At 39.4% G+C, this 121,896-nt stretch overlaps 1 protein-coding gene and 1 pseudogene across 1 annotated transcript; both read left to right on the top strand.

The window, feature by feature from the left end:
* Nucleotides 1-51,894: 51,894 nt before the first annotated feature.
* On the top strand, nt 51,895-121,666 carry PTPN12 (protein tyrosine phosphatase non-receptor type 12). The gene is made up of 18 exons (XM_056118200.1): nt 51,895-52,115; nt 86,963-87,071; nt 90,537-90,613; nt 92,295-92,390; nt 93,926-93,964; nt 95,045-95,116; nt 97,727-97,786; nt 102,897-103,039; nt 104,135-104,201; nt 106,669-106,746; nt 106,835-106,933; nt 107,536-107,621; nt 110,999-111,960; nt 117,106-117,183; nt 118,167-118,234; nt 119,046-119,076; nt 119,757-119,864; nt 120,807-121,666. Exons 1-18 carry the CDS (start codon nt 52,017-52,019, stop codon nt 120,866-120,868), a joined length of 2,334 nt encoding a protein of 777 aa, XP_055974175.1. The 5' UTR covers nt 51,895-52,016; the 3' UTR covers nt 120,869-121,666.
* Nucleotides 105,421-105,536, top strand: LOC130027919 (uncharacterized; annotated as a pseudogene).
* Nucleotides 121,667-121,896: the final 230 nt, after the last annotated feature.

Raw genomic sequence — 121,896 nt, forward strand, 5'->3', positions numbered from 1 at the left:
GTTCATTGTTCTTGGTCCTGCCATTCAAAGACAAATAAAAACTTCATCCACAGTTTAACTGTCAGTCATTAGTGTTCCCTGGAGCCCTGCCCTGAGGCTTTACCTCAAGAGACTCAGATTCAGATCCAGCTCTCTCAGTGTGTGGAGGGTTGAGGGGTGAAGGGGCAGAGAGTGGAGGTGAGTAACACTCCTGGGAGATTCAGGCATAACTTCTGGGAAGCAACTTCTGGGAAGTATCACATAAAGGGAAAGGATACTGAAAAATGTTTAGATTGAAGTCTGGACTGTGATTTATATAAAAAAAAAAAGTTGTGTGTGCTAATTAAGCTGGGTTTGGAACCCGGAGAAGCTCTCAGAGTACATGCATTGTGAGTTCAGCCAGAATAGTTGTGAGTGATAATTATTCATCTCCAAGGACTCTTCGTGATCTGAAGGTGAGCTCGGACTGGTGAGTTATCATAGAGCTCTGGGGCCCAAGGGTAGGGGAGGACCTCCAAGGCACTGTACCATTCCAGCATTTTATGGACTGGAGATAGGCTGAGATATCCCACTCCATAAGCTGCACTATTTGGTAAGCAATTTGAATTAAAGAGGGATATTATGGGGCTGGAGTGATAGTACAGCCAAGCCAGTAGGGTGCTTGCCTTGCATACACACATGTAGTTAACCTGGGTTCAAATCCCCAGAGTCCCATATGCTTCCCCATCACCACCAGAAATAATTCCTGAATGCAGAGCCAGGAGTAACCCCTGAGCATGACTGGATGTGGCCCAGAACTTGAAAATAAATAAATAAAAAAGAAAGATGGATGTTGTGGGGGGTGGGGGAAATGACACTTCTGGTGATGTCCCACCTAGCAGTGCTCAGAGGCCACTAGAACCACATCCAGCAGTGTTTTGCTTGAGGAGTGGAAGGAAGAGGGAATTGTCATGCAGTGCTGGGATTCAAACTCAGGGCCCCAGACATTCAGGCACATTCAGGCATGTGCTCTAACATTTGAGTTACATACCTGAGCCCTATATTTAGTGTTTTGTTTTGTTGTTGTTGTTGTTGTTTTGATTTGTGAAAATAATTATTCCTTTTTCACAAGCACTTTCTCACAAGGTAGCACTGTCCTCCCATTGTTCATCGATTTGCTTGAGCAGGCACCAGTAAAGTCTCCGTTGTGGGACTTGTTACTGTTTTTGGCATATCAAATACGCCATAGGGAGCTCGCCAGGTTCTGCCATGTGAGCAGGATACCGAGAGTGAATATAAGGTGATTTTTAAAATTTTATTATTGTAAGTTTCAAGGATAAGGCTCTCATATATCTCTAGTATTCTATTCTCCAGTATTCTTTAGCATTCTGGTATCTATTGCCCCACAATGACTTCTCTCCCAATTATTTCAAGCAAATTCCATAACATCTCATCCTTATTGTTTCTGACTGCACTTTTTATGTCAATACAATATTATTAATCTCAGCTTAAAAATTAACAGTGTGGCTATTTTGAAATATATTAGAATCGGCACATCCAAAGGAGTGTGCTCTTCAAAAAAAAATCACATTTAAAAATTGCAAGTGATACTAGCACTTATCAAAATAATTCTGGAATACTCATCAGCATTATTCTCAAGTATCCAAATGATGACAAGTATCTTCAGGACAGACCTAACCTGAAACCAGACACAAGAAATAGACAGACTGGGTAGGGCTGGTTGTGTTACTTTCATTTAGAGTAACACAGAGAGGAGCAAGGTGTGTCCCTTTCATGAAAGGAGTCCGAGGCTCATAAAGCAGCTGAGAAATGAAATGTTCAATGACCAAAGATGCTTTGTGAGGGAAGGAGTTCTACTCAATAGGAGCTAAAGCAGGAGAAAAACTAAGAGGATAGGAGGACAGCTGGGAAAGCCAATCAACTGGTGAAATAAAGTCATGCTTAATCTTTATACCCTGAATTCCAGTGATTCCAGGACACTTTCGGGATTTATCTTGCATTTCAGTTCTGCACGCTTTTGTAAACAATGTTCCCTGTGATTGGAATGCCTACTCCCACTGGGCGGACCCACTGGGTGAATCTCTAGTCATCCTTTAAGACCTTGGTCAAATATTACCACATTCCTTGACTCTTTCTAGCACAATTAGTTTTCCATTGTGTAGTTCTGGTTGTGCCTTGTAGATCTCTCTTCAACATCTCCAAACTACTTTATAATCATGTAGGTATGTGTAGACTTCTCCAATGGGACTATCTTTGTTGTTCTCTTTGGCCCACAGAGAGTGAGAGGCATAAAGCAGGTTCTGTGTAACTATCTAGTATAAAGTCACAATCAATGCTGTGTAAACTTAGATGATTTAGACCCTGATATGGTCTCAGAGTGCAGCAAATTGAAACATTACGGAATAAAGAAGACAAACCTTATGCAAGAGTAGTTTCTGTTACAAAACCCCTGGATGGCGCAGATGTTGGCAATGGAAAGTTACAGCACAGAATTGTCCACCCCCCACCCTCACCCCCAATGTTAGCAATCTCTCCTCCTCTTTTTAAAAATAAGATTTCAAAATACCGCTATTGGGGATCAGAATTGTTTTCATTCTCTTTGAAGAACTTATGTTTCAAGAGTTCATTACTTGAACATTAAAAACGAATTCAATCTCGGTTGACCCACATTTTTCTCAAGACAACTTTGGAAGGCAGACCACAAAGCATAAAAATGATTCACCTACTTCAAAGGGAATACATGTTTGGGGGGAGAAAGTGAAGAAATCTGCAATGACTGAAGCTAGAACTTAATAAGCCCACCTGCTAGCACCCTTCACAGGCACCTTCACTTTTTCAACTACATTCCCCGCCCCCAGCAGAGCAATAAAGGTGTAAGGAGCAGGCTGTGAGGGGAAGCTGAGGGTGATACCAGGGTCACACCCATCCCTGTAAGACAAAGGAGTCTGTGGGTAGCCTGGCTGGACAGAAAGGGAAAAAGAGGAGGCACCTGTAAAGAAAAAGTGTTCCTGTTGTCACTGTACTTGGCTGAACTTGAATTTTATCCTAACAAAGCCTATTCTTCAGAACTGCTTGAACCTCAGCTGGCTCAACCAAATGTTCAACCATTTTTTTTAAAAAATGCATCAAATCCAGCAAAACCAGGAGTAATCCCTGAGTACCACTGGCTGTACACCATACCCAGATGAAAACAATTAATTCATTAATTAACACATATAGTTAGTGGATCAGAGAGATAGTACAGTGAACAAGGCACTTGCCTTGCACAAGGATGACCCAGGTTCAATTCCCTGAGTCCACAGGAGTAATCCAGAGCTAGGAGTTAAGTCCCGAACACAACCAGGTGTGACCCCCCCCAAACCAAAATTAATCCACATAAATGAATATATAAATAAATAAATACATTTAACAAGTACACAGAAAATTCACAGTCCTTCTTGTCAGGTGATAAATATTCTTCTATTCTACTATATTTGCAGCGAAATAACCTGACTGGGGAACAGAAGAAAGAGAACTGAAGCAGTTGAGTAACAGGTTTGTTTGGTTTTAATGGTTACATTGCACAACCTGGGCAAGGCATCCCGTGATATGAAAGACACTTCTAATTCAATCCGGCCAGACCACCCAGAGACTTACGAAAGCACTGTCAGCCTCCACCACATAGGAAGGATTTCACTAACCTCAGGAGTCCAGCTACACACCTCTTTCAGCACTTCCTATAAGCACGTTTGTAAGAATAAGACCTTGATTCTGATAAATTCGATTTAGCAGTCTGCCAAGGACAAACTTTTACCTAACTCAACCATAGTAGTTGTTTCTAAATAAATTTTACGTCAAAACTAAAATAGTTGCATCAAGAACTCAATTACTGGGGCTGGAGTGATAGCATGGCGGGTTGCCTTGCATGCGGCTGACCCAGGTTTGATTCCCAGCATCACATATGGTCCCAAAAAGAAAAGAAAAAAGAAACCAATTACTTTCTAAATAAGAAGTAAAATTCTTTTTGAACCTTTTATTTTTAAGCACTTTCAAATATACAGAAGGCTTGCATGAATGGAAAAGAGAATTATGGGATACCTTTACTCAAGTTTCTCAGTGTTTAACAGTCACGTTCACTTTATTTTTTTTGTTTCCATTTCTTTTTATTTAATTCTTTCAACTTCAATTTAACGTCTTTGTTATATTCATTAGCAATGAATGAAAGATTAAATGTTTATAGACTCTTGATATGCATCTTCAAGTGTATATTACTTTTTCATCAGCAATATTAAACATTTTCATTAAAGACATTGAGTAATATTGACAAAAGTCATGAAGGATCATAGGGTAGTCTAGTTTAAGAATTTTTTTTAAATTTTTATTAGCGAAACACCATGAGGTACAGTTGTAGACTTACAAATTTTTGTGCTTGGGTTTCAGTTATACAATGATCGAGTACCCATCCCTCCACCGGTGCCCATTCTCCACCACCACTGATCCCAGTATCCCTCCCACCCTGCCTCTGTGGCAGGGCAGGGCATTCCCTTTTGTTCTCTCTCTCCTTTTGGGTGCTGTGGTTTGCAAAAAAGGCATTGAGTAGCAATCATGTTCGGTCTATAGTCTACTTTCAACATGCATCTCCCATCCTGGCAGGATCCTCCCAACACCCTTTATTTAGTGCTCCCTTCTCTCTCTGAGCTGCCTTTCCCCCCAGCATGTGTGGCTGGCCTCCAAGCCATGGAGTAAACCTCCTGGTACTTATCTTGGCTATTCTTGGGTGTTAGTTTCCTATTTTGTTACTTTATGTTCCCCAGATTAATGCAATCTTTCTGTCTGTCCATCTCTTTCTGACTCATTTTGCTTAGCATGATACTTTCCATGTAGTACCATTTGTATGTAAATTTCATGACTTCATCTTTTCTAACAGCTACATAGTACTCCATTGTGTAGATGTACCAAAGTTTCTTTAACCAGTCATCTGTTTTCGGGCACTCAGGTTTTTTCCAGATTCTGGCTATTGTAAAGAGTGCTGCAATGAACAAACAAGTGCAGATGCCACTTCGACTATACTTTTTTGCCTCTCTGGGATATAATCCCGGGAGTGGTATTACTGGGTCAAAAGGGAGCTCAATTTCTAATTTTTTGAGAATCGTCCATAAGGACTGAACCATTTGGCATTTCCACCAGCAATGAAGGAGGGTCCCTTTCTCGCCACATCCACACTAACACCATCACATTCACTTTAGTACTTGATTTGCTTGTGCTAAATCAGACAGATATCTACCTGCCTATGCATACATGTATAGCATATAAATTTACTTATTTGTATTTTTATTATTGCATTTTATAAGTATCCTTTTATATAACCTGCAATTAACATTAATACAGCATGATATATTAATCCTAATATGCTGTCCATATTCGAATTTCACTGACATTCCTGTAATCTTTAATCTGGAAAATTTTCGAATAGGCCTCTATCTTTCACAACGTAGACTTTTTTTTAAAAAAAAATATTGTTTGTTCTTTTTATAGAAAATTCCCTGACTTGTATTTCTTTGAACTTTCCTCATTATTAGATCAAAGCACATTCAGGGAGCAAGAACCTGAGCATAAAGTTAGTAATAGCCACAGAGAAGTGCTAGGTGTGAACCAATCCTTCCACCCCCCCCAAAAAATTTTAGCTTCAATGATATGGGAAAATTAATTGATACAAATAAGATGCTTTGTATTACACTACAGGGATCCCAATAGTGTATTTACTCTCAGGAAGAAAAGTAATCTGTTTCTACAGAAGAAAAACACAAAATAGTACAGGGTGAATTTTCTGTTCTTAAAGAATAGAGAATTAGAAATATTCCCATTCTAAATATAAGTCAAGAAAAGAACACTTTTAAAAATACCTAATATTGTTATGTATGAATTATATTATTACTAATTTTGAGGTTATTCTCCATTTCTCAGCATTGGATAAGTTTTGCAGCAATGTTTCTATTTTGATTTCTTACCTTTAAAACTAGATGTACTTTATAGAAATATAAAAGAAGTTAAATATTTACAGATTATTAAATTATTCCGATGAAAACAACCAAAAATTTTAAAAGATATACCATTAAACCTAATCATAAAGAACAAACTTAAGTAAATTAGCTTACTATTCTACTCAGAACCACTATTTCAGAACCACTAAATGAACTTTAATAAAATTGAAAACTTTCCATGAACTATTATTTATAGAGGGCTGGAGCTATAGCACAGCGGTAGGGCATTTGCCTTGCACGCAGCCAACATGGCCGACCCGAGTTTGATTCCTCCGCCCCTCTCAGAGAGCCCGGCAAGCTACCGAGAGTATCTCGCCCACACAGCAGAGCCTGGCAAGCTCCCCGTGACGTATTCGATATGCCAAACACAGTTACAAGTCTCACAATGTTACTGGGCCCGCTCCAGCAAATCGATGAACAGTGGGAGGACAGTGACAGTGACAGTGATTATTTATAGAATCAAAGACTATTTGGATTACGTTATATAATAATGTCATGGGTTGCATGATAACTATTTTCTCTAGTGACACAATCTGCTAAGCACTTTATTACCACTGAAGAACTCCTTTCTAGGGCTCACACCCATCCGTTCTTGTGGTGAGACTCCTGGATGCTGGGATCAAACCCAGGGTCTCACATGAACTTAAGTCACATCTCTGTCCTGCACTTTATTATTATTTCTACAATTTATGGAAAGGACTATGGGGTAAAGGTATTTCTTCTAGTATCTTCATTAATGTGTATTTTATTTCTTAACCAATGGGCTCATGCTTTAAAAATATAAATTGATGCTGAAGAAGATTTTTCAATTATTCACACCCAAACTATTTCATCAAATAACCACACTGATCACCTCTGACTATCAAGCATGCAGCTGTTTTGATGGGGAGAGGAGAAAAGAGTTTGGGAGTACTAAGATTCACCAGGTAGCTGGTGTGCATTGAAGCACCAGTTTGGGATTACTGTCACTTAAAGAGCGTGATAGGCATACTACAATCTGTTCTGTATCTTACATGGAAGCAATCACTCCACAGATTATCTGTCAGAGGGTTTGGGAAGGCTTTCTGAGGACTGAGTTTCTGTCCAGCTTGCCCCTGTTGGTATAGCAGGCAGAGCCAGAGAAAACACTGTGGGCATCATATATGAAGAGATACTAAAATGAACTTCCTGATTATAAAGATGGGTAAACACTGAAACCAGCTACTCAGAGAGGGGATTTTAGAAACCCCATTGTGAAAGCAGCAGTTCTCTCAGGGTAAGCAATTCTATAATATAAAGCTTCTCTGGGGATCACGTATCCTGACTGGACATGAGCTAATAAGGACAAGCTTTGATTTGAATGAGAGGCTGAGTTGTTTTGAACAATTAATGACATGAGGGAAGTATTCATTTCTACCCAAAGCAAAATCAAACACAACACATTATTTTTTTAAATGTTTGTTCTGCAGAAGATTTACTAAACTGGCCATCTGAAAAAAACTTTTTCAAGTTTTCAGAACTACTAATTTTTCAAAACTAGGTCACCTCTCATATGTCTGTATGTGTAGGCAAAATAATTCCAGTTGGATATAGTAAAGGGTAGGAATTTTGAGGAATTGCAGAATTTTAAAGAGTTTCGCACTTCTGAAATATATTTTTATGATCTCTCTAAAACTCTGTGTTGTTGTCAACAAGTTTATAAGCATATGACAGGAGAGATGGGGGCGGAGGAGAGATAAGGATGAGGAGTACAGGAAAGCTCTAAGACCTACATTTTCTTAATTTTATTAACTGATGATTATCCCTCTCAGCAACACTCTCTTCAAGAAAAGTTATCAGGCCAGAAGAGACAGCACAGGGGTTAAGGTTTGTCTTACACAGTTGATCCTGGTTCAATCACCAGCATGACATATTATCCTCTGAGCACCACCAAGAGTGATTCCTGAGTATAGAGCCAGGCAAAATCTCTGGGCACCACTGGGTGTGGCCCAACAACAAAAACAGCAACAAAAGATATTATCAAAGTGCTCTTTGGTTTAACTTTTAAATGTGAATACCTATGATATAATAGGCAAAGAATTTATTAATCCAATAATTTCGTATCTTATCCTCATTCAGAAAGGTCTTAAAAATATTAGTGCACTGTTTCCTCCTGCATAAAGTTTGGTATGCTAAGAGGACCTTGAATAAACTAGATTATTTTGAAGCCTTCAATTCTACAATGCTGCATATCTGTAATCTCTTGGAATAACAGTACTGTTTGTAGCCTGTGGAGTCAGATCCCAGCTCTGCTACCTCCTTGTTGTGGAAAATGGCTACCCAACCCACTTGAGACTGGCTTTCTTCTTTACTGCCATCATTGCAATCCTTATTTGGTGCAACATAGAGATCATTGCTTTTATCCAAATCTGTTTTCTCATGAATGATAAGCATGGAAAAATCTGAAACTGCACAGGGTACCAAACAACAACAAATAAAATGCCAAGCACAATTTCTCTCATAGGAAAGCTTCAATAAACCTAATCTTATCCTTTCTACTACATCTGGTTAAAAGGTGGTAGGAAGAATTACCCATTTTAAACAAGTCACACAATTTGCTTATAAACAAAGGACAAAAGTTGAGAAAACTGTCAAGTTTGTGCTTTAGAGTTTGATACACACTTTGCATTAAAACTCTTATGTTATCTTAGTTTTTTTATTTTATTTTGTTTTGGGGCCATATCCAGTGGTACTCGGAGGTTACTCCTGGCTCTGCTCTCAGGAATTACTCCTGGCAGTGCTTGGGGGACTATATGGGATACCAGGGATGGAACACGGGTTGGCTGCATGCAAGACAAGGACCCTTCCTGCTGTACTATTTCTCCAGCCCTTATCCATCATCTTGTATTACAAAAACGGGCATGTATATTAGAGATCCTCCAAAGTCACAAAATAAATACATGTAGATATGACCTGAAATATCAGCTTTTATCAGAAAAAAATGATTATATGAAACAGCTTATAGAAGCTTATGAGGATTTGGAACTACTTCTAGATTTAAAAAAATTATTAGTATTTTGTTTTTATTTTTTATTAAGGCATAGGATGTGCAAAATTATTAATAGTGGAGTTTCAGGCATATAATGCTCCAACAATAATCTCAGTGACAACTTCTCTCCACCACGTATCTTTAACAATTTTAAATGTTCTGTACCAACTTTTTGCATCATCAAGTACGCTCTCCAAGAATACAATAATAATTAAGTTTAACCTTGTTTATGCTGCATGACTCCAAATTTATGAAATGAAACTATTTCTTCAGCTTTCATCAAATCTACTTAGCCTTAGCCTTATCTTTTGGAACACTGACGATCATAAGGACTACTTCAAAATCTTTTATAGTTCTGCAAGTTAGTGATACTTGATGACACTTTTATTTGATCAGTATTCTTTATAACAAGATCAGTGTGGTAAATTTTTCTTTTTGTTCAATGCTTAACAACATTTTTTTGATAAATTAGTAAATTTCACTTTACTTGTTAGTAGTTACTATTAAACTTATATTTTCCTTTTTTATCAAGAAATCCAGTTATGTTTTTTATTTAATTTTAATTAGTCATACTCAAAAAATAACCCTTCCTCTCATAACCCTACTTATAAATTAGCTTTGTTACTTCTTGCTTTTTTTTTGTTTTGCTTTTTGGGTCACAGCCAGCAATGCACAGGGGTTACTTTTGGCTCTGCACTCAGGAATTACTCCTGGCGGTGCTCAGGGTACCATATGGGATGCTGGGAATCAAACCTGGGTCTGTCACATGCAAGGCAAACGCCCTACCTTCTACGCTATTACTCCAACCCCGCAATGTTTTCTTAAATGCCTGTCTACTTCATTACAAACTACCTCAATGATATAGGAACATTAGTGAAGGGTCTTGGATACTTTGGTGATAGTGAGATGCATAACTTTGTACACCACAGGGACTGGAGCGATAGCACAGCAGGTACGGCATTTGCCTTGCATGCGGCCAACCCGGGTTCAATTCCCAGCATCCCATATGGTCCCCTGAGCACCGCCAGGAGTGATTCCTGAGTGGATGAACCAGGAGTAACTCCTGTGCAACGCCGGTGTGACCCAAAAACCGAAAAAAAAATCAACTTTGTACACCAATACCATAAATGATAACAAGATTGTATTCATATACCTAAACTATAATTTTAAATAAATTATTTTAAAATTTATAAATGAAATACATCAAAATTTTTAAGAAGGAATCCAGGTATATAATTATACTGTCAGATCTTTTTGTCTTAATTTAGCAATTATTATAATCAAAGCTAATAGTGTGTCAGGAAATATTTATATCTGCAAAGAACTCTTCATCAACAGACCTCTATCATGAGAGACAAGAGTTGGGGATGTTACTTATTTAGATGTAATCTATAACTATTGCTACTGGAATAGTAATAATATGAATACTAACATGTTACTTTCAAACATGTCAAGCAGCTCCAAATAGAAATGCATTCATATTAATATCACATCATGTACTCCAAATACTCTGCAAACTTTCCTTAGTACTAGGGGGTATGGAGCCACCAGCAGGTCAGTCTGTATCTGTGAGGCAAATGCATCAGCAGCCTGATGGCACCTTCAGACTTCCAGATACCCCAAAATTGATGCTGTGCCTTTGGTCAGACTCCAAAAACTTGGGGCAAAGTTTACAAAGAAAGTAAACGGCCAAAAGTTAGGTATGTGGGAGACATACCCACAAACCACCTTCAGCTCAGTTATATAATTGGAGGCATGGCCTCTGGTTCCTGATTAGACTACTTAATGGCCATGATCCCAGAGACTCAGAAACAAATCTTAAAACCCAATGACTTTTGGCAGAAATGTGTCTGGTCCCTGCAGTAGGTTACCGGCACCGGACCACCCCAGGTGTAAATAGGTTTTGTGCCTTGGCCTATTCCTCCTGGCAGCCTGGTGACTGTCATCCTCCAGAGGCCACTAGACAGTCAGATTTGGGCCCATAGTGACGAGACATGTGGGGCCTCACGGGATGGGGGTGGAGCCGGCCCTTTCCTCCCCGTCCCAATGAGATCCCAAGTCGCCACCCACGAACAGCCTGTCTGGCTCCTGATCAAGCTGCTTGACGGCCATGATCCCAGAGACTCAGAAACAAATCTCGGAACCCAGCGGTTTTTGGCAGAAATGGGTTCGGACCGTGCTGTAGGTTACTATCACTGGGTCACCCCAGAGGGGAAAGGGTGCTGTCCCTCCACCTGCTCCCCCTTGGCAGCTCAATGGTTGCCATCCTCCAGAGGCCACTGGACAGTCAGGTTTGGGCCTGCAATGACAAGACAAGTGGGGCCTCACACAATGGGGGTGGAGCCGGCACTTTCCTCCTTGTCCCAACAAGACCCTGAGTCACCACCCACGAACAGCCTCTCTGGCTCCTGATCAAGCTGCTTAACGGCCATGGTACCAGAAACTCAGGAACAAACCTCGGAACCCAGTAGGTTTTAGCAGAAATCCCTCCAGACTTAATTGTCAAAATTTCGGAATTTCAAAATCGCATGGCCACTACCGCAGCTACACAACATCATATGTTATAACAAATTGTCTACTGTTGCTTTTTCAGCATATCTGAGTGTTGGGGTAAAATCCCAAATAATAATGGTGGATCTGGTGTCAAAATATTGAATGTGATCAAAGTAGAGAGAGAGTAATGTGGAGGTCATCTGCCCCACAGGTAGGGGGAGGGTATGGGATGGGGATATACTGTTTTTTTTTTTCATTTTTTAAATTTATTTACTTTTGTTGAATCACCATGAGATACACAGGTACAAAGTGGTTCATGATCAGGTTTCATTCATGCAAGTTCCAATACCTCTCCCTTCACCAGTGTGCATTTCCCACGACCAACGCCCCCACCCCAGTAAACAGTAAACAGTAAACAGTAAACAGCCATAGAGTAAACCTTCTCTAGGGCAGACAATTTTCTTCTCTGTCTCTGTCTCTGTTTCTCTCTTTATTTCCTTTTAGGCATTATAATTTGCAATACAGTCCCTGAAAGGTTATCATTTACATCACTTTATCTCCTTTCATCACTCAATTCTTGTTCAGCGTGATCATTTTCAACTAAGAATACCACATTTTTTTGCTTATTCTTTTTTTTTAAATTTTCATTAGTGAAACACCATGAGGTACAGTTGTAGACTTACAAATTTTTGTCCTTAGGTTTCAGTTATACAATGATCGAGTACCCATCCCTCCACCAGTGCCCATTCTCCACCACCACTGATCCCAGTATTCCTCCCACCCCCCATCCCCCCATCCCACCCTGCCTCTGTGGCAGGGCATTCCCTTTTGTTCTCTCTCTCCTTTTGGGTGCTTGGTTTGCAAAAGAGGAATTGAGTGGCAATCATGTTCGGTCTATAGTCTACTTTCAGCATGCATCTCCCATCCTGGCAGGATCTTCCCAACACTCTTTATTTGGTGCTCCCTTCTCTATCTGAGCTGCCTTTTCCCCCAGCATGTGTGGCTGGCCTCCAAGCCATAGAGTAAACCTCCTGGTACTTATCTCGACTATTCTTGGGTATACTGGGGTTTTTGGTGATGGAGAATGGGCACTGGTGAAGGTACAGGTGTTTCATTGTATGACCAAGACTTAGACCCAAAAGCTTTGTAACTGCTCTCATGGTGATTCAATAAATAAAACTATAAAAAATTTTAAAAAGTAAGGTGGAGTTCATGCCCAATTCAATCAGCCTAATCACATGGCTGAATAAATAGCAGTACTCCTACATTAAAAAAAAAAACTCTCCTTAATACTACAAACCATATGGTTTTATGCCTAAATTAAAATCTCCTTGACTGTATACTTCAAAAGGAAACAAGTCAGACTGAGAGTTTCTTGGAAGTTCTTATTGATCTTTAACTTTGTTGAATATCTGAGATCATCCTGAAATGTGGAGCTTGTCAATTCAGGAGCTAAGTAAGCTTTATATTTGCTTTCCTTCTGAGAAAGCCCTAAAGAGGACCATTGTATCACAGCCATCCCCTCCATTTGGCCACTGTGCAAGCACAGATCCAAAGGACTAAATATGGAAGTGACTGTGAAGGTGAGAACCAGGACACCCATGCCTCCACATGAAGCCATTTAAACAGCATTCTTATGAAAAGACTAAATATAAAAAAGGTATAAGCAGGAAAGATTGTATAGCGGGTAGGATGCTTGTCTTGCACATGGCAGACCCAGGTTTGGTCCCTGGTACCCCATATGATCCTCTGAGTACCACTAAGAGTGATCCCCAAGCACCACTGAGCATGGCCCAAAAACCAAAATTTAAATAAACCGCTTATATAATAAGAACAGCAGAAAGAAGCAGAAATAAGATTTTAAAACCCTTACCTAGACTCACAAGATTAAAAATAATGAGAACAAACTGATCAGATTAGATAGGAAAGGAAAGAAAATTAATTAATTAATTAATTAAACAGCATTCTTAACTTCTAGCAAAATTAGGAGTCATGCCTTCTCCCACCATTTTCTTTGAGCTCTGAATTGGTTACATCTGCATAAGAGAATGTCAAGTGATAGTATCAGAGGGGAGAAATAAAAATGCAGGAAAAGCATTCACATATAAAAAAGGAAGTGGCCTGTGAGTGCTGACACTCATTCATTTGGGGCCTCTGGGAGATACTAAACCTCTTCTGAGTTAGTTCCACATGCACCATGCAAGAAGGCCAGTTCGGCAATTAATATTCAGTTGATCATTTGATTCTTTCATGAATATTCAGAAGGAAGGAAGGAAGGAAGGAAGGAAGGAAGGAAGGAAGGAAGGAAGGATCTTCTCTTCCTTTTTGACCTTCAAGAGCCCATGTCTTTTAAGTAATCTACTTTTTCAAAAGGAAGTTTATCATAAATCTGACACAGAAAAGTAAAAGAGAACAAAGTATATGTGCTTAGAGAAGCATCTTCATGGAGATTATCCAACAGATGAAAGCCAATCCAGACCTCTATATAAACTATCACAATCTAAGATCAAGTGAGCTCACAAAAGCAATTTTCTTGTCCCATATTTTTGTTTTGTTTCATATTTGGGCGAGTATTAAAATTTTGGGGGGATTTCAAATATAGGAGGTTTGACAAAGCTGTGCTTGTGTTCCCATAGGACAACCTCTAGAGCTGAGAAATGGAATGGTGGCTGCTCTGTCCAATTAGGGCAGGAGCTCTATGGGGGGCGGGGGGCAAAGTGGTGTCACAGTCTACACATAACTGCGTTTACAACACCTTTGAGTGTTTAAAATAAACTATGGGGTCTGAGGAATGGCTCAGTGGTTGTAAACACCTGCTGCACCAGGGTGAGGTTGTGAGTTAGATCCCTGGTGCCAGCACATGTGCTGAGTGCACTCCATGTGGCTCTGCTATCTGATCCTTGGTGCCACAACAGAACATGCAGTCTTCAGTGCAACTAAAGTGTGCTTCCTCTGGTGAATATCACAACTAAAGCTTCTGTGAGCACTGTGGTCAAGAGTGCAACTGCTGGCAAACCTCTGTTGGCACCAAAGTAAGCAGGGGCAGGACAACCAGAATGTACAAGGGTACCACAACTAAATAAGAACAACTCCCAGCAAGCACACGGTGCGTCATCTCTGGCCAGGGGTGTGTGACTCCCAGCAAGTACCACAGCTAAGTGTGCTAGCACTGCAACAAGATGCACAACCCCTGGTGTGTACCACCAACCAGTGCAAAAGTCCTGGTCATTGTAACTACAGCAACCAAGAGAAGGAACAGAGGGAAAATTAAAGTCAGTGCAACCAGCAAAGAACAGAGTGACAGGACAACTTCCTGGTGCTGCGCTCTAGCAACAGTGTCACTTCTACTGGGTTTCCTTTGGTTTCTTTATTTAGGAGGCCATAGAGCAGCTTGAGACACTGTACTTAGTTGTGCTAAGAGTATGGGTTGACAGGCTCTTTAAGAGAAGAACCTTCTATGATTAGAGAAAATTTTTATTCTTCTCAAAGAATTAGGAAATATTTTCTTTTGGATTCATCTTGTCTTTTTTGAGGGGTCTGAGGCCACACCCTTTGTTGTTCAGGGGGCTTCTCCCAGCTCAGGAGATATTTATTCCTAGCAGTGCTGAGGGACTCTGTGGTGCTGGAGATTGACCCGGCCCTCTAGCATGCAAAGCATGCACTCCAGCTCTTGGAGCAGACTCCATAGCCCTGAAAATCTGTCCTGATTAAGAGGATTAGTTATAAAGGAAGCAGAGGAAGCAGACACTCTGGTGGAGGGGTTGGTGTTGGAACATTGCATTCATAAAACCCTTTCACTAACATTATTGTAAATTACAGTCCCTAATTTTTTTTAAGTAAGAGGGCTAGTTATATCTGTTCTAAAAAAACTGCTTCACTTTCCTCTCATAAATATGCTTTCCTTTATGTCTCACTGGTTTATTCTCTTCCTGTCAGTTGCTAGAATGTTTAAAGACAAAATTTCATCTCACTCTTAGTAATTCTATGAAACTCAATGGCAAATGCACTCTTGATTTCATCTTATATTTACTCTTGTTCTTTGTCTCAGCCTTCTTTCTAATCTTATTTTTTAAATCACATTTAGGGACCTGGAGGAAGCGCTCAATGACTTATAATGCTACCTTACAAGCACATGGTCTCTAGTTTAATCTCAGTGCCACCACATGGGCCAAGTGCAATTCTGGCAGCCCTGCTCATAGAGCCTGCAGCTCTTCTGTGAGCTTAGGCACTGAAGTCAAGTGTGTGCAAGTACTACAACAAAGGGGTGCAGTCCCATTACACATCACAACTGAATGATGTGTGTTACAAGACTTTTACTTTTGTATTGTGAGTTCCATAATTCTTTTATAATAATTCACAATATCAGATTTTCTTTTTAATATAAAAGTCTTCACAGAGATACTTAAAGGATAATCTGAAAAATATGAGTACTGACTGGAAATCTGATTAAAGTTACAAGGGTTTATTTTATCTCTATAATGATGATTTTATAACTGTGTTTGAGCACCTTATTTTTTAGATGTAAGTACCACACATTTACAGACAAAATATAATGCTTAGGACTAAAAATTATCTGAAGTATGAACGGGTCAACCAGTAATTATTGAAATTGGTATATGAGCAGATGAGCTCTACTATATTGTTCTACCTATTGTGTTGTATATGTTTGAAATTTCCCATTGTAGATAGCTTAAAATCTTTGAAGTACTATTATACTTATTTTTAACTGAGTTTTACAACATTAAAAAAAACTTTGAGGTTTGTTTTTAACAATTTTCATGGGAAAGCAGTGTTTCTCAAAGTAGAGGTCTGTCTGTTTACAAACAGAACATGCAATTGTATTGTCTAAGCTCTATTGACAGAGACCAGAGAGATAGAACATTGAGCATGAAATACAATTCACATACTACAGAATGCACCCTTTGGACACAAACCTTTCTATAGCTTTTGTTTTTCTCCCCCCCCCAACCCCCACAGAGCTGTGCAACTACCACCATGCTCTAATTTTAGAATACTTTTTGTCCTTCCAAAAGGAAACCTCATGCTCATTAGCAATCCCTCATGTAATCATACTGCATACTCTCACTGCTATTATTTGGTTATTTCCTATGTTATATCAAGAGAAACCTCTATTCTTCTGCACAGACACCCAATTATTTTCAACTATGTTTCCTACATTAGCCAGAGAATAAGATCCCAATTGTGACACTTCCTTTCTATTCACCTTCTTATCACATGCCTGATATAAAATATACAGTCACCTGCTAGACTAGACAGCCAGGCTTATCCCCAAGTACAGCATCCTGAGAGGGGATTAGGCATCTCTACTCACTAATGTTGGGTTTGGCAAAAGGAATGTGATCAGATAAGGTGGCACACATAATCCAAGCACTAACTTTAAAGGCTGTCTGAATTTCCACGAACATTCTAGTTTTCTGTCCTCCCCCATGAAAAAGGAAATTTTTTTGAAAAGGAAAGTTCTTTCAGCTGGGGTCCTGAAATTAAGAACACACAAAGCTTACCTGTTGATGGATAGACTACTATAACCAACCCACAACCTATACATGATGTGACCAATCTACTGAGATCAAATCCTTGTGAAACTGTCTTCACATGTCATTCCAATTCTGAATGAGTTCCAGCTCAGTTTTGCTTTGCTCAATAATTTTTAACATTCACAGAGAAAAAAGCAGCTGCTAATAAGGAATTCTGGAACAAAACAGAAGATTCTTTGTCTTTTTAGAACTTAACAATCTTATGATATCTAATCAATGACATTTTGGAGACATTTTGACTTTTACTTTTAGAACCACCACAAGTCAGTTCTACTCAAAGACACATAAAGTTAACTGCCAGGGTTAAGAACAGTGATACAGGAATTAAGAAAGTAAAAATCCCATCTTTATCAGAAAGTGAATTTTACTGAGGTCCATAACTGTGCCAGGTATAGGGTGGCATGGTGGGAGGTAGGCACAATGAACCAAGAGAGAGAATTTTCTCTAACAACCACAGTCAGTGAGCAAGAAGAGAAAAACAGAGGTAGTGACATAGTACAGGGGGTAAGGTGCTTGCCTGGAATGCAACCAATCTAGGTTCAATCCTCAGCATCCCATATCATCTCCCAAGCACCCCCAGTAGAGATTCCTGAGTGCAGATCCAGGAACAACCCCTGAGCACTGCCAGTCGTGGCCCAGAAACCACAAGGAAAAAAGAGAGAGCAGAAAAGAGAGAGAACAAGAGAAAAACAAGTTTCATAAAATGTTACGTAAAGCAAATTAGATGATTTTCAAATAAAAGGCTCTATTTATTCTAATTGGGCTGGAGTGATAGCACAGCTGTAGGGCATTTGCCTTGCACGTGGCTGACCTGGCCAACCCAGGTTTGATTACTCCGCCCATCTCGGAGAGACCGGCAAGCTACCGAGAGTATCTCGCCTGCATGGCAAAGCCTGGCAAGCTCCCCATGACGTATTCGATATGCCAAACACATTAACAAGTCTTACAATGTTACTGGGCCCACTCGAGCAAATCAATGAACAACGGGAGGACAGTGATACAGTGATACAGTGATGAGATTCTCAATCTGAATACAGAATTTATATGTGAAAACAGATCTTTCTAGAATAAAAAAAAAACATGAAGTTAGATTCACTATACAGTTCATTTCAGAAAGAATCATCTTTCTAAATTCAAGGTACCATTCCATTTATGAAACTATTTTCACACATAACTACTAAAGCAGACAATTGGTGTGTTAACTGAAGTGACCTTGTGTGTTTAGGTACTTGGATACATACAGTGATCCTATTTTCTTTTAGAACTGCCTTCACTTTGGTTCAAATGCCAACTTTCATTTTATTCTTGAATAAGGCAATCTATAGATGGCAACCTATTTACTCAGTTGTTAGGTTTTTTTAAAGGGCAAAGGAAGGGTGGTTGCTATGCCTTTGTCATCACAAATGGGGGAAGCTGTGGTTTTGATCCTGGCTCGACTTCCTATTTCTAGGCCAAAGATGAAATTGCCACTCTGCTGCGGAAAGAGCTTACCTCATCTCCTACACTTTGCTCCATGAAATACAACAGAGAGGTGTGTGACGGGTCCTAGAATGGTGAACAGTTATGATTTGAAGTGAGTTTTAGGACAGTTTTGTGGAAGATGATTTGGTAGCATCTGGTAAATTCAAATAAAAACCAAAAATTACATACATTCTAAAGATCCAGAGATGGCTCAGTGACAAAGCCTCTTCCTTGCATGCATAGAGATGGGAGTCAAGTGCAAGCCACTCCCCAACCACACTGAGGAGAAACCCACATTCTGCAACAAAGTGCTCGACACTCAATGAAAGATAGGACACAACAGAGTGCAAACATCACTCTGTGTGATCAGTGTGTGTGACCCTATCATCACAAAAGCTGTTTCAAGGCTAGAGAGACAGCAGGTAGAACACCTCCTTTGCAAGCAACTGACCAGGATTAAATCCCTAGTACCCCATAAACACCCACACCCACCTCGCTCCCCATGACCTGGCCAGGAGTGATCCTAGAGAGCAGAGACAGGAGGAAGTCCTGAGCACCACCAGGTGTGACCCAAAAACTGAAAACAAAACAAGAGGAGTTTCAGACACAGAAAATACACACAAGTTAACTTTCAAGAGAACAAATTACAAAAGTTTAGTCAACATAGACTCTTTTACTTTTATTCAAAGGTTTATAAATAAGATATTCACCCGATATTCAAATGTCTTTCAATAGGAATATGGTTAAGTAGGTTACAGTACACCAAACTGTGAAATACTAGTAGTCCTTAAGAGACATAAGTTAGCCTTCTGGTTGAAGGTGATGAATTATTAACACTAAACTCTCAGTTAGTGGTAATAAAGGAATACAAATAGCAAACATCTTGTATGGTGTTGAAATATATGCACTAAAATACAGACACCCTTTATGTTGATTGAAAGCAAGAACTTTTCTTTAGGATAGATCTAAAGTTACCTGTTAGAAGTTATTGAAGCTCTTTGAGCCTCAGTGTCCTCAGCTGTAAGGTACAAATAAAACATAGTACCTCTTACATAGAAGGTGACTTAAGAAATAAATGAAATGTTACAGTTAAACATACAGTATACTGCTTGGTATATAATAGCTATTGAAAACAGTTTATTTCTTTCTTTTATTGCCCTTTTATACCATTATTTTCCAGTTGACAGGGATCAACCTCAGGACCTCATGCATGTAAGTTCTCTATCACTGGGTCCCTCAAACACCATATTTCTTCAACTATTCATTCATTTTGAGAGAATTATAGGCATAGTCCTTAATATGTTTTATTCCTGAAGTGTCATATATGGGTAACTATGAGTTTAGATTCTCAAACTTAAGTGCCAATATACAATGACAATTCACCATTTATATGCTATGTACTCTTGGATGTCTCCACAACTAAAGTGAATGATAACTATTCAGTTGTCCGAAGGCTCAAAATAAATAATGTAATCATGGGAATAGAGTCATAGCAAGTAGGTAAAGCATTTGCTATGCATGTAGCTGACCCGGGTTCGATCCCCAGCATCCCAGAAGTGTTCCGAGCACCTCCAGGAGTAATTCCTGAGTGCAGAGCCAGGAGTAACCCCTGATCTCCACTGACTGTGGTCCCCAAACCAAAAAATTTGTTAATTGATTAATGTAATCATAAGGATTTTAAAAGTCAGCAGCTATTATTTTTCTTAAGGCTACAGAAATAATCATTTACCATTGTGTTTAGTGATAGATTATCATAGTCTAGTGAAGCATCACTTAATGATGCTTCAGTCAACGGAACATATTTGCAACAGTGGTCTCACTGGACTATCCCATATGAACCAGGGTGTTAATTAATCTGTACCATGGAGGTTTGGTAATTCCACTCTGAAATTGGCATAGCAACAAAATTGCATAACAACAAATTTCTCAATAAATTACTGCCAGAAAGCAATGTAGCAATGTTCTCTTCCTTCTTCATCATTATTCCTTTTTGAGGTCCACAAGAACTCAGAAACTGAGGGATTATTTCATTACATCATAATACCCTTTTTTTGAAAGAATTAAACAAGCATCTTTCAGGAAATATCTGTGAATCTAAGTTTATCCCAATGACCGGGGTTTGTTTTGCTATTTGTTTGCTTATTTGTGTGTGTGTGTTTTTTTAAATCTCATATGTAGACTTATCCATAGCAAATAGAAACACAAAATCTGGTAAGAGGACATCTGGTATGAAGACTGTAATTTCTCAACAGGAAAAAAATTTTAGTCTTGTGGCATCATGATTTGCGGCATTAACATGAATGTTCATGTTTTAGGCACACAGTGCTACAGGGAATCTTGACTACATTACTACAAAGTTTTCTTTACTCTGATTTTACATTTTTTTAAACAATCTGTGAGATACACAGTTATGAAGTGTTCATAATTGGGTTTCAGTAATTCAATGACCTAACACCCATCCCTTTACCAGTGCACATTTCCCACCACCACTGTCCCCAGTTACCCTCCCACCCCCTCCCCCCACTGCCTGCCTCTTTCCTTTTGGGCATTATGGTTTGCAATACAGATACTGCAAGATTATCATGTATATCTCTTTACTTACTTTCAGCACAGTGTTCTTGTCCAGAGTAATAACTTCCAACTATTATTGAGTCCGGCAAGCTACCAAGAGTATCTTGGCTGCACAGCAAAGCCTGGCAAGCTACCCGTGACATATTCAATATGCCAAACACACTAACAACAAGTCTCACGATGGAGACGTTACTGAGCCTGCTCGAGCAAATTGATGAACAACAGGAGGACAGTGCTACAGTGCAGATTATTGTCATAATGATCCCTTTGCTATCCTAAATGCCCTCTGCCCCACACACACTGTGGCAAGCTTCCATCCATGGACCAGTCCTCCTATTCCTTGTTTCTTCTGTCCTTAAATATTAATCTCATACTATGTTATTTTATATCCCACAAATGAGTGCAATCATTCTATGTCCATAACTCTCCTTCTGACTCATTTCACTCAGCATAATATTTTCCATGTCCATCCATTTATTTTACTCTGATTTAAAAACCTTGTCATAGTAGTAGTATTTTTTTCAGAAATGATAATCTTTATCATATCAAACGCGAAAATAATATCATATCATATCATATATTATATATTATATCATAATCATATTATATCATAATATTATATCATAATATAATATCATATCAAATGCGAAAATATTGTCACTTCCCCAAACACGTATGCGTGCAGGCTCCATTCATCAGACAGCTATTTCCTCAGTGAGATTAGTGCTGACACTTCTCTTTCTCCAGACACACCTGCTTTCTCCCCACTTTTGCTCACACTGTTCCTTGGTGTTAGCAATGAATAGGAGTTTTCATCAAATGTCATAATTTGCTTGTAATTAAGCTTCCAAATGTGGGTTCTTCTGCAGTGTGTTCTCTTGAGTGTGCTCTTAGTCTAAGTTAGTTCAACTTCATATCTGCATGGCCCTCTTTTGTTCAGTATGCTTTTCTCACCTAGCACATCATTCCCTTTTTCTGGAAACATTAAGCTTGTAACTTGGTTTCTTTGATTCTGCAGTTAATTACATGACTTACTTCTTTATTTTCTAAAGTCATCTTATTTACTGTATATATTTATTTTTGTATAGTGATATCTAAAAAGACTTGAGGCTTTCTTAAGTTCAGAGACTCTGGTAGAAATGGTTATTGACCCCTATGTCTAATTTCTTCTCTTCTATAATATTAGAAATTCCAATGTTCATTCAGTAAATGACGTCCCAAGGTAAAGACTATATTTCTTAGTGATCTCTACAATTGGTGGTTGTTATAACAAAGTTTTTGCCAATGATAAGTGTCCATACCCTCCATAAAAATGCCACTGGAATAAGCCAGTAGCTGAAGAAACTGGGCTTATTGCTCATTGCAAGGACTTTTAGTATAAATCATGAAGAGCTGTGGTAAGAGGGTATTAAGGAGGCTTTACTATAGGATTTTGCTTTTGCTGGCGAATTTTGGGGAGGTTTGGGAGAAGCATTAATTTTGATAAGATGTCATCCGGTAAAAAAGGTGGTTCAATGATTAGGTATCTTAAATGTTATCAGAAGGAATGATAAACCACACAATTTGTAACTGGCAACAAAACAGCACTTATGCCCGTTTGGACAGAACAGGAAAATGTTTGATCATTTTGCAGTTTGGAAAATATTATTTTTTGTGTTGAGACATAATTTACAAAGAACATGGTTTTTGTGTGTGGAGCACAGTGGGAAGGGCATTTGCCTTGCATGCGGCCAACCCAGGTTTGATTCCTCTGTCCCTCTCAGAGAGCCTGGCAAGCTACCAAGAGTATCCCGCCCACACATCAGATCCTGGCAAGCTCCCCGTGGCATATTCAATATGCCAAAAACAGCAATGACAAGTCTCACAATGGAGACGTTACTGGTGCCTGCTCGAGCAAATCGATGAACAACAGGAGGACAGTACGACAGTGCTAGACATTGTGTGGAGAATATTAGGTCTGGCCGGAGTCCCAGGACAGCTCTCAAAGGTCAGGAGCAGCTTTTCTCTTTCCTTTTTTAAGCAACACAAGACACTTAAACCTTTTTAAAAAATAGCTGTCATGTGCCCTTTACCTGGATTCTTCTTCAGAAAGATTGGAATGTGCTTGTGATGGCTTTAGCATTCAGATGGAACATGAAGGGACTCTGGAAATGAAAGCTACAACAGCACTGGACCACAGTAGCTCATTTAGAGAGAGAAACAAGACTATGTGAAGTCATTGCCTCTTGGATCCTTTATACTCACAGTTGAGTTATTACTAATTGAAAAATCTAATGGCTATTTGTCTTCTTTATGGTGAAAGGGGTTGTTTTCATTTCTTTAGGTTGCACAGACTGATATGACAGGGAACTGATTTAAGTTCCTAAATTAAATACCTTCAAACAAATGAGAGAACATTCAAAATTTATGTTTCTGTTATAAATAGAAATAGGACTCAAGTTTCAAGGTGATGGTTTATCTCTGGTTTACCTTTATTGCAAAGGCATATATATATGTATATATATATGGAAAAGTTTATGATGTAAGTATTTTAGTGCAAAATCACTGTTTAATAACAGTCATTTAAAATCTGTTAATATGTTAACATAAAGGATAATAGGAAGATATTGCTATACAAAGGTTTTCCTTATTGTCCTTGCTTTGCATTTGGGTGTGCAAGATATTTTAAAGTTGCTAAACAAGTTTTAGTGAATTTTAGATTATTTAGTACCTGAGCATCTATTCGAAGACTGGCATGGTACTCCGGCGTCCTGTTTTTAGACACTGTGTCTCTTATTTGCACTTCCAAGTGAACTTGACCAGGGAAAAGAGAGGAAACTCATTTAGCTGATAAGGTTTCTTAATAGTAACTGGGGAAAAGTATAATGGTTGGGGGATTAAAATTTTTTGTGTGTTTTTTTTGGGGGGGGTGCTCAGGGATTACTCCCATTGGTGTAGGGATCAAACTGGGACCTCCTTCATACAAAGGATGCGTTTAGCCTACTTAGCTAGTCCTCCTGTCCAAAAAGTTTTTTTTAATTAATTTTGTCTTAGTTATTAGGGGAGTGCCACCACTGACAATGCTGGAAGCTACTCTCAGCTTCGTGATCGAGTCACTCTTGGAAGTGCTTCTGGGACCATGAAGTGCCAGAGATAAAAACAGGCTTGGCTGCTTGTAAGGCAAGTGCCCTAGCCCTTGTACTTTCTCTCCATCCTGGACAGAATTTTTAAATTATTACGTAAGGTAAGATTACAGAAATAACTGGAAATTGATGATTGGCTAATACCTGATCTTTTGAACATATACATTTTAACACTATAGCAGTATTTTAATTCACAGACATCTGATGGGGGGGGGAAATAAAACAGTTGAGACGCAAAGTAATTAGGAGAGGACATTTCCTTACTGCTTGGGAATCATCAGGATCACAGCAGGCAGTGCTGGAGGTGGTAGTATGCAATGACAAGATCAAACCAGGCCTCTGCATACATATGCATGTGCCCTACCACCTGTGCCCCTGAGAAAACTTTATTTTCTGTGACCATACCACGCAGACTTTTCAAAACAGTTCATACTTTAAATGCTGTGTCTTACAATATCATCAGTACATTATAGTATGTTAGATATATATATATACATATATATTCTGAAAGAGAATATTTGATAGGGCTCAAATATGGTAACATTTGATAGGGCTTAAATATGGTAACATTTGATAGGGCTCAAATATGGTAACACCTACAAGGGTGATTAGAGGTCGCCCCAAAAGTCTCTATCCCTCTCGGAAAGACTGGCAAGCTACCTAGAGTATTCTGCCCGCACGGAAGAGCCTGGCAAGCTATCCATTGTGTATTCGATATGCCAAAACCAGTAACTACAACTGGTCTCATTCACCTGACCCTGAAGGCTTCACCGACATGGCAGCACTGAGAAGGATGAGAAAGGAGAGGCCGACAAAATCTCAAGGCCGACCTAGGCTGCTACAACGAAGGAAGACAAAAATGATTGTCTGTACTTTCAATGCACGTACGCTAGCATCAGATGCATCCATCGAGGACCTGATGGTACAAGCGCGAATGATCAAGTACGACATCATTGGTCTGACCGAGACAAGAAGGCACGAATCTTACCATGCCGTTTTCGACACTGGAGAAGAATTGTTCCTCGGAACATGCGATAAAAGAGGTGTTGGAGGCGTTGGTGTTCTTGTCAACACAAACTTGGCCAAGAGCATTGATTCATTCGAATGCCTAACAACCTGAATCGGACGTTTACATTTGAATAGATGTGGCTCACTGCCGGCAGTTTCTATCTTCGTTTTTCTACACACCAACATCTCATTATGATGAAAGAGAAATTGAGAAGTTCTACGTGGAGCTGGAGAAGTTCTATAAAGAAGACCACACCTTCTACAAGATTATTGTGGGTGATTTTAATGCCAAGATAGGACCGAGAAGATCAGCTGAAGAACTTCACATCGGGACCCATGGCCTAGAATGGAACGAACAGGGTGAGAGACTGTCTGAGTTCATCATGTCGACCAAGACCATCCATGGTAACTCACAGTTCCAGAAGGCAGAATCTAAACGATGGACATGGGAGTCTCCCAGTGGACGATTCCACAACAAAATAGACCACATCATATTCAATCAACGGTTTTGCCTGACCGATGTCGCTGTTGTCCCAAAATTTCGAATGGGATCGGACCACCGTCTCCTTCGTGCAAAATTCTACATCACAGAGCGGGGAGAAAGAGCTGCAAAGTTCAAAAAGAGAACTCCCAGAATGACCACCAACTGGGAACTCTTTGGTACTATTGTGGCAACATGGGAAGATGCCATTGTTGACAACATTGACGAGGAATACAATCAACTGGTTCAGCACCTCCATGAATGTGCGAGGAACGCCAAGAGAGAGATAGCCACAAAAAATCGCCCATCTTCGAAAACTCTTGAGCTAATTCGCCAGAGTGGTTTGGCGCATGCCTCAGGCAACTGCAAGCTAACGTCCGAGCTCGCAAAGCAGTGCAGAGATGCGATCAAGGAAGACCTCAAAGAGAGAAGAGCAGAAGTACTGGTAGATGCGGCAGAAGCCGGGAAAAGTATTCGTAACGCCCGCCTGTCCTTCGCCAACTACAAGACCAAGATGACTGCCCTCCGACGTCCTGATGGATCCATCACATCCTCCAGAACAGCAATGGAGAAGATTATCCATGACTTCTACTCAAATCTCTTTGATAGCCATGTCCACTTGCCGACATACCAAATTCCACAGGATGGATATGTCGTTCCCAACGTTCTCCCTTCCGAAATCCGACACGCCATTTCGTCGGTAAAGAAACAAACAGCACCCGGCCCAGACAAGGTCAGACCTGAACACCTGAAGAACCTGCCGTCAGTACTCATCAATACACTGGCTCGGCTCTTCACTCGCTACCTGTCTGAATGCAAGGTTCCGTCCCAATGGAAAACCAGCAGGACCGTACTACTGTTCAAGAAGGGAGACATCCATGACATTGGCAACTATCGCCCGATTTGCCTATTGTCTGTCATCTACAAGTTGTTCACTCGAGTCATCCTAAATAGGATTAGCAGAACACTAGATGAAGGACAACCATGCGAGCAAGCCGGGTTCCGCAAAGGATTCAGCACCATCGACCATATCCACACGATAACCAAGCTCATTGAGGTTTCTCGGGAGTTCAAGATGCCGCTCTGTTTAACGTTCATTGATTTAAAGAAGGCCTTTGATTCTGTTGAGATGGAAGCGGTCATTGAAGCCCTAGCCAATCAGGGCATTCAAGCCCAATACATCAGGATCCTCCGTGAGCTATATTGTGGATTCACTACCAGGATCTCACCATTCTACAAAGAAGTGATCGTTGATGTCAAGAGAGGGGTTCGGCAGGGTGATACCATTTCACCGAAACTCTTCAGTGCCACCCTTGAGAACATCATGCGACGACTGGAATGGGAAGGAATGGGAGTGAAGATAGATGGTCGGCAACTACACCACCTCCGCTTTGCTGATGACATTGTTTTAATAACACCAAACATCAGCCAAGCGGCACAAATGCTGGCCGACTTTGACCGTGAGTATGGAAACGTAGGACTACAGCTGAATCTTACGAAGACAATGTTTATGAGGAACAGCCTCGTTCCTGATGCCCCATTCGCTCTCAATGGAACGACCATCTCCGAATGCAACAGCTATGTGTACCTAGGTCGAGAGGTCAACATGACAAATGACCTGGCACCCGAGTTGCGCAGGAGGAAGAGAGCGGCTTGGAACGCCTTCAAGAATGTTGAAGAAATAGCTAAGAGGACGAAGAACCTCCGGCTCCGGGCACATCTCTTTGATTCCACTGTTCTTCCTGCATTAACATATGCCTCAGAGACCTGGGCCCTACGCAAACAAGATGAGAAAGCTATTCAGGTCTCCCAAAGAAGAATAGAAAGAGCTATGCTTGGAATATCACATTTCACTCAAACGAGAGAAAGAATCCGGAGTTCTGACATCCGTCGACGATCAAGAATCAGGGACGCTGTCTCATTTGCCAAGGTGTCGAAAATCAGATGGGCTGGTCACGTAATGAGATTTAAAGACGACCGCTGGACTAGAGCTGTTACCGACTGGATTCCACGGGATGTCAAAAGACCGCGTGGCCGCCCACCTACCAGATGGTCAGACTTCTTCGTCAAGATCATGAACGATTGGTTTGAGGCCCTTCATGTTCCCGGAGCAAACAGATGCCATTGGGCTACACTAGCACGCGACAGGGACAAATGGAGACGTTACTGGTGCCTGCTCGAGCAAATTGACGACTAACGGGAAGTTAAGTGATTAAGTGATTAAGTGATATATTCTGATTGGTGATACATTTATGTCACAGATATATCACAACCTTTATAGGTACATATAAGACATTTCTGAAATTATTCTTGGGAAATACCATCTATGATGCTTTTTAAGTAGACTATTGACAAATACTTTAGATTTCCCAAGAAATTTTTGATAACTTTGTGGAAATACAGAGTCAAAGCCTGTTTTGAGAATCATTTTTTTTCCCTAACCCTCTTCATCCAATTAAGTCTCATTATTGCACAGCTTGTCACCTCTCCCCATTCATTCTCCATCATAAACCAGGAGGTCTTCTCTAAGAACAATACATTCATGTTAGCTCTGCTTTAAAATATTCTTGTGATTCCCCACTGATGTGCTAGAAGTAAACCCAAAACTAAATGTGGTTGGTTGGGTAAAATAAAACATGGAGAGATGGGCTCAAGAGCCTGGAGTATGTATGTGCGCTTACAGTGAATCAAGTTTAAACAATTAAATTATGATGTTTTTATCTAAATGTTATTTACTGCTAAACAAATTATAAACACTCAGGCAAATTTCCAACTCTAGATGAAGGGGATATTCCTTGGCACTGGGAGATAGCTCAAAGGGCTAGAGCATGGAGAAGGCTCCTGGTTTGATTCCTGGCACTGCATGTCCCCCAAACACAACTGGGCCTGGATAACAGCAAGTCCAGTATTAGTAGGAGTGGCCCAGGGACATCTAAGTACTCCCTGGGAGACCTCCTTCCTCTCCCCCCAACCTCCCCCCAAATCCCCCAAACACACCCAGCCCTGGCCTGACCCAAGAGCTTAGGGCTAGAGAGATAGTCCAGGTGCAGGAGCAAAGTATCTTGCCTTATGTGTAGCTACAGCAGCCACCAGCCCTAGTAGGGGGGAATTCCTAGCACCATGTGTGGTTCCCTGAGCAGTGTCAACAACAATCACTCATGAGCACAGGGGCAGCAATAGTGTCTGAGTGCTGTTGAGTGTGGGCCAAGCCTTCCCCCACCATAAAAGAGTTTTAATTCTTTTAACTTTGTGTGTGTGTGTGTGTGTGTGTGTGTGTGTGTGTGTGTGTTTGGGTCACACCCGGTGATACACAGAGATTACTCCTGGCTTTTCACTCAAGGATGACTCCTGGCGGTGCTCAGGGGACCATATGGGATGCTGGAAATTGAACTCAGGTCGGCCGTATGCAAGGCATATGCCCTACCTGCTATACTATTGCTCCAGTCTCAATTCCTTTAACTTTAAATCTAACTTTTTCCTATAACAAATCTCTTCCTTATTTGATCCTTATAAGTACCTGACTCTTCAATTATTCTCAACTATGTGGAGCTAAAATTGCCAGATGCTTCCTGTCTCCCATGACATTTCCTGTGTCTAGAATGTCCTACTTGTGAATTTATACTCATCTTTGTTACCTCTAGAAATTTCCCCCTGATAAACGTAAGCTGAGATTAGTATTTCTGTTCTGCATTCCAGAACACGTAGTTCACATGCTATTTAAATACACAGCTTATCTCACTGCTCTAGTTATTAATTTTTATGTCTGTACATCCCCCCACACATATCATGATGAGCATTTTTCTGAATATCTCCAGCATTTACAGTACCCACAGAAGAGGCACTTAGAAAACATTATCTGGGGGACTAGAGAGTACAGTGGGTATAGTGCTTGGCTTCCACATAGTTGATTGGGTTCAATTTCTGGCATCCCCATATGGTCCCCTAAGCCTGTCAGGAGGGATTCCTGAGTGCAGAGGCAAGAGTAACCCCTGAGCATTGCCAGGGTGACCAAAGGAAAAAAATAATTAAAAAAAAAATAACGGAGGTCTGTTAATGGGACTGTGCTTCTTTGTGCTTCTGGGGAACTTGGGCCTTGTTCATGAGCAGAGACAGTAGGAAGGGATCATCCTGGAAGAACTAACCAAATGGTGAATAGGATAACCCTGGATAACCCCACAGTAACATCCATACTCCATGGCCTCCTGAGACAGCAAGAGAATGTCTGTGTTCCTGGGACTTTCGGCAAGCAAAGACAATGTTTAGATTTGAATGTTCCAGCTGAATTAGCTATGTATTGTCTAACAAAAAGAATTTTTTAAAAAACCTCAACTGCAATAGGATAGAACAATCACAGGTATTAATTTTCTCACACCATTGTTACTAGGAAGTATCCAGGAGCAGGTGGTTCTGGTGCAGCGTCTCTTAAGAACTTGTAGTCACAGTGTCAGCTGGTGCTGTGGTCAGCTGAACCCTTCGCTGCTGCACCAGAGCATCCACTTCTAGTCGGCTCATTCACAACTGCTGGCAAATTGGTGCTGCTCTTGGCAGGAAGTCTCAGTTCCTCCCATTGGGATCTCTCTCAGAGCTCCTGTGTATCCACACAGCACAGTGGCTGGCTTCATCCAGACAGACGTGTCCAAGAGAGCAAGTCAGAGGTGAAGAGGTGACAGAATGTCTTTTTTTTTCTTTACCTAGTCTCAAAAGTCACGTACTACCACTTCCCTTGAATTCCATTTGTCACACAGACTGGCCCTGGCATGATGCAGTGGGAGGCTACACAAGGGCATGAAAATCATGAGGTTGAGGACACGAGGGACTTTCACAGAAGCCAGCTGCCACACATGACAAAGTCTGTGGAAACTGTCTCCACAGTAAGCAGTTTGGCCTTATTGCTTGGACACGATGCCAGCACCTGATAAGATACTGGAACCTGGCGTAACTGAGGGAGGAGGGGAAGCTTAAAGGATTGCTCTGAGGTTTTTGTTGGCTTGGTGAAATTGGAGGTAGGAAGTATAATTTAAACTATTACAGAAAGAAATGTATTTATTACACGTCCAACTCTGTTTTCATAAATACAGAAATTAGGGCTGGAGCACAGTGGGTAGGGCATTTTTCTTGCATGCGGCCCAAGTCTCACAATGTACTGGGCCCACTCAAGCAAATCAATGAACAACGGGAGGACAGTGACAGTGACCACTGTTATTATAAATGGGAATCAGTTAGCTTTTGTATAATTTGTGTGACTCCATTTCCACATGGTCAATAATTCTCAAACTGAGAAATCAACTGCAAATGGGACTTTTTAAGAAAATACCCACTGAAGCTGAAGTGATAATATAGCAGGTAGGGCGTTTGCCTTGCACGCGACCAACCTGGGTTCGGGAACCTGGGTTCAATTCCCAACATCCCATATGGTCCCCTGAGCACCGCTAGGAGTAATTCCTGAACGCAAAGCCAGGAGTAACCCCTGGGTATCGGCGGGTGTGACTCAAAAAGCAAAAAAAAAAAAAAAAAAGAAGAAGAAAGAAAATACTCACCTGTGGAGTGTCTGATTTGATTAAAATGGGTCAGAGTCTGGACATCAGTATTTTATTAAGTCCCTCATATGATTTTCCTACATAGTGAGGATTGTCCCAATGCCTATGTCCCAAGCTTCTTGCAATTTCAAACATTTATGAGTCTAACCTGGAGCTCATCATCTAGGAAGTTGTTAATACCCCTGGCTAGCTGCCTGGAGTAGTTTTCTTCAGAAAAACGTATAATATTCAAGTGGAGAACAGAGGCTGAACAAACAAAATAAAATAAAACCAAGTTGAGGGATGGATTCACCTAAGGACTGTTCATCTCAGGATCAAGTACAACGTATCTTCAACTATAACCAATGCAACTCTTTCTGTTAAACCTGTAGTCAACTTCATCAACTGATCAGAATTTAAACTTCATCTACTAACTATACACACAGAGAGAGAGAGAGAGAGATCAAGAGGGAGGGAGGGAGAAAGAGAGAGACAAGAGATAGACATGCACTCTCACACACACAAACATGCACAAACACAGTTTTATTTCTGCTATTTTACTTAACTCCTTTAAGAAATCAGATGCTTCAAAATGTATTCATCCCTTTGAAAAAGAAAAAAAGTATTCATCCCTTTGACTTGCCTATATCTCTGAGACTTTGTGTTTTGCTAGCAGCTTTTTTGAGATTTCCATCTTAAATGACAGCATTCCCTAAGATTGTACTGGGATCACTTTTCATCTTACAACACGTTTTTTTCTATAAACAAAACTCTCTTATTTAAATAGTTCCATATATTATCTATTTAGTGACAATTCCCGGATTTTATTTTCCTGTCTAGATTTCTCTCTTGTGAATCCAGTCCTGCATTTGTAGCTTCCAGTTAATGGAGGCTCAAACTCAACAGGCTCTAAATTGAATCATCAGCCTTTCCACATCATCTCCTGACTAGTTTCTCCATATTTCCCTATCTTAGTGAATTTCCGATCTTAGAATCACAGTTCTAATCATTCAAGGCAGAAAACAGGAGTTCTGTGAAAATAGAAGCTAAAATCTATTGACTGCAATTGTTTTATTTAGTTTGGACAAAACTTAAAGAAACAAAACCATTAAGCCCATATCTACTATGGAAGCATCTTACCTAAGAGTTCAAAGTTAGACTTCTCTTTAAAAATCAGAAGAGGATTTTTAAAAATGGAGAAGAGGAAGGCCAGGAGATAGTGCAAATGATATAACATATGCCACCATGTAGAGGCCCTGACTGTGATCCCTGGCACCTCGTGTTGTCCCCTCCGTTACTGTTAGGTATGGCTAATACTACTTAGGGTAGACCCTGTTAAGAAAAAAAAATTGAAGAGCAGGCAATACTATAGAACAACTGACTAGAGCTGAGTTGATATCCCACCTAAACTTATATAAACTCTTGGCTCCTGTACTAATCAAAATGACTACAACAGACACTGAGCTCCTTTCATTAACACATGTCATTTCTCTGGTCCTTGGGGTATTCATCTGAGCTTTTACTCCAGTCCTAACTCCTTTTCTTCATACCTCCACTACACAATGGGCAACTCCTATGGAGTTAGCATTTCTCTTACCCATTTCTCTTCTCTGCATCTCAATTGCTATACTCTTCAGAATCTCAGTCACTGCTCATTTGAACTTCTGTAATAGTTTAACCTCTAAATTCTACCTGTTTAATCCACTGCTCACTTTATAAGGCTAAGACTCAGCTTTATTTGTCCTTATATTTCAGGATCATGCTTGATGTATACATTGAAGTAAACAGAAATGACTATCCTATCGAAAGGATCTCAGTGGATCCTCACTGCCTATAAAGTTCAAATTCCTTTCGTTCATGGCACGAGGCCATCCATGCCCTGACCCCTGACCACCACACTGGTCTTATCTCACCCACATAGAGTAAGTCTATGCTGCAACCCTGCCAAATAGTTTTGTTAATCAAGTGGATTATTTCAAACCTCCAGATCAGGCAGCTCTTTCTTTTGGGGGGGGGGGGGGTCACACCTTGCATTGCACAGGGTTACTCCTGGCTCATGCACTCAAGAATTAATCCTGGCGGTGCTCGGGGGACCATATGGGATGCTAGGAATTGAACCCAGGTCGACCACGTGCAAGGCAAATGCCCTACCTCTGTGCTGTCGCTCCAGCCCCCAGGCAGCTCTTTATGCCTAGAATATTCTCATCTCACTCATTTGGTTCATGCACCCAAACCTTCTTAACCACTGAGGTTCAGTTCAAGTGCTTTCTTTTTTGAAAATTTTTCTTTCTCATTCCCAGTTTTTCAGGTAGATATAATCACTGCACTGTCACATATTCCCTTTTTATTCCCTGTAAGGCTGCTATTCTGATGACCATGACATATTAATGTACCTGATATGCCAAACAACAAAGTCTCCAATGGAGACATTAATGGGCCCGCTCGAGCAAATCGATGAACAACGGGAGGACAGTGACAGTGACAGTGACAGTTTACTTCTGATATGTCTAGTTATTATATGGAAATTATAAGGCTAAGACTCTGCCTTCTTTGTCCTTATATTCCAGGCTCATGATTGATGTATAAAAATAAACTAAATATTAAATGGATATGTACACGATTGTTTCAAATAATTGCTTACAAGTAAGCTATTCTGCTAAATAGGTTTATTACCTTCCTGTAACAGCACAGTTTTTATTTAAGGGTTGTTCAAGGGTTAAACATTATTCTTAGTTCAAGCAAATCATTGCAATTTCTAAAAATTTCTAAAAGCTTAAATCAATGAGGTTTATCTGCATTAACAATGTTCCCCCTGTTTTATATAGTGCCTCCATACAGTGCCTCTGATAGCTAGGGCAAATGATTGATAAGTAATTTATGACTCAGGTTAATTGTATCACATGTAGGACACACATCAGTGTGCCTTATGGGTATGGCTTATAAATAACACTAGGTTATAGCTGTCAATCCTCTTAATGAGGAAACGAATACAAAAGGAACTTTAAAGAGCCAATTATGAATCAACCAACTTTCAAGGCACAAGAGAATATAAATGGCACCTCTCCAAGAAATGTACTTTGTATTATTCCCTAAAAACCTATATTAATATAATAGTAAAAGAATTAAACCTTATACTATCAAATAAAATAACATTAAAACATCTCCTTTGGAATTCTATAGATACTCATTCATTCAATATAATTTATTTTGGTATCAGTTGTGTGCAAGGCTGTATTCTAAATTGTAAGGTGGTTGTTACCTTTATAAACAGGATTAAGGAATAGGAGGAGTAAGTAGAATATGATGAAATATAATAAAAGAACCAAGATGGAGATATGGCCCAATTCGATAGCACTTACCTAAAGTAAGTGTGAGGACCTGGATTCAATCCCTGGCACTAAGAAGAAAAAATAGAAAAGTTATTAGGTAGTTCACAACTAAGTAGCATATAAAGACAAAAGGCACTTTACTATGGAACTGACAAATTTTCCACCAGCACCAATACATATTTTGCAGGTGTCTCAAAAAGCTTGCATTTTACTGCAGCAGATAGTAAAGAATAGATTAAGAACAGAAGGTGAATCAACAGACAACAAAAAGTAAAGTAAAATATAAAGTCTTCCCAGAGAGAATTAAATTATATAAGAGAAAAAGTGGGGATAGACAGGAGGCATGGTGGGAGAAGAGTTACAATTGGAAATAGGGTGGTGAACCTCCTTCACTGTTGGTTGGGAATGTGATCTGAATCACCCTCTACAGAAAAGAGTGAGGAGATTCCTCAAAACAGAGATAGTACAAAAGTTAAGGCGCTTTCCTTACATCCCTCTGACCCCAGTTCTAATTCCTGGCATTGTCAGAGCCACTCCTAAGCACAGAGCCAGTAATAACCATTGGGTGCTTAAAGGTTATTACTCCCCCCACTCTGCCAAAAAAAAAAAAAAGCAAGGCTAGCATTTTCACTTGGTGACTTCACTTGTTGGCATCTACCCAAAACACAAAAAAAACTAATTAAAAATATCCGTGCACACCTATGTTCATTGTAGTACTTAGTTATAAGAGTAGGAGATATGCACAACCCTAATATCCAATGACAGATGGCAGGATAAAGAATCTGTGGTATATATACACATTGAAACATCACACAACTATAAGAAAAGATGAAATTCACTGCAACATGGATGAAACTTGTCATGTCAAGTGAAATACATCAGAAGGAAAAAGACCAGTGTGTTACATAGAGAAACAAACCAAGAGAACTGAACAATGACAAACTCTTGGTCTTGAGTTATAAAACTCAGATTACCAGGCAGTGGGGTCAGCTGGGTGGAGTCAGGTAGTGGGAAGGCAAGAGAAATGAAAAAGTGGATTAGAGGTTATCCAGGGACAGTCGTAGAGGGTCTTGGGCACTTTGGAAGTGGTGGGTTCAGTAACTGTACATCGGTACCATAAATGTTAATGTTTTCAAAAGGGAATGCCCTGCCACAGAGGCAGGGTGGGATGGGGGGATGGGGGTGGGAGGGATACTGGGATCAGTGGTGGTGGAAAATGGGCACTGGTGGAGGGATGGGTATTTGATCATTGTATAATCGAAACCCAAGCACAAAAATTTGTAAATCTACAACTGTACCTCATGGTGTTTCACTAATAAAAAAAGTTAATGTATTACAACCACGTTAACTATAACCAAAAAAGTATAAACTAAAAACAAACAAACAAAAAAACTACCAGGTGATCAGGAAAATCTTCAGTGATAAGCAGCATTTAAGTAAAGCTGAAAGAAAAGAAAGAATGAGCCATGTGCCTCTCAGAAGAGCATTCCAACAGAGAAAATGAATAACAGATACATGAGACCAGAGTAACAGTACAGTGGGTAGGACGCTTGCCTTACATGGGACTGACCGGGGTTCAACAGCCAGCATCCCACATGATCCCCAAGCCCTACCAGGAGTGATCATTGAATACTGAGCCAGGAGTAAATCCTGAGCACTGCCAGGATGAAGCTCATCCCCGCCCCCCAAAATATTTTAATAGCAAGTACAGAGGTAGGTATGTGTCTAAAACCTTCAGGCAGTTGCAGTGAAGCCTATGGCCAGAGGCCAGTGTGGCTAGAACCAGGGATTGTGGAGAACAGTAAACAGTGGATCCAATCAGACAGGTAAAGTAAGAGAACAAAACTGCAGAATCAGAACAGGTAGGGAAGTAGAGACAGTCATTTTTAAAACTAATAGGCCAAATATTCTCTTTTTATTAAATTTTCTTAAATTTGATGGTTTGGAGGGGTCTAAACCCAGTGGTGCTCAGGAGTTACTCCTGGCTCCGAGTTCAGGAGAGACCCTGGAAATGCTCAAGGGACCACATATAGTGCTGGGGGCTCAACCCAGAGTTGGTGGGATACAAAACACAAGTCGTAATTCCTATGCTTTCTCTCCAGCCCCTGTTCTCTTTTTATAATAAATATTTTACATTTCCCCTTACTATCCTGAAATTAAAATTACAGTTAATACAACCTATCCATACACCTAACTTCAAAGGAACCAATGTAATGCAAATATAATACATAAATTTAAAGCAAAACATCTATTTTAAAATAGAGATATTCTTATGTGAACACTGTAAAAGACATAGTGAAATGTGCCACCTTTTGGGAAACACTATGACTGTGACAGCTACAAATGTGAACTGATAAAAGAATGTTCTAGAAATGCAAATGTCACAGATGGCAATGCTGATGCTATATCTGACATGATATTCCAAAATGGCAGACTGTATCTTCCCATGATTTGCATGAGAGTAGAATTTCTGAAACATCAAGTATAGTTTAAAACCATGCAAAATTATTTTTGTAAAATTAAGTTCTAGGCTCAAGGTGTTTTTTTCAGAAACTTCAAGAATCTCCCAAGGGACATTCAAAAGTCATAAAGAATGTATACAAAGGGACTTTTGCTGATAATGGATTTGCCATGCCTTGATTATTGTGGGGGTTACATGGCTGTGGACATTTTTAATATATTAAGACCTCAAGCCATATATTTAGAATGAATGTGTTCATTTTAAAGAAATTAAACCCCAAAAAATGATTTAAAAATGGAATTCATACCCCTGTTGGAGGTGTGGCCTCAGTGGTGGAGAACATGCCTGTACCAGACCCTGGTTACTATATGGAATTGCCTCTCATATCTGGTGTGAGTTTCTTTTTTGTTTGTTTTTATTATGGGGAGTGGGGAGAATAGTCCCCAACACTGCTTGCCCTATGCTCCCCCAGTACCATCAGGTATGGTCCTACCATATGACCTCTGAACACCATTGGACTGAGCACTGTGGGGAATAACCCCCCACCACAATCAAAATACAAAAAGAAGAAAAGAAATTCATAAAGGATGAAAGATGAATGTATATACTATAAAAATACAAAAAAAGAAAAAGAAATTCATAAGGGAATTTGGAGGATGGGCTGGCAACACAGGCTTCTTAAATGCCAATCTTGGGACAATCCAAAACTCTTGCCTCAGATTTCTGAAACATGCCCCAGTGAATCCACTACTCCCGCTGAGAATATCACGTGCCAGTCTCATCTCAATGGAATGGGAGGCCACTGGAGAGTTTGGAATAGAGGAGTAATGTGATCTGACACGTTTTCAAAGGATTGCTCTGACCTTAGGGGTAGAAGTAAGCAAGGGCTGATGGAGAGATGGGTTAAAAGGCTATCATGAAAGGCAGGTGAAGAAGATAGTGGCTTAGCCAAGGGCAATTGCAAAGTGGTAATCATGCAGTATCAGAGAAGACCTTTAGAAGTGTCAAACATGTCCTAAAGGACATGAAAGAAATAGAAAGAATACAATATGTTATCAGACTAGAAGAAGTCAAGAGTAATTTTCAGTACTCTCAACAATTCTCATATAGTCTCCTTCATTATTCGATGCAATTAAAAAAATACTTCAGGACCACAGTTGTGTCAATTTATACTGAAAGATAATGAAACATTATCTCTAGTAAAATGAGATTCAACATATTTCTAAAATAGAAAAGCATGCTTCTCACTTCAGTGAAATATTTTATCTTAGCCATTTCTTTGATAATTTAAGATCTTACAATGCCTTAAGCTCAGTGTAAAGAACATCAGTTTGTCATTTGAGAGTTTTCCTAACTGTAGAAATCCGGGAGATTATGATGGATTTAAGTTAAGACTGGAACCTAGTAAAGTGATTTTTTTAAAGCTCTGAGATCACAGATAATTTAAAATTTGACTCATTCTCTTAAAATTGAGGAACAGATAATTGAGGGTTCTGGTTCATTGACCCCAAATACAATGGGAACCCAGTCCAGTTCCTGGCACTGCATGCCCTCTGCCACACTCAATACCACTGCAAATGGCCAGCACTGTTGGGGAGTGGGGTCCCTCAAAACATACTGAAAAATGTATTTATGAATTAAGTATTTCAAGGTATTCTTCAAAATAATGGCAAGGGGAAAGGGATAAAGGAATTTATATAAAATATGATGTTATGTTGGTAGCTGCAAAAGCTGATTGTTAAGTAATGGGAAGGATTCATTTTGGCTTTATTTTGGGCCACACCTGACAATTCTCAGGGCTTACTCCTAGCTCTGCACTCAGGAATTACTCCTGGGCCACATGCGATGGCAAGGATCAAACTTGGGTCAGGCACATGCAAGGCAAGCAGCATACCTGCTTTACTATCACTCTGGATCCTCTTTCCAATTCGATACATAATTTTAAATTTTTTTGTACAAAAGTGCTTTAAACTTCATAATTTTAAAATCCATGGCTCAATAATTCATTCAATAGCTGTTAAGTAACTATCACATGCCAGACATTTACCTACGTTGGGAGAAATTTATTATGAAGATAAGATCTCTACTTGAATGAGTGCTCATCCTAGATATATAAACAAGCAATGATAAAATATTGGAAGGGGGCCAGGGAAAGAGCTCAAAGGACTTACTTAGCATGTTGGAGTCCCTCCCCCACCTCCCTAGACCCCTGAAACTTCATGGTTCCCCAACATTGCCAAATATGACCCTCAAGCACTGTGCAGGGTGTAGCAAACAAAACAAACCACACAAATCAAAAAATAAGCATCCAAATTTAGATAACACATATAAAGTGCTATAGAAAAAGGCATGATTGATTCTGCTCAGCAAAGCCACAAAATCTTCCCAGAAGACTGATGTTCAGATTGGCCCTAAAGATTAAATCATTTTTCACTAGTTCTAGAGGTTTGCAAACTTATTTGGCCTACTGTATCCCACAAAAAATGTTATTCAGTGCTCCCCTTGGAAATATACCTTCTTTAAATGAACAATCCGAAAGTGTTCTCCCAACTGCACCTGAGGTTGTTGCCACCAACCCGGAGGGTTCAGTGTGACTCCCCATTCAGAGTAGCACTGTAGCACTGTCGCACTGTCCTCCCTTGTTCATCTATTTGCTCAAGCGGGCACCAGTAACGTCTTCACTGTGAGTCTTGTTGTTACTGTTTTTGGCATATCGAGTACACCATGAGGAGCTTGCCAAGGTCTGCTGTGCGGGCGGGATACTCTCAGTAGCTTGCCAGGCTCTCCGAGAGGGACGGAGGAATCAAACCCGGGTCAGCTGCGTACAAGGCAAATGCCCTACCCCCTGTGCTATCGTTCCAGTCCCCAGTCAGAGTAAGTGAGTCAAAAAGATGGCAGGAAGCCTTCAAAGAAGGAAAGTCATCATGATTTTTATGATGATCACACTATGACATTAAGAGAAATACAGAAGGCTGAAGAAATTAAAAGATGTTAGAGAATAATAGTTATATCTCTATTGCCAGCACCTAAAACAGTGACTACCATGTACAATAGTGCTCATGATTTTTCTGCATGAAACAGAGGGAAGAAAATAGTAGGGTAGTGCTTAAAATACAAGAAGACAACTTAAGGAATGGGGAAATATTTGCAATTCACATTATCTGACAGGGGCCTAGTATTCAGAGCATCTGAGAACACTTATAGCTCAGGACCAGGGAGGTATTTCAAAGGGCTGGAACACATGCTGTGCATAAAGGAGCCTCTTGCACCACATGGTCCTCTATACCACAACCAGGAGTGACCCTAGCACTGAGTCAGGTGTGACCCCAAAATGACACTTTGATCCTGGAACCATATGATCCCCTAAACCATTACCAGGTGCAGGCCTGGAGGTTCCCAGAACTGAAAGGGATGGCCCTAGAGGTCCCTGAGCACCGCCAGGATGGCCTGGGGAATTCCCAGCACAGCAAGGTGTAAGCAACATCATGTTCTCGGGTCTATGCACTGAACTGAGGTTCTATTAGCTAGGAATCACCAGGAGGGCCCCAAGCCCCCTGAGCACTGCTTGCCACATCCCCACTCCAAACACTAGGAAATATGGCAAAATGTTAATATTTGAACATTTTAACAAGCTATGCTAATTTAAAAAACTAGACAAAGAGATCAAATGTTGTATGATTCCATTTAGATGAAATATCCTAAATAGGAAAATCTGCAGATACAGATTGGTGGTTGCCATGGGGCTAGAGGAATGAAGGAGTGGGGAGTAACTGTTTTATGCCAAAATATGAAAATGTTTTAGAACTAGATATATGTGGTAGTCACAAAACATTGTGAGTATACTAAATGTCACCAAATTGCTCAATTTAAAATGGTTAATTTGAGGAACTTAAGAGATAATACTGTGGGTAGGATGCTTGCCTTGTACATAGCCAAACCAGGTTCGATTCCTGGCACCTTATATGGTCCAATGAGCACAGCCAGAAGTGATTCCTGAGCACAGAGTCAGGAGTGACCCCTGAGCACTGCTGGAGCGTGACCCCAAAAGAAAGGGGAAAAAGCAATAATGAAAAAAAACTAACTGGTTAATTTGGAAGCTGGGGCAATAGCTCAAATGGTAAAATACATACTTTCCATCTTTGAAGCCCTGGGTTCAATTTCTGGCACCTCCTACTCTGAGCAGCCTGGATCTAGGGTATGACTTCAGAGATCCCTGGCACTGACAGGGGGTGGCCCTGAGGAGTGCTGGAAATGGCCCCTTATAAAAATGTTTTATATTAAAATGGTTGATTTCAGAATGTGTTAAATTTACCTCAGTTTAAAAATAAAATCAAGGGAAAGGAGAATTGCATGAAGTAAATTTATTGGAAATTTTTCAATGTTAACCAAAAAGTCATGTTGAATACAAACTAAGAGATCATGAAATCTGGCCCATCAGGAGTCCTTTGGAAGAAATGTGTCAACAGTCAGTTTCCATGGGCTATGAGCTCTATCTACAAGAGATAGAGCTGGGCCATAGCTCGTGAGAGTCCTGAGGATTTCATAGTAAGAGAATCACTGGAGAGAGAAAACTGAATTAAGATAAAAGAAAGGAAGTATTTGTATAGTAAGACTAGGAAGAGATAAAAGAACCAAGATGGTCAATAGGAGAGGTATTGGCCTCAGAATGGATTACCTTAATCCTAATATTGGAGAGAAACAGATACTACAGAAGTATGTGATTTGCAAATTTCACTTAGAAAGGGAACAGTGTGAGTTGAACTTTGATACTTTATTGGTGTCCTACTTTCTCTAGAAATAGGCAGGATATAGGGTCTAAGGAGACACTGGAAGTTATCAAGAATAAATTGAAAGAGCTGTCTGAGCAGCTTTGAAAATTTTGTGGAAATAATAACTATTTCCCACTCATAGACACAAATCTACAAAGAAAATTCTGTCAAAACACTGCATAATTAAAATTATGTCTCACAAATTGCTCATCAAAAATAAACCAATGCATATTATCAACTATATGATGCATGATATTGAATATTATGAGTATACTTACTGGGCCCGCTTGACCAGCGGAGGACAGAGACAGTGACTTTTAAGAAATCATTATGTGAGATGCAAGAAAAAAATTAGAGATAATAAGAGAAAGTAAATTATAATCTAATAAAGAAGTATTAAGTATTCTATCCTCAAATCAAAAGGAAGTGAGAAAATTCAAATATAATAGGAAGTTACTACTTCAGAAGAAAGAGATGAGCAAATATTTCACTAGAACTATTTATTATTATTATTATTATTATTTTGGTTTGGAGGCCATCCCCAGCAGTGCTTAGTACTGGGTCTATGCTTTCACTGAAATTTTGAAATAGGGGAAGTACTGAAAAAAACTGATAAGGAGAATGTAGACAGTAACTGCCTTAATATATTGCATACCTCATTTCCTTAAAAAAGAGGAAAAGCAAAAGTTTTACCCCCAAAAGTGTTACAAGCTATTTTTTAATTGTAATTGGTAGAGCATAGTAAAAAGAAGTTTTTTAAGGAGGTAGAGAAATAATTTGGAGGGTAAGGTTGCTTGTACTCAGCCAACCGTGTTTGATCCCTCAAACCCCTGGTGGTCCTCTGAGTCTGCCGAGTGTGAGTCCTGAATGCAGAGACAGAGTAAGTCCTGAGCACAGTCAGGTGTGTGTCCCAAAATAGCACTGTAGCACTATCCTCCCATTGTTCATCGATTTGCTCGAGCAGGCCCAGTAACATCTCCATTGTGAGACTTGTTGTTACTGTGTTTGGCATATTGAGTACATCATCGGTAGCTTGCCAGGCTTTGCCGTGCAGGCAAGAAACTCTCAGTAGCTTGTTGGGGCTCCCAAAGGGGCAGAGGAATCGAACCCAAGTCGGCTGTTTGCAAGGCAAACGCCCTACCCGCTGTGCTATGGCTCCACCCCTTGTGGTCCAAAATAACAAATATAAAAAAAGTTTTACAAATAATTTTAAAGCCATTGTTAGTTAAAAGTTAAGAATTAATAATGAGCAATTTAGCTATTGACAGTAAATACCTGTAAACACATTTTTTACTGTTTGAACCTGAATATGATTACAAAATGAGCATCTTGAAATATGATGGTCTCTTTGAGACAAGGTAATAATAAAATAATCGTCTAATAATCTCATTAAATGAAACATAATACCATAAGCCTACACAATTTCTTGTGGGATTCCATAGACACTTAAAAAACTTGCATAATATTATGAGTCTTGGAAATAAAATATTCTCTACACATTATAGTTTAAATTTGTAAAACCAAATATTTATGTTTGGTGAAAGAACAAATATTGTGGTGCTCAAGAAATTTCATCTCCTGGGGCTGGAGTGATAACACAGCTGGTAGAGTATTTGCCTTGCACAGGTTTGATCCAGGTTTGATTCCCATCCCATATGGTCCCCTGAGCACCACCAGGAATAATTCCTGAATGCAGAGTGAGGAGTAACCCCTATGCATCACCAAGTGTGGCCCAAAAAGAAAAAAAAGGAAGAAATTTCATCTTTATAAAGGTGAATGCATGTTATAAAATGCAAAGTTTTTCACCAATTAGCAAATGTAATAATAAAAAGATAAAAGTATAGGGCTGGTGCAATAGTAGAGTGGATAGGGCATTTGCCTTGCAAGTGGTGGACACAGGTTCAATCTTTGGCATGTCATATGGTCCCTTGAGCACCACCAGGAGTAATTCTTGAGTGCAGAGCCAGGACTAACCACTGAGCATTAGTGGTGTGACCCAAAAAAAGAAAAGGAAAAAAAAAGATGAAAGTCAAAAGACTCTTTAAATATAATTTTTTTAGTATCATCGGTATCCCTAACAGACATTTTACCAATTAACCATTTTTAAAATTGATTCAGTGATATGAAATCCGGACTGGAGCGATAGCACAGTGAGTAGGGCATTTGACTTGCACGTGACAGTGACAGTGATATGAAATCCATTCACACTCTTATACCATCATCATCATCTATCTCCAGTATTCTGCTATCACACTGAACAACTTTGCCCTTTTATATCATCTTTAAATGTCCAGTCTTTTAACATTTAAATACATTCACACTGTGAAACAGAGCTTTTGAACTTTTCCATCTTACTAATAAAAACTCATTAAATAACAAACTTGTTCCTTGTATCTGTCTTGCAGGCTCTGTGAGTCATCTACAATCCTATAAATCTATTTGAGATACCCAAATAAAAAGAATCACAACTTACCTTTAATCTTAAATGTTAACCATTACTGAATCAAAGGGATTTTGTTTAATTTTAGAGCTTTTAGCAAGTAGTTTAGCCTGAGCCCAATAAATACAGTGGATGCATTTTACATGGTACAATCATACTCACATCCCTTGTTAATGGTCCATTTCTGAACAAAGAAGTTAAATGTTGCTATATTGAAGTATCACTAATTAGATGTTCAGGTACTTGACTTTCAAATCATTCATAAAATTAATTTTTTCTGAAAGTTAAAGGAAACAGTGTAAGAAATGTGAGCTAGCAAAATTAGAGAAGAGGACTGACTTAATTACTGTATTCTCCTATAGTTGGTACTTATTATTCCACTATTTAACCTTTGTGTGTAACACAGTGAAGTTTTATTGAGCAGAGAAACATCTGGGTTTTGGATGCAGTTCCACCATCTGAATAACCTTGAGCAAATCATTAAATTTTTTGAAGGTTAGGGACCCGAGAGATAATACGGCAGGTAATGTGCTTGCCTCACATGTGATTGTCCTGAGTTCTGTCCTGGACACCACATATGGTTCCCTGAGCACTGTAAGGAAAGAGCCCTGAGCAGTGTCAGAAGTGAGTCTTGAATATAGCCTGGTATGGACTATTTTTTTAAAGATTCTTATAGATTAGGCTTTATTATCACATCTAGTATCACAGAAACAAAACTGGAGATAATAATATTTGTCTGTGGCTGGAGAGAGAGTAAAGCAGGTATGGCATTCGCCTTACACATTCCTGGCGCAGGTTCGACTCCTGACACCACATATTGTCTTGCTCACTGACCGTTGTGGTCCCTCAACACAGAGCCAGGAGTAAGTTCTGAGCACTGCAGGGTGTGGCCTCAAAGAAAATAAAAATTACAATATTTGTTTGTTTTTAGGATATAGTTATGAGAATAAATAAGAAATAAAATAAAAGGCTCTGAAACCTTTATACGTACAAGCATTTATGTGGAATCAGGAAGATAGCTCAAAGGGCTAGAGCACATGCTTTGCATACTGGCGCCCTGAGCTTGATCTTGTGACCTCCTGCTGTTCAAGCACCAGCAGAAATGATTCCCTTCAGCAGCAGCAATAGTGACTCACCAGAGCTGAGCCAGAGGTAGCCCCTGAATGCCACCAGATGTGGTTCAGAAACAACAAAAAAATATGTTATATTAAAAGTATGAGAAAGTATTCCCATTGTTTTCAAACTTCTCTCCAGTTTTATCTGACTATCTTCTAAGAATTTAGGCCACTCTGAACTAAAAAGTCATGCTTCTTTCTTCCTCTTTTTCTCCTATATACTGGATTATCTATTTCAACAACAAAAAAAACAGACTGGAAAATGACCAACTGTGTGTGTGTGTGTGTGTGTGTGTGTGTGTGTGTGGTGTGGTGTGTTATGACTAGATCTAGGAATGAGGGAGTAAGAGATATCAAGAATAAACTAAAAAGAATTTTCCTCCCTTCTTACCTACTTACTCTCCCACAACTTCCCAGCTATGACTCCATTAGTTTGAGAGTATAGAGAGGACTGAGATATGTAGGATGAAATAACAGGTTATTATTAGAAGTGCTACTTTGGGAGAATCTCAGGAATGGTTTGAATCTTCATCTGTAGTTTCACTTAAATTACAACAGGTATAAAAGTGTAGTGACTCAGTAGTTTATGCAACAGCTGGAAACTCAGGACCTGTGGGTTCCAGCCATGTGTGCGACTTTTTCTTTACCCTTTTTTTTTTTTACAAGTGAGTTAGTCATGTTCACTCCCCTGTTTGAGTTTTTCATCTATTAATGAGGACAGTGTTGCCAAATTACTCCCAGGGCTGTAAAACAAAAACTAAAAAAACAGAACTCACAAAGAGCTATGATGCCATGAAAACCAGAACAGAGGTAGCATTTAAGACCAAATATATGTAGATATATTTCAAAAGCTTGAATTTCATAAAACATGAATTTGAACTGACTTGTGGGAGGGAATACTATGAATACGAAATAGGTAGATAATCCTGAAGCTTTTCTTTGGAATTATTAGTTTAAAAATTTTTCCCACTCAAACTTTCACACAAGTAGTAAGAGAGGTATTTTTTTAGATAATATCTGGCTCTTTTTCATCACCCAGAGTGAAGATAGCAAGTGAATAAGAACAGAGCCTGAAGAGAGGAAGCAAAATAAAGACTTAGAAACTATTCATTCTGTTTGATTCATTCTAAATTTATTGTTTTTTTTTTTTATAAACAAGCATGAATTGGAGTACACTAATTCATAAACATACCATACAGCTTCCTTAAAAGGAAAACAAGACTTAGGTTAAGTGACTTGCTTTTGTGTAAGAAATAGATTTGTTTTGGGGGGAGGGGGTGGCGTATCACACCTAACTTGTGGTTGAAGCAGGCATTACTCCCACTGGTGCTCAAGGAATCACATGATGCAGACCATCAAACTCAGGCCTCCTCCATGCAAAGCATGCACCCAGCTACTGAGCTATTTTTCTGGCCCCTAGAGCAGGTTTTGAACCTTCATTTCTCTAATTTCAGAGCCCATACATAATATTTTCCTTTCCTATTTCAGAAAAAGCAGAATTAATTTATGGAGTAAATATTAATAGAACCTGCCCTAAAATGTTACAAAGGAATAAGGTATATCTGGAGAGAATGATTCTCTAGTTTCTCCCATGGTCATGTGGGTTATGTTGTGACATCCCTAAATATCTTCATGTGAATGCTTAAAGCTCTTCTTGACTAACCAGATTTTCATAGTTTCTACTCTTTCTTACAAGGATTCACTCTGCCAAACCCCAAATTATCCCATGGTATTCAAATTTCCTTGCTTCTCAATGACATTCTTCTTGGGTTTCCAAACTCAGATTTTTGAACAGTGAGAAATGACTGACACAGATCATGTTTCTATACCAGGCCAAAGGGCACTAGCCAGTCTAGGTGAATTGGTTAACTTGGGTCAAGTACTCCTTGGGGTAGCTGAGGATAGAAAGGAAAGTCATGTTTCTCTAGAAGTGTGGGCATTATTTCTCTATAGGTGGGCATTCTGAAACATCAGGTGGCATGTTTTGAAATGCCAAACAAGATTTGCTTGGTTTTTTGTTGTTGTTGTTATCATCCCATTTCTGGTGCTCACTCGAGCCAACCGATGAACAATGGGAGGAAAGTGCTAAAAAAAAAAAGTCCCATTTCTATGAAAGATACCGCAATTTTTCCTAGTGTCTATATTGAAAGTAATAAAAAATTTTTAATTAAATTTAATTTTCTTGAAAAAGTAATGTATGCACATGATAAAATAACCAGAATATAAATTCTTATACACAGTTGTTTATAACTGTGTTATAAACATAACTTGTTTCTAACAAATGTTTTCCTAGAGGCAATTTCAAAAACAATAGCTGTTTTTGAAGTATGATTTGGAAATATTACATTGTCCAAGCATTTTTCTCCCATTTAAGTTTCACATAAATGGAAGAAGTCCGTAAACAATATACCCATAACTTTTCTTATTCAATAAGTAGATCTTGGCTCTTCTTCCATATAAATATGGATTTTTTCATTTTTATAGCTTTATAGAACTAATGGTTCTCTATGATTTGGTTATTTAACCAGAGACTTTTTGGATAGGCAAGTACATTGTTTCCATTCTTTCCAATACCAGGAAGACTGCAATAAGAATGTATATTTTCACACATCTATAAATATACTGACAAAAATCTTTCATCAAAGTAAGCATGATGTTACCATTTTGATACATTAATGGCCAAATTGTCTCCCAAGATACTAAGCCAATTTGTTTTACCATCTGCGTATGCAAATGTCCAGTTGCCCATACTACACAAGCCTTAGTCTGTCACTTCTGACTTCTTCCAATCTGTCGGTTTCAGTAATTTTGAACTCTACCTCCTTCCCTGCTACCTAACTAGTTCAATTCTGTGAGTCCTTCCCCCCCCACCTCTCTTCCCTCCCCCGCACATTTCCATCTTTGTCTTATTACACAAATACCACCTTACTTTCAGAATTGTGGTTTCATGTATCTGCTCTTTAACTCTCTCATTCCATTTTCTCCCTTTACTAATGCATAATTTATACCAAAGCACCAATTTCACATTATCATACTTTACTCCTATACTCATAAACCTTTGGTGGCTCCCATACCAACAAAGATCCAGTTCGATCCCTAGTAAGGTACTCAATGCTTCCCAGTGACAGTCTCAGGCTATTTTAAGGCCTTCACATACACCAAAGTTCTGCTTAAAGTTCTGATTTTCTGTCTTCACATTAGATATTTCATCACTCCTCTTTAGGAGTTGCTATTTCTGTTCAAACCTAATTTCACTTATCCTTCAAGATCCACCTCTGTGACCATTTCATGCTCTGAAAATCTGCTTTCACACTGTCTGCTCTCAGAATTGTTTGTTTCTGTTTTTTGGGGCCACCTGGTGATGCTCAGGTGTTACTCATGGTTCTGCATTCAGGAATTTCTCCTGGCCTTGGTGCTCAGGGGACAATATGGGATGCTGGGGATTGAACCCTGGTTAGCCCCATGCAAGGTAAGTGCCCTACCAACTGTACTATCTCTTCAGCTCCCTGCTTTCACCTGCTTTCAGAATTCTTAAACTACTCATTGTATTACTTATTTGTGGGGTGTATACACAAACATAAAGTGTGCATGAACACATACACACCATTCAAGTACTATATAATAGCTTGTATTTTGTGACACACTCAAAAAACTCTAGAGAATGAGGCCTAAACATTAAATATATTTAAAAGCGCAAAGTCTTCCCAACAGAATCTGAAATCTATAGAGATCCTTTGCATTTGTCTTTCCTAACCAATATCAGATGCCAAAGGTATTTGATGAGAACTCTCAAGACACTGATGTTGCAAGAAAGCGAAATTAAGGGAAAGTTTTTTAAAAAAGAAAAACTGTACCAAATCAGTTGGAATAGTACTAAATTCAAACAAGTAAAATTCTCCCCAGATTGTGAGTAGATAAGTTTGTCTAGCTTATTAATCACATTGGTATTAATTCATGTATGCAGAATCTGTATTAATTGTACTACTTTTAGTACATAATTACAAAACCAGAGGGTTTGTACAAGCTCTGAATCTTAAAGCAGAGACACTCGGGATCATCTGCCTATTTCTTTGCCTGGAGTATATTCGCTGCCAATTGGAGGGGAAAAAGGTTGTGTCTATAGCATGCCATATTGATAGGCAGCAAAGTCAGAATCTAATCTTTAACATTCAGTAAAAAATGGTATTAGTATTGCAGGGTTTCAAATAATGTTTATGTGGAAATTAGCTTGTTACTCTAAACTTAAAACAAAATGGCATTTTTAAAAACAAGGAAGTATATGTAAAAAATGCACAGGAAGAGATATGGGCAGGGTACAGCTGAACTGCTTGTCTCTGAGAAAAGGTTACTGGTATGTAGTATAGTGTTCTGAAGAAAAAAATATTTTTCTCTTTAAAAAGATGACTGGACCAGAGAGATAGCATAGCGGGTATGGCACTTGCCCTGCATGCTGCCAACGTGGGTTTGATTCCCATCATCCCACATGGTCCCCAGAGTACTGCCAGGAGTTATTCCCTTGTGCAAAACCAGTAGTAAACCTTAAGTTTTGCCAGGTGACATACCAAATAGCACTATCCTCCCATTGTTCATGGATTTGTTCCAACAGGCCCAGTAACATCGCCACTGTGAGACTTTGTTGTTACTATGTTTGGCATATTGAATACGTCACAGGTAGCTTCCCAGGCTTTGCCATGCAGGCAAGATACTTTCGGTAGCTTGCCAAGCTTTCCGAGAGGGGCAGAGGAATCGAACTTGGGTTGGCCACGTCAGCCGCGTAAAACACCCTACCTGCTGTGCTATTGCTACAGCCCAAATAAAACAACAAAAATTAAACTGAAGCCATTTAGATAAATCTATCAAGATTTGCAAAAGGCAACTATTTGTATCTCTTAAAAATGATGAAACGAATTGTATATTGTATTGCATATTGTTTCTCATACTTAATTCAAAGGGGTTAATCATTTAATCCCATATTGTTTCTGAACATTAGTCTGGTAATGGAGTTTACCTCAAATATGTTTCATTTTAACCCAATCCCCTGATCAGTTTGACTTGCAAAAAAAAAAAATGCTGGTGGATGTAAGCAGTCAAAGTAAGTTCATGGACAAATCTTCCATTTCTATTAGTTTATAAGAAGTCTATTTTCCCTAGTGAGAGGCAATGTGTATTTGCTTCAGTGAAATCAAAGTAATGAGAATTCTAGTCTGGTTCTGCTGAGACGACGATGGTTATGCTGATGACTCTGGGAAAATCATTTTTATAAAAGTGAGTTAGCCGTTCCACTCTGTAATAGCTTTCATTTCACTTTGGGGTGTTTAATTCCTTTTATTCCATGAGATTGTCTCTTCTCTCTCTCTTCTCTCATATACTTCCTAAATATAATTGTCTTACTATCAAAGCAAATTAGAGGGGGAACAGATAATTATCTGGTTCCTAGCAGCACTGCAAAAGATGGAGAATTGTAAAACCCATTCTACAGAGCCAGTTCTGAAGCAATGCCAATCTAAAGACAAAAAAAAAAAAAGACACTCCATTCAACTCAGCACAGAAAAGATCCAGATTTTACCACATGTGTACTAGAACTATTGGGAATTATTAAACAAATCACGAGGTTTATAGGGATTTGCAAAATGCAAATCTCTCGTTTCTCTTGGCCATAGCCATGCCCAAGTCTTAGGGTCTCCATGTGGTGGAGACAGGGCCCTTCGTTATGATGATGACATACCGGCCGCCTACATTCCACCGCCGGGGAGAAGTGGAGATGCCTCTACTACACTTCCCAGCATGCCTCTCGGCTCCCCGCCTCCCTCTCCCCGCCCCCGCCCCTGGACGTCCGCCCGCCGGAGGGAGCCGTACTAAACCGGGAGGGCAGGCGGCCGCACGGAAATACTCTAGAGTGATACTTATGTCCCAGTAGGCGCCGAGACCACACGCTCTAACAAAAAGTACTGCAGACGCTTTAGGTTTTGCCCGGCTTAACCTCGAGCTCCTCCTCGCTGAGCGTCTCGACCCACCGCGAGGCCCGCCCAGGACCACGCCCCGGAAGTAGAGTCAGGTGGCTCGAGAGCCCGGACGCCTTCAAACAACCACTCCTAGGCGGGCTGGTGGGCGGTGGGGCGGGCTCAAGGGGGGCGTGGTCCCGAGGCGGGGCGGTGTGGTGGAGCTGGGAGGGGAGGGGTAGGCGGAGCCTCGGCGCGGGGTCGCGCGTCTGGGCGGCGGCGGGGGCGCGCCCGCGGGGAGAGGCGGCGGCGGCGGCGGCGGCGGCGGCTGCCTGTGGGAGGGGGGCGGCGGGAGGAGGAACCGGGAAAGGGGGGTGGGGGGGCAGGGCGAGCGGAGCGCCTTGTTCCTGAGGCTGTGGCGGCGTCTCGGACGGAGGAGGGCGGGGACGGAGGATGGAGCAAGCTGGGGGTTGGGGTTGGGGTTGGCGCTAGCCGCTGCGGCTCTGCGCTTACAGTGGGAGAGCGGTGGCTGCTCCTGGAAGTTGTGGTGTGGGGAGCCGGGCGGGTGCCGCTGCCGGAGGCGGCGAGGAGGACGAGGAGGAGGAAGAGGGAGCCGCGGGGTTGGCGGGGGTCGGGCGGGAGGGGACGGGCCGGCCGAGCGAGCTGGGGAAGACCGAGCGGGCTCTGCGCCGGGCGGGCGGGCGGCGGCGGGGGGCTGGCCAGGGACCGCAGCCGGGGGGCCGCGGGAGGATGGAGCAAGTGGAGATCCTGAGGAGATTCATCCAGAGGGTCCAGGCCATGAAGAGTCCGGACCACAATGGAGAGGACAACTTCGCCAGGGACTTCATGGTGAGTGCCCTGGCTGCGCCGTCGCTTCCTCCCCCGCGCCACCGCCCCCCCACCCCGCCGTGTCCCCGGAGCCCCCCGCCGCCTCGTCGGGCCGGGCCGGGCCGCGCCGCGGGTGCTTTGTGTGCGGGCGTGGGAGCCCCGAGGGCCGGAGGGGGCGCGCCCGCAGCCACCCGCGGGGCGGACGGGTGGCCCTCGGCGGGTCGCCTCCACCCCTCGGCCCTCCCGGGCCCCTCTCGGCGGGGCGCCCGGGACGCGCAGGGAGCGGCCGCCGGGGCCGTGGCCGCCCCGGGCCCCGCCGCCTGGGACCACCCATTGTCTGTGGGCCCGGGAGCTGGAGGCTCGAGGGGTGCCGGCTGCTGAGGGGGCTGGTATCTCGTCACCTCCGCACCCTCCCGAGGGGGTCGCGGCGGGCCGGCTGGACAGGCTCGGAGAGAGAGGATCGCGACCGGCGGAGGCGCGAGCGTGCTGAGAGGTTGGCGTCGCCTCTTTTTTGGGGGTGGGGTGGGGTGGAGGGCGCAAAGAGCAGGAGATCCCTTGAAGCATCGGCAGGTCTCCACGGTGGGCCAGAGGGAGGACCTGGCTGCAGTTTCTGGGGTCGCTGATTTCCCCCCCCTCACCCCCCCGGGCTGGGGGGCACGAATCGTCCCTCAGGGATCTCGGGGTTTTTTTGCCTCATTTCCGTGCACACGCGGCGTCCCGTTCCTTTTTCTCCCAGGTTTGATGGGTCAGCGCGACTAGAGGTTGAGTGTATGTGTGTGTGCGTGTGTGCGCGCGCGCGCGTGTGCGTGCATGTCTGTGTGTGTGTGCGCGTGTGTCTGTGTGCGTGTCCCTGTGTCTGTGCGTTGTGTGTGTGTGTGTGTGCGTGTGCGTGTGTGTGTGCGCGCTCGGGCGCGCGCGCACCGGGGCGGCGATCCCGGAGGAAGCCCGCCTCGGACTCCCGAGGGGAATTGCTGAAGGCGGAGGGGATGTGACTATCACTTCCTATCCGGGGTGGGGGTGGGGAGCCGGGGAACAATGGTCCGTCCTGGCCGGGCGGAGGCGACGTTGCGGGCCGGAGTCCTGAAGTGGGAGATAACCTTCGCAGTCTCACCCCCTCCTACCCCACCCCACCCCCCCTTTCCGCCCTCGGCTCGGCCCAGCTCGCCCGGGAGGAGGTTAAAAGTCTTGTGCGTGGAATGGCTTAGTACTAGGTCCATTCCCAGGAAAGAGGGGCCGAGCCGCCCAAGGCGTGGGACCCTAGGCGACTTCCTACATGCTCCCCCCACCTCCCCCCAGTACCACTACCACTACCACCACCGCCGCCACCACCACCACCACGCACACCCTTTTATTTTTCTGCTGGACAATGTTCCCTTTAGGGTTGTTTCCCGGCTTAGGAGGCGGTGGTTGCGGCGGCGGCTCCTACGGATGTTGCGCAAGACTGGGGCGTTGGAAACCCTGGAGGTCTGGGGAATGAGAAAGGAAGTGTGGGACTTTGGGAAGTGGTTGCTCCTTAGCTTTCGCGGGCTTTGGGAATGGGAAATGGGGTGGGGGTGGGGGGGTAGGGTTGGTACAGATTTTGCTATCGTGCCGATACCCTTCGGGAACCATCCCTTTAAACGCCGAAGCTCTGGATTGTAGAAAAAAGACATAGTGAACCTCTATAGAAATGAATGGGGCAGCAAACGTGGGATCGTTTTTGTTTCAAAGTACGGTAAATTTTTACAAGGTGCAGGTGAAATGATTTCGTATTAAAATGCTTTTTCGCGTTTTAAAGAGACTTCGATCTAGTAAAGTTTCAGCATTAAAATTAGCAGCTTATAAAATAGATTCTTGACTTTACACAATATTGTAATAGTACTGTTGAACTTTGATGATTTCTTCCTATAATAAAGTATAAGGGTAAGGTTTTGTTTCTTGAAGCCGGAAAAATACAGGCCAGATCATTTCATTTTGTGGTATTATGTTTTTGGTTTGTGGGCCACACCCAGCGGTGCTCTGAGCTTACTCCTGGCTCTTCGCAGAAGGAATCGCTCCTGATGGGCTGGGGGACCTTAGGGGGTATTAGGGATCTAACCCGATTCAGCCAAGCAAAAAAAAAAAAAGCAAGCATCTTAACCACTGTACTGTCTCTTTGGTCCCTGGTCATATTATTTTGAGTCTTTCCATTTGATAGTTAACCTACTTGTTTTTGAAATTTTAATTCTTAATCCAAAAAGGGTAAATTTAAAAAAATGTAAAATATTTCAAAATGTTTGGAACTAGACTTTCACAGGCTTAGTTTGGTTATAGAGGAAGAGATGGTGTGGCCCCTGGTCACTGCTGGTGCATGGTAATCATCTTGTTACCCGCTGGGCATAGCCTGTCAAAAAAGTGCTTTGTTTGGAGAGGTCAGGATAGGTGCCCAGTCCCTGAACTCCTGTAGAGGGGAAGTAGCCTTAGGGTTCATGCTTTAGGAATGAGTCAGGGATTCCTACTGGAGATTTCATTTCTTAAGGACTAAAGGAGTTTCCTCTTTCTTCCACATTACCCAGGGATAGCTAGGTGGTTATACATACACATAGAAATGCGACTTAAGACATTTCTTCCCGTGTACTTGCTATTTTAATTTTGTGATGAGATGGTCAATAGCTTTAAAATTAAGACTGCTAGTTGGTCCCACTTTTTTCTTTGATTAAAAGGTCAGAAGGAAACTGTCCCTTCTGCCACAGAAAGGGTAGAAAATAGAGTGTAGTTGTTGTTAATCTTAAATCCTGAGGTCGCTCAGAATTGCATTTTTAAATTTTAGTATTTTAGAGTTGAGCCTTAGAGAATCTATAATAACTCTATTCAATTGTAAAATAAGAGTGTTGACTATAATAGTTTCATGTTTGGTATCGAGTATTCAGTAGTGCCTAGCCCTTTGGAAGGTAGAGTGGCCATCCAAACTGTCTGCCTTTTTTGTTTTTCTCTTCAGCCTTCCCTGTGATGCCATCATCACCCAAAGACTAACTCTTTATTTTAAAAAATTTAGTGTCTTCTGTGATTATACAAATGGTGTATGTATATTAATAGATCATTTATATTGTATTCTTGTTTTTTAAAGAGATACTCAGGTAAGCCTGAGCACCGTCAATGTGGCCCCTAAACAAAACCAAAAAATTATTTTTACAAATACCAAAATGTTTATATATATATAAGAATGGGCCGGGATGGTAATTCTGGCTACCATGTATGCTTTGCATGTGGGAGACTCACACACTCCTCACTGTACTTGGGGGACCATGTGGGGTACTGGGGATCGAAATTGATCAGCCATAAGTAAGACAAGAGCCCCACCTGCTGTATTATCTTTCTGACCCCTAGTTGTAAAAAAAGATTCAAGAGACTTTTAAATTGAACTAAAAGACTATGTAACCATTTCTTTTGGGGGCAGGGTGGTAGTAGTGGTGAGTTTTGGAACACAGTGATAGGTGCTGAGACCTTTCTCAGCTCTGAGCTCAGAGGTCATTCTCAGCAGTGTTTTAAGGGGACCATTAGGTTCAGGGGATCCAACCCACAGCAGCTGTGAGTGAAGACGTTCTCTTAACCCTATACTGTCTCTTTGGACCTTGCTTAACAGTTTCTTATTGGTGAAAGTTTAGGCCATTGTTATTTTCTGTTATGTGTACTAAAAGCACAAAAAGCATGTGTTTATATATAAACTTTGTTTTTAATTATTACATAAGATATCTCAATAATAGAAGTATTAGGTAAAGGGATACAAACATTTGATTCATTTATAAATGACTGTCAAAAAAGTATAGTTTTTGCTACTGTTAGTAATGCACTGTACCACTGTCCTCCCGTTGTTGATCGATTTGCTCGAGTGGTTACCAGTAATGTCTCACAACAAATTGTGAGACTTGTTGTTACTGTGTTTGGCATATCGAAACGACATGAGTAGGTTGCCAGGCTTTGCCGTGTGGGCGGGATACTCTTGGTAGTTTGCCAGCTCTTCAAGAGGGGCGGAAGAATCGAATCGAACCCCTGTCGGTCCAAGGCAAAGGCTCTACCTGCTGTGCTATCGCTCCAGTACTATTTTTATTATAGCACATAAAATTCTGAAATTAGGCCAAACCAAAATAACAACAATCAACAACGAGCAATATGAGGCAGAAGCAGGAGAGAGCGGTCAGGAGCTTCTCCTGCGAGCAGCTGACTCGTGCCCAATCCTGGTGTCCCCAGGGTCCCCTGCACACTGCCAGGCGTGATCCCTGAGCATGGAGCCAGGAGTCAGGCCTGAGCAGCGCCGGATGTGGCCCTGTGCTGAACAAGAATAAAAGGAAAGACAACTTGCAGGGGCCCAGGGGATGGCTGTGTGGCCAGTGCAGGGTTGAGTCGGATCCTGACGGTCTGCACCATACCCTGGTGGTGGTGCCTGGCCGTTCTTAGTTGGTAGAGCAATTTGTCTCTCACTGTTAGTAATATATGAATTTATTAAATAATTTTCTTTATCTTTGATAATTCAAACACTGAAGAATGGTATTTTGTTTTAATTCTTTGCTTACTGGTGTGGGGAGAAATTTTCTGTTTATCTTTAACTATTTTATGTTCCCTATTTTTTTGTAGTGATGGGGACCAAACCCAGAATCTCCTGCATGCAAAGCATGCGATCTACCAGTGAGCCACATTCTCAGCCTGTTATCCCTTCTTGACATTGGTCATTTGTGTACCCATTTTCTTAAGGCTAAAACTTAAGGTTTTGAGATGATAGAAAGTACAACACAAAGATATTTACTTACATTTTGTAGGTTAAACCATTTTTGAGGGATTCTAAACTTAATTTCAACTGTGTCAACTTAGTCTTCATGAAAGGAATGTATATGGTAGAGTGATAACATTTACTTTAGATAGACCTCATTTTATTCTCATCTCCATAGTTGGCTAACTTCCTGACCTTGGACAGGCCACTTATAAGAAAGAGATGCCTGAGTTTTCTTTGTGAAATATAACATGGGACCAGAGTGATAGTACAGTAGGCAGCGCGCTTGCCTTGCATGCAGTTGACCTGGGTTTGACCCTTGGCACCCTATATGGTCCCCCAAGCCCCTCCAGGCATGATCCCTGGGCACAGAATCTGGAGTCAGCCCTGGAAGAAAAAAAAAGAAAGAAAACATATATTTTACAGGGCTGAAACATGGGACTAGTATGTAAGGTCATCAGCTAACAAATTATGCTAAAAGCTGTATATAACTAACTTACATAATCAATTTGCAGATAACCAGAGCTAGAAGGAAAAGGTATCTATTGGATGTCCATTTTCTTTTACTTTGTTAAAGCTTTATAATATCTAAAGATTTGAAACAAGAAGTAAATTAATCTAATCTAGCTAAAAGTTATTTAATGTGCATTTGACACATTGGGTATTAAGGACTCTGTACTACATTTCACAATAACATATTTCATTTGCTTCTAAAGATGCATGTTTCTAATACTGAAATAGATGGAGATGGACGTTTGTAGTGAGTAGGACCTTTGCCTACCTGGGTTCTATTCCTGGCACCACATCTCGTCCCCAGAATACTACCAGGAGAGATCCCTCAGTATAGAACCAGGAGTAAGGAGTAACCTCTGAGCAGAGATGGACATGGTTCCCCCCAAAAATCCAAAACTGAATAAAGTGACAGAAGTCTTACTGAGGACTGTATATTCTCATACACACAGATGCAGGAACATAATTTAGTATTTATTATGAAATGAATTTTTATCTCTTAGACTCTGGAATAATCTGGGAATGGATGTGCCCAGGACATTTATATGTTGGTGGTGCTAGGGATCAAACCCAGGTCTCATGCATGTGAAGCATATGCTTTCCCATTTGGCCTTCAGCAGTGCTTAGGGGTTACTCATGGTGATGGCTCAAGGGATTCTATGCTGCTGCTGGGAATCAAACCAGGGCTGGGCACATGCAAGGCAAGTGCCTTACCTGCTGTACTATCATTCCAGCCAGGTTTTTGTTTATTTTATAGGAGTCATACCTGGCAGTGTCTGCGGGAGCCAGGACCATACCACCTGCTTGGGTTGGGCCCTCTGGTGCTTTGGATCTAACCTTCAGATTTGTAATTCATGTATGTTTGTTATTTACAGCTTTGTACTTGGACTGTTTAAGCCTTTCAGGAACTTTTAAAAATTTATTTTTTGAGTACTAGTAAGGTAATGGATTAGAGCTATAGCACAGCAGGTAGGGCATTTGCCTTACACGTGGCCGACCTGGGTTCGATTCCTCTGCCCCTCTTGGAGAGCCCTGCAAGCTACTAAGAGTATCTCGCCCGCATGGCAGAGCCTGGCAAGTTCCCTGTGACATATTCGATATGCCAAAAACAGTAACAACAAGTGGCATAATGGAGATGTTACTGGTGCCCGCTTGATCGAATCAATGAATAATGGGAGGACAGTGCTACAGTGCTACAGTAAGGTAATGCATAGTAAGAGATTAGGTAAGATTAGATAGAGAAAATTCGTAGTCCAGTCTTGGGCTGGAGCAGTAGTACAGCAGGTTGGGTGTTTGCCTTACATGTGGCCGACCTGGCCGACCCTGGTTCGATTCCTCTGCCCCTCTTGGAGAGCCCGGCAAGCTTCCAATTGTATCACGCCCGCATGGCAAAGCCTGGCAAGCTACTTGTGACGTATTGGATATGCCAAACACAGTAATGAGTCTCACAATGGAGACATTACTGGGCCTGCTCAAGCAAATCGATGGACAACGGGAGGACAGTGCTACAGTGCTACAGTCCAGTCTTGAAGTCTCTTGAATCTGCTATATTTTATTCTGTAGACCAATACTTATTTATTTTTATACAGTTCTGCACTACAGTTCTTAGAGTAATAGGGAAAGTGTGAAATAATTTTAGTGGTTTCCTCCCCCTCCACCATCCTACACCCTTCCTCCAAGCTGCTGTATAAAAAGATAGCATCTAGATAGGTGCTGGTACAAATTTCTGAGACTCACTACTGTGAGCCTGTGAAGAGCATGTTTTATGAGAGGTAAATGGTCATTTGATGGACTTAGATAATATGAAATTGATTCTGAGGTAGTATAAAGATCGGAATAGGGTGTGGAGGAGAGCATTTTGGAAACTGCTGAAATATAAAATGAGCTATCAGAGCCTGAATTCATCTTAGACATCACTATATAAAGAATCTGATAATGACTAAGGATCTGATCATAATAATAATGAAGAAAGAGGTTTCAGTGATTTACTCGTTGAAGATACCAAATGAGAAAAAGAGAATATTATAGTACAGATCCAGAGTTTATAGTTTGAGATTGGGAGCTGGGTTGCAGTGACAGTACAGTTAAAGCAACTTACCTTGCAAGTGGATGACCAGGGTTCATCCCTGCCACCTCATATCGTCCTCCAAACCCACCAGGAGTGATTCCTGAGTGCAGAGTCAGGAATAAGCCCTAAGTGCTCCTGGGTGTAGCTTAAAAACCAAAAGGGGGGAAAAAAAAGAAAGATTGGGAGTCTTCATGAAAGAGCTAGAAGTCGGGTATAAATGAGCTTATTCAGGGGCTGGAGCAATAGCACAGTGGGTAGGGCGTTTGCCTTGCATGCAGCCAACCTAGTTTCGATTCCCAGCATCCCATATTGTCCCCCGAGCACCGCCAGGAGTAATTCCTGAGTGCATGAACCAGGAGTAACTCCTGTGCATCGCCAGTTGTGACCCAAAAAGCAAAAGAAAAAAAAAAGAGCTTATTCAGACAGAATACTCAGAGGGACCAACTTTAGGTTACAGAGCAGGCAGGATTATTGTTCCTGAAATGTATAGTCCAAGAGCCAGGTCTAGAGCTCAAAGGATGCCAGAAAATCTTTGCAGAGTTTTAGGAAAGGAGTAGTTACTAAAGACACATAATTCGGGAAGTAAAAATGTGTACTAATTTTGGAGTACAAATAGTGTGCCAATAAGTCCTTTTCAAGTTAAGTGAAACTAATTGCTTTCTTATCTAGGGATGTGGCTCAATGGTAGAGTATCTGCCTAGAGTAGTACTAGGGGGCAGTCGAACTCAGGGCCTGGCACATACTTGTCATGCATTCTACCACTTGAGCCACACCTCTGATGACTGCCTACAATGTTTAACAAATAAACTATAAACATTTGAGTATAGATTTTTGTTCAAACATAAATTATGTTGGGATAGGATTACTTGATTCATATAGTAACTCTGGTTGTAAAAACAGTTTGTTAGATTCATAGCTGGCTGTGCTCAGGAGTATATTGTGGGATACTCCTAGCCCTGTGTTTAGGAGGCTGTGTGATGCTGGGGATGAAACCTGGGCTTCTGACATGCAAAACATGTGCTTTAGCCCATTGAGCTATCTCTTTGGTCTGTATGTTTAATATGTTGAGGAATTAGCAATGCACACTTTACACCTGCCTATTTCTGTACATCTTTACCAACACTTGTTATAGTCTGATTTTTTTTTAATTGTAGCAATCATAGTATGTGTAAAGTGGTATCTTGTGGCTGATTTGTAAATTTTCAGACTATCCCAGTAAGTTCATCTGACATTGCCTTTTAAATTGAGAGTGTTCTTTTCGGGTGCATGCTATTGAGCTAATCTTAGTGATTTTCCCAGTGTCAGTGGTTTAGTCAGGATATTCTTTTTTTTCTATCACCCAGGAGGTTGGGTGGGTTTTGGGGGGAGCCACTAATGGCTCAGTGCTCAGGGAACCATGTGATGCTGGGGATCAAACCTGGGTAAGGCTATGTGCAAGGAAAGTCCCTTAGTGCTCCAGCCCCATATTTAAGATCTTCTTTTCTTTTCTTCTTTTTTTTGGGAGGTTGGGGGAGGCACACCCAGCAGTTTTCAGGGCTTGCTCCTGACGCTGTGCACAGAGATCACGCCTGGTGATGCTTGAGGGACCATATGTTGAGTCACTGTAACTGAAACAACAATATACAAGGTAGTTAAGATTTTCTTATGGGTTTCCAGCTAAGTATATTTATATTGACTACATTTTAACTGGAAATGTACTTTTTATTTAATTCTTTAGACATGGCTCCAAGGCAACACACTTAAATTTTACCTCCTGTTAAGTCTATAGAATGCTTTATTATGTTCACTTTTAAAATAGCATTAGTAGGGTCAGAGAAGATAGTACAGCAGATAGGGCCCTTGCCTTGCTTGCAGCTGACCTGGAGTCAGTACCTGGCACCTCATGGTCCTCTGAGCCCTTCCAAGTCTCACTCAAAAACCAAAATAAATATATAAAAATACCTTTAGGGTTTTTTCCCCTTCAATATTTGACATTTAGTTTGGAAAGGGGTTTTAAAAGATTGAACTGAGGGGCTGGAGCGATAGCACAGTGGGTAGGGTGTTTACCTTGCAAGCGGTCAACCCGGGTTCGATTCCCAGCATCCCATATGGTTCCCTGAGCACCGCCAGGAGTAATTCCTGAGTGCATGAGCCAGGAGTAACCCCTGTGCGTCGCCAGGTGTGACCTCTAAAAAAGAAAAAAAAAGCAATAAATAAAAGATTGAACTGAAAGACATTAACATTTAGATTGATACAGCTAGCTTTATTCATATGTTAAATACTTCTATGTTTCTGTAGCATTAGATTCATAAACATTTACATTTCTGATACACTCACTCTGAAAGCATTCAAAGCTAGACATTGAGAATTATCCTCGTTGCTCAATATAGTCAAGAATGGCATTTAGTAACACTAAAGACCACAGTATAAGCAGAAGTGATAGGAAATTTTTTTTATGTGCGACTTTATTTATTGGCTTTTTTGGTCACACCCGGTGATGCTTAGAGGGTACTCCTGGCTCTGCACTCTGGAATTATTCCTGGGTGCTCAGGGGACCATATGGAATAATGGGAATTGAACCCGGGTTGATCATGTGCAAGGCAAACACCCTACCCACTGTGCTATTGCTCCAGCCCCCATGATAAGAAATCTTAATGCTATAAGAGAGATTTCTTTTCCTGGTGGATTCTTCTAATGGTCCAAGGGGCTTAGAACTTCATGAAAACTGTTTTTACCCCACCCTCTGTTTTCTAAGTGTGCTTATATAACTGTCGTTAACTTTTTAGTATCCACTGAAAAGACAAGAACAAGGTGGGTTGGAGAGATAGTACAGGGGTTAAGGTGCATCTGACCCCAGTTCAATCCCTGGCACAATGTGGTCCCCTACCACCACCTGGTATGACCCTGGAAACACCTCAGTGGCACTCTCCTGACCCAGTTAGTTCCTACTCGTCAGGGCCCAAGCAGCACCACATCCATGGACCCTTGATTTGAAATGGAGGCCAGTTGGTGAAGATTCACGGGGAACAACCCCAGACTTCTGAGTACCCCTTGGGAAGTTAAAAAGATAAAACCAAACAACAGAGAAAATCAAGATAAAGTTCTTAGCCCTTTAATAAAATCTTTAAAATCTTTTACTCATTGTAATATCTTCTATACAAATATGAAAAATAATGCAATCCATATGTCTCTTGATACTGGTTATATAGAAAAGAATTCAGGAAAACTTCTAATTCTATCTTTCCCGGACATTATCTTAAAATATTTTTTAAAAAAGTCTATTTTAAACTTTTGGTTTAGATTCTTACCAGTAAAATGCATATCTGTTGCTGACATCTCTCCAAAAGGTGTTATCTTGTTATTTGGGGTGTTTGGGGAGTGATTACAGTCTAGCATTGTTGTCTCCTAGCTTCCAGTTTCTTTCTGTATCCTATCCATTTCACCTATCCTATTCACTTTCCTAAAATACTTTCAAGTGTTGACATCTGTGGGATAATTAAAAAGAGCATATGCCTATAAAGTTAGGAGATCTGTGTTTGAGTCCCACCCAATGTTGCTGCTTAGTTGCATTTTTTAAAAAAAATATTTATATAGGACTATTGGTTATGCTTTACTTTTATTATAAAAAATGTTTTTAGGGTCCAGAGAGATAGTATAGCAGATAGGATGCTTGCTTTGTACGTGACTGACCGTAAAGTGATTCCTGAGCACCACTGGGAATTACCCTAAGAAAACAAAATTTAAGAAAAACAAACAAACCATAATACTCCCTAATGGCCATTAAAATTATTGGAATTTTGAATGCCTGTGATAGGGGAAAGCATCAGATCCATGCTCAGTTCTTTTTTTCCCCTTCAGTGTAGTAGTATGTTTATCTTCACAATTTTTTTCTCCTATGACCCCAATAGTTTTTCCCCAGTTGAGATTCCAGGTCAATAGAATAAAATCTATACTTCTTATCTATTATTTCTCAGTATTACTTTGTATAGTACTTATTCTCTTTCTAAAAAAATCTGGGTTTTTTTGGGGGGCGTGAGGGGGGTTTTTTTTTTAACCTCCTCCAGGCATGCTAAGAGGTTAATCCTGGCTCTGTGCTCAGGAATCACTCCAGGCAGGCTAGGAGGACCACATGAGATGATCGGGATTGAATCCCGGTTGGCTGCATGCACAGTATGTGCCTGACTTGCTATACTGTTGCTCTGGCCCCAGAACATTTAAAATTTTAAATCACTACAAAATTTACTCAGAATTCAGAAGCAAAAATGTAAGTAATCTTCACTTTTGGAGAGAAATATTTCAGTCATATTATCTTAAAGTACTTATGTGCTCCTTTGTAAAATTTGCATTTTAATGCCGTCAAGAAAAAGTCTTACATTATAGTTGAGTTGAAGATCTGCTAAGGCAAGTCCAGGGATAGGCAGTTGTCCTGAGCAAATTTGGGGTGTTTGGGGAGTGATTACAGTTATATAAACACCTCCCTGCATTTAATATATCCGTAGTATTCAGGGTTTTTATATATTTATTTATTTTTTTGCTTTTTGGGTTACACCCAGCGATACACAGAGGTTACTCCTGGTCTCCTGGTTCATGCACTCAGGAATTACTCCTGGCCATGCTTCGGGGACCGTATGGGATGCTGGGAATCGAACCTGGATTGGGCCGCTTGCAAGGCAAATGCCCTACCCTCTGTGCTTTCACTCCAGTCTCGTATTCAGGTTTTTTAGATTCAACAATCAAATCTTGATAGTTACTTTCCTCTGAAATCACACAAAAATTTTATTTCCTGGGGCCAGAGAGATAATATAGGGGATAAGAGTAAGTTGCTCATGCAGCTCACCGCAGTTCAATCCCTGGCATTGTCAAGTTTGACCCACGCCAACAAACTCTCCGTCCCCAACTTTTATTTTGTTTTGTTTTCATTTTTATAATGTTCTACTGTTTCTGCCTTGGCTTATAACAGACATGTAAGCAATTGTTCCCAATAAGTTTTTGCTGGAGAATATGGAATGTGGATCGTGTTAGTCTCAGACTTTGAGGTATATGCTATTTATCTATATTTCCTGTAACAACTGTTTTTAGATGTAATCTGCATTTTAAAAACTATTTAATAGAAATTTCGTAGACGCTGAAAGAATGTGAAAAAGTTTCCCTGGCATCCACCCATGCTTCTAGCATCACCATTTATACAAAATTCATATAAAAAAAATAACTTGTTGAATACCACAGTCATATTTAGAATTGATAGTTGAAATTATGAGTCATTTGTCTCAAATTTAACAGCTGAGGGCACTGTGTGGAAGAGGTTTATGAAACTCCTTTAAGTCACACATTACATGTTTATATATAAACTGATGGAGGGAGTGGGAGATGATTGATTTATAGTTCTTTGATTCTCAGGACATATGTATTAAAAAAATCTTAGAATCTGTTGACTGTATATGAACTTTATGGGGGTGGAGTGACAGTACAGCAGATAGGGTGGTTGCCTTGCACATGGCTGACCGGATTTGATTCCTGGCACACCATATGGTCCCCTGCTGAGCACTGCGAGGAGAATTCCTGAGTGCAGAGTGAGGAGTAACACCTGAGCATCACTGGGTGTGGTTTAAAGACAAATAATGAACTTTGAAGACACATAGAAATAATTTTAAATATTTCTGTAGAAGGTCTTGGTCCTCCTAGGACAATATGCAGTTTATCTAGGGAAATTGGAGTTTGACACCTACCAGGATGGAAAACCCAAGACCAAAATAATGAGTACATAAAACTTCTAATATAGTACACAGAAGGAATTCAATAATAATTTATAGTACTCTAATAGAATTCAAGACTTAGCAGGAAAGCCTAAAGCTGCCCCATAGATCAGCAAATAGGGTATTTGAGTTAAACACTGAAATAATTTGTCCAGTTGTTTATGTAGATAAAAGACTTCGGATGTAGAAAACAGAAGTTGCAGTGATGTAATGAAAAGAACTAGATTTTATATGAGAGTAACGGGGTGGCAAGTTGATAAGCTAAGTTTCAGAGGAGAGAGATGAACGGCTTCTGCATTTCTGAATGTTTTGACAAGGAGTACTTCTATATTTTATCACTGTTACATAATTTACTATTATATGACTTTTGGGGGCATCAGTGGCAGAGGGCACATATGGAGGTGATGGAGGGACTGTACCCTGTCAGATACAGCTCTGGGCTCTCCAGTATACAAAGTGTAGCCCTTTGAGCTATCTCTTAAGCCCCATGAATGAACCTTTTTATTTTTAATTCTTTAGGTAAAAGGTAAAGGCCCTCCCGTTGTTCATCGATTTGCTCAAGCGGGCCCAGTAACGTCTCCATTGGAGACTTTGTTGTTACTGTGTTTGGCATATCGAATACATCACGGGTGGCTTGCCAGGCTCTGCCGTGGGGGCGAGATAAATTTTTTTTTTTTTTTTTAACCAGCAGCGCTCAGGGCTTCTTTCTTTCTCTGTGCATAGGGATCACCAATAGCAAGGCTCAGGGCACTATATGCATTGTCAGGGATTAATCCGGATCAACACACTGGATTTGAAGTGATGGTACAGTGGGTATGGCACTTGGCTTGCACATGGCCAACCAGGATTTGTTTTTCTGAGCCCTCCAGGAGTGAACCCTGAGTGGGAAATATTAAGGGAGGGCAGAGCAATATTGTACAGTGGGCAGGGGCTTGCCTTGGACACTATTGACCCAAGTTTGATCCTTGGCACCCTATGTGGTCCCCTCAGCCGCTTCAGGATTGATTCCTGACTTAACCCTTGCATATGGCTGACCGGTTTTGATCCCCACCATCACATACACTCCTCCAGCATCGCCAGGAGTGAGTGTGCCCCCTCCTCTCCCAAAAGAATCTAGTTTAAAAATTAAGGCAGGATAGGAGTCTGGGGCGGGGGTGGGGGGGGGAGAGGAGGGGCGGAGCCAAAGAGATGTAATATAGAGTAAGCCCTAAGCACCTGTTTGATGTTGCCCCAAATCTCAATTAAAAAAAAATAAAATTGATGGTCTTGTTAAAAATTTTTCAGTTATTAGAATGTTGCTGGGCTGAGTTTTACAAACCATTATCAAGTCAGGTGCTTTTTAAATTATATGATGTTGCTTAGGCCAACAATAGCATTCTTATTAGAGGGAAATTAAGTGAGAAAAATAAAAATAGGACAAATTTTCTGAATCGCAGAAAAAGATTTTGTCTAGCTGCAACCTAGTGTATAGGTTGCAATCTACTTATAAACTAGCTTAAGTGAAAAAAGAATTTTTTACTTAAAACAGTGCCAATGAAATTGGTACCAACAAATGAAGAGCCATCTAATTTATAACCTAAATGACTCCTCTCTTCATTTTAGTCCCCTCATTTTCTGTAGTACTGCAGTTTTTCATATTTTTTTATGAATCTCTCTGTCTTTCTAGAGCTGCTCGGACACTTTGTTCTTGGTACTTGTTTTACTTAGACATGTTTTTGACTCACTGTTTTGGGCTACATATGTTGATAAAGAAATCTATTATGATGATCACTCATTCACTTGATCTTAGTTTAGTGAAAGGGTTCAGAATGACTGGAATTACTACATCTCACATTCTTTTCACCCGGCAGCATTCAGGGCTTATTGCTAGCTCTGCACTCAGATCATTCCTGGCATTGCTTGAGGACCATATGGGATGCCAGAGGAGCGAACCCAGGTCAGCCGTGTGCAAAGCAAGCACCCTACCCTCGATACTAGTGCATTGGCCCTATATCTCACATTCATATTCTTGAAAGAATTGATCAACTTGCCAGTGGTACTTTGTAGTAGAAATATGTGAAATTGAAGAGGGTAGGGAATTTATTCAGATGTGTACAGAAGGAATTTAAGGAAAGAGGAATGGTTCACAAACTAGGCAGACTGCCCAAAGAGTAGTACAAAAATCCTTGAAGAAAAATTGGGAAATTTTTTCCTTACTATTTTAAGATTTCAGCCCAAATAAATTCCACCCACGTTCTTACTGAGAGAAGGAAAAAGAAAATTTACAAAGAGTCCTTGTGATTTGATTTGGAAGAATGTTCTGACTTGGGAAGAACAGCATTTCTCATATCCAGCACACACCAAATATCAGACACAATTTTCAGGTTTTTTGTATGAAAGTTACAAAATTAAGCTGTAAGCTGCTTATTTTTTGTATTTAGGTTTCAATTTTACATTGTACAGATTAATTTTAATCAAAATATTATATTAGTCGTTCTCCCTCTCCCTCTCTTTGTTGTTGCTGCTGTGCTATTACAGGGCCACATACACATGTGTTTGCCAGGGATTGCACACATGACCTCAGTACTCTTTATAGTTATGGTCCTCATAGGTAGGTGTTAGGTGCCAGATGTAACACAGTGTGTTGGGTGGCTCTGGTGTCCCAAATAGCAGAGCTATGGGACTGTGGTCATGCAACCCCCAGGGACCCATCTCAGGCCTTCATGCTTGCAAGGCAGATTGTCACCACCTCATCTCTCAGTCCCCCCCTCTAGTTATTCTTTATTAAACCCTTGTACATTATATAGTTATTATACATATATATTAGTCTTATTTTTTTTTTTTTTTAGTGAGGGGCACACCTAACAATGTTCAGGGCATGCTCCTGGCTACTATTACTCCTACCCAGGGATCTCTTCTGGTAGGGCTTAGGGTTCTATATGGGGTGAGGGGATCGAACCCAGTTTGGCTCTGTGCAAGTCAAGTTCCCTAGCTGCTGGACTGTCCTTCAGCCCAAGACTTAATATTTTCATTATTAAAAATTAATCTGTAGTTCTTCAAAACTTTTTTGCTTTTCTGTACATCTCTTTGTTTATTCATTTTCACTCTGTCCTTTGACATACTAATGCTTAAGATTTTTTAGTATGTTTTCTGAATGAGAATTAAAGCTAGATTAGGATGTACTATGCAATTAAAAATTTCCCTGCCATTAATTTACAGACTGAAGCAGTAGTACAGCAGGTTGGACATTTGCTTTGCTTCCAGCTGACCCAGGTTCGATCCCTGACTTTCCATATGATCCCCCCAAGCATCGCCATGTATAATTCCTGAGTGCAGAGCTGGGAATAACTCCTGAGCATCAACAGTTGTGGCCCAAAAAACAAATAAATTACTTAAATAAATGAAAACGTCCTGTCTGTTTATAGTTTATAATTCTTCTCATAAGTAAAACACACACAAATGTCAAGGAGGAATGTAGAATAGTTGGATATCAATAATAGGGTTTTACAGTTAATTATGTTTAAATATTTAAATGTAATTAATTATTTTTAAATAATTATCTCTAAATCCATTCGCAGCTCTATTGGGTTTACCAAAAAGGGTTATTTTAAAATTACTTTTAAAATTTGATAACAGATTATTTATTAAATAGAAATTGGGATTTGATGTTTAATTTACCAGATAATTTGTTCTTTTCATAATTGTGGAAAAAAGAGAGCATAGGTATTGTAATAGTTCAAAGATCAACAACAGATATTTTGTAAAAGTCAACATTCAAAGAATTATTTGTTGTCAATGATAAAATGAGGGCTGAAGATAAGCTTTCTTAAATGAGTAGTCAGGTAGACATTGACTAGCTCAACTTTTTTCATTCCTCTAAACCCCCACTGAAAGCTGATCTAAAGCTCTAGAAATCTACAAGCTAATTTCTACGTTGTTTAAATTGTATTTGTTCGAGCAGTTTTCCTTATATATCCTAGACATGTCAGTAGATAGTTTATAGTAGTATAATTGTTTAAAGTAGTATCATTATCATTCCTGGCAGTGCTCAGGGTACCATATCGGGTGCCAGATCAGCCACTTGCAAGGCAAGTGCCCTACCTGCTGTACTATTGCCCCAGTTCCTCATTTATAGCTTTTTTTTTTCACCTACTTTACAATTGGTTCACATGCTATTTTTCATGCTCTTGTGTCCTAAAGGAAATACAATTCAATATTTAGAATTATGAGATAATCTTACTAACCTTGTAAAAATAAGTACAGTGTTGATTATTCTACAGGTTGTGGGGAGGGGTAGGAGTGGGGGCAGAGTTCCCAAGAGCTCTTCAGGGGACCCTATTGTCATTCTCCGCAATATTTGGTCAGCTGGACTGAGGATTCAGTGCTAGGGTCTGAGTATTAAGTGCTACTTGGGCCCTGAAGTGCCTGAGATTTAACCTGGACTGGACATATGCCTTAACCTGACTATCTCCCAGTCTTACAGTGATTAATTTGATGCTCCTGGTTAGCGTTTTTCTTTTTCCCTCACGTGCCCTACATTCTTGTGATGACTGGTATTTTTTGAAAGTGTAATTTAATCTACAAGAAGTATAGCATGGAGCTGGGAGAGATAGTTAGTACATGGGTTAAGGTATTTGCCTTGTATCTGCTGATCCCAGTAGTCTCGGTACAGAGTCTCTGGTACCACATATGGTTCCCCCAAATATCACTATGGATCATATGTGAGCACAGAACCAGGAATACCTGTAGCCCCTCCCCTTGTGGCTCAACCCCCCACACAATAAAAATAAATATGTCTATTAAAAAGTATGGGATTAATTTTAACTAACATATTTAATTTTTTTCATTGCTTTATTATATGCCAGTTTTTATATTGTTTACATGCCATATGTTATGAATCATGTTTATGCCATGGTCTAATATTTTCAAATTTATTTCAGAATGATTTAAACTTCGAAGATTTAGAAGACTTTAAAATAGAAGGTGGATTAAATAGCTATTTTACCTTTAAAATGTTATTAAAAAAAGTTACAAAAACAATTTATGTAGGGAATCATCACAGGAGATTATGGAAGGAAAGTGTAGATGGCAGGAAAGAAATGATCAGACAGAACTAGCATGTCTTATACATGAATTTACTAATATTACAGTGCTTCAAAAAAACAAGACAAGCATGTTTTATGATATATTTGAATCTAGACCCAGTTGTTGCTGATGCTTTTAGTGTATTATTAACTTTTCAGCATATTATTTAAACTACTGTCACTTTTAGTTTTCTTGTCCATAAGACAATATTTGTGGTGTGAGGGTTAGTAATAATATGAATAAAAGACATAGTATCTTGATTTCACACGTTGTGAAGAGTGGTTCAAAAGTTTGGGTCTAATTTTAGTAGCTTTCATATATTAAAAAAAATTAACCAAGATATATAGATGTTTTACTAAACCATCACTTTTACTTATTCATTGACTAATGTATTGAACTGTTCTCAACCCTAAAGACTATAACTGTTCACAGGAGCTTCACTTTTTTTTAAAATTGAATCACTGAATTACAAAGCTACAAGGTTACTCATGAATGAGGAGCTTAAATTCTATTGACAAGAGAATAATAAAGAAGTAAATGTATAGTAGATCAGATGTTAAATATTATGACTATGGAGAACAGTAAAGCAAATTAAGGAGGACAGAATGTGTATCGGTTATGTATTATAAGAACATCAAAACTTCGGTGGCTTATAACTTAAAAATATTTTTACATGTTGGTTGTCACATAGACAGCTATTGTTGATCTTGACTAGGTTCATTTATGTTTCTGGGGGTCAGCCTGCCTGTGACTAAGATGACTGGGATTACTTGTCCCTGCCCCACATGTTTCTCATTCCCAAAAGGCTTCCTGGAACATTCTCATGGCCATGGCAGAGGTGCGAGTGAGGGAAAAAATATCCAAGACCTGTCTAGACTTGGATCTGGCACTGTCCATTCTGTCACATTTTATTGACCAAAGCAAGTTAAAATATCACTTTAAGAGGTGATGAAATGGATTTCACCTTTTGAATTAGAAGAACTATGGTTTTAGTGCTGGGAGGATTGAAAAAAAAAGCTTATTAGTAAGATTAACGTATCATTCACTGTGTAGTAGGCAGAAGTTATTATATAAAGTAGTTAAGATATTGAATCAAGATTTGAATTAGTGAGGAAATGAACCATTCAGTTATTTGTAAGAATAGTATTCAGACTGAGGACACTAAGTGCTCTAGGACCTGGGTTAAGAGAGTGTTGACAGAGTATCAAGGAACCCCATGTACTTTAACAGAATGGGCAAGGACGGGAGTAGGTAATTTTATAGTAGGATTGGGACTTAATAGCAGACTTGATCCTTGTAGATCACAGTGAACACTTTGGTTTTTACTTTTTTTTAGTTTGGGAACCATTTGGTTTCATTCTTAGATATATTTTTAATTTATATTTTAACAGAATGACATTGGCTGTCATATACAGAGTAGGTGTAGAGAGGTAAGGATAGACGTATTTGCAGGAGGGTCTGAAGACAATGACAATAAATATTAAGGAGGAAAATCTGGCCTAAAAATCTGTCTCAGATGGCATTCATTGACAAAACCTGGTGAGAGGAAGAACCTAGATGGATACTGTTATAATGATGAGATGGGGAATATAGGAGGAAACATGAGTTTGAGAAACTATTAATGAAATTAGGGGCAAATGTATTGCATTTGAGTTGAATTTAGATCTTAGACCATCATGTTGGCCCTATAGAGCTGAGATTTTATATATATGTATATGTGTATATATTTATATATATATATAAATAAAATGGATGATCATTGAACTTGGAAGATGGTGAGATTAAGTGTCTAAGGATTGTAGACTCATTGTGAGAGAGAGCCTGACTGGTGTGTTGAGGAAGAAATGGGTTGAGGAGCTGTCAGAAAGAATGTGGATTTAATTCTGGGTTTGACCATTCTTACCTGGGATTCTTTCTCTCTCTCTCTCTTTTTTTCTTTTTTTTTTTTTGCCACACCCAGTGGTGTTCAGGGCACCACTTGACTCTGTGCTAAGGGATCACTGCTCGCAGGACCGTGGACCATCTGGGATGCTGGGGGGTCGAACCTGGATGTGTTACTCGCAAGGCAAATCTTGACCCACTGTACTGTTGCTCCAGTCCCAGGTTTCTTTCTCTTTTTTTGATTTTTAGGTCATACCCAGTGATGATCTTGGGTTACTCCTGGCTTTGCACTCAGGAATTATTCCTGGCGGTGCTTGGGGGACCATATGGGATGCCAGGGATTGAACCTGAGTCAGCCGCATGCAAGGCAAAGGCCCTGTCCGCTGTACTATCGCTCCGGCCCCTGTTATTTTTAACCTTGTTTGGTTTTGGTTTTGGAACCACACTCAACTGTTCTTAAGGCTCTTCCTAACCTGGTGCTCATGGTCACTCTCAGCGATATCTGAGGATATCGCATACCCAGAATTGAAACTGAGCCTTCCTCCCACATGCAAAGCATACACTCTAGCCCTTTCTAGTCACCTCTTCCTCACCCACCAGGGTTTTTTTTCTTTTTCAAAAAACTTTTAATTGTAAAATGTAAATAAGGCCATCTTAATAATTTGTAAGTGTGTAAATTATTAGTGTTAAGTACATTCATGTTGTTATGGAACCAGCTCTTTTCATTTTGGAAAACTAAAACTATTTACTCATTAAACAACTCATTCCCTTTCCCCTCTGGTCTCTGGCAACCATTATTCTGCATCATTGTTCATATCAACAAATTTGGCAGCTCTAGATACCTCATTAAATGTAATCATACATTTGCCTTATGTGGCTTATTTTGGGTAACATAATGTCCTTAAGGTTCATCCATGTTCTAACATGTCACATATGTAACATATGTCCTTTTTAAGACTAAATACATTCCCTTGTGTATTTGTTTCAAAATTTCGTCTCTTTGTTCATTGGACTCTTGGGTTACTTCTTCCTCTTGGCTTTTGTGAGTATTGTTTGAACACATAATCTGTACAAGATCCTGCTTTCGATCAGTCTTTAATTTTTTTTTTAAGGTATGGCAATACTGTTTTCCATAGTGGTCGTGCAATTTTATATTCCTCTAAACAATGTGCAGGGGTTCCAGTTTCTCTACATTCTCACCAGCACTTGTTCTTCGTTTCATAGTAGACATTGGAATGTGTGTGAAGTGATATCTAATTGTCATTTTGATTTTCATTTCCTTTTGATGAATGGCATTGAAAGATCCTTTGAAAGATGCATTTGTATAAAAAACCCTGTATGAGAGCTAAAAAACTGCTGCTTGACCACCAGCTTTCCTCCTTTGGCGTGGTTCTTTCTCAGTGGCGACAGGAGTCCACGGGTACACAGGGATCAGGGCAGAGGCTTCTCCCCTTCCCACTCTGTCTCCTATAGGGAGTAAGTCTGGCAACCAGGGGGATCATACTCCAGTGTGTTGGAGTCAACTGGCCAGGATCCCGACAAATTATAATAAAAATTTGTGATTCAATTTTAAAGTAAAATGCTCTTATTTCTTGAGGTGGTGGGGTTTGGGCCATACCCAGCAGTACTCAGAGGTTACTTCAGGCTCTGCACTCATTACTCTTTGCAGTGTTCCTGGTGGGTACCATATGGGATACCAGGACTCAAACCCAGGTTGGCCATGTGCAAAACAAACATCCTACCAGCTGTGCTATTTTTCTAGCCCTTTAAATAATAATTATTAAAATTAGCCAGAGTTAAGAATTATTATTTAAAGGCTAGAAAATTAGTCAGAGTTAGGGCTGGAGCAATAGCACAGCAGTAGGGCGTTTGCCTTGCAAGCAGCTGACCGGATTTGATTCCTCCACCCCTCTCGGAGAGTCCAGCAAGCTACCGAGAGTATCTCGCCCGCACTGCAAAGTCTGGCAAACTCCCTGTGACGTATTGGATGTACCAAACACAGTAACAAGTTTCACAATGGAGACAATACTCGGCCCGCTCGAGCAAATCGATGAACAACAGAGGACAGTGCAGTACAGTGCAGTGCAGCCAGAGTTAGAGCTATTTACCCTTTCTTCTTTAGGATTATTACTAGTTTCATATATCTTCTGATCTTCTGCTTTAAGATTTCTGCTGGTCAGGCCAGAGCGATAGTACAGTGGGTTGGGCGTATTTCTTTGCACACAACTGACCTGAGTTAAATCCCTGCCATATGGTCCCCCATGCACGGCCAGGAGTAACCTGTCAGTATTGCTGGGTATGACCCAGAATGCAAAAAAAATTCTACTGGAATAATACTGGTAAATTTGAGATTCAACTTTGACCCATGGTTTTGAAGGTTGTAAAATGTCAACTTTTCCTTGAAAATCTTGGCTTATTTTGATTGAGGAATTCTAAAGTATCTCTTTTATAAAAAACATTTTTAGATTATATTTACAAATTATTTTTAATTTTGTATTGTTTCTATATGCAGAAATATTTATGGTTGTATGTAAATACATAGTAGGTTTATTTTATAATTGAAATTTGAATTTTTTATTTGATTTTTACATGTTGCACTGCTTATTATTACTAAGAAATAATTGGATAAAATCATGCTCTTGCTTAACTTGGTGGCAAATTTTGTCATAGTGATGTTGTCTGACCTTTCAGGACCAAGTCTAAAATATTGTTCAAAGAAATGCCCTTTCAAGGAGTCTGAGTTAAATAACTTCCATTTCATTTCCCCAGAGAAATATACTGACACTTCCAAAAGTTTTTATGCGTTAATAGGAAAAAATAACCCAGCAGATACCTTAATTTAACATTTTATATGCTGTTAGAGTTGAAGAGTTGTAACAGGAAGATGGAGAAATTGCCTATATAACTATTGCCTGTATAATACAGCTTCCATTGTCTGTGTAGAGAAATATTGGAAGAATTAAGGACATTATCAATAACAATTTATTCTGCCATTCTAAATTTGCCCCCCCCTTTTTGGGGGGGGACTGGGGAAGGAGGCTTCTAATCTAAACAAACTTGCAGTATACATTTAGAATTACTTTCTAACATGGCCAGAGAGGTAGTTCTTGCATGCAGTGGAACTGACACCAAAACCCAAATAAAATAACTAAATAAATGGGGAAAAATATAACAAATTATTTTCTGAGGTTTTTGAAACAGAAATTGTGGGTAGCGATGAGCACTATGATCTCTAGTATCCTACTTAGGTAAGGTAAAGGTAAGGTAAAGGCCCTCCCGTTGATCATCCATTTGCTCGAGTGGGCCCAGTAACGTCTCCATTGGAGACTTTGTTGTTACTGTGTTTGGCATATCGAATACGTCACGGGGAGCTTGCCAGGCTCTGCTGTGCGGGCGAGATACTCTTGGTAGCTTGCCGGGCTCTCCGAGAGGGGTGGAGGAATCGAACTCGGGTCAGCCATGTTGGCTGCGTGTAAGGCAAACGCCCTACCGCTGTGCTAGTATGACACTAAATCTCAGGGTGCAGACAAAATGGAACTAAAATACTCTTTGAGGGGGTGGGAACAATAGTACTGCAGGCAGGTTGCTTGCCCAGCATAAGGCTGACCCAGGTTTGATCCCTGGCACCCCATATGGTCTCCCCAGCACGGCCAGGAGTGATCCCTCACCATAGAGCCAGGAGTAAACCCTGAGCACGGGCCGGGGTGGCCCCAAAATAAAACAGAAAAAGCTTTTTGAGAACAAAAAGATTGGCAGTAATTAAGATATTTTAGTTATTTCCAATAATTCAGTTAATCTGTAGCTGCTAATAAGAATTTTTCCTTGAAGTCCTCATCTGTTAATGACATTTTTATGTGCTCATTTCAGTTTTTACATAAAGGCATTCACTATGCTGAATGTTGTACAGGGTGCTTTATTTGCATTCTGTAATGAACACAGTACATTTCTATTTCTTGATATTTGTTTATAGTAATTTTTATATCCAGTAAATGTTTCCTTTACCTATTATTCATGGACGTTCTTAGTTATTTTTACTCAAAATTTATCATAAGGTACTGGAGATATAGTATAGAGATTAAGGTGCTTATCTCCACAGAACTGATCCTCGTTCAATCTCTGGCACCACATATGATCCCTACTACCTCCAGGATTGATCCTTGGGCAAAGAGCCAGGATTAAGTCCTGAGCATTGTGGGCCCCTTCTTCCCCCCCCCAAAAAATGGGGGAATACATTGTAAAGAAAGAAAGAAAAATACATTTGACCCTTTGTTAATGGAACTTTCCCTCCTCCTTGGCAGTGGGACCAGAAGTAAGAGTGAAGTTTAAACCTCCAGAAAAATTTTTTTAATTTCATTTTTATAAAAATTTTCAAAATACTTGATTACGTTTAATATTTGAACACCAATCTCACCACCATTACACCTTCTGATCACCGTATTTCCATCTTGAATCCCAAACCCTGCCCCCTAAGCAGAAACAAAGTAATTTATTTGTATTGCTTGTTATGAATAATCCACTGAAAATGATCCAAGAAAGGTTTCTTAGAGGAAAGTGTGTTAAGACTCTTGTGTTGTTGCACCCAGGAGTCATTAAGCCCCCCCCCCCCTTTTTTTTTTGCTTTTTGGGTCACACCTGGTGATGCACAGGAATTACTCCTGGCGGTGCTGAGGGGACCATATGGGATATTAGGAATCAAACCCAAGTAGGCTGCATGCAAGGCAAACACCCTACCTGCTGTACTATCACTCCAGCCCCAAGCCCTTCTATAAGAGATCAGTAACATGTTGTTAAAGGTTTGAGCCGTGTGTGTGTACATGCATATATATACACACATATATACATATATATATGTATGTAGAAATATATTTCCCCCTACGATTGGTTGCCTTCTACTTTTTTTTCTGTTGTTGTTTTTGGGTCACACCTGGGGATGCACAGGGGTTACTCCTGGCTCTGCACTCAGGAATTACTCCTGGCGGTGCTCAGGGGACCATATGGGATGCTGGGAATCGAACCCGGGTCGACCGCATGCAAGGCAAATGCCCTACGCGCTGTGCTATCTCTCCAGTCCCGGTTGCCTTCTACTTTAAACCCAATCAAATGTGGTGTGCTACTCTTGTTATATCAGTGGTGTAAAGTATGAGATGTCACAAGGCCGTAAATATGGCTGCACGGTCCAGGAATGGATTCACTCATGAGTGAGGTGTGTAGAAAGCAGCGGCAATTGAGTTCATCTCCAGAAAATTTTAAGCCTAAATGGTTAAGGAGAAGGTGTCATGAAAATAAAAGGGACAGAGAAGCATTTTTTAAAAATTGTGTTTCCATATTTAATAAGCAGTTTGAATATAGAATGAAGAGAACATTTAGGACTACATATACATATAGAGATTTTAAAGTATTTATGGGCTGGAGCGATAGCACAGTGGTAGGGCATTTGCCTTACAAGCGGACAACATGGCCGACCCGAGTTCGATTCCTCTGCCCCTCTCGGAGAGCCCGGCAAGCTACCGAGAGTATCTCGCCCGCAGGGCAGAGCCTGGCAAGCTACCTATGAGGTATTCGATATGCCAAACACAGTAACAACAAGTCTTATGATGGAGACTTTACTGGGCCCGCTTGAGCAAATCGATGAACAACGGGAGGACCGTGGTTACCGTGGTTAAAGTATTTATAAATGTAATAGTTAAAGGCCATGTTAGAGAAGGTATACACTTGCTAAAGGTGAAATCCAAGACTAATATAATTCCATGGAGGGACCGGAGCAGTAGTACATCAGGTAGGGCACTTGGCCTTGTACCCAGCCAATTCCAGTTTGATCCTCAGCATCCCATATATGGTTTCCTGACGACTTCCAGGAGTAATTCCTGAGCACAGATCCAAGAGTAACCCTTTAGCACCACCAGGTGTGACCCTTAAAACAAACAAATGAGGGGGCTGGAGAGATAGCACAGCAGGTAGGGCGGTTGCCTTACACGCAGTGGACCCAGGTTCGATTCCCAGCCCCCTGAGCACCACCAGGAGTGATTTTTGAGTGCAGAGCCAGGAGTAACCCCTGTGCATCGCCGGGTGTGACCCAAAAAGCAAAGCAAAACAAAACAAAACAAAAAACAAACAAATGAAAAATGAATAGCTCCATAGAGAACACAAATATTTAGCTACTAGGCAGTTTAAGAGCTAGAAAGCTCTAATTAGTGTAGTAAAGGGACAACTAAGAGACAGTTGTTTCATAAAGTCTAGGAAAGGAAGTTTTTTAAAGAGATTGGTCATCTAAATACAGTATTCTCTGGAATTATGGCTTTTCAAATCTGATGCTCTTTTGCAAATTAAGTAATAAAGGGAAGAATAAAGTTTTAGGGAGGGGTAGTCATGAATTAATGGTTCACTAGAAAGTACTGGCTTCTCTCTAGAAAGTTGACTACAGCTTTCATGGCAATCTGGCCTAGCAGAAAATAATTTGCGTTTGTTTTGATTTTAGTGGTAAAATAATGAATTAGATTCTCTTCAGTTGCAAAGATAAGTTTTTCTGTGATTTATCTTTTCAAAGATAATAGTAATTGGAGGTTATGTCTTTGTGAACAAATAAAAAGTACCCCCCAATTGCATCCATGGCTTCTACCTCCCATCCCCATCATTCCAGAGAAAAAGACATTTAACGCACTCAAGTTACTTTAAAATAGTCTCGATTTTACCACATGTTCGTATTACGTATTATGGAATAATGTTCAATGATGGATTGTTTTGGGAAAATTTGAGTGTCTGGACTTCATTTGTATTCCTCAATGAAGAAATGGGAGACCAAGGGTAAAGGATACTATATTAAGATAACTGCCAAGTGAAGGGTGGCATAATTAGGAGCCAAAACCAGATTTTGAAGTTTCTGAGCAATTTACCAGCAGACAAGGAGATAAGTTGTTTGAAGCTGGTACTGACTTGGAAAATGCGAAACTAGAGGTTGCATGAGTTAAATGAGTTATTTGTGGAATGGATAGTTCCAGAGTAAGTACTCATGCTTTGCATACTGAAGGTACATGTTTGAGCTTATCACCACATGGTCCCCAACTATTGCAAGAAGCAATCCCTCAACACCGAAAACTGTGCCAGTACTAGCACTGCTGGGTGTGGCCCCACAGCAAACAAAAAAGCAGTAAGTATGTACATTATAGTTCATTTGTCACAGGCTATGCTGATAGTAGCCTTTAGTAGAAAATAGACCATGTTTTCATGGAATTTGTGTTCTATTAGGGATGGCATATGTTCATATAACATAATTACTTATGTTGGAATATGCCTTAGGAGTATATTTAAAAAAACTGTAGGTAGAGATGAGGAAACAGTTGGAAGGAAATGGAAGATGGTGGTTTCAGAAAATGTTTCTGCAAGATGATTTTTATATTAAAACTAGAGGAAAACAAGGAATTTGCTTGACTTGCTAATATTGAAATAACTGAAGCATAGAAATCAACATTAACAAGAAAATAAAATTTTGTCAGCCTAAGACCTATTTACTTTAATATATTTGCTTTCTGTCTTAGTACTGACTTAAATTCAGTAAGGAAGCATTGTTACCGAGTTTTGAAAAAGGAGGGCAAGAGCGCCCATGGATTTGCCTTGCATGTGAAAATTCCTGGGTTTGATCCCCAGCACTTTCTAAAAAAAAAAAAAAAAAGAACCAGGGCTGGGTAAGACGTTTGTCTAGCAAAGCTTGACCTGGGTTCTATCCCTAGCACCTTATATGGTTCCCCTGTGTGCAGAACCAGGAGTTAGCTCTGAGCACAGCCAGATATGGTCCAGGGAGTTGGAGGAGAATGGAAAGAAGAATGGCATACAGCAATAGGTAAAATAGACAAACTTTGAAAGAATTGTATATTTCAGTTTAGAGCAGTTCAGTGCATAGTTGAAATCAACCTGTTATTTTAATTATAACAGTGGTATGCTTACTTTTGCATATTTTGTAAAAGATTTAAGAATAGCCAAATAATTGTATACTTTCATAGAAATTATACTGATTTTACTACTTTTACTTTGTATTGGGCTTACTTGTGGGGGGAGTCACACCTAGCAGTGCTCAGGAATTACTCCTGGCTCTGTGCTCAGGGAGGAACATTTAGAGTGCCAGGGCTCAAACCTGGGTCAGCTGTATGCAAGACAGATGCCTACCTGCTGTACAACCACTCCAGCCCCTACAGTTTTTTTTTGGGGGGGGGGCGCCTCACAGTTATGCAGTTTTTTTGGTCGAGCTAAATTAGGATGACAATTAAATGGCTTTTGTTATCAAGAAAAATGTTTCAGGCATGAAATTAAATGTTTCAGGTACAAAACTTGATTATTTAACAATTATTACTGCATGCCAAATATGTGCCAGACTTCCTCCTACCTTTTAAACTTGGGATGGATTTTCCAGTAATTGCCACAGAAATTGTTCAAAGCATCAACAAAAAGTTTGTTTTTTCAGGTTAAGTTATATTGTGCTGCACTATATCTCTTTAGTTACTTTGTTTTTGGTCCACACTCAGCAATGATCAGGGCTTATTACTCCTAGCCTGCCCAGGGAGCCATATGGGTGCCAGAATTCCTGGTTGATGAGATTGAATCCTGGTTGATCACAAGCAAGACAAGCACCCTACCCATCTGTATTGTTTTTCCAGCTTCTATACGCTTAGCTCTCAAGCTTAAGATAACACCATTTTAATAAAGAAACAAAATATGGGATTAATACCCAAGAATAGCTGAGATCAACACCAGGAGGAATACTCCATAGCGTAGAGGCCAGCCAGGCATTCTAGGGGAAAGGGCAGCTCAGATAGAGAAGGGAGCACCAAATAAAGGGTGTTTGGAGGATCCTCCCAGGAGGGGAGATGCATGTTGAAAGTAGACTACGGACTGAACATGTTTGCCACTCAAAGCCTCTTTTGCAGACCACAACACTCAAAAGGAGAGAGAGAACACAAGGGATTGCCCTGCCACAGAGGCAGGGTGAGATGGGAGGGATGGGGGTGAGAGGGATATTACCCATGGTGGTGGAAAATGGGCACTGGTGGAGGTATGGGTATTTGATCATTGTATAATCGAAACCCAAGCACAAAAAATAGTGAATCTACAACTGTACCTCATGGTGTTTCACTAAAAATAAAAAAAATTAAAAAAAAAAGATAACACCATTTTAGTTTCTTTTTAAGGTACAGTTTTAAGATTTATTATTGTTTATTTACTAAAAGCACTGTTTTATGAAATTCGAAAATGTTTTTTTATTTTTGTTTTTTTAATTTTTTGCTTTTTGGGTCATGCCCGGCAATGCACAGGGGTTACTCCTGGCTCTGCATTTAGGAATTACCCCTGGCAGTGCTCAGGGGACCGTATGGGATGCTGGGAATCGAACCTGGGTCAGCCGTGTGCAAGGCAAACGCCCTACCCGCTGAGGTATTGCTCCAGTCCCAAAATTCAAAAATTTTTTAGTGTTGATGTTGAGGAATTTGAAGTAATGTGTCTGTGAGTATGAGAAGTCTTGATCACCAATATTTAATCCCTTTTACTATAAAAATATTTGAGTTCGTTTTCTTTCCATTTTAGCTGTCTTTTTGTATCAATTTTCCAGGGATTCCAGACTGTCAGGAGTGCCTTGATACTGGGGGTTAGCTAACTGGGATCCCAACAGCAACGGCTCTCTTGTTTTCCTAGTTGCCTGTGATGGAACTGGGTTTTGAACTCACATTTGCAGTATTGCAAGTTGAATACTCACTACCTGGTATTTGACAATCCCTTTTAAGAAGTGATGGTTCTAGAAGGCTTCACAAAGGAAGTAACACTTTAGCCATATCCTTCTGTGAACTTACCAGAAAGAGTAAAAATTATGAAACTGGGATGTTAGGGGTGGAGAGTTTCTTTCGGTGAAGAATTCTGTTATGCCTGAAAGGGTGCGGGTGGAGGGGAGAGAGAGAGAGAACAGCTACATTTGGCACTTTAACGTAATGGATTTTAAGTACGGATATGACCAGGCTTCATTTTTAGAACAGTTATTTAGATAATAACTGAAATAGTTAAGGGGTTTGTATTGCTTTTTCAAGACGTTCAAAGATATACCTAATTGAAAATGTTTTTCTTAAGAAATTTGATTTTTTTTTTCAAGCCACACTTTTAAAGGGTATGGTTAGCAGGATACTTTCTTTAAAGTTATACTAAATTACATGTCACTGTCCTCCCGTTGTTCATCGATTTGCTCGAGCGGGGGCCCAGTAACATTGTGAGACTTGTTACTGTGTTTGGTATATCAAATACATCACGGGGAACTTGTCAAGCTTTGCCTTGCGAGTGAGAGTATCTCGGTAGCTTGCTGGGCTCTCCAAGAGGGGTGGAAGAATCGAACCCGGCTCGGCCAGGCTGGCTGCATGCAAGGCAAACGCCCTACGCGCTGTGCTATCGCTCCAGCCCCAAATTACATATATACTTAGTAAATGAATTTTATGTTAGTATTTACTTCAGTGCTATTCACTATCTTGCACATAATTTTACATAAGCTTATGAATAAGGTATGTGGTATTTCTTAGTATGTGGTATATTTCTCAGTTAATTTCCTAGTAATAGCTTCACTAGAGAGAGTCAAATGGTGTTAAAGAAGTTAAATGAAATAATAAGTGTAGTACTTTCCACTTCATGGGCTGGAGCAATAGCACAGCGGTAGGGCGTTTGCCTTAAAAGCGGCCAACATGGTCGACCCGAGTTCGATTCCTCCGCCCCTCTCGGAGAGCCCGGCAAAGTACCGAGAGTATCTCGCCCGCGTGGCACAGCCTGGCAAGCTACCCGTGATGTATTCGGTATGCCAAACACAGTAACAACAAGTCTCATGATGGAAATGTTACTGGGCCCGCTCGAGCAAATTGATGAACAATGGGAGGACCGTGACCGTACTTTCCACTTCATATTGTTAAACTGGGGCTTCTGAGATAGCTCAACAGGCTGAATGTAGGCTTTGTATATGGGAAGGCTGGCTTCATTCCCCAGGAATGATCCCTGAGAATATTATACTGATATTATATTATTATCAATATTATATTATATTGATACAAGGAGAAACTCCCAAGTATTGCCAGAAAAATAAACTGCTAAATCCACAGTTAACATAGTTTAATATGATTATCTTTGGTGCTACATCTGTTTCATGTGCTATTATTTGGACATTAATTTTTGTTATAGTAGTACTTTAACAAAGTCTTATTTAGATCACAGTTAAACCTTATTCTGAGACATTTAACATAGTATTTTTAATAAATTCTAAGGGTAGAAGGCATTATAAATATGAGTACTGATTGTCACTGGAAGTTCTTAAAGATGGAAATTTGAAAGAATCTTTGTTTTTTGTTTTGGGGCTGTACCCAGTGGTGCTTTTTAGGGTTTACTCCTGCCTCTGCACTTAAGGGTTACTCCTGGCCAGGTTCTGGAGACCATATGGGATTCTCAGGCTCAAACCTGCATTGACAATCAGCAAGGCAATTGCTCTATCCACTGTATAATCTCTCTAGTCCCTGAAAAAAACTTTCTATGGTGGTTATTTATTTTGTTTTGTGCAGTTTTCCAATTACAAGTTGCTGGGGGATAAGTGCTCCTTGGTCCATAGAATGCAATATTTTTAGTTATGTATTTATTTTTGCTATTTTATTATTAAATTTTTCTTTATCCCTAATCTACTTTCTAAGAAAAATCTCAAAATCATATTGCTAAAAAATAACATAAAATAACATAAAATAAAGGAGCAGAGAGGCCAGAGCAAAAAAAGGGACTGAGCGCATGCTTTGTAGGCAGGAGACTGCAGGTTCCATTCCCCACCACAGAAAGGTGTGCCCTAAGTGCTTCACCCCCCAAATACTAAGGAACCTGAGAATTGGCAAAAATCTACTCTAACTATATTACTTTGACACACTTACTTTAATAGAACATTCTTTATTGGAAGCTTAACTGTGGAAATGCCTCATACTCTACATTTTAAGAAAACTAGACAGGGGCAGGAGAGATAGTGCACTGGTAGCGTGCTTGCCTTGCACTTGGCTGTCACGGGGTTTGATCCTTGGCATTCGATATGGGTGAGGCCCAAAACCTAAAAAAAAAAAGAAAAACTAGACATATAGAAACTCAAAATGCAAATTAGATAGTTGCTTATACTTTAAGTATTTTAAAAGGTAATGAAAACTTGAAAACTCACTTCAAGTAGAAACTTTATTTCACATATTTATCAATGATATAATTTCGAATATAAAAATTGGCAGTTATTGCAGCAGGTATTTTAGAAGTCTGTTGCCCTGGCCTCTTGCCTTGCACTAAATCACATGCCCCATTGCCCAATAATACTGGGAAGGACCCTTGAGTCTCCAGAGCATCACTTGGGAGACTGATTCACCTCCCCTCCCCAATAAAATAAAGTCCTCTTCTCTGTCCATATAATGTGTATATTATATGCAAGTTTTTACACTGCATACAACACACAGTGTGCATATACTATTTCAGTGGTGGGTACTTAACTTATCCCCATGCTTCAATAATGGCTAGATTGATAGTCATATTCTGTACATTATCTATAAATGGAAATCTTAGAAAATAAAAATTTGTGGTTAAATATGCAAGATGTATATGTAAATGACGGTGAAGTTCTATGTTAATACGTGGAAATTAAATCGTAGCTCATCTTTTATACTTCCCTTCACTTTATATTTAACATTTGAATAACCTTATTCATCAAAAAGGTTCGAAAACAGTACTATTTTCTTCCCATTTGCCCATTTCCCTTCCCCCCAAACAACAAACCATTGTTAAATGTTTTTCAGAGATATTTTATGTACATATATAAATGCAAATATATCTTTTCAGAACCAGTAGTTATTATATACAGCATATTTTTCCTCCTTTTTATGTATATTTTCAAGATGTTTATCACTATAATACTTTCTTGTTTGTTTTCAACCATATCATTTCATTACATTATTGAGAGAAATGTATTTAGCTGGTCCTCTATTAATAGACTGGGGTATTTTCGGTCCTTCATTGGTATAAACAGCATTACAATAAATAACCTTCTACCTGTTGCTTTTTATGGAGTACAAATTTTTTTTTTAATGGAGTACAAATTTATACAAGTACAATTCTTGGGTTAAGGAGTTTTTATGTATTTGTAATTGCTATATTGTTAGGAGTTGTGCTAATCTTTTCTGCCAGTATTGTTTGAAGTTTCTCATTTTCTTATTATCACGTGACAATAAACCATTTGCTTCAGAATTTTGAAATTCCCCTTACCATACTTCAGTACTTTATTATCACAGGAAATAGCGTCATAAATGTGGGAGATTTTCCTTTTAACATTGTGCTATTGTGCGACAAGATTCTTGGTCTTTTCATCGTTAAGCAATAAAAATGAGTATTACTATTTTAGGTTTCTTAGAGTGTGAGAATAAAATTTAGATTTTTCGAAGAAAAAGCTCTCTAGGGGCTGGAGCGATAGATAGTACAGCGGGTAGGATGTTTCCCTTGCACGCGGCCGACCTGGGTTCGATCCTCGGCATCCCATATGGTCCCCCCCAGCACTGCCAGGATTAATTCCTGAGTGCAGAGCCAGTAGTAACCCCTGAGCATCGCTGGGTGTGACCTAAAAAGAAAAAAAAAGAAAAAGAAAAAGCTCTCTAGATTTAGGGGGCTGGAAGGCATTTGCCTTACATGCGGCTAACCTGGGTTCTATCCGTAGCAATCCCATTTGTTTCTCCAAGGCCTATCGAGTAATTCATGAGTGCAAAACTATGAGTAACCTCTAAGTGTACCCCCCCAAAAAAGAGAGTAAGTTAATAAGCTTAAATAAAATTCTAATTTTTAAGATATAGTTATAGTATACTTACTTGCTCATATCAGCACCTCAGTACAAAAGCAAAAAGGTGGAAAAGGTAAATGTTACCATAATTAGGAAACTTTGTATTTAATAAGTTGTGGAATAGTGAAGCCTTTTTATAAGAATACTTTAAATATGTCTGGGAGGGGGGGAAGTAAGCTCCTTTGAAGTTAAATTTCAGCAGTGTGGTGCAGTAGTAAATTTAAACAATTCACAATGCAGACTTTCAGTGTTTCTGAAAGCAGGAAGTGTATTACTGACATGCAGAAATATTCCATCCCAAAGAATATCCTTACTGCCATATGTGGTAAGAATTTGTCACTAACTCACAAACCACTTCTGTAATGCAGTGAAGAAGCAGAACTGGTCTTTGTAGGCATTTCCAATTCAATATGAAGAAACTTTGTTTTGCAGTAACTTATAAGTAATTACCAGCTTGTGCTTTGAAAGAAGCCTGGTACATCATGGGTGCTTGTGGTTTATTGAGAAAAGAAATAAAGAAATTTGTACATAATGTTTAGGCATGATTTTAAAACTTGATCATTGTGACCCTGAGTTAACATGCAGACATTACTTGAATAAGTTAAGGATTGAGTTACTATTTTAACTCCAGCGTCAGAGAGATAGCTGAAAAGACAGAATGTATGAGTGGGAAGCCCAGGTTCCATCCCTGACATCTCCAGAAGTAACTTTTGAGCATCAAATTAGGAGTAGCCCTTGGTCACTGCCAGGTTTGGTCTCTGAAATAAAATATGGGGACTGGAGAGTTGTCAAGGTACTTGCTTTGCTTGCAGCAACCCTGATTCGATCCCCAGTGCCATATATGTTCCCTCCAGCCCAGACAACAGTTGCTTTAAGCACAGCGAGGTACAGCCCCAAAGTCCCTCCAAAAATAAAGAAACAGGTCAGCTGAGAAAAATAGGAAAATGAGTTGTGAAGAATCGGGGTTAGTATAAGAGAAGAACAATTTTTGAATCATTAACATTTTGAAGATGTTTTCTTAAACTTGATTTTTTTTTTTTACATATAAAGCGATTAAGAAGATTGTCTACCAAATATAGAACAGAAAAGATTTATCCCACATCCACTGGAGAAAAAGAAGAAAATGTTAAAAAGAACAGATATAAGGACATACTGCCATGTAAGTTTTAAATGCCCCTAATAGAACAAATGAAAATGCTAATTAGCAGTTTGTAAACTAAACTGCTTTATTTTTCCTAAATGAATTCAATTGTTAAGAAAATAATAATCAAACCTCTTTTAAGGTATAACACAAAATAATAACTTAAAATTGTGCTTCTTGTTTTTCCTTCTGATAGTTTTTTAAGTGTTTATTTTCCTTAAGTATTATGATTAATTTTTAAATACTAAAAAAATTCATGTGAAAATGCCTTCTTTGGACTTCCTATTCAAAGAAGATATTTGATTAAAATAACAGATAAACACAACTGGATAAATTTTTAATGCTATAACTATTGACTTACCTATTCACAATTAAGAGTTTTTAAGTGATTAAGTACATGAGTACTATAAGATAACTTGTGCTTATATTGTATGTTCTTAACAAGCTAATGTGTATCTCTTATAGTGTATCTAAGAGTGATAGTATTATACTCCAGTAATGATAATTATAATTACACTTTTCTGGCAAAATACCTGAAACCTTCAAAGCATGCAAACTTTTAAGTATATCATATTTTGTAGAATAGAAACTTTACAATAGGGGTTCTGGGAGATAGTTCACAAGGCTAGAGAGCAACCTGGCATACACGAGATTTCAAGTTCAACCCTGGTATAGTTCCCTGACACCCATTGCCCCAGCCCTATAGCACCTCTGAGCCCGAGCATCACCACATTACCAGGTTGTAGCATTATATTGTCAGGCATGTATGGCTGCACCTAGGGTATCTCCAAGAATGACCTCCTTGTCCCCTGAGCACTATTCAGGATCCTCCTCCCCAAAAATTAGAACAAAAGATACTGTCATACCTACTATTTAAAACTGCTGGTTATTTTTGCTATCCTTCAGTCTCTTGAAGCATCTACATTTTATGACTCTCAAGTTATGTCTTCTCATGGTTGACTGGTAGTCTTGCCAAAAATGCATAGACAGTCAAAGGAATCAGTCAATTAAAGAAACTTTAATAGATTGGAAGAGACAAAGAAAAAGTAATATCTAAGTGTAATGTGGCGTCCTGCCAAAAGAAAAAAGAAAAAATTTAAAACTGGTTTAAAAAATTTGGGAGGTGGTGGGGAAGGACGTAGGTAAATAGCCCAAAGGAATTAAACAGTTACTTTTCATGATGAAGCTCTGGTTTCATCCCCCACACTGCATGATCCTCAAGCATCTCCAGGAGTGGCCACTAAGCACTGCTGGTTGTGACCCAAAAACAAAACAAGAAAACTGGTAAAAAAAAAATTTTTTTTGGCTTTTTGGGTCAAACCCGGTGATGCACAGGGGTTTCTCCTGGTTCTGCACTCAGGAATTACTCCTGGCAGTGCTTGGGGGACCATATGGGATGCTGGAAATCGAACCCAGTTCGGCTCCTTGCAGGGCAAACGTCCTACCTGCTGTGCTATCACTCCAGCCCAAAAACTGGTAAAATTTTTATAGTTGCTTAATACTAGTTTATTTTGGGGGTGGGAAGTTGTTTTGCTCTGGAGGGCCCATTCCTGATGATGTTCAGGACTTACTCCTGACTCTGCACTTAGGGATCTCTCCTGGCAGGACTTCAGGGACCATATAAAGTGCCAGGGATTGAACCCTGTCAGCTGCATGCAAGGGAAGACCATATCTGCTTTACCATCTCTTTGGTCCTGTGTTAATAGTTTTGTAATAATGCTGATTTTTCCTTTTGGTAATTATGTTATGATTAAGGGAAACTGAGTGAGGGCTCTGTAAGAATTATCAGTGCTGTTTTTGGTTTTTTTTTTTTCTTCTCTGAATTAAAATTAGTTGCAAACATCGGTTTTCAAGGAATGAAATGTTGGATGTGACCCAGTACCCCCCATTTTAATTTTTACATTTTATATTGTCAGCTGTTAAAAATCATGAGAGCATCCAGTCATTCTTGCTAACAAAACATTTGTATATTGCACGCACATTTTAGAATACAACTGGCAATTCCTATTAGGAATTTACCCTATATTTTTTTGTCAGCAACTGATACATAGCCATGTTCATTAAATTATTTTGGGTAGTGTTTTTTGAGTTTTTGTTTGGTTGTTTTTGGGGTCACACCTCACAGTGCTCAGGACTTAGTCCTGACTTTGCACTCAGGGTTAACTCTGAAAGTGCTCAGGGTACCATATGGGGTACTGGGGATTAAGCCCAGGTTGGCTGCATGCAAGGCAAGCATCCTATCCATTGTACTGTCTCGCCAGCCCCATGTATCAGTATTTCTGAAATACTAATAAAAGGCCAAGGAGTTGTGTGGCTGGTTAAATAAACAATGGAATATCCATATACTGAAATCTGTGTAACATTAAAAAAAATGGGATATTTCCTTATACTGAAGAGTTAGGGTACATTCTTAGAATACCTGCACTTGAGGCCAATTCCTGACACCTTTCTTCTTGTCAAGTGAAATATAGCAGCACTATCATTGGTTATCATTGATACCACAACCAAGTGTGTAAGAGTCACAACCAGATATGTGTGATGCTGATCATCGCATCAACAACAAAGGAAGAGAGAGGAAAGGATTACAATTGAAAAGGAAAATTTAATAGTATCTTTAATAGGAAATAGGACATTTAAGGATAAGGAAGATAATTTTCATTTTATAGCTTTTTCTGAGTTCTATTTTTTTAATCATGTATTTATATACATTACTTTTATTTTAACTGTGCATAATCTTATTTTTGGATTTATATTCTCAAGATTTTTACCCTTAAATTTATGTGACCTAATAATTATCATTGGATAGATGTAGCTTTGATTTTATGTGGTATCATAATTTATCGTAATTTTTACAATATGTAAAATTGTCAACTGTTTACTTCATAAACTAGATTTCCTAGTAAGATTTCCTAATAAGAACTTTGGTAAATTAACTTGTATGTTAGTGATTGGTTTAGGCCTAAATTCATGTCTAGTAATTCCAGCTAATGTTCAGAAATCTGTATTTTAATTTTGCTTTTGTGTTTTGGGGGAACATAACTCTGCTCGTGCTCAAGACTCAGCTTCTGGTGGTGTTTGGGGAACAAAGCAGTGCCAGTGCCAGTGATCAGACTGTGGATTCTGCCGTGCAGAAACCATGCACTTAAGCCCTATGAGGAATCTCCATAGCCACACTCCAGTAGGCCAGGGATGTCTCTCAGTGATAGAGCATGTGCCACACATGTGTGAATCCATGGATTTGATCTCTAGCCACCCACATTAGAACAAAATTAAATTATTTTGATTGTATTTGTAAAAAACAGTTTTATAATATTGGTTTGTTCTTAAAGAATTTCATTTCTTTGCAATATGTGATTAATATTTAGAGTCAGTTTTCATTAAATTGGTTCTCAAAGTAAATTTTTTAAGTTACTTTTTTATATGATTTATCAGAATACACGTCTGCCAAGAGGCCCTTATTTATAAAAATCTTTTTTCTTGTAGTTGATCACAGTCGAGTTAAGCTGACTCTAAAGACTCCTTCCCAAGATTCAGACTATATCAATGCAAATTTTATTAAGGTATGTTTATATTTATTTACTAAATTATGTTTATATGTTTATATTTATTTACTAAATGGTGCTTATCTGTGTACTTTAATGGTTTCCCATTAAATATCTAGTATGTTTCCCCACTAAATGTTTTTTATTGTTTGGGTGCTATACAAGGCCTGCTTTAAGGTCAGGGAACACAACTGGAGGTGCTCCAGGAACTCTATGTTGTGCCAGAGATGAGCCCTGGTTGACTGCCTGTGAGGCAAGCACCTTACCAGCCAAGCTGTCTCTCTGGCCCATGTTACTAAATAGTTTATTGCCTAAGTATATCAACAGCAAAAGAAATAAAATCCCCGTCCTGGCACATTTTTTATAGGTTTTTCTTCTACACTCCTTAATCAAGAAAAAAGCTTTGCTTAATAAAGAGAAAGTTTTCTCTTTTTTTCTTTTATATTGAAAGCTTTTTAACATTATGCCCATTGCAAACCATCTGTCAGTTGTCCTTTGACTGAGTTTTTACGTATGTACATGGTCTTTCCCTTTTTTTATGTTAGGTGGTTTCCCATTATTCTTCATGATAATATTGAAGTGAACATTGTTTATCTTTTTAATAATTTCTTCAGCTAAAACTCTTAACACCATATTTTAAGTAGCAATCAAATGCAAAATTAAATAAGGTCATATTTAATATAGATGACCATTGTTTAGATACTAAATTCTCTCGTTTATATTTTATCTTTGAGCCACACCCAGTAGTACTGGTGGACTACTTCCTGCCCAGAGTAGATTGGGTTTGTTCCTCTTGGTGCTGAGGTAACCAGTGCAGGGGGATCAAAGATTCAACCTGGGCTTTAACATGCAAAGCATGCACTTCAACCCTTTGAGCTATACCATGTGTTGTGGGTTGGGGGCTTCCCTATCCCCCACTATTTTGAATACTCTGTGATCAAAAGCACCCAAATTCTTTTCTAGCTTTGCATAGAATAAACTGCTACTTGATTAAATAAAAGACTATATTTTTGTTTTTTTAATTATTCTGTGTTTTTGGCCCTTTTGAATTATGCAGCAATGTGTTTTAGGTTCTTTCATATAACCAGCAAAGTTATTCTTAGTAGATTGGTAAAATGTACTATCACTCTAGACCCCAGAAGTTTTAGTTTTTTATTGCATATAACACTCCCAGTTGTATCATTCAGTTGTGTGCTGATTTACTATTTTAACTTTCTTGTTTAATATATTCTTGGACTGTTAAAAATGTATGCAACCGGCATACATCAAACTTTAATTGAATACAGTTGAAAGTGTTTGTGGAAAGATCTAGCTAAAGAGGAACTAAAAAACTTTGTTTTAGTATTGATCATGAATCAAGCATGCTTTTATGTTCTACTATAGTTAAGTTTTTCTTGGCTAGATATTTGGTCTTCTGCTTTTAAATTCTTAATTTTTGTAAAGTTATTATAAATTGGCTGTTTTTTTAATCCTGTGTAATAAATTCATAGAAGTAATAGCATTTTACCAAGAGCTGAAGTGAATTTACATTTATTGTGCTCTAACGTACTATGAAAGAATATTTAGTTAGAAATGCATTAATTGAAAATAGTAGTACTAATAAAACGTTAAATGGTTTATTATTTTATTTATTTTATTTTTAAACGTTAAAATTTAATTTTGGTAATCATAATACGACATTTCCTTTTGACCATTTTAGGGTGTCTATGGGCCAAAAGCATATGTGGCAACACAAGGACCTTTAGCCAATACAGTAATAGACTTTTGGAGGATGATATGGGAATACAATGTTGTAGTAAGTAATTTTCTTTTCATATTTATTTTGTGAAGTATTCTATATAATGATGAAGGATATTTTACTGAATAAGGAAAGGGAAAACTTTTTGATATAACAATGTTGATTATAGCTAATTTGCGAAAAGAAAGTCATTTTTAGGATATTTATTATGTTCTCTTTAACTGGTCTAAAATTTTAAAAGTGTCATAATAGGGCCAAAGTGATAGTACAGAGGGGAGGGCATTTGCCTTCCACACAGCCGATCTGGATTCAATCCCTGGCATTCCATATTGTCCCCTGAGTACCTCCAGGAGTAATTCCTGAGTGCAGAGCCAGGAGGAATCCCTGAGCATCATTGGATGTGAATCAAACACCGAGAGAGAGAAAGAGAGAGAGAGAGATTTCAAATGTTCCAAGCTGGTAGCTGTTAAAATAGCTGCTAAGTAAAATGGATAGATGGAAAGAGAAGTAGCTATCGTGATGAATAAAACAGGTCTAGTGAAATGCTGGTAGTAGAAGAATAGATAATACTATACAATGTTTACCACAAAATGCTTTCAGATTTTTTGTATGTTTGAAACTTGAAATATTGGGATAAGGAAGCAAATATAAAAATTTAATGTATAAAGAAAAAAATCTGGCAGAATCTCCTGGAGCGCAGTATTTCTCCCCCTCAGAGAGCCCCGCAGGCTACCGAGGGTATAGCGCCCACACAGCACAGCCTGGCAAGTTACCCGTGGCATATTCGACATGCCAAAAACAGTAACAATAATGGGCCTCATTCCCCTGACCCGGAAAGAGCCCTTAGTATGGCAGCTGGGAAAGGCGAGTAAGAAGAGGCTGCTAAAATCTCAGGGCTGGGACAAACGAAGACATTATTGGCTCCCGCTTGAGTAAATCGATGAACAACGGGGTGACAAGTGATACAAGTGAAATTATTAAAGAAAAAAAAAGAAGGAAAAAGAAAGTTAAATGCATTCAGCCTTTAGATAGATAGCACTGCAGCACTGTCCTCCCGAAATTCATCGATTTGCTCTCGTGGGCACCAGTAACGTCTCACAACAAATTGTGAGGCTTGTTACTGTTTTTGGCATATCAGATATATCACGGGGAGCTTGCCAGGCTTTGCTGGGTGGGCGAGATACTCTCAGTACCTTGCTGGGCTCTCTGAGAGGGTCAGAGGAATTGAACCCGGGTTGGTAGTGTGCAAGGCAAACGCCCTACCCGCTGTGCTTTCGCTCCAGTCCAGCTTTTAGATAATTTTCTTAAATTTTCTATAATTTCTGAAGTTAGAAGTACAACTTTTAGGGTCATAAAATTTAAATATGATTAAGCCAATTTAATTTATTGCTATATAATTATCTTATTTAGACGGTCTGGTGATTTTTGATCATTTCTTAAACCTATTCTTTTAATGTTACATCTACTTATTTGACAGGCCAGCTAAACTCATAGTGAAAAGTAGCTCTTAAATTATATTTTCCTTTAACGGTTAATTTGTGTTTAACTAGAATATTCTTCATCTCCCCCTATGTCCCCTGTATTCTTTTTAGATTATTGTAATGGCCTGCCGAGAATTTGAGATGGGAAGGGTATGTATATCTGTTGACAATTAAAATAATTGTAGAGTATTGATTTTCATCTTTCAACTTCTAGGGACATTATTTCTGATCTTTGATCTGAACCTGTTATTAAATACTTTGTTTTGTTATTGCTTTTATTTGGTAAAAATAACAAAATTACCTTTCATTAGCATTTCTTTAATACATTTATTAATTAAAGAAGTTTTGTATTGTTACTTAATAACCTTCAGGTATTTTTTTTTTAATTTTCAGTGTGTTTGTATATGTGTGTGATTTCTAGGAATCTAATCCATTCAGCTATAACCCCAGTACCAAATATTTAATGTTTTAAGAAGAATGCTATTTGTGTAATTAAGTTCAGAGGTACTTTAAAATAGAAATAGAACCAGAGAAGGGTACACAGGAGAAGGTGCTTGCATTTTGTCCTTCCATCTCCAGTTCAATCCTGGCACCAGATATAGCCCTGTGAGCAGCACCAGGAATGATCCTGGAGGACTAAGCACAAGTAAGCTCTGAGCACTACAAGGTGTGACACAAAATCAAAACAATAGAAACAGAATCAGAGAGATAGTACAGGGATTAAAGCATTTTCCTTGTATGTGGTTGACCCCAGTTTGATCCGTGGTACCACATACTGTCCTTGAACTGGAAGGAATGACTTCTGAGAACAAAACCAAGAGTAGAACTTGAGTACCACCAGGTGTGGCCCAACCTCCGGTTCTAGTAAAATAGAAATTAAATTGAGCAAATAACTTCTAAGAAATCAAGCAAGTGTTTAACCAGATATTAATAGAGATTGCCATTTTATAAGGATTTAAACTTTGCCTAAGTGGACCTCCTTGTGCCAGTCACTTTATTTAGTATGTCAGATGATCCTTGTTTATTCATTTATTTTTTATTGTAGTAGTTTCTTATGACTAATCATTAAAGACACAGAGCCCATCTTTAAAAATAGTTGAATAAGTATTAGCCTTCCCAACCCCTGGCCTACTGATAACAGATTTTGTGTTTTGGAAAAGAGTAACAATTTTTAACATTATGGCACAAAATATATGAATTACATACTAACTTTTTTTGTTTTGACTACAGAAAAAATGTGAACGCTATTGGCCCCTGTATGGAGAAGACGCTATAACATTTGTACCATTTAAAATTTCTTGTGTAAGTTCCTATTTTATACGTATCGTTTAATCAGAAAATAGGAATGCTAGACAAATGAATAATTATGGTCTGAACCCAGTTTTATATATTTAATGTTCCCATGTAAATCTACATTTAGAAGAACTAATAATTTTTTTAATTCCTAGTACTTTAGTATGTTGACAATGTGTCAATCTTTGCATATCAGTTGATAATAACTCAATAATTAAGATACAAATAGAGTCACTGTAGTTTGAGTAATCTACTTGAAAATTGGTGCCATCGATCATTTCAACATGAATAAATGGGTAAGATCTTTAAGGACTAAAGTGTAGTTTCTCATGTAACTTTTCATATCTACATATACTCCTCAGAATTTTTATGTATAAAAGTGGGTTTAAGAACCGCCATCCTGGAAATAAAAGTTAATCGTAGGGCTGGAGAGAGCACAGGAGGTAAGGCCTTGCCTTGCGTGTAATTTCCTCTGCTGCAACTCGGTTTGAATCCCTGATACCACAGATAGTACTGACTGCAGTCAAGGGTCATTTCTGAGCACAGGTAGGAGGCCCCTGGGCACCACGAGGTATGGCCCCCTAAGAAAAAAAAATCCTTCCTTACAGATTATTTGTTGTGAGCCTTAAAATACACCTTACTATTTGATATGGTCAGGAATGAATTTTAAATTTAATTTCTAAAACAGGGGACTAAAGAGATAGGTCAAAGCGCTGGAGCACATGCCTGGCTTGCATGAGACCCTGGGTTCAATCCTTTGCACCAGATGGCCCCTAAATACTGCCAAGTATAGCCATGATTGTACCCGTACCCCTGATGTGTCCGGCCAAAGCAGCATCACCTCACCAAATATAGACACTATTCATAAGGACCTAACTTCCCAAAGTAAATAAAACAAACACAAGTATGAGGGGAAAAAAAACCTAATAAAAACAAATAGTGAAGTAAATTATAAATAAACTTGGAAATAAAAACCAACAGTTTGCTTTGGGTGTCACATGATAGTATGTTTCTTAATGATTTGAAAACCATACGTTGTCTCAGCGTAGTCCACTGCCTGTTTTGTAAATAAAGTTTTTTTAAGCACAAGCAAGCTCATTTATTAAATATTTGACTATCCCAACAGCAAATTTGAGTAGGTAGAGACTCTGTGACTTGTAAAACCAAAATTATTTACTCTTTGTGGTTAGGATCAAGTAAATTCTTAGACAGTATTTTCACCCATACTCTTTTGATGGTGATTATCCTTTTTATCCTGTTGCTCTTGATAAGAGTCTTGATGGTCACTATCCACGTTTTAATTAATGAGGCAAAAAGAATAGTTTGTTAAGTGACATTGATATTTAGAGGCATCCCTCTAATATCTTTGACAAAGTAACAGACTTTCAAGGGATTATGTTGGTCCTTAACCAAAACTACAATTTGGGATTTTCTGAGCACGTACTCTTTTTTGCCCCAGTTCACTTCCAGTTAATTGAGAATCAAATCTTGTATAGAGAAGAGCTAGCTTTATGGAAAGATAAAAATGACTGAAGGTGGTGGTAGGTACTGAAAGTAGCACTGTCCTCACGTTGTTCATCAGTTTGCTCGAGCAGGCCCAGTAACGTCTCCATTTTAAGACTTGTAGTTACTATGTTCGGCGTATTGAATATGTCACGGGTAGCTTGCCAGGCTTTGCCGTGCGGGCGAGATACTCTTAGGTAGCTTGCCAGGCTCTCCGAGAGGGGCGGAGGAATCGAACCCGGCATGGCCGGGCTGGCTGCACGCAAGGCAAACGTCCTACCGCTATGCTGTTACTCCAGCCCTTAGGTACTGAAAGTATTGTTTTTATCTCTTTACTTAATTCATAAAAAAAAAATTGACTATAAATTAAAAGTTTCCATATAACCTGGCAACCCCACTTCTTGGAATCTACCTCCTAAACACAAAAATTTTGTTAAAAAAAGATGTATCCATACATTGCAATTCATTGCAGTGCTTAATACAATAGCTAAAAGGAAGCAACCCAAATTTCCAGCGATAGGTGAATGGATATAGATACTGTGGCATATTCTTAGGACTGTAGGAAAAGGTGAGTCTTGCTCTTTGCAGCTATAATCATTTTCTGAAAAATTAGCGAGGAAGGACAAATATCAAATGGCCTTTCTCATCTGTGGTATATTGTATAGAACAAGTGAATAATATACAGTACCAAATGATGACAAACTCTTTGACTTGGATTACCAAACTGAGATTACCAAGTGGGAGATGGTGTGTGTATGTGTGTGGCAGGGAGCAGGGTGCATGAAGATGTGGACTGTAAATTATATTAGCATATCGGTGGGAGGAAATCGGGCACTTTGGTGCCGTAACTGCTCATCAAGACTGTAAACTTTAACTTATTGTAAGCGTATTGCCATAACAACCACGGTTTAAAAAAAATAATCACAACCTAAACATTAAACTTAGGCAAGTTGCTTTTAGAGTGGCTGTTCTTACAATTAGCAAACATATTTGGAATTTTGAAGGTGATTTCATATCATGAAATTAATAGAAAACTTGAAATAGGTGGTTACTGCTTGTTTTGGTAGTACATGAGAGCCTAAACACCATCACTAACAAGTGTTTCCCGTTCTTTAGGAAGCTGAACAAGCTCGAACAGATTACTTCATTAGGACACTTTTACTTGAATTTCAAAATGTAAGTATTTCACTCTATTGCTTCCCAGACAGCTTTGGTGTTTTGTTTCTGATTTTGATTTTTTTACCATTACAAAGTAAGAGTTTATCAGATTATTGAATGTCTTAATAAGCAAATTAAGCTTATTAAGCCATGAGAACATGAAAATAATGCAGATTAGACTTAAAAGTTTAAAGTTTAGGGGCCCCAATCATAGTATAGTGGATAGGACGCTTGCCTTGTTTGTGACCAGTACCTTACATGACCTCTACCCTTCAACCCCGAGCCCTGAGCATTGCCAGGTGTAGCCCCAAAACAAAACATAAAAGCCTAAGGTTTGATGGAAACAGTTGCTTTCTCCCTCACTCTGCTGATGTTGTGATTACCAGGGAATACACACGTGCCCACATGCTTCCGATGTGGTGCTTGCTGGTGCTCACATTCCTTTTAGTTGTAGAGCTTTAGAGGTGAGGCAGTTACTTTGTAGTAAACAAGCTGTTTGTGCAGTTGAGAGTGCATAAAGTTTCAACATACTTCTTTAACTGTCTCATGGCCACATTTATGAGATAAAAAGCCAAAGTTCTTAAAATAGGGGCCAGAGTGCAGCAGCTTAGGCACCTGTCTTGCACACGACCAGCCCCTTTCAGTCCCTGAATGGTCCCCCAAGTTCACCAGGAGTGATCTCTAGTGAGCCAAGAGTAAGCCTTGAGCACTGCTAAATTCCCTCCCATCCCCCACTCCCATTAAAGTTCTTAATAAATAAATGACATGAGTAGATTTTACCCAAGATACACAGTTACCAAATAAACATGCAAAATTGCTTGTTTGGAATCTTCAGGGAAATGCAATTAAAATACCAGTGAAAAAGCAGTGTAGACAGTAGTGAAATACTGAACAAAAACTAGACTCAAACTAGACTCCAGGGCCAGCCAGAGTGATATGTGGGAGCAACCCCTGAAAATAAGAATCGGGGTAGCCCCAGCCCCCAAACTGCAATACAGCACAAAAACTGTATTTCCATAAACAGATCACTGAGTAAGCTAGCATTAGCAATTGAGACCGGGGACGGGGGGAGTTTAATTGACTCATATAATACCATTTATGGGTACTTACTGAATCTCTTAAGTATGCAATATAAAGGAAACGCAGAGAAAGAGTGAACATTCAGGTCAGATAAAGAGTAAACATATAGGTGTTTTAGCTCTTGCCATACATGCAGCTGACCCCACTTCAATCTCTGGCTGTGCATATGGTTCCCTAAGCACCACTAGGAGTGACACCTGAGCACAAAGACAGGAGTAGCCCCTGAGCATTGCCAGTGTGATACAAAAACAAACAACAAACAAAATTAAACATGTAATAATTCCAAATCAGGTGTAGTTTTTAAATACAAGATCCATAAAAAAATACTCTTTTTGTATTAGTTGTAGAAATTTGATGTTTTGGTTATATAAGGTTAGAAAACCAGTATTAGTATTATAAGCCGTGTACTTACCAAATTAGATATTAATGTAATAGAAATTTTAATCAGAACTTTATCTAAATTGAATTAATTATTTGGAATCATTGTTTTCTTTGCTACAAATCCTTTTTCTCAATTGCAGTAAGCAGATCACAGTATTGTTTACATAATTACTATCCAGTTCTACTCGCTTACATTTTTGCTGTTTTTCATTTTGACCATAAGTGATCCTCAGAGGTTGTGATCTCCGCATTGCTCCAGGGACTATGTAGTACTAGAAATGGAACCCAGGGCTCTTTGAGCCCTCTTTCCAACTCCATAATTTACAAATTTTCTTGAGGCAAGCCATCATCATGCTTAATCTTCATTTACATGGAAGTTTTATTTGAGACTCCTGTCTTCAGTATTGCAGATCTATATAAACTGATTCATTTTTAGGAAGGTATCAAGGGAAAAATCTTATGGCCACAGAGATGCCTGTCAATTTATTTCTCATTTCTTTATTTTTAATAATCTCAGTTTTTGTTTTTTTTTTTTCTATTTTTTGCTTTTTGGGTCACACCCAGCGATGCTCAGGGGTTACTCCTGGCTCTCCACTCAGGAGTTACTCCTGGCGGTGCTCAGGGGACCATATGGGATGTTGGGAATCGAACCCAGTTTGGCCGCATGCAAGGCAAATGCCCTACCCACTGTGGTGCTATTCCAGCCCCAGTTTTTAAATCTCTGTAAGTGATTCAGCTTGGCAAGAATCACAACATTCTTGACCTAGTAGATTTGTAGAATATCTGCATTTTTTTCTCAAGCACCACCAGGATATCTCAGGTTAATCCCTGGCACCTCAGGACCTAAGCTGCACCACATCCTCAGGCCCACTCATGCGTTGACCCACTCACGGAGAATTGCTTCCTGTGTACAGATAGGCACATTTTTTTCTTTTTGGGTCATACCCGGCTATGCTCAGGGGTTACTCCTGGCTCTGTACCCAGGAATTACTCCTGGCAGTGCTCGAGGGACCATATGGGATGCTGGGAATCAAACCTGGGTCAGCCGTATGCAAAGCAAATGCCCTACCCGCTGTGCTATCACTCTAGCCACCATTTCTTAGATTCTTATTTCTGTCTAATTTGACTAATCATGACATAATCAGTCATGATTAGTTAAATATATTATGGTATAATTAATTAGATATTTTAATATATCTAATTAATCTCTTTTAATTAGATATGTTACGCTTTTTATCAGTCATAATAATTATAGGTATCTTACTCAGTTTCAGTTGTGTTTCAGCTATATTAATTCTCCTATCTTCATAATGGTAGATACTGAGACCTTCATTACACATAGATGATAGTGCTTACCTAAAGTTAATTAATAATCACACAGTTACATATAGTTTGGTCTAAATTCCAGAAGTGCTTTTTCTATTAAATACCTAGAATAGTTGCTCTCAAAACATTTTGGTATTTGGACTTTTATATTAAAAAATATTGAAGTCCACAGATCTTTTGATTATATTGATGATAACTCTTAATATTTTGTATTTACAAAATGAAAGGTGAAAAATAAGCATTTGGGGCCACCAGTGTTATAATTAGCTAGCAATGTTGAGGGGTCAGGGGAATGAATTTATGACCATATACATACTACGTGTATGTGAGCCACATGAGCCATATCCTAAGGCTTTAAAAAAATTTGGGTTGGCCAGTACCCAGCAGTGCACAGGCATCAGTCTTGGTACTGCTCAGGAGGTAATACGAGATCCCAGGGATCAAACCCCAGTTAGTCACATGCAAGGCAAGTGTGGTTCACTGTACTATTCCTCCAGCACCTAAAAAAAATATTTTTTAGCATGAATATAGTAGCATATATTCTATTAGTCATCAGTGATGACATCATAAATATGTAACCTTTTGAAGACTATACTTACCAGTAAATGAAAACCAAAAAAAGGCAAATAACAATTTAAATATAATAATTTAAAATAACTATTTTAAGCTCCTGAAAATAATTTAAATCAGTTATGAATAACTATAACTTTGTAATTCATGGTAACTTAATTTTTAAAAAATTTGACATAATAATTTGAAACTGCTGTTTTTGATAACCACTGATCTAAAATAAAACATGGATATGTGGTTAGGTAAATTTGTTTCTGATTTTCCTTTTGAGTTCAGATATTCTTTGGAAATACAGTACTCTTGGTGTATTGTTCACCTATTTATGATGTAGATTTTATTAAGTAGTATAGCACTGTAGCACTGCCCTCCCATTGTTCATCGATTTTCTCGAGTGGGCCCAGTAATGTCTACATTTTGAGACTTGTTACTGTGTTTGGCATATTGAATGTGTCACATGTATAGTGTCAGGCTTTGCCATGTGGGCGAGATACTCTCAGTAGCTTGCCGGGCTCTCCGAGAGGGGCAGAGAAATTGAACCCGGCTCGGCCGGGCTGCGTGCGTGCAAGGCAAACCCCTACCGCTGTACTATTGCACCAGCCGTATAATGATAGTGAAAATGCACATTCTGAAGGAAAGTTATCTGAGTTCAGATTCCACATTGGTTACTTGAGGTAAAATATTAGGGAAGTTATTTAATTTCTCTGTCTCAGTTTCACTATTGAGGACCAGATGAGGATAGTATTAATAGTTATTTCATGTTGCTACATGTTAATTCACGATCACAATCACGGTCATCCTGTGGTTCGTCGATTGCCTCAAGCAGGCCCCAGAAATGTCCCCTTTATCCTAGCCCTGAGATTTTTAAAAAGTGCCACATTCAAGGCTCTTTCAGGGTTAGGAGAATGAGACCCATCATTGTTATTGGTATTTGGCATATTGGGTACGCCACGGGGAGTTTGCCAGACTCTGCCGTGTGGGCAGGTTACATTCAGTAGCCTGCCAGTTTGTCCAAAGTAAGAATGAGATAATAAGATGTCTCGTGGCCTGCATGCGAATGCGACCTGCGAATGCACCTACGCGCTTCCGGGAGCTGGGTTTTATAGTCTCTGGGTCTTGGCCGTTGATGGGATTACACGGCGCCAGGTGGACAGTTGGTGGGTGTGACCCCTGCCTACTGGAATATGGAGGATCTGGGTGGAGGATGCTCAGCCTCTATCCGAGCAGGCTTGGAGATCTCAGCCCCGGGACCCGCATGCCTTTGTTCCTCTGCTGGTACCTTCATGTGTGTGGACAGTGGTCTCAGCATGATAGTGTCTGGTTCTGGAGGTCTTTGGCTGCTGGAGCCCTGGTCAGGGTGGGGAGGGAAACTCAAGCTGCTCCCCTCCACGGGGCCCTGGCAAGGACAGCCAGGTGCGGGGGCTGGAGACTCTGCCCTAACCTCCAGACTCTCTTGGACTTCCAGCAAGGTCAGGGCTGAGGACTTCTGGCACCCAACTATCCTGTGTATTAAAAAGCACTGTTGGACCTTCCAGCTTTCATTTGTTACTAGTGTTACACATTTCATTTATTAAATGTGATGCCCTTAAGTCAGTATATGATAGATGAATCAACAAATTATAGGTTATTACTTAATTGGGGGTGTTAAGGCAATGGTAAGTATCACAGAAAAGCCCAACTTAGAAATGACAATAAAGTTAGATTTATTTTTTGTATGCTTTAATGAATTTGCAAAACTATTTTCATAATTGTTCAATGTTTTTTATTCTTGAAGGAGTCTCGTAGGCTATATCAGTTTCATTATGTGAACTGGCCAGACCATGATGTTCCATCCTCATTTGATTCTATTTTGGACATGATAAGCTTAATGAGGAAATACCAAGAACATGAAGATGTGCCTATTTGTATTCATTGCAGGTACCAAAGAATTTTCCCAATATTCAAATACTTGGGAATATAAAAGTTGTCATTTTAATATATGTGGTATTAGACTTTTGAAGCCTAATTGTTGGAATGTCATTATATTAGGTCATTATATGGGTTTTCAAATAAGGCTGCCTGAATTCTGCTGCAGTTTTTCTACATTTATTTTGTGGGGCAGCACACCCGGTTGTGCTGAGTTTAGGGATCACTCCTGGCAGGGCTTGGGGAGCCATAAAACTGTTAATGTATTCCTTTATATGTAATTTTTATGTGCATTCACATTTCTTTTGAAAGTAATTGTGTTGCCGGGAGGGGGTAGTTCAAAGGGCTGATGATACAAGCCTTGTGTGTGTCTACCCCAAGCTTTATCCGTAGCACTGCATGCTTCCTGTCCTAAGGGTATTGCCCTGGTGGTATATAGTATCACCAGACCCAAGTATTGATGTCTGTGGCCCCGCTGGTTTTTTTCAAGGTACTCAGCTTGATCCCTGGCAACACATGGCCCCGTGAACACTCCTGGGAAATGGCCCTATTGACCTCTGGGCCCTAGCACTGCAGGGTGGCCCCTACTTAAAAGTAGGGTTGGAGAGATAGTTTAGGGTTGAGGTACTTGTATTTCATGTGACTTACCCCAGTTTGTATTCAGCACCTCATATGCTCTCCCAAGCACTGCCAGGAGTGACTTCTGACCACAGAGCCAGGAGTAGCCCTGAGTATCAGGTGTGTCCCGCCCCCTAAATAATAAAAGTAAATGAAATTTCTCTGATTTACTAACTACAATGTAATACATATTTAATCTCCATTCCTTGATGGTTATTATCTCTTTTTTCAGCTATTTTAAACAGTAGTTGAAATGGTGAAATTTTGAAGCACCGTGAAAGTAGAGATATGGCTTAGTGAGAAAGCACTTTACTTGCATGTATGTGTGTGGCCCTTTTTTTGTTCACAGCACCAAAAAAAACAAAAATAAATGAGTAGAATTTTGCCAAATTCTTAGATGATTATTTTACTTCTGAATATATTATTTGCCTTTATTATGTAATTCTTTTTATCACAAAAATATATATATTTTAAACTTTATATCCATAGTGCAGGCTGTGGAAGAACAGGTGCCATTTGTGCCATAGATTATACATGGAATTTACTAAAAGCTGGGGTAAGAATAATTTTTATGCAATATTATAGCTGATCTATTAAGATTTTCAAATGTAATGACTAATTGCATTAAATTATACTCTTGTTATGTGCTTTTTTTAGAGGAAGCTTTGCTTATGTAAGAAATGAAGGTAATGAAAAAGTATAAATGAAGTAGTAATAGATGTGTGGAAATCATGCTGAGTTGCTTATACTTCATCAGTAATTTTTTAGGTTACATTGTATTTAACAAACTACCAATACTCCTAAATGTTGAAATAATCTACTATGCAGCAAAGAAACTGTGCATATTAATACTTGCATTAAGGATGCTAAATTTGGTATTGGCTTTCTCATACATAGACTCTTAGCTCTATATCTTTTCTAGGTATAAACATAATGAATTTATTAAATATTTATGTGTAATTAGACACATAGTATGATGTTTTAAAATACTAATAACTGGAACAAAACTGCTGACATTCCATTTCTGGCTCTGTCATTTACTAGGCGTGGGATCTGGCCAAATTGTCTAAATCTCATACTTCAGTTCATCTAAAAATGAAAAATGTAGTATTAATAATTCACAAGAATTAAATTAGTTGAACTTTGTAAAGTTCCCTAAAATTCTTTGTGGCATGTATTGTGTATTCAGTTTCATTACTATTGCTGCTGTTAATTGTTTTTACCATTTCTGCTATTTCTGTAGCTGTACACTATATAAAAATAGACATGGCTCTCAGATTTGAAAAACAAGTTTCATTGTATATAAATGTGGTTCATTTGCTGATTCTATAAGGTGTTCATCTTTATATTAGGGAGAAATATTCATAGCTTTATGGTTTTCTCAAATATATAGAAACATCCTGTGTTTTATATAAAATTAAATTAAAATATTTTATTCATTTTCCCCTTTAACCCTCACTCTTGTCTTTCCCAATCTTCTTTCTGTTGATCACTTTTGCTATGTAATATTTAATTTTAAACAATTTCTGGAAAAAAAATCTGGGTTCAGTTTTATATTTCTCAAAATACATAATCATCTATTACTCAAATAAACAGTTTTAAATGAACAAAATTAAGGATTCTATCATTTCAGCGTAAAAATAGAAAACTAAAATTGAAATGGAAAGAGACTTTTGATGACTATAAACAAGCAAGATAAATATCTGCTTATTTCAGAATTTGTAGTTTTTGATCATATTCCCCATTTTATTATGTTTGGTTTAAGATCATCTATGTTGCATATGGAAATGCCTGCTCCTCTTTCCTTTGGGGCAGGAAAACATAATATGCTATGTTTAAAAATAAATAAGGAGTTCTTAGGGCTACCAACCATACAGTAACCCCTGCACTCACTCAAGCACACACACCAGCTTAAGGCCTCACTCATCCTTGTCTTTAGTTCTTTTCTATGTCCTTTTCTCCTTTCCCTTGGAGCAAATATTAAATAAGAGTTGAATTTCAAAATCTTAATAAAGACATAATAAAGTGATTTTTTAAATACATTTTAGGCCTATAATTGGGGCTTGGTGTAAAAATCTTATGGTGAATATAAATGTTCCTAAGTAGTAAATCTAGAATTTTCATTATTATTATTTTTTTTAATGCATCATGTTTTACCAAGTTATTCATGACTAAGTTTCTGGCATACATTGTCCCAACACAAATCCCATCACCAGTGTTAACTTCCCTTCACCAGTGTTCCACAGTTTAGGAATTCTCATACCAAAATACCCCACTGATTTTCATGTTCTAATAGTTCTGCTTGAGAAGTGTGCCTCTGATCTGTCTTTGCCTTTCTTTTTTCAGTTTCGGTAAATCTCCAGTTTTTCCTCCTTTCAAAATTTTATCTTTCCTCCTGAGTATCAAATCTGATCTTGAGAGGCTTAACGACTGTGTAGATCTAGTTCCCAATGTTTATAATGCAATTATTGAGTCTATTTTACAGTCTCCAGATAACGCTAAGGAATCAGTATTTGTACATAACTCTCTTAGCTAGTTCTTCTTTAGCCACTCCTAGAAACACCACTTATAGAAAGAATTTAAACCATTGCATTCATAGTCTAATCCCAAATAGCCTTATCTTTTCTCTTCCTTTTTCATATCTTTTCTTCTACTACTCTTAGACTTTATTTACATTGAACTTAGTTTTCCCAGTAGGTGGTATGTTAATTTCCCTTGCCCTTTATATTTCTCTCATGTTTCATTGCACACCTACCAGAATTAGTCACAGCATCTTTATTCCCGTTGCACTGCTATTGCATCTTTATTGGACATTTTTTATCTTGTTCTCTAGCCTTATTTTGAGTTAACATTAATTTTGTATTCACAATACCAAATGTAATGTCTGATGATACAGTAGAATAATGCTCTGTAGAACAAGTGTTTTCCAGTTATCTAGCAGGTATGTTTAACCATATGAAAGGTTGATGACTATTTGTTATGGGCAGTTGTTAAGAATTCACGTATTAAATTTTTTGTTTTAGAAAATACCAGAGGAATTTAATGTGTTTAACTTAATACACGAAATGAGAAAACAAAGGCATTCTGCAGTACAAACTAAGGTATAGTATACCTTATAATCTATGTTTACATAAATGTCGTCCTTGTTTTTTAAAAGCCTTTTCCCTTATTATTTCATCTCCTTAATAGGAACAATATGAGCTTGTCCATAGGGCTATCGCCCAACTGTTTGAAAAACAGCTACAACTATATGAAATTCATGGAGCCCAGAAAATTGCTGATGGGGTGGTAGGTATTGTTGGCTTGTTAATTCTAAAAATTTTTTTTCCAACATGTAATAGATTTTTTGTAAATCTCATTTTTGTTGCCTTTTTCTCCTTTACATGTGTTGTTTCTAGTGGTGATCTTGCGTAAAAATGTTTATCTTCTTCAATATATATTTTCTTGGCCACTGTTATTTCCAGTTGCATTCAAAATATGTTGAAATGTTGATTTTTCTTTTTTGTTTTTGTTTCTTGTTTCTGGATCACACCCAGTGGCGCAAAGTATATACTCCTGACTCTGTGCTCAGGGATCATTATGGTGGCCTTGGGAGACCATATGGGGTGCCAGGGATCAAACCTGGGTAGGCTGCATGCAAGGCAAACTCCCTACCTACTTATCCTGGCCCTGGAATGTTGATTTTTCGGTAATGTTATATTTCCTATTTTTTCTATTTGTTTCAATTGAAACTTGGTTCTTTAGTCTAAACTATAGAATATAAGAACCATTTGAAATTTGAAAAAAATTGGCATTGCTTAAAAATGCCAAACAAATTTTTATAGGAAATTTGAATGAGAAAGGAACATAATTTTTACCATAAGTTTAATGAAGCAATTTTTTCTTGGCAGAATGAAATTAACACTGAAAACATGGTCAGCTCCATAGATCCTGAAAAACAAGACTCTCCTCCTCCAAAACCACCAAGGACCCGCAGGTATTGTGTATGTCATGTTTTCATTGAAGAGATGCTTTTTTTCCCCTCATCGTATTGGTTTTGAAGCCACACCTACTAATGCTCAGGGCTAACTTCTACCTCTTTCTTCAGGAATCACTCCTAGCAGAACACAGGAGATCGTTTAGGGTACTAGTCAACCCCAGGTCAGCCACATTTGAGGCATGTGCCTTAGCTATTATACTTCCACTCCAGAAAGTGTTTACTGTTTTTTTTTTTTTTTAATTTTTATTAGTGAGACACCATAAGATACAGTTGTAGACTTACAAATTTTTGTGCTTGGGGGCACTGGTGGAGGGATGGGTATTTGATCACTGTATAAGTGTTTACTTTTTAGTATGTCATTCTGACCCTTCAAAATATGGCTTCCTCTTTATTGACAGTGCTATGACTCGAACCCAGACCCTCACACATGCAAGAGATCTGCTGTTGAGCTATATATATTCTTCTCTCCATGCTTCCTTTTTTGTCCATATATGTTTTACTTTTATTTATTTTAATTTTTTATGAAGACACCCTGATTTACAAAGTTTTTTATAATAGTTATTTCAGGCAGGCAATGTTTCAACACCAATCCCATCACCAGTCTCCCACTCCCTCCACCAATGTCCCCAAGTCTGTTCCCACCACCCAGCCTACTGTTTTTTTTTTTTTTTGGCCATACTTCTTCCACCATTTATACTGCTTAGAGATTCAAATTATTGTGCTCATTTTTTCACTTCTTCCTGTACCAGTATGTAGCTATCCTACAGAACCCCGGGAACATGAAGACGATCTCCCCACCCTAGGGCAGTGGGTGCTCAAAAGATTTGTGTATGCAGCATGATCAGAACAAAGGCACCTTGCACGGACCATAGACTCGTAGTCACATGACAAAGTTTATTAGCAGAGACAGTGGTTAAATAGAAACTGAAGGAATATGCCTACATGCACTAACAAACAGGTGGTAGAGGGAGGCAGGGGATTGTATGGCTACTTAGAAGCTGCTGGAGCACTGTCTTTGAGGCTCTAAAGCAGAGGCACAGTTGAAGTATTGCTAACACTCAAAGATGTCTGTTTCCCACGTTCCAAGCTATTGGCCTCTGGCAATAACAAGGCCAGTTAATCTATGTTATTCTTTGAAAATGTCAGGTTTCCCTAGCAACAGCCCCGGTCCCAGAGAAGGCAGGATCCAGGGCTTTCCCTACAGGCCCTGCGACCTCTAGTGGTCAAGGGAACTCTGCCAGGGAAAGTTCCTAGCACCGGTATAATGCCTAGCATTTAACAGGTCTGAAGAGCATGTAATAGGACTTTTATCTTTGAGAAGTAAAAAATACCAATGAAATTAAGTATTTGCAACAAGCTCTTGGGAGCATGATAGAAAAAACACTAGATAATAATTTTTTTTACTGTCAAGATTTTTGTTGGAGAAGTTGGCTGGAGAGAACAGTGACTGGGAAACAAACTTGAAGTTGTTATGTTATATCATCTACAATAGTTCTCTTGTGAGAGAGGACTTAGTAAACCTGAGTTTACTAAGGTACTCAAATAACATGGATTTGTTTTATCTCATGGATTATATATGGTACCTCCAAATCTTAGAAATCTGATTTAAAATTGCAGGGTTTTAATGGTACCTTTGCTTCCAAAATTCATTTGAAAGTATATATGTGTACATTCTATTACTTCCCAGAGTGGATAATAATTCCCTCAGTATAACATAGATCTTACTAAGGGTTCTAATTTAATACAAGTGGCAATAGCCTCCACTAAAATGCATTTGAATAAAAATTTCTTTTGCTATAAATAAAGAGAGAGAGAGAGAGAATCTGCAGCAAGAATGATACAAATCAGAGTATTTAGTTGAGGGGCCAGAGTACAGCAGTTTTGCACACAGCCAATCTAGGGCTTGCTTTTCCCAACTCAGGTCCCCAGAATCTGGTAGGAGTAATTCCTGAGCAAAGAGTCAGGAGTAAATCCTGAACATTATTGGGTGTGGCCCATCAATAACAAAGTCCAAAAGAACCCCATAATATTTATTTTTTACATCAGTATAGCTAATGAAAATATGAATTTTTGATAATATAGTGAAAGTCAGAGAACCTTATGACCAGGCTTAAAAATTTTGTCACACAAAGGTGCTCTAATGTATCATAAGCTTATTTGCAATCCATCATAAATTAGGAAGGAGCCAGAGGTTTAGTAAAAGAGGTAAAAGTAAGGCACTTGCCTTGCATGTGGACAAACTTAGTTAAAATCTCTGGCACACGTGTTTCTCCAAGAATCATTCTGGCTCACTTTTGAAATAGCTTCTGAGCAATACCAAATGTGGCCCAAACAACTCCCTTCTTCTCCTGACCTAAAAAAATAAAAATAAAAAATTAATAAGCCCAAAGAAAGAAACATCATCTTTAGAATCTTTAGTATTACTTTAGTCACATTCATATTTACTGTTCAGTCTTTAAAGATGTACAGAACCAGGAATGATCTGACAAAAAAAAATCTGATGTTTGCCAAAGCTTTAGCATAATTTAACATGAATTAAATTTTGAAGGAGGACCAGGAAGATAATTAAAAGGACTCGAGTGTATATTTTGCATTCTACATATCTGGGTTTGATCCCTAGCAGCACATGGTTCCCTGAGCACCAGGGAGTTGACCCCCCCACACCCCGCACCAGGTCTAATCCCAAAACATACAAACAAGGGGCTGGAGTGAGAGTACAGTGGGTAGGGTGTTTTTGCCTTGCATGTGACCTACCCAGATTTGATCCTTGGCATCCCATATGGTCCCCCAAGAACTGCCAGAAACAATTTCTGAGAGTGCAAAGCCAGGAGTAACCCCTGTTCATCACCAGGTGTGACCCAGGGAACAAAAAAAAAGAAAAGAAAAGAAAAACATACAAACAAATAACAGTGTAAATATTTCAAAATACGTTGAAATTTTGAAATAAAGTCTTGATTTGTCTTTGGTTTGGGGGCCACACCAGCCATGCTCAGGACTTACTCCAATTCTGCACTCAGGGATCATTCTTGGAGGTGCTTGGGGGTCCATCTGAGGTATTGGGAATTGAAGCAGGGTCAGCCACGTGTAAGGCGACTGCCCTGTCCTCTGTTCTCTCTCTGGTCCCATCTTTGATTTTTATAAGCCACACTCAGCTTCCAGCATGATGCTCAAGGCTCTGGGTCAGTTCTCAGTGCTAAATATCTAATCCAGGCATCCAGTATGCAAAAGATGTCCACTAGCTCTTTGAGCTCTAGTTTGTTGAATTATTTTTATTCATAAAAGATTATCTACTTTTAATATCATAGGCTTAGCAGCATATTTTTTGAAATGATGACTACTCTTATAATATCCTTTTCTTAATATTTATTTTTCAGTTGCCTTGTAGAAGGGGATGCTAAGGAAGAAATACTGCAGCCACCAGAACCTCATCCAGTGCCACCCATCTTGACACCTTCTCCCCCATCAGCTTTTCCAACAGTCACTACTGTGTTGCAGGACAATGGCATATACCACCCAAAGCCCGTGTTGCACATGGTTTCATCAGAACAGCATTCAACAGACCTCAACAGAAACTATAATAAATCAACAGAATTCCCAGGGAAAAATGAATCTACTGAACAGGCAGATAAAAAACTGGAGCGAAATTTAAGTTTTGAGATTAAGAAGGTCCCTCTCCAAGAAGGACCAAGAAGTTTTGATGGAAACACACTCTTGAATAGAGGACATGCAATTAAAATTAAATCTTCCTCACCTTGTGTAGTTGATAAAATCTGTAAGTCACAGGAGTTGAGTTCAGGGGATTTGAAAGTTGATAATGTTTCTCAAAATTCTTGTGTGGACTGCAATGCAACAAAGTCAAATAAAGCTCCAGCTATTCTACCAGAAGAATCACAGAAGAATTTTGACACACCACCTCCAAGGCCAGACCATTTGCCTCTTGATGAAAAAGGCCATGCCGTGTGGTCATTTCATGGACCTGAAAATGCCCCCCACACACCTGATGGCAAGTCATCAGATTCCCACTGTCAGACAATGAAAACTCCAAGTTTATCACCAAGTTCCACAACACAAGTTGAAACCCACAGTCTGGATCATCACAACAGTTCATCTTTATTCAGAGCACCTCTCAGTTTCACTAATCCTCTTCACTCTGATGACTCAGATTCAGATGAAAGGAACTCTGATAGTGCTGTGACCAAGAATAAAACTAATATTTCAACAGCAAGTGCCACAGTTTCTGCTGCCATTAGTACTGAAATTTCTACTAGGAAAGTATTGCCAATGTCCATTGCTAGACATGATGTACCAGGAACAATACATTCAGGTGCTGAAAAAGGTAATAATAATAGTTTGTAACAAATGCTTTAAGTATGTACAAGTTACTGATCTTACTGGAAGAAGAATTAATGTTTTTTTTTTTATTTTTGCTTTTTGGAGCACACCCAGCAGTACCCAGGGCTTAATCCTGGCTCTGCATTCAGGAATTACTCCTGGACATATGGAATGGCAGGGATCGGACCTGGGTTGGCCTCATGCAAAGCAAGCACCCTACCTGATCTACTATTGCTGCCAGCCCCTGATTTATTATATTTTATTCCATACACACTGAACAAAATTTTGGTTTTTAGATAGTAGCTTTTTTCGGTGTAAACTTTTATTGTTCCTTCTATTTGATTACATTACTAGATTTTATGTTTCCAACAGTTTCAGCTTAATGTGAAAAATACACCTTCTCCTATGTTAAAGCGTTCAATATTTAGCAAGGGTTGGGAGACCCACACCTGGCGGTGCTCAGGGATTACTTCTTGCCCCGAGCTCAGGAATTATTCCTGATGGGCTCGAGCAACCACTAATGGTGCCAGGGATCAAACCCGGGTTGGTTGCTTGCAAGGCAAGTGCCCTAACTATTGTACTCTCAGTCCAGCCCAATAGCTTTCAATATTTTATATAGGTTACAAATGTATCTAACTCTTCAGAAGTAGTTTAGAATTACAGAATTGCTTAATGTAATAGTGACACAACTGTTATAGAATGGCTTGTTATCTATTTCTAATTATCCATAGTATTTTAGTTTTGTCTTTTGGTGTGGGGAGAGGGGCTTACTACACTAGCAGTGCTAGGGGCTACTGCTTAGAGGTCACTCAATCCCAGTAGTGCTTGGGGACCATGCGGTGCCAAGGATCAAACCAAAGTTGGCAAGCAAGACAGGCATCCTTGAACTGTCTCTTCTGCTTTTCTTCCATTTTTATCACAAAAATCTATTTCATCATCACATTGTACTTTTGTTTAAACTACAAATACCTTTTAAAAAATTTGTCCACAATGTTTGCATATGGAGGACTTCACAAATGCCTACAAAGAGCAGTATTCTTAGTATTCAGCAGAGTATTGACAATGTAATTAAGTAATAAGTGGGTTATATCCATATATAACATCAATGCTATTGGTTTTTGTTTGTTTGTTTGTATTGAATCACTGTGAGATAGTTACAAGCTTTCATGTTTGGGTTACAATCACACAATGATCAAATACCCATCCCTCCACCAGTGCACATTCCTACCACCAATCTCCCCAGTATAGCTCCCTTTCCCCACCCTCCCCCTGCCTCCATGGCAGACAATTTTCCCCACTTTTGGGCATTATGGTTTGCAATACACACACACACACACACACACACACACACACACACAGATAATGTGCAATACACACATTATGGTTTGCAATACACACACTGAGAGGTCATCATGTTTGGCCCATTATCTATTTTCAGCACACATCTCCCATCCCGACTGATTCCTCCAGCCATCATTTTCTTAGTGATCTCTTCTCTATTCCAGCTTCATTCTCCCCTCCACTTATGAGGCAGGCTTCTAGCTATGGACCAATCCTTCTGGCCCTTGTATCTACTGGCCTTGGATGTCAGTCTCATGCTACTGGCCTTGGATGTCAGTCTCATGTTATGTTCTTTTATACTCCACAAATGAGTACAGTCCTTCTATATTTGTCCCTCTTTTTCTGACTCATTTCACTTAGCATGATACTCTCCGTGTCTATCCACTTATAAACAAATTTCATGACATCATCTCTCCTAACAGCTGCATAGTATTCCATTGTATAGATGTTCCAAGTTTCTTGAACCAGTCATCTGTTCTCGGGCACTTGGGTTGTTTCCTGATTTTGGCTGTTGTAGACAGTGCTACAATGAACATATAGGTACAGATGTCATTTTTACTGTGCTTTTTTGCATCCTTGGGATATATTCCCAGAAGTGGTATTGTGGGGTCATATGGAAGCTCAATTTCTACTTTTGTTGTTTTGTTTTTTTGTTTTTTGGGTCACACCTGGAGATGCACAGGGGTTACTCCTGGCTCTGCTCTTAGTAATTACTCCTGGCGGTGCTCAGGGCACCATATGGGATGTTGGGAATCGAACACGGATCATCCATGTGCCAGCCAAACACCCTAACTGCTGTGCTATCTCTCCAGTCCCTCAATTTCTAGTTTTTGAAGGACTATCCATATTGTTTTCCAGAATGGCTGGACCAGTTGGCATTCTCACCAATAGTCAAAGAACGTTGCTTTTGTTCTTTTGAATGTGTGCCAGTCTCTGGTGTGAGATGGTATCTCATTGTTCTGATTTGCATCTCCCTGATGACTAGCGATGTGGAGCATTTTTTTTTTTTATTAGTGAAGCACCATGAGGTACAGTTGTAGATTTACAAATCTTTGTGCCTGAGTTTCAGTCATACAATGATCAAATACCCATCCCTCCACCAGTGCCCATTTCCCCCCACCCCCCCTCCCACCCTGCCTCTGTGGCAGGGCATTCCCCTTTGTTCTCTCTCTCCTTTTGGGTGTTGTGGTCTGCAAAAGAGGCATTGAGTGGCAATCATGTTCAGTCCATAGTCTACTTTCAACATGCATTTCCCCTCCTGGGAGGATCCGTGGAGCATTTTTTTCATGTGCCTTTTGACCATTTGTATTTCTTTTTTGAGGAAACTTCTGTTCATCAATGCTACTGTTGATTAATGAACCTCTAAGTAATCTTAGCATATTATAGGTTCTTAGAACTCCTTTTTATCTGTTTGTTTGTTTGAGGGCCACACCCAGTGGGCGCTCAGGACTTACTCCTGGTGCTATGCTCAGGAGTCATCCTGGCAGAGCTTGGGGGACCAATTTGGGTGGGGATTGAGCCCAGGTCATCCAGGTGCAAGGCGATTGCCTTACTCCCTATACTATCACACAAGCCCCTTAAAACTTCTTAAATGGAAAATAATCATGGCTACCTTTTTAAATAGCATGAAGTTTCAAATTTTTAAAATTTGAAAACTGTTCACTAATAGATTACCAATGGTAACATCATTGAACTTCAGTGGTGACTCATAGATTGATTTTTATATAATGTACAGATATATAAAATAAGTACTGGGAACTTGAAAGGTTTCTCTTTTCCTATATTTGACCTGATAAAGTGATTAAGTGAAGTGCCTTTATTACCTGCAGCCCAAACAAAACTTTTTTTTGGTGGGGAAGGGGGTGAATTACACCCAGCAGTGCTCAGGGAACCATATGGGGTGCTGGGAATTGAACCTTGGTCAGCAGCATGCTGGGGAGGTAGGAGTGTCAGAGACAGAATAGAGGGCCTCACAATTGAAGGCAATGTGCGCTTATCACTAGGATCACATACCTAACCCCTACATCCTCTATTATAGACTTTTGGCTTTTCCCATGAGGTAATTTTGTTTTTATTGTTAAAATGTTATTATATGACTTCAGTTAGTATTTTCAAAGATCAATCATGTTCTGCTTTTCATAAGATTTGGGGCATTAGGGGTCTGAGTGATAGTACAGTGGGTCAGACACTTGCCTTGCACATGATTGACTTTGGACTGATCCCTCTGGTTCCCCATAAGGGAGTAACCCCTGTGCATTGACGGGTGTGACCACTGATCTATGTGGTCCCCCAAATCCCATCAGGAATAATTCCTGAGAGTAGAGCCAGGAGTAAGACCTGAGGATACCAGATGTGGGCTCCCTAATCACCACCCCTTCCTCCCCACCCTGCGGAGAAAAAGATTTTAGGCAGTAGGGACTGGAGAGAGAATACAGTGGGTTAAAGTGCAGCTTGCCTTGAGTGCAGCTTGACTGAGGTTGGATCCCTGGCACCCCATATGGTCCCCTGAGCATAGCTGGGTGTGGCCCCAAAATAATTTGTGTGATAAATAAGAATTAAAATTTTGTTGTTGTTTTTAGACTACACCTTGCGCGGGGGGGGGGGGGGGGGAATCTCCTGGGGCTGACGGCTGGTAGTGGTTTGGGCACATGTAGTACTGGGTATTGGAACTGGGGTTCCTCTATGCAAGGACTATGCTCCACCTCTTTGAGCTGTCTGTCTGACTACATTTAAACTCTTTTTGGTAGTCTTATTATGTGTTATAAAAGGAGCACTTCAGGGACTGGAGCGATAGCACAGTGGGTAGGGCGTTTGCCTTGCACGTGGCCGACCCGGGTTTGATTCTCGGCATCCCATATGGTCCCCTGAGCACTGCCAGGAGTAATTTTTGAGTGCAGAGCCAGGAGTAACCCCTGTGCATTGCCGGGTGTGACCCAAAAAGCAAAAAAAAAAAAAAAAAGCAGCACTTCAGATCTGTTAGTGTATAACACATGCCTGATGTATGAAGTTAAAGAAGAGTAATTTGGACAGAGATGGAGGTACAGAGGGTTGGGTCACACCTGGGGTCATTCCTGGTCTTGCTCAGAAGTGACCTCTAGTGGTGCTCAGGGAACCGAATGCAGTGCTAGGATGGAAGCGGGGTCAGCTGCATTGTAAGGCAAGCAAGCACCTTCACCGCTGTCCTCTCTCCATCCCAGATGAGTAGACTTTTTAAAGTAAATGCAACAGATGATATATAGTATGACAAAACCCATTAAAAAAATGAGCAGCTGAATTTCATTTAGAAAACACTGGCTTAAGTCAAATGACCAAAAAAGATTCCTTTTTGGACTCAAAGCATCATCAAGCCCAGCAGATGAGTTGCTTGCGTGCTGTGCTCTCTTCACTGAAGATGCCTTCAGACTCAGGACAGTGGGATCAGTGTGCTCAAGCTGGCAGGAGGGTTCTTTTCTTTCAGCAGTGATGGAGTCCATTCTTTTAATAAAATAATAAGTTGGCTAGGGCTGGAGAGATTATAGGTAGGGCATTTCGCCTTGAACATGGCGGACCCGGGTTCAATCCCTGGCACCCTATATGGGCTCCCAAGCACCGAGTGGAGTGATCCCTGAGCACCACCGGGTATGGCCCAAAAAGCAGAATAAATTGTAAAACAAAAAAAAGTTGAGAATGGTAAGGAATTCTCGTCTCATTAAAATCAGTTCTTTTAGATACTTGTGTGTCTTTTTCTTTCTTAGAATGGGAAGAAAGTTCTCTTGTATAGATAAGTTTATTTTTAACGATCTGTCTAAATTTTATGTATTTAATTTAGATGTTGATGCTAGTGAAGATTCACCTCCTCCTCTACCTGAGAGAACTCCTGAATCTTTTGTAGTAGCAAGTGAACAAAGTGAGTGCCTTTTCTACTTTTACATACTTTATGATAATAAGCTCTGGAAAATATAGTGGATTTTAATTTAGTTGCTGTTGGAACTGTTTAAATGAATACTGACATGATTTAATTCCTTTTTGAAAAATATTTTTAAATGGTATTTTTTAGCTTAAAATAGCAAAAAAAGCATTTATGCTAGATATAATTCATTTAAATGAAATTATGAATGTGTTTGCATCCTTTTAGTGTTTTGTCATCCTTTTAAAAGAGCACTTATTGGGGCTGGAGCAATAGCACAGTGGGAAGGGCATTTGCCTTGCATGCGGCAGACCTGGGTTCGATTCCCAGCATCCCATATGGTCCCCCGAGCACCGCCAGTGGTAATTCCTGAGTGAAGAACCAGGAGTAACCCCTGTGCATCGCCGGGTGTGACCCAAAAACGCAAAAAAAAAAAAAAAAAAGATCACTTATGAAAAATCATGAGTTGCTTCATTTCATTTAGTTCCAGTTTAGGCAAACAATTAAGTTGGGTAATAGGTTGGCATCACTAGGATGATGTTAATCAGGAGGCATATAACGTCACTTGAGTGATAGTTTGGAGAAAATAATCATTTCAAATAATTGATGTGTTTCTCCCCAAAGTCCTGTGATAAAATCTGCAGAGGCAGCTTTTTCTTAATATTTTCATTTTCTTGTGATCAGTGAAGGTATTCTCTAGTCTAATCTGATTTCATTTTAACTGATTGTAAAAGTGTTACAAACGAGTGAAGCAGTATATTTCAGTTATACTAAAGAAGTTCAGATGTAGATTACACTGAGATTATAATAAACTGATTACTGAATTTTTCTTTCATTTTTAAGAAAAGGAAATGTAAAAAGAATTGAACTGATAGAAACAAAACAAACATTTTTACAGAAGTGAAAGTTTCTAAAACTATTTCATTAAGGCAACAAAAGAATTAAAGACATTAATTTTCATTGTAAGATTTTATTTTTCTCAGATACACCTGTAACGTCTGAATGGAATGAACTTCAGAGTCAAGAGCAGTCTGAACAAAAAAAATCTGAAGTGAGTCCTTTGGTATTGTAGTAGCTATAACTAAATATTTATACTCTTGTTTATTCTTTCTTACAACTTACTGTAATTGCTATTTTAACTATTAAGTACAAATTTTGATCAGCATTTCTTATGCTAAGATTTCAGATGAAAAGCCTCAGTAAAATAAAGCCTCAGTAAAACAGGGGAACTGAAATTGTTTTAAGTAGCAACATAACCCACATACAACTGTAACTTCAGAATATTTCCCTGGCTTCTTCTGAAATTTATACATTATATCATGGTCAAGGTTACTTTGGAGCAGTATGAATGGAATAGGAGTGACTATATCTAGAGCATAATACTTTCCAGTATTTCCAATATTGTGTTGCTTTAATTTTAACACTAGGAACATACTCCTTCCCTTAGTTTTTTCTGATTACCAAAAGATTTCTTTCATGTTCAGGAGATACTTTGGTAAGTTATATATTTTGACTGTAAGAAATACCATTTTTTCACTAAAACTAATTATTAAAAAATATTTTGCTGCAATTTAATATTTCTAAAATGGGAAATGGGGTGTGCATCATACAGTGGATTTTAAGACATGGTGGTATATTTTAACATAATTTGATGGACTGGCAATGCAGCTGTGTGTATGTTTCTCCTGTATTTTGTGTTTCATTTGAGAGAGAAAAGTATTCCCCTGTCTTTTTATACCTGAGAAATTTTTTAACTTTTTTTTTAAATTTTCACAATAAGGATCTGAATCTGATAGCCCCTGATTTCTAGAGATACTTATCTTGTAATACACTGATTGTAATAACTAATATCTTTATTATAGGATTCAATTACTTCTGGAGTTGAAAAAGGTGGTAAGTTAGTAGATTTTGTTCCCTTTTACTATAGATCATATAGATTAATTTTCATGATTATCTTGGTACTTGGTATTAGTGTGAAAATATGTAGGACAGGGGCCAGAGCAATAGTACAGTGGGTAAGGTGTTTGCCTTGCACTTGGCCAACCTGGGTTCAGTCCCAGAAACCTCATACGGTCCCCTGAGCACAGCTAGGAATGATTGCTTAGTGCAGAGTGAGGAGTAAGTCCTTAACCCTGCCGAGTGTGACCCAAAAACAACCAACCAAAAAATTGCCATCAGTGAAATGCCCAACACTACCTGGCACAGAATAAAGCACCATCTGGTGTGGCCCCCCAAAATATAAAAAAAATATTCTTTTTGTTCTTTGGGAGGACCACATCCATCATGTTAATCTAATTACCTACATATAATTTATAGATCACGTGTAAATTTGTGTAGAAGGGTGATTTGTTCCTTTTGTATATTGCAATATGAGTCATATTTCCAAAAAAAATTCTTTACAGAGATGTAAAAGGTTATGAAAGAATGAATGATAGAAATTTCTTTTGTTTCTATCCTTCATTCTTTCATAACTTTTTTATGAAAAAATAAAAAATAATTAGAGGCATCTGTAGATATATGATCTATAAATGATGGTAATTAACATCACTTATGGCTTTTTTTTTGCATTTTAGATCATCCAACAGAAAATGTTCTCACAGAAACTTGTCCAGAATGTCCACCTACATGCAATAACCGGAAAGATCAAATATCAGAAAGTCCAACAGAAGCCACAGATATTGGTAATTTATCAAATGAATTCAAAGTTGTATGCATTTAATGCTGGCAAGAATAGGAAAAAGTGATGTTGCCATCTTTGAACATTTTTCAAGGCAAAGTTTATCAAACTGTATCATTGTTTGTTTGATGACATATACCAAGAATAAAATACTGCAAAAAAAGCTCCTTAGAAGTCGTTACCAAATGAATGAAATGCTTGATACAGAGATTAAAAATTAATATATAATAGACTAGAAGCTGGGGAGATGGACACATATGCAAAGCCCTGAGCTCAGTGCACAACCAGCTATGGCTCCTATTTAATAAACTAAAATGGAACCAGAGCACTAGGACAGCGGGTAGGGCTACCTTGCATACAGTTGACTCGGGTTTGATTGAAGCACCCCATATGGGCCCCAAGTCTGTCAGGAGTAATCCCTGAGCAAAGAGCCAAGACTAAGTCCTGAGCACTGTGGTTGTGCCATTTCCCACAACCCCCCCCCCCCAGAAAAGCCCAATCACCCCAAGCTATAGTATATAACATATCTTTTGTCTTTACTTTTTTTTTAACATTGTGATAGAATTGATTTTTATTTTTATAGAAGGAGTAATTTTCAGGCTGGAGCTTTTGCATTGTGGGTAGGGTGTTTGCCTTGCAAGCCAAGTTTGATTCCTGGCATTCTATATGGTTCCCTGAGTATCACCAGGATTAATTCCCGAGTGTAGAACCACGAGTAAGCTCAGACATCACTGGATGTTGTCCCCCAAACCACCAGCACCCTCCTCCCCTGAAGCACTAATTTTCAACCACACAGACTGATTGGTTTGTGTGTCCAGAGTTTAAATTCTCTTAATTTTACCATATGAATGTTTGTTTATTCTAAGAAGTAACAGTATCTTGAGGCATGCCTCTAATAGTATAGAAATCTTTTTGAACAGTAATGAATTGTTATGTTTTATTATAGGTTTTGGTAATCGCTGTGGAAAGCCCAGAGGACCAAGGGATCCACCTTCAGAATGGACATGATTCAGGGAGCTTAAAAGACACTTTAAATTATACTGGAAAATTCAAGTGCCACGGGAAGCCAGATTTATATAGTATTCCATCTTTAAAATGTGGGACTAAAAGCAGAGTAGATCGTTACCTTTATGTATTTTGCTGGGACCATCTACCTGCCTTATACTACACTTAGGAAAAAGTATTATATGGTTTATTTTGTAACTTCAAGTATTATGGCCTTAATGTCTCTAAACCCTGTTACACGCTGCTTGTAGACATGTTAATATAGTAATACTTTTATGATAAATTGAGTAAGGACTACTCTTTTGCTAATGTTTTATCATGTATGCATTATTTTGTATATGTACAGGGCAAGTAGGTATATAATTTGATAAAACTGCAGTCATAAATATTATTAACAGAAGATGTAAGAAATTTCTGCATGGTCTAAATCTTTGTGTACCTTATTTGTAAATTATTTGCCCTAAAGTTTTAGAAAATAGTTTCTGAATTTTAAAATTGCTGGATTCATGCAGCCAGCTTTGCAGGTTATCAGAGAGCAAAGATTGTAATAATAATACATTTTGTAAATTGTAAGCAAAAAGTTATTTTTATATTATATACTGTCTAATTGTCCATCCTAATTGTCCTTGTTTTCATCTAGTCATGGAGATTCAGTAAGTGCCTTGGAACAATATTGAATTCTCTTAGCTTGTGTGTGTTCCTTTAATATTTGAACTCGACTGGGATTAGTAGACTATCAAAATACATGTATGTTTCGGGATATTTGACCTGCCATTAAAAAACAAAAACAGTTTTACAGTGCCCGTTTGTCTTGGTTTTTCATTTCTAGGAAGTTAGACTTAATATTCACCTTCCTGCTGGTTCAATATTAACTTTAAGTCTTTCATATCAATTAACCATTATTTTAATTTGGTTCATTACAGACAGGAATTTACAGACAGGGTTTAATTACAGACAGGAATCACCTCTACAGATTCATTGCTTTGCAGTTCTATGTAGTTATTGAACATACATAGCTCAATATTCAAAAA

This window comes from Sorex fumeus, unplaced genomic scaffold (genome assembly GCF_029834395.1).
Source record: "Sorex fumeus unplaced genomic scaffold, SorFum_2.1 ptg000037l, whole genome shotgun sequence".
In the NCBI taxonomy this organism is placed as follows: domain Eukaryota; kingdom Metazoa; phylum Chordata; class Mammalia; order Eulipotyphla; family Soricidae; genus Sorex; species Sorex fumeus.

Bases quoted from the DNA above. Each gene is read 5' to 3' on its own strand.
- PTPN12 (XM_056118200.1), top strand. From the start codon at position 52,017: ATGGAGCAAGTGGAGATCCTGAGGAGATTCATCCAGAGGGTCCAGGCC. The intron at 52,116-86,962 runs GTGAGTGCCCTG...TTACATATAAAG, and splicing joins ACTTCGCCAGGGACTTCATG to CGATTAAGAAGATTGTCTAC. The intron at 95,117-97,726 runs GTAAGTTCCTAT...CCCGTTCTTTAG, and splicing joins TACCATTTAAAATTTCTTGT to GAAGCTGAACAAGCTCGAAC.